The sequence below is a fragment of the Thalassophryne amazonica genome, chromosome 14, assembly GCF_902500255.1.
Source record: "Thalassophryne amazonica chromosome 14, fThaAma1.1, whole genome shotgun sequence".
Lineage (NCBI taxonomy): Eukaryota > Metazoa > Chordata > Actinopteri > Batrachoidiformes > Batrachoididae > Thalassophryne > Thalassophryne amazonica.
Window position 1 is genome coordinate 15,312,143 of NC_047116.1, and position 144,179 is coordinate 15,456,321.

At 42.4% G+C, this 144,179-nt stretch overlaps 4 protein-coding genes across 6 annotated transcripts; 2 read left to right on the forward strand and 2 right to left on the reverse strand.

Moving 5' to 3' along the window:
* Positions 1-1,876: 1,876 nt before the first annotated feature.
* dcbld2 (discoidin, CUB and LCCL domain containing 2) lies at positions 1,877-37,326 on the forward strand. The gene is made up of 15 exons (XM_034186133.1): positions 1,877-1,982; positions 6,701-6,925; positions 14,486-14,623; positions 18,328-18,379; positions 18,460-18,532; positions 25,753-25,886; positions 25,995-26,035; positions 26,283-26,495; positions 29,401-29,525; positions 29,885-30,032; positions 30,185-30,316; positions 31,767-31,860; positions 31,933-31,982; positions 32,076-32,210; positions 34,532-37,326. The coding sequence occupies exons 1-15, from the start codon at positions 1,877-1,879 to the stop codon at positions 34,900-34,902; spliced, it is 2,037 nt and encodes a 678-aa protein (XP_034042024.1). The 3' UTR covers positions 34,903-37,326.
* Positions 37,327-38,746: 1,420 nt separating this feature from the next.
* Positions 38,747-43,225, reverse strand: tmem30c (transmembrane protein 30C). The gene is made up of 7 exons (XM_034186169.1): positions 42,317-43,225; positions 42,053-42,169; positions 41,861-41,968; positions 39,909-39,999; positions 39,687-39,833; positions 39,404-39,616; positions 38,747-38,966 (listed from the first exon to the last, which is right to left on the reverse strand). Exons 1-7 carry the CDS (start codon positions 42,521-42,523, stop codon positions 38,779-38,781), a joined length of 1,071 nt encoding a protein of 356 aa, XP_034042060.1. The 5' UTR covers positions 42,524-43,225; the 3' UTR covers positions 38,747-38,778.
* Positions 43,226-46,109: 2,884 nt separating this feature from the next.
* Positions 46,110-99,438, reverse strand: cmss1 (cms1 ribosomal small subunit homolog). Of its 3 annotated transcripts, none has more exons than XM_034186172.1 (10): positions 99,319-99,438; positions 48,646-48,778; positions 47,563-47,626; positions 47,300-47,432; positions 47,158-47,217; positions 46,957-47,059; positions 46,800-46,860; positions 46,581-46,668; positions 46,417-46,505; positions 46,110-46,263 (listed from the first exon to the last, which is right to left on the reverse strand). In XM_034186172.1, exons 1-10 carry the CDS (start codon positions 99,365-99,367, stop codon positions 46,180-46,182), a joined length of 864 nt encoding a protein of 287 aa, XP_034042063.1. In that variant the 5' UTR covers positions 99,368-99,438; the 3' UTR covers positions 46,110-46,179. The 3 variants fall into 3 exon arrangements, with proteins under 3 accessions (XP_034042063.1, XP_034042062.1, XP_034042061.1); XM_034186171.1 differs by having other exon boundaries at positions 48,643-48,778; XM_034186170.1 differs by having other exon boundaries at positions 47,563-47,622; positions 48,639-48,778.
* LOC117524400 (filamin A-interacting protein 1-like) lies at positions 87,049-94,598 on the forward strand. The gene is given in 4 exon segments (XM_034186168.1): positions 87,049-87,193; positions 91,351-91,988; positions 91,991-93,252; positions 93,307-94,598. Coding segments are annotated over 3 exon segments (2,340 nt in total). The 5' UTR covers positions 87,049-87,193; positions 91,351-91,642; the 3' UTR covers positions 94,039-94,598.
* Positions 99,439-144,179: the final 44,741 nt, after the last annotated feature.

A 144,179-nucleotide genomic window follows, 5' to 3' on the forward strand; every position in this document is an offset into this window, starting at 1 on the left:
TATGAGATGAACTCAAAGATCTAAAACTTTTTCCACATACACAATATCACCATTTCCCTCAAATATTGTTCACAAACCAGTCTAAATCTGTGATAGTGAGCACTTATCCTTTGCTGAGATAATCCATCCCACCTCACAGGTGTGCCATATCAAGATGCTGATTAGACACCATGATTAGTGCACAGGTGTGCCTTAGACTGCCCACAATAAAAGGCCACTCTGAAAGGTGCAGTTTTATCACACAGCACAATGCCACAGATGTTGCAAGATTTGAGGGAGCGTGCAATTGGCATGCTGACAGCAGGAATGTCTACCAGAGCTGTTGCTCGTGTATTGAATGTTCATTTCTCTACCATAAGCCATCTCCAAAGGCGTTTCAGAGAATTTGGCAGTACATCCAACCAGCCTCACAACTGCAGACCACGTGTAACCACAGCAGCCAGGACCTCCACATCCAGCATGTTCACCTCCAAGATCGTCTGAGACCAGCCATTCGGACAGCTGCTGAAACAATCGGTTTGCATAACCAAAGAATTTCTGCACAAACTGTCAGAAACCATCTCAGGGAAGCTCATCTGCATGCTCGTCGTCCTCATCGGGGTCTCGACCTGACTCCAGTTCGTCATCATAACCGACTTGAGTGGGCAAATGCTCACATTCGCTGGAGTTTGGCACGTTGGAGAGGTGTTCTCTTTACGGATGAATCCTGGTTCACACTGTTCAGGGCAGATGGCAGACAGCGTGTGTGGTGTCGTGTGGGTGAGCGGTTTTCTGATGTCAATGTTGTGGATCGAGTGGCCCATGGTGGCGGTGGGGTTATGGTATGGGCAGGCGTCTGTTATGGATGAAGAACACAGGTGCATTTTATTGATGGCATTTTGAATGCACAGAGATACTGTGACGAGATCCTGAGGCCCATTGTTGTGCCATACATCCAAGAACATCACCTCATGTTGCAGCAGGATAATGCACGGCCCCATGTTGCAAGGATCTGTACACAATTCTTGGAAGCTGAAAATGTCCCAGTTCTTGCATGGCTGGCATACTCACCGGACATGTCACCCATTGAGCATGTTTGGGATGCTCTGGACCGGCATATACGACAGCGTGTACCAGTTCTGGCCAATATCCAGCAACTTCGCACAGCCATTGAAGAGGAGTGGACCAACATTCCACAGGCCACAATTGACAACCTGATCAACTCTATGCGAAGGAGATGTGTTGCACTGCATGAGGCAAATGGTGGTCACAGCAGATACTGACTGGTATCCCCCCCAATAAAACAAAACTGCACCTTTCAGAGTGGCCTTTTATTGTGGGCAGTCTAAGGCACACCTGTGCACTAATCATGGTGTCTAATCAGCATCTTGATATGGCACACCTGTGAGGTGGGATGGATTATCTCAGCAAAGGAGAAGTGCTCACTATCACAGATTTAGACTGGTTTGTGAACAATATTTGAGGGAAATGGTGATATTGTGTATGTGAAAAAAGTTTTACATCTTTGAGTTCATCTCATACAAAATGGGAGCAAAACCAAAAGTGTTGCGTTTATATTTTTGTTGAGTGTGTGTATATATATATATATATATATATATATATATATATATATATATATAATGTTTCTCATATTGAAGAAATATTTAATGCCTCACATTTTTCTGTTATTGGCGGAAACAGTCTTCCTAAGTGGGCGGAGCTTGAGTGGAGGAAGTGGATCCACAGATTGGATGCGTGTGTGTGTTTGAGTGTGTGTTCCAGTTAGTGAGAGCGGACAGAAAGTCGACCAACACAACGTGAGGACTAACGGCGGCTGTGTGTGTGTCGCTCCCGGTGCAGCCGGTCCCGTAACGATGCACTCGGACTGCACGCTACTATGGGCAGAGCGCTAATGGTGGGCAGAGGAGCGCCGGGAGCCGCCGGGGTTCTCCTCCTGTCCGCGCTCATCATCCTCACCACGGACGGCGGCCGGGCGCAGAAAGGTTGGTGTCAGTCTACAGCGTCAGGCCACGAAAAACCTTCCTGTTTCTTTTTCTTTTTGTTGATTTATTTATTTTTTTTATGGAGAACGGTGGAGCCGCTGCTTTGTTATTGAGCAACACTTCTGGCTTCCAGCAGCTCCGCCTGCTGCGCTTTTTGGTGGAAAACCAGGCGAACCGGTTCTAAAAAAAACAAAAAACAACCGAGATTGGAGAATTAAAGTGCAGCTGTTTCCTTGGTTTAGCCCGCGACACATTTACAGACGAAAAACACCTTTTGAATGGGCAAATTTTGCAGTGGAGTTTGGTTTAAACTTCTCACTTTTATGGCCTTTAAAGAGTCAGTTTGAAACTTTCTGATCTGTCTTTTACTTTTACACCTCAGTAATCCTAAAATATAATTTTGTCTTCAGGTGGCCACATTCATATAAACCCTAGAGAGTCGTTTTATTTTCCATCGTGTTGACCCAATAACACAAAAATAATAAAAGCGATCATCTTGTGAACATTAAATTTAATTAACTTTGGTGCACCAGATTAATTAAAAAATGTAAGTTTGTTTGCTTGTGTAATAGGCGTTGCTATGGATACGGTACTGTACACAAACTGAACATTACTGTCATTTAAACTACCCAGCTTCACAACTCAAACCCTACTATGTTTTTTTTAGCATTTAATTCATCAGTACAGCTTTGACGCCACAATGTCCAGCTGTATCACTCAGTAATCGCAGCGGTTTCTTATCAGATGCTGTATGAAGTGGCGGAATACGGTATATTCAAGAATTGGACCTTGATCATGTCACAGATCTGTAACTGTACAAGACTTCTGGAAGTGCACACAGTGTTGGTCTGGAAGAAGTGTTTTTATGCATTTTAGAAAAATGGAACCCTGACTCATGCAAGATTTGCATGATTTCTTGACAGTGGAGACATGAGACTTAGGTCATGATTACGAGTTTGTCTGAGGTCACATGTAGTGCTTAATCCTCTGGGGTCCGAGGGCATTTTTTGAATAGTTAACTCACTTGGCATAAATATTTTATTATTGCTGTTAACAGCTCTCCCTGCATCCCACAATCAAGTTTTATGTCTCTTTTTTCAGGACAATCTGTGCTTTCAGAATATATGTTTTTGTTGTGTTTTATAAGTGTAATAAAGGTTTACAATCAAAAATAGGCAAGGAAAAAATAAAGCGAAAATAATTTTCCACACACATTTATTCAAAACACACAGCAAACTATAATAAACAACTGTTTTGACACTTTATGAAGGTAATTTGAGGTCTTGTATGAAAGACTGTACAACAAAAAGGTTCCAACAATAAATACAAATGCACATTTTGAACAATATATACAAAATGGTCTATGCGTTTTGTTGTCCATTGATATGGTAAACAGTGCTTTACACAGAAAAAGCAACAGAGTTATCCAGTAACATTCACATGGAAACTAGAGGAGCAATCCTGATAGTTACACACTCTTTGTTAGAGCATGTGAGATTGTCATCAGAGGCTCGCCGTGTGATCCTGCTTTCACTGATCGCTGTGCGTAATGGCGCAGGGCACAGTGAGTATGTACGAATAGTATGTACTCATTGGAGCTATTCAAACGGGCCAACTAGTCACATATCACTCCTGAAAATGATCTTTGGCTTTTCACGTGAGATAAATCTGCACTACGATTCGATTTTGGAAAACCATGTGACGGTGAACCAATTCTGATTGGACACTCACATTGCGCACGTCATCACACAGCTTCTATAAGGAGTACAAAGATGGCCGATGGCTGGCTCGAAAGTCCGCGGAGTTAACTTTTCAGCAAAAAAACTAAGTTTCTATCTCATATCAATCAAAAGTTATTTATAATTTAGTAAAGTTTGGTCTTAGCCGTCGTATACGACGGCGCCGGCCCCAGAGGGTTAACATACCTTGGACCTGTCTGCCACCTTTCCCTTCATTCATTAATTTATTTTCAACCGCTTATCAGGGTCCAGGTCACAGGGACAGCAAAGCAAGCAGCTCATCCCACACTTCCCTATCCTTGGCCAAATCCTGTAACTCTTCCTGGTAGATTCCAAGGCATTCCCAAGCCAGCTGGGAAATATAATTTCTCCACTGTGTCCTAGGTCTTCCAGGGTGCTTCCTTAACAAACACACACCTGGAAGACCTCCCTAGGGAGACAACCAGAGGGCAACCTCAACCAGGTGCCTGAACCACCTCAACTGGTTCCTTTCAATGCAAAGAAGCAGTGGCTCTATTCTGAGTCCGTCCCGGATAGTCCTCCTGGAGACTTTTTGGGATTGTTGCAGGGAGTAACCTTAGCATCAGGTTATGTATTGTATTGTGGTATTTGTCATATTGTGGAGCCAGTGTATCGTTCCCTGTTTTATATAGTACTATAAGTAAGTCCCTTACTGCTGCTGCTCCCTTGCTTTCAGTTGGGGTCACCACATGATTTGGCACACATTTTACGCCGGATGCCCTTCCTGATGCAACTCCACAGTTACATGGAGTTTGAATGGCATTGAAACCAAGTGCACTCACCACTTGGTCACCACCCCTGCACATATTATATATAGTACTGTAATAGTAATAAAAGGCTGTTTGTAATAGAATTAGGTCTGTAAAATTATAATTTTTCATGTTAATCATAAAAAATAGGTTAATAGTCTATAAAATGTTTAAAAAACAAATGTAAAAGATGTCCATCAAATCTTCTTGTTCTGCACATTATCAGAACGTGGACCAGCTCAGAAGTTGTTGTGCTTCCAAAGCTGCGTATTTCTGGAGTTGGAACGAGGCTTGAAACTGATTTGGCCACAAAGCACGTTCCCCGTTAGGGGTTAGGGTTTAAATTTCTCTGAAATGTACAAGAAGAGCTTGACAAAGATTTGGAACACATTGAAATTAAGATGTGTGCAGAATGTTGTGTGTCTGCTCGCCTTTATAGGTCACTCCTGGAAGCAGAAAGTGCAACTTGTAAGAAGTGCAGAAGAAAGCAGATATAATATATCTAAAAATAAAGCTGCTCTTTGGCTTTTCTCTGTGTGACATCTGTTGATGTTTCACGTAAACATTATACTCCTCAGTTTGTTATTTTGCCCATCTTTAAGCCCATCATGCACCACAGATGATGCACTGTTATGTGTTAGCGGGTGTGCACGCCACTGTCAAAAAGCCTCTGCAGTGCTTAATTACCCATCATGCAGTTCTCTGCAATGACCAGAAGTGATGCAGACATGAAGGACCTGGGTGAGATGAGATCATGTTGCAGCAGTGAGCTCAGAACTTTAGCAATGTGATTAGTGCCATATCGCTCGTATTGCATCATATACTGCGTTGCATGTTGTTATATTGATGTTATTACAAGCAAAGACACACATACAGGGCGCACACGTGCATGCACACATATTTGCACCCGAGCAAAACGGTAGCAGCCAAAAAATAAAAATAAATAAAAATCGGCCGTAATGACGCACTTATCTGCTGCCAAAGTCAGTCTTCCATTAAGGATTTGTAGGCGTTTGTGCTGTTGAAATCCAAATGTGGGAAACCAAAAAAATGCTGCACATCTTTAATGGACCCCACCTTTTTACATGCATGTATGAAGCTGCCCACGACACCACAGAGTGGCTGTAGAAAGGAAAAACTAGGAAATAAGTGTTGAGCTTGAAATGCTATTGCATGTGCACTGCATGCAATTTGTTCCCACAGTTTGGTTTGTATTGATTACATCCTGTATAAAATAAGTAATAATTTTGGTCGCGCATACAGCTCATATGTATCTGTCTGAGCAAAGAAAATCTAATCTTTGGTCAATAAATGTATTTCTGTGTTATTCTGAAATAAGCTTCTGCTTTACGTGAATACGACACTATGGCGTAGTATCATCTTTTAGTATACAGCCAGCTTTAGTTATGCCGAACTCGAAACCCTGCTTTGAAATGTTTTGACACCTTTGAAAGGCCTGTGTTTCCAACATTACACCAGAAAGGCATGAAAAGTGCCGCCATCTGCTGGACAGTTCAGGAATGTACATCCATATCAAATTTTGTATTTGTGTCTGCACGTGTATGAGCACACGTTGCTTGTAGTTACTTGAAGGTCTTGGTGTTAAAAACATTATTCCATGTGGTCCCGTGTGAGTTACTGGAATTGGCACAATGCCAGGAGAAACTGCAAGCTTTCCGAGTCCCGTGTAGTTCTTCACTAACGTTTGTGAGTCAGACAGAAGGAAGCAGCTTTGTTTTTGTCCTGTATTTCTGGATAATGTCGGCTGAGAGGCCGTTACGTAACAGCAGGACGCCAGAAGATACACTTAGTGCCGTGGAGTGTGACTGTTCAGTGTTATCATGGAGCCGCTGCACCACAACAACGCTCCACTTTTACACGCTTTAAAAGTTTGGAGCCAAGTTTTCCATGAGGCCCACATCTGCCTTTGTGAAGCAGCTCTGATAATAGTCGGGCTTTAAAAGTCAGCACGTTAATTATATCATTAAAGCTCAGCAAATTCGAGTTTTGAACGTGGCACAATTCTTTGACAGGTACAATGAAGATCCAGTGCATGTAGCTTATTTGCCTGAAAATATCGTGGGTTTGTTGATGCTGTTGATCCAGGAATGATCACTTTTAATGGATCTGTTAAAAATGGAGTTTATTGTAATTTTATAAAAGTGTACAAAGTAGGGAATGCAAACGGCATGTTTGTCTGGTCCTGCAGGTGATGGCTGTGGCCCCAGCGTACTTGGCCCCAGCAGCGGGACTCTGTCCTCTCTGGGCTACCCGGGGACATACCCAAACGACTCGGTGTGCGAGTGGGAGATCAGTGTGCCTCATGGCAGCAGGATCCACTTTCGCTTTGCTGATCTCGACATAGAAGACAGCAACTGCCAAGTCAACTACCTCCGCCTTTACAACGGCATCGGATCCCAGAGGAGCGAGATCGGTGAGAGAAATGAGCACGCGTTTGGAAACAAAATGGTCTTTTGTTGTAACGCTGACACCCAACATGCTGCAAGTCCCAGTCGATCACGTAGCGAAATTTACATGTCTCAGTATAATATACTTTCCTCAGAGAGTTAATGATGATTCAATGATTGATGCAGGCTGACGCTACGAGTTAACGCATGACTTCACATCCGGACGCAAAGAGCTAATGTATGGCTTCACTTCCTGACGGGACGAGCCAACGTATGGCTTCACTTCCTGACGGGACGAGCTAACGCAGGCTTCCCATCCTGACGCGACGCGCTAATGCAATTTTCTAATTCTGACACGACGAGCTAATGTTGACTTCACATCCTTACGCAAGGGGCTAATGCATGGTTTCACAGGCCGACACAATGAGCTCAAACAGGCTTCACATCCTGACGCGACGAGCTAACGCAGGCTTCACATCCTGACGCAAAGAGTTAACGCAGGCTTCACATCCTGACGCAAAGAGTTAACGCAGGCTTCACATCCTGACGCAAAGAGTTAACGCAGGCTTCACATCCTGACGCAAAGAGTTAACGCAGGCTTCCCATCCTGACGCGACGCGCTAATGCAATTTTCTAATTCTGACACGACGAGCTAATGTTGACTTCACATCCTTACGCAAGGGGCTAATGCATGGTTTCACAGGCCGACACAATGAGCTCAAACAGGCTTCACATCCTGACGCGACGAGCTAACGCAGGCTTCACATCCTGACGCAAAGAGTTAACGCAGGCTTCACATCCTGACGCAAAGAGTTAACGCAGGCTTCACATCCTGACGCAAAGAGTTAACGCAGGCTTCACATCCTGACGCAAAGAGTTAACGCAGGCTTCACATCCTGACGCAAAGAGTTAACGCAGGCTTCACATCCTGACGCAACGAGCTAACGCAGGCTTCACATCCTGACGCAACGAGCTAACGCAGGCTTCACATCCTGACGCAACGAGCTAACGCAGGCTTCACATCCTGACGCAACGAGCTAACTCAGGCTTCACATCCTGACGCAACGAGCTAACTCAGGCTTCACATCCTGATGTAATGCACTAATGCACTTTTTTCATACTGACGCGACGAGCTAACGCAGGCTTCACATCCTGACGCGACGAGCTAACGCAGGCTTCACATCCTGACGCGACGAGCTAACGCAGGCTTCACATCCTGACGCGACGAGCTAACGCAGGCTTCACATCCTGACGCGACGAGCTAACGCAGGCTTCACATCCTGACGCGACGAGCTAACGCAGGCTTCACATCCTGACGCGACGAGCTAACGCAGGCTTCACATCCTGACGCGACGAGCTAACGCAGGCTTCACATCCTGACGCGACGAGCTAACGCAGGCTTCACATCCTGACGCGACGAGCTAACGCAGGCTTCACATCCTGACGCGACGAGCTAACGCAGGCTTCACATCCTGACGCGACGAGCTAACGCAGGCTTCACATCCTGACGCGACGAGCTAACGCAGGCTTCACATCCTGACGCGACGAGCTAACGCAGGCTTCACATCCTGACGCGACGAGCTAACGCAGGCTTCACATCCTGACGCGACGAGCTAACGCAGGCTTCACATCCTGACGCGACGAGCTAACGCAGGCTTCACATCCTGACGCGACGAGCTAACGCAGGCTTCACATCCTGACGCGACGAGCTAACGCAGGCTTCACATCCTGACGCGACGAGCTAACGCAGGCTTCACATCCTGACGCGACGAGCTAACGCAGGCTTCACATCCTCACACGACGAGCTAATGTCGACTTCACATCCTCACGCAAGGGGCTAATGTCGACTTCACATCCTTACGCAAGGGGCTAATGTCGACTTCACATCCTTACGCAAGGGGCTAATGCATGGTTTCACAGGCCGACACAATGAGCTAAAACAGGCTTCACATCCTGACGCGACGAGCTAACGCAGACTTCACATCCTGACGCGACGAGCTAACGCAGGCTTCACATCCTGACGCGACGAGCTAACGCAGGCTTCACATCCTGACGCGACGAGCTAACGCAGGCTTCACATCCTGACGCGACGAGCTAACTCAGGCTTCACATCCTGACTCAATGAGCTAATGTCAGCTTCACATCCTGACCCAAGGAGCTAATGCATTTTTCACATCCTCACACGACGAGCTAATGTCGACTTCACATCCTTACGCAAGGGGCTAATGCATGGTTTCACAGGCCGACACAATGAGCTAAAACAGGCTTCACATCCTGACGCGACGAGCTAACGCAGACTTCACATCCTGACGCGACGAGCTAACGCAGGCTTCACATCCTGACGCGACGAGCTAACGCAGGCTTCACATCCTGACGCGACGAGCTAACGCAGGCTTCACATCCTGACGCGACGAGCTAACGCAGGCTTCACATCCTGACGCGACGAGCTAACGCAGGCTTCACATCCTGACGCGACGAGCTAACGCAGGCTTCACATCCTGACGCGACGAGCTAAGGTAGGCTTCACATCCTGACGCAAAGAGTTAATGTAGGTTTCACATCCTGACGCAACAAGCTAACTCAGGCTTCACATCCTGACTCAATGCACTAATGCACTTTTCTCATCCTGACACAACGAGCTAATGTCAGCTTCACATCCTGACCCAAGGAGCTAATGCATTTTTCACATCCTCACACGACGAGCTAATGTCGACTTCACATCCTTACGCAAGGGGCTAATGCATGGTTTCACAGGCCGACACAATGAGCTAAAACAGGCTTCACATCCTGACGCGCCGAGCTAACGCAGGCTTCACATCCTGACGCGACGAGCTAACGCAGGCTTCACATCCTGACGCGACGAGCTAACGCAGGCTTCACATCCTGACGCGACGAGCTAACGCAGGCTTCACATCCTGACGCGACGAGCTAACGCAGGCTTCACATCCTGACGCGACGAGCTAACGCAGGCTTCACATCCTGACGCGACGAGCTAACGCAGGCTTCACATCCTGACGCGACGAGCTAACGCAGGCTTCACATCCTGACGCGACGAGCTAACGCAGGCTTCACATCCTGACGCGACGAGCTAACGCAGGCTTCACATCCTGACGCGACGAGCTAACGCAGGCTTCACATCCTGACGCGACGAGCTAACGCAGGCTTCACATCCTGACGCGACGAGCTAACTCAGGCTTCACATCCTGACTCAATGCACTAATGCACTTTTCTCATCCTGACACAACGAGCTAATGTCAGCTTCACATCCTGACCCAAGGAGCTAATGCATTTTTCACATCCTCACACGACGAGCTAATGTCGACTTCACATCCTTACGCAAGGGGCTAATGCATGGTTTCACAGGCCGACACAATGAGCTAAAACAGGCTTCACATCCTGACGCGACGAGCTAACGCAGGCTTCACATCCTGACGCGACAAGCTAACGCAGGCTTCACATCCTGACGCGACAAGCTAACGCAGGCTTCACATCCTGACGCGACAAGCTAACGCAGGCTTCACATCCTGACGCGACAAGCTAACGCAGGCTTCACATCCTGACGCGACGAGCTAAGGTAGGCTTCACATCCTGACGCAAAGAGTTAATGCAGGTTTCACATCCTGACGCAACAAGCTAACTCAGGCTTCACATCCTGACTCAAGGAGCTAATGCATTTTTCACATCCTCACACGACGAGCTAATGTCGACTTCACATCCTTACGCAAGGGGCTAATGCATGGTTTCACAGGCCGACACAATGAGCTAAAACAGGCTTCACATCCTGACGCGACGAGCTAACGCAGACTTCACATCCTGACGCGACGAGCTAACGCAGGCTTCACATCCTGACGCGACGAGCTAACGCAGGCTTCACATCCTGACGCGACGAGCTAACGCAGGCTTCACATCCTGACGCGACGAGCTAACGCAGGCTTCACATCCTGACGCGACGAGCTAACGCAGGCTTCACATCCTGACGCGACGAGCTAACGCAGGCTTCACATCCTGACTCAATGCACTAATGCACTTTTCTCATCCTGACACAACGAGCTAATGTCAGCTTCACATCCTGACCCAAGGAGCTAATGCATTTTTCACATCCTCACACGACGAGCTAATGTCGACTTCACATCCTTACGCAAGGGGCTAATGCATGGTTTCACAGGCCGACACAATGAGCTAAAACAGGCTTCACATCCTGACGCGACGAGCTAACGCAGACTTCACATCCTGACGCAACAAGCTAATTCAGGCTTCACATCCTGACTCAATGCACTAATGCACTTTTCTCATCCTGACACAACGAGCTAATGTCAGCTTCACATCCTGACCCAAGGAGCTAATGCATTTTTCACATCCTCACACGACGAGCTAATGTTGACTTCACATCCTTACGCAAGGGGCTAACGCAGGCTTCACATCCTGACGCGACAAGCTAACGCAGGCTTCACATCCTGACGCGACGAGCTAAGGTAGGCTTCACATCCTGACGCAAAGAGTTAATGCAGGTTTCACATCCTGACGCAACAAGCTAACTCAGGCTTCACATCCTGACTCAATGCACTAATGCACTTTTCTCATCCTGACACAACGAGCTAATGTCAGCTTCACATCCTGACCCAAGGAGCTAATGCATTTTTCACATCCTCACACGACGAGCTAATGTCGACTTCACATCCTTACGCAAGGGGCTAATGCATGGTTTCACAGGCCGACACAATGAGCTAAAACAGGCTTCACATCCTGACGCGACGAGCTAACGCAGACTTCACATCCTGACGCGACGAGCTAACGCAGGCTTCACATCCTGACGCGACGAGCTAACGCAGGCTTCACATCCTGACGCGACGAGCTAACGCAGGCTTCACATCCTGACGCGACGAGCTAACGCAGGCTTCACATCCTGACGCGACGAGCTAACGCAGGCTTCACATCCTGACGCGACGAGCTAACGCAGGCTTCACATCCTGACGCGACGAGCTAACGCAGGCTTCACATCCTGACGCGACGAGCTAACGCAGGCTTCACATCCTGACGCGACGAGCTAACGCAGGCTTCACATCCTGACGCGACGAGCTAACGCAGGCTTCACATCCTGACGCGATGAGCTAAGGTAGGCTTCACATCCTGACACAACAAGTTAACTCAGGCTTCACATCCTGACGCGATGCACTAATGCACTTTTCTCATCCTGACTCGACGAGCTAATGTCAGCTTCACATCCTGACCCGGGGAGCTAATGCAGTTTTCACATCCTGACACGACGAGCTAATGTCAACTTAGATCCATATGCAAGGAGCAAATGGACGGTTTCACAGGCAGACACAATGAGCTAACACAGGCCTTCACAGGCTGACGTGGAAAGCTAATGTACGCCTTCACGGGCCAATGTGACAAGCTAACATGGCTTCATAGGCTGATGTGATGAGCTAACATATGTCTTCAAATCTGGTGTGAAGACACGGAATACAAATTGCAGCCTCATAGGTTGAGAGGATTCATGAACATTAGCATTATGTTGCACAGGAGCTAATTATTGCCTCACATGCTGACATGACAAGCTAATGCTAGCGTCATTACCATGATGGGAAGGTGTTTGCAGAGCTGACTTCATACCGTCATACCTACCCTATGTTACATTGTTATCTGATCTCATCGCTGAGAAATCCAAATAAAGTGTGAGGTAATTTTAAATTTAAAATCAGATAATCTGTTAAGATTTGCCTTGCAAATTTACATGGCAGTAATGCATCACATAGTGAAGGAAAATAATAATTTCATGCAGCTTCCTTATAGCTGTTTGCAGCAGGTATGGACTCGTCATGGAAATATGAAGTCACTGTAGATGTGTTTTTCTGAGCAGAAACACTGAAGCATGTTTAGATCGGAAATCTAGAGAATCTTCTTATTTTTGCGTACAATTTGTAGTTCATTGTGAGTTGGTAACCTGTTTCAGCATTATCACCAACAAGTGGACAGGAGGGTGTACTGCTACCTTCTCTTCTGTCTTACTACATATTGAACTAACATTACTGACACCTAGTGGTCATAATTAAAACATAATAATCGTCACATTCCCTTCTTTTCCACCCTGGTATGAAATACGGGGAGATACAGTCATCATCATGTCCATCCGTTTGTCCGTCTGCCAGTCTTGTTGGCAGGATGTCTCAAGAACCAGTTGTCCAGTTTCATTCATATTTAGCACAAGAGTGTACTTGGGTGACCCCCTGACATCAGTCATTTATGGTGACTTTGGGGTCAATTTCAAGGTCACAGCAAGATATTCAAGATACATGCAAGTGTGTACTTGGGTGATCCCTCGACAACAGTCGATTATGTTGACTTTGGGGTCAATTTCAAGGTCACAGCAAGATATTAAAGATACATGCAAGTGTGTACTTGGGTGATCCCTCGACAACAGTCGATTATGATGACTTTGGGGTCCATTTCAAGGTCACAGCAAGATATTCAAGATGCATGCAAATGTGTACTTGGGTGATCCCTCGACAACAGTCGATTACGGATCTATGGGGACAGGGTGGATATCTCATCTCCGGATGACTCTTGTCTTTGTAGTGAAGGGTACAATGCTGGAGAATCGTTTATGCAGTGTTTTCTGTGCAAGCGAGGAAGGAGGTTCTCAAAAAATAAAACTATAGGAGAGGGACTTGGTATCAGCAGATACTCCATATTAAATGACTCACATCCGGATTGTGGGCAAAAAAATGTTGATTGGGACATCCTGACTTAAAACCGAAGTAAAACAGTCACCTTTAATGTCTTCGTAGAGAAAGTCTCGGCAGTCTGTAACCCTGAACATCAGTCGACTTGCCGTGCTTTGAAACCTCATGGGTGATATAGAATGGTACTTTCTCTTCTGGCTGAGTATAAATAGTATACACACATCAACCTGACAACAGCCGGCAGTTACATTATGTAGTTTGGTGTTGTCATGGCAACCGTTGCCATTTTAGCCACCGAAATCCATCACTGAGGAATCTTATTTTGAAACCGTTGCGGTGATTTAAGGTCCTCTTGACAACTTGCGATTTAAATGATTAATTATTGAGCCAAAAGCCAAACAGCCTGCAGACCCACTAATCTTACTTGGTGATAGTGAGCTCTGGTCACGGGTTGAGGAAAGAAGCGTGCATTTGATGACGTGCCCTACATTAACCTGGTTCCAGCCGGTCGTCGGTAACCAGGTTATGTCAGGTCGTATAAACACAGTGATGCAATGATCACATGACAGACTCACGCTGTCTCTGCTCTGTCAGATGTGTACATGGATTCTACCTCCTGCGTCTGTCCCAAGCTCATGAGGTCGCGGGACAGAGGAGTTTATGCTATGAGTGTTGTCATGCACATTTGGCATTACGTGTTTTTTTCCAAACAGATATGAGAAGAAGATAATGTTTGAGGCGTGATGTGTAGCCCAGATAGTTAAAAATAACCCGGCGTCTCTCTCTTGATGATTCACCCGTTGTTTTGTCTGACTATCAGCTCCGGCTTTGGTAACTAACCAGATCCTCCATCATCTTTCCTTTTTTCCTGGGGGTCTGATGCTCCATGCGGTAAAACAGTGAAGTACTGCGGTTTGGACCAGCAGGTTCAACAGCTCATCAACTCTACCAGCAACCAAGTCACTGTCCAGTTCATGAGTGGGACTCACCGCCGTGGACGTGGGTTCTACATGTCCTACTCCACCACAGAGCACACAGGTACCAGACTCACCGTGAAGACAGAACCGTCACTAATATGGAAATTTGGAAATTTAGTTTGGTGTTTTTTGGCCTGAGCTGCTTGATTTGCTGTGCAGAATCTTTGATCAAGACAGAGTCTGAGTGGGATTGTTCACGAGTTTATTGGGCAGTCAATTCGACAAATCATTTCAAAATATTTTTATAAATGTCTAAATGTTTGTCTTTTAAAATAACTAAAAATCTAACGTCGGATTCATGAGGAATGGCTCGGCTTTTTTTGTTGTTTTTACTTATGATAAACCTGTTTAGATTTAAGCATAATATACTGGATTTAAATGTTTTAAAGCGCAAAGTGTATATTTAATAAGCTTACACTCGGTTATTTTGATCCACCAGTAAAATATTTTCAGATGACATCAATTGGGATTTAATTGGTCTAAAATTGTTTTACACATGGCCAATGTGGATTTTTTTTTCTGGACCTAAATACTCTCCAACCTGCCCACTCTTATACATAAGAATGGCTTAGTTTTATAAGTAGGCACTTGAATACAATCATGGGTGCCTCAAATTATGCCAGTTAGTGATTCACAAGCTTTAGAAAAAAAAAATCCTTATTTTTCCAGGCTATTCACCATGTTGAGATCCCATAATCCCTTGCATGCTAGAGAGTTGCTGCAATCTAAACAACATAGAGAATCCGCATGACAACAATTGCAAATGAACATTATACTACCCCAGCGTACATTTTATGCTTTTCATCATCTCATTAAGAGGCTGCATGCATGATACCCTGAAAACTTTCTAAAACAAATATTCCAACTAATCTGTGTCTGGTGCATTTAATCTGCGTGGAATTTAATAAATGCAAACCGAATTTCAGACATCTTTACTCTGAAGCAAACAGGACAAACAGTGTTGTAAAGGACAATAAGCAGGACTTTAAAGAGCAAACTTCACTTTCCCCCCAGAACGACATGAACAGGAAGTGAACGCAACTCACAGCAACTCCCGTTGAAAATAACGGAGAAACAACCTGAGCTTCTCACGTGTTTACATAAAACAAACACGATAACAATGTCTAAAACCCAAGAGAATATTCATGAGAGTTTTCGGCACAATATATAAAGAGTTTTATGTTGTGATGTTAATGCTGTTGTCTGTGTGCAGCAGTTAAAGTGCAGCATGATCGGACCGTCTATAGATGCATTTCTCAATGACATCTCACAGAATGACAGCCTCTCCGAAGTTTTGCGAGATTTTGCGGGATTTGAAACCTCAATAAGTCATGTTTTTATTTACTTATCTTACTAGTTTGGGAGTTCCTGCGACTTATATTCAGAAGCGACATACTTATGCAAAATATTGAATTTTTATCTATGACCACAAGATGGCACTGCCTACATGTGTGAGAAGCTGCTTCGGTATAGCACCAAAGGAAGAAGAAGAAACTGAATGAGGAAAAAACTTCTTTGTCTTATAGAATGACTAAACTTAAGAAATCATGCTCACAAACTGAAAGACCGTGATTTGAAATGAAAGGAGAGAATCTAAATTTTGTTCTACTCGTTACAACACTTGCTTGGACTGTGTGAGACATTAAGAACAGCAATAGTAATTTGTTAAACTAAGGTACAGTAGGTCTGTTACCTTTTAATTTTTTTGTGTTATAAATAAATAAGGCGCTGAGTTTTCAAACGTTTAATTGCATTGCACATTTACTTAAGCTGTTATCATCTGTGCTCACAAGAAGAAATTTACTTAGTTTATGTGCGTCATACAATAACCATTAGCTTGTTAGTTGATCAGTAACACAGTGTTTGAGTTATAAATGAATTTTGCTTCTTGTTCCATGAAGTGGTAGCATTATGTGTTAACAATAAATGCAACTTATAGACCGGTGGAGCTTATTGTCCAGAAAATACGGTCTTCTAAAGATTTCTTGAGTCTTCTATACTATTTACCGAGTTGGTCAACTTCGTCTATGGAAACTTCTGACCCGCTGTGAATAACAAGAAGGGTCAGTCAGAGTGCAGAACCCACAACATTATATGTTTGACACCAAGTCTCATCTTAATCTTCAACCGCTTTTCCAGGTTCGGGTCACGGGGGCAACAGCTCCATCAGGGGACCCCAGACTTCCCTTTCCCCTGCCATATTGACTGCCTCTGATTGGTGGATCCTGAGGCGTTCTCAGGCCAGCGTGGAGATATAATCCCTTCACCTAGTCCTGGGTGTTCCCCAGGGTCTCCTCCCAGATGGACGTGCCTGTAACACCTCCTTAGGGAGGCGCCCAGGAGGCATCCTTGCCAGATGCCCGAACCACCTCAGCTGACTCCTTTCAACGTGAAGGAGAAGCGACTCTACTCCGAGCTCCCCACGGATGACCGAACTTCTCACCCTGTCTCTAAGGGAGACACCAGCCACTATCCTGAGGAAGCCCATTTCGGCTGATTGTACCCATGATCTATCTCTTTCGGTCATGACCCAACACTCATGACCATAGGTGAGAGTAGGAACGAAGATTGACCAGTAGATCCAGAGCTTCGCCTTTTGGGTCAGCTCTCTTTTTGTCACAACAGTACGGTAGAGCAAATGCAATACCGCCCCTGCTGCACCAATTCTCCGGCCAATCTCATGCTCCATTGTCCCCTCACTCATGAACAAGGCCCCAAGGTACTTGAACTCCTTCACTTGGGGTAAGGCCGTATTCCCTACCCAGAGTAGGCAATCCATCGGTTTCCTGCTGAGAACCATGGCCTCAGATTTAGAGGTGCTGATCCTCATCCCAGCCACTTCACACTCGGCTGCGAATCGATCCAGTGAGTGTTGGAGGTCACCGGCCGATGAAGCCAACAGGACCACATCATCTGCAAAAAGCAGTGATGAGACCCTGAGCCCACCAAACGGGAAACCCTCCTCCCCCCGACTACGCCTTGATATCCTGTCCATGAATATCACAAACAGGACACCAAGTCATGCAAATTAATTCTTTGTCATTTAGTGATACTATCATGTGATTTGTATGGTTTTCTTGACATTTGGTCATACTGTCCAAAATTGAAACCTTGACAAATTCACAGCCCTTTGAGTTTGGCTTTTCAATTTAAGTTTGACCTTTGGAGGTTACACAAGGTTTTCACAAATTCCTTGGAATAGTCATTTTAAATACCCTCTGTACATGTAAGCGTTGGGCCCAGATTGTGGCGCCACGCGTACATCAAACTATTAATTGTGTTGCTCCAGTAGAATCAGACATTGGGCCGGTTTAATTCTGCTTGTTTGTCCTGTGCATTTTCTTGTTGTGTAACTTATTGTGCACACGTGCGTAGGAGGGCAGTTTGCACAGTCAACTAAATCACTGCTGTTGCCATGGTGATGTGCGGTGGTCAGAGGAGTTTGTCCGGTTTAGTCAGCGCTGACTTCACCGGTTAAATTTTGCTGCTTGATAATGTGGCGGATGATGTGAAACAATGATGACCGCTGCAGGGTTTAAAAAAAATAAAATTCCTCCTGCCCACGTCATCCTGTGGTGGACATGAGGTGCGTTTCATCAGTAAAGCACGCCATGCACGTCCCCCCTCCAAACACACACACACGCACTCAACTCTGCTGTACTGGGAAGGGCAGTTTCCTATCAAGTAGAATATTAAAACCGTTAATGGTCAGGTGGTGATGAGGTTGAGTCATGGAACCCGTTCTGACACTGTTTACCTTTGCAGATCTAATCACCTGCCTTGACAAAGGAACTGATTTCACCGAGGCGGAGTTGAGGTAAGTGGTGTTTGCTGTGTGAGTTTTGGATGGCGGAGCCGTCGAACTCTTGGTCAGTCATTGTGTGTCTCTGCTCTCAGTAAATATTGTCCGGCGGGCTGCTTGACATCTTCAGAGGAGATTTCTGGAACCATTCCCAACGGCTACAGAGATGTGAGTACTGTGTACGAGAGCTGAAAAACAAACAAACAAATGGTTGAAGTCAGTAACACTGATGATAAAATGTCAGTCAATACTGATGTCAGTCAGTGTATGCTAACCATGAATGCTAAACGTTTTTTATCTCCAGCTGACATCATGATGAAAATAGTTGTGTCACAACCCAAACATCCACAGTTTACATTAGGGATGGGACGACTAGTCGTAATAAGCCTGCTATGACTAGCTAACATCCGACTAGTCAACTATTTTTAAAATGTTTTATTACACATTTAATAGAAAACTCACCTTTGTTCTATGTTGTTGAATCAACGGGCGGCAGTGCTGACGACCCTGTGTGACCTGGGTGAAGCCCGAACACGTCCCCGCCTGTAGTTTCTGAACAAAGCAGGTTGGGGTATCTTATTAAAATCTGTTTTTATGGACTCAGCGTTGGTTTTCTTGATAAGTGGCTTTGATGAGATATCAAAAGTTATTACTGTTATTGAGGTTATTGCCTCGCTAACTGTGGATTGTTAGCGTTATCATGGAATAGAGCTAACAATGGTTTAGCGAGAATGACTGCTAACACAGTAAGGGTGCTAACAAATGAATTAATGTGAAATTTTCACTTGGCAGAAAGACTGGCGCAGAGATGTCTTACATGATCTGTGGGGACAGTTAACTGCACAAGTTGTGTTATTGCAGATATTTGTTAAAAAAAACAAAAAAAAAAACAAGGGGGGGGGGAGTTCAGGAAAAAAGGCACTCACTTCCTGCCAATGTTAGCCTGTTAGCATAATATGATGCTAGCAAGTTCTAAAAGATGACATCATTTTTAGGACACATGAACAATTAATGTCACTGTGAATTGCTGCTACTTTAATGTAGTTCTCCCCTCTCTTAGGTTGTCAGTCAAATTATGAAACTTCAAACTTTTCTGCACAGACTAACGCCGCCATGTCCACATTTCCCATCCTGCATTTGTGGTTTTTCAATTAATTACAATGCAGTTTCTCCCGCCATCCAGCTCCCTCATCAAATGAGGGAGGGAATATTTTATTGATGTTCAATAAATACGTCAATACAATACAGAATGTGACAATAAAATGAAAACTAAAATGTCAAATTTTGCAAAAACTATCTTCCTGCTGCTGCATTCACATGTCGGCAGTAAGTGGCAGACGGGAAGCTGGATGTTCAATTATTTTCAATGAGAATTTGGCAGAAAATATTCTATCATCTCCTGCTGTGGTCACAGCAGCTGCACACCATGACAATGATTGGTGTCAAAAGTTAAAAATTTTCAGCTTAACCTGCTTACTGTAGCAGCAAGGACAAACTGGATATTATCTTTAACGAAGAGGAAAAACAGACAGCAAGAGATGAATTATTAAAGTGCAGGGAGTCACCCGGTTTTAATCAGGTAAACATGAGCAGTTTGTGTGATATTACAAAGAGGAACTAATCTTTAATCTCACAAAAAGTTAACTTTTTTAGATGGTGTCAGAGCCATGCCTTCCTGTTTTAATTGCAAAGATGTTCAAAACACTAAAACTCTGATATATCTTTTAATTGTGCTATGACGGCTGCTGTAATGATCTTTCTGTTGCTGACGTGAATGCAGCATAACACTCTTAGGAAATCACTGGTTTGTTTTAGCACAATTATGCAGCATTTCTAAAAGACTGGCTTTATAGAAATGTTGACTAATGACTGAACCTTGGACTGTGCTACGACTGTAACGCTTAGTTTCATTTTTCAAAACATAAATGACAGAATCCAGCAACTTCAATTATTTTGCCTTTTGCATTAAACTTTTCTGATGAAAGTAAACAATTAGTGGGTCACATGTCTTGCACGTGAAACAGAATATGACAGAAATGTCTATGTAATCTCACACCCGGGCCTCGATCACCACGTACGCTGAGTTTGTGTGTGTGTGTGTGTGTGTGTATGTGTATATATATATATATATATATATATATATATATATATATATATATATATATATATATGTATGTAAAATTCTAATTAAGCAGTTTCTTTTACATTGGTGCAAGTTTCACCTTTTACATTGAGTACTTCAAGAAAACTCATACATCTACATTTCTATCAGTGATTTTTAAAGTTGTTTCAAAGTTTTACTTTTGTCAGTGTACTTTACCATACAAAAAAAAAAATCACATGAACATAAATTCAGATATATTCCACTATATTTAAAAACTATATATTCATATTAAATTTCATTTTTTTAAATATATATTTTTTTAATGGCAAAGTATCCAAAAGATAATTATCATAATTAGTTAGCTGCAGCCTTGTAGTGGACGTATGCGTGCCTATCGTTTGTTTGTGCATTTCTTTTAGTCACGGCATCATCACATTTCCAGGTGAGTCATGTTTGCCGTTTGGACAGACCACCTCACTGTAACCCCACAGGAACCACCAGATCCTCTGCAGTTTGCTCACTCTGGTTTTTGTGGCGTCGCCTCAGAAACGTTATTCATCACATTGTTTACAGAGCTGCAGATTTGGCCTTTTTTCTCGGTCAGCAAAAGTCACAGAGCTCACCAATTTATTTATTTAGTTTGTGTGAGAAAAACATCTGTGTAAGCAAACGTAAACATCTCCGTATGACTTCACATTGCAGGGGATTGTGGGTAGCTGTGCTCAGACTGAGGGATGACGACGTGTGAATGTCTGAATTTGTGGTGTCCAACACCTGACATGTCTACTTTTACCGATTTTAAAAATGTATTCACAGCAACAGTTTGTACAATCTGTGTCAAACAGCGCCCCCTGTAGGTTATCATCTGACAGAAAAGCTGCAGAGTGCATTAATAACATTCTGACAGCCAACCAGAGTGTCGATTATTGGTGTCGAAATGCGACGGCAGCTCTTTTTGTTCCTTACGCTGGTTCTAAAGGTTGATTAATCTCCGTGTTCGCCAGCCCCCGCTCTGTGGTATGCAAGTCCTGGACCAATGACCTCACAGCGCCCCCGCAACGCGTGAGGTCATAGGCAGCGAGTCTCTGGCTGATGACCTCATGCTTACAATGTGAGGGTCTGGAGGTCCAGAGGGGTGCTGCTGACTGACGGGGGGACGGGGAGGAGTGCGTGGGTGGGAGTTACGGAGTGAGGTGCCCCTTAGGAACAAAGGAGGGGCAGGGTCAAAGGGTGAAAGGAGGTGAGATAATAGTTTGGCTAAAATAAAGTCCTGTAATCCAGTCCAGCTACAAGAGGACTGAGTGTGAGTTTTGGTGAGATTGAGGCACAAAGCTAGAGAGCGTGAGTGAGACATTGAGGGAAAACGTTGCATTTTTGTGAATATAATTGGTCACATTTACATTTTTAGGGAGAGGGAGGAAACAGAAAATCTTTTCACATTTCAAAATAAAAGTCTTTAATCGATGTATTGATATGTTGCAGAATCAGTAAGTTGCCGAGTGTTGCACCCGGTCACTAAAACTCGAGGCTGAGTCTCGTCTTGAGTCTCAGATTGAGACCCCGTTACAGTATTAAAATTAACACAGCGATGAGTATCTTCTTTAAAAACAAGAGCAAGCTGAGATTTCTGATGCCCGCCGATGGTTGACGAGGACTTAAAACAGCTATGTGATTCACATTGTGATCCGGACTTTAACTGGATCCGGATCCTACAGCACAATGCAGTGATTGCATACTGATCCAGAATGGTCCAACTGATCAAGATGTTTCAATCTGATATTTAATTCACAAGCTGAAACAATAAAATAAAAGTGTCTCACTGATCTTGGTTTTACATCGTGATGTCGTAACCATGAAGCAGTTTTGACATAATCCTTAAAAGTCTACAAAGTGAAATCCTGATCCAGAGTCCAGATTATCTCCAGAATTTAATGATCTTCCAAGGCCCAACTCCAATCTGTAATAAAATTTGTTAAGTAGTTTTGACGTAATCCTCAAAATATGACAGAGTGAAGTGTACAAATTGAAATCCTGAGGCAGAATCTGGATTCGAATCACCTCCAAAATTCAGTAGAGTCTTCCATGGCCTAATATCTATTTTTGGTGAAAATTTTGTCACAGTCCATGCAGTAGTTTTGACGTAATCCTGCTAACAGTCAGACAAATAAATAAATAAGTGCTGACATTTTTATGACATCCTTGGCAGATGTGAAAAACACGAGTCCTGGTCTCCAACTTCTGAATCCAAATGCAGTCAATCCTCAAGTCTGACTTCAAATATTACTCCTCACTGCTCAAATCCACATCAAGTCATGAGTCCTAATTTTCAGGACTTGAGTTGGACTTTAGTCCGAGCCCTGGACTTGATTACGACACGTCTGCTGCGGTTGCTGTGTGGATCAGATGCAGAGTCTCTGACTCTGGGGTGCATAAAGGATGTGCTCCAGCTCCTAGTCACTGCTGACGTGGTGTAAGTGTTGGGTAAGCTCGCCGAGTCTGGTGACCTGGGTGCTTTCGTGCACGAGGAGACATTTTGGTGACTTTGGAGATGACACTGCAATCCTTTTGGCTATCAGTGGATTCCCTGAGAGAGAAGTCAGAGTGTCTTAATCTGGCCGTAGAATACACGATGACGCAATATGACTGCTCATTATGGCAGCGCACAGACAGGTAGCGTGACCAGGAATCAAACCCGGATCTGCATATTCATAATCCGAGGCAGCTGCTCTGCCCAGCTGGAAACTGGTTAGGGTTTCGGTGCGGGGCATAACTTGCAGTGGACTGGCAACCTGTCCAGTGGGAGTCGAGGACTCTGGTCTGCTTCTCGCTGTAGAACCCAGAGATAAACAGCGACACCAACGGGTTACAAAGTAATTTACTTATCAGACACCCTACAGCTTGCATGCAGCTTTGAAAACCTCAGTCACGCCTTGTGCTGATTCATATATCTCCACTTATCACACGTGTGTGTGTGTGTGTGTTGGTGGGGGGAGTGGGGGGGGCTTGGGGTTCCTGTGTTCTGGCTGGGGTGCGGCGGTTTGGAGCGGCACTGCATGTTTGTTAGCAGTTTGGTTCGGATGTGTGTGTTTTGGGGACGTTTTTAAGAGTCACAGAGGGAAGCGTTGATTGCTTGTGGCAGCGCTGACGTGTGTGTGTGTGCGTGCGTGCGTGTGTCCCAGTCAGGTTTTCCCACAATCTCGTCAGCTGTGAATTCCAGTGTGGGCCTTTTCCAAGAAAAGCAAATCCCACCTCGCTGGAATCGGGTTTTGTCTGTTTCTCGGCTCCATTTGGCCGCGCGGCTCCCGGTGAATCACAGCGGTGCCACTTAGTATTCTCCCCGCAGAGCAGTGACATCATACTGACTCATCCGCCTTTATCTGCCACAGTCTGAAGGTTAAGAACGTTCTGTGATCACTCTGAGCAGACAGCCTGAAATGGCACGTTCTCACAGAAAATCCACACAGACATTTGAAACTTCATTCAGTTTCTGGTTCTTAACTTGGTGTACCGAACAATCCCAACACCAGTGATTCATTTATTTATTAAATACTATTTTTAAAAACTGTCCCTTTCTCCATGTAATGTGGAGTTGTGTCAGGAATGGCATCTGGCGTGAAACTTGTGCCAATTCAACATGCAGATTCACCTCGGATCTGCTGTGGCAGCCGAAGGGACTTTTTTTACTTCTAAAAATTGTCCTAGTATTTGGAAATGAATGGGATCAGTGGAAATGAGTCTGAATCTTCAGATTGCTTCGTAATGAAGGTGTTAATGCATTAATAATTTTTAATCCTTTGCAGTCAGAAGGCTTCAAGCGTAGGACTGGGTTTATGTGTGTGTGTGTGCATGTGTTTCCAGCATATCTCAAACTATGAAAATCTGTTACTTGGCATACACTATATTTTCTTTTGTTGCCTGTGTTTAAGTGAACAGAAATATGTATACTGTCACTGATATTCACCTACACAGTCATGAGGCTTCAGACATATGGAGAACTGGCTGCTGAGCGTTTCTAGGTGATTTTACACTTTTTAGATCTCTCAAAAGACTGTACAAAGGATGGAGAGTGTGTATATGGACACTAGCCATGCAGCCAGGGGGCTTCAAACGTAAAGATGGCAGGGTGCTACAAGTTTCCATCTAATTGTCCACTTTTTTGGTACTTTTGAAAGATATTCCACTTCATGTGTAGAATGTATATGGTGTATGGCCACATAGTCAGGAGGCTTCAAACATTTGAATGGCAAACTGCTAAGTGTTTCTAGCTCATTGCTCACTTTTTAAACTTTCAAGACAGTACACTGCGTATGTGTAGAACGTACATGGAAGCTAGTCTTGCAGTCAGGAGGCTTCAGAGTCTGGCTGGTGGGCTGCTAAGCATTTCTAGGTGATTTTTTTTTTTTTTTACATTCTTTTGAACTGTCAAACTGGATGCACAGAGTGTATGTAGACAGTAGCCACACAGTCAGGAGACTTCAGATGTACAAATAGCAGTCAGGGTTTGTTGATTGTCCACTTTTTTTCGCCAGACTTTACATTGCTTGCTCAGAATGTACATGGATGCTAGCCATGCAGCGAGAAGGCGTCAAACGTACAACTGGTGGGCTGCGTAGGATAATGTATAGACATCACTGGGACTAAATCTGGATGTTCTTAACAGTTCATGTGTGATATACAGTAGTGTTCAGAATAATAGTAGTGCTATGTGACTAAAAAGATTAATCCAGGTTTTGACTATATTTCTTATTGTTACATGGGAAACAAGGTACCAGTAGATTCAGTAGATTCTCACAAATCCAACAAGACCAAGCATTCATCTTGGAACCATCATCTTTGGAACCGAATCTTGGTTCCAAACCAACAAAATTAATGCCTCGCAGATGTGAAGAAATCATGAAAAACTGTGGTTATACAACTAAATAATAGTTTAGTGATTCACAGGATTGCTAAAAAAGCAGTTTGAACATAATAGTTTTGAGTTTGTAGCATCAACAGCAGATGCTACTATTATTGTGAACACCCCCTTTTCTACTTTTTTTTTTTTACTAATAGCCCAATTTCATAGCCTTAAGAGTGTGCATATCCTGAATGCTTGGTCTTGTTGGATTTGTGATAATCTACTGGTACCTTGTTTCCCATGTAACAATAAGAATTATACTCAAAATCTGGATTAATCTTTTTAGTCACATAGCACTACTATTATTCTGAACACTACTGTATGCACAAACATTTGTTGTGTGTGTGTGTTGTAATGGAAATGTTTGCTGCTCTTTTGTTCCTGCAGTCGTCTCCTCTGTGTCTGGCGGCCATTCATGCAGGTGTGGTGTCCAACGCCGAAGGAGGGCAAATCAGTGTGGTCAGCAGCAAAGGTATCCCTCACTATGAGGGCACGCTGGCTAACAACGTCACGTCGACCGCGTAAGAGCCTCATTACGCTGTAACATTTGATAATCGGTCAAATAAATTTGAAATTTCTGAAAGAATTTAGAGTCTGTGTTTATACATGTCACTGCTTTCTGTTGACAGTGGAACTTTATCAAACAGCCTCTTCACCTTCAAGACCAGCGGTGAGTCTTTTTTTTTTTCTTTCTTCTCCAAAACATCATTGAGGGAGTGTTGAACATTTGAAAATGCAAATGTTACTTCTAATTATTGAAAATATCTGCAGCAAAGTTTTGTTTTCTTCACATAAAATCATTTAGACAAACTCAGACGTTGTTTTTAGTTCTACCTAAATGAACCTCTGGACTTAATGTGAAAATGTTCAGAATGCCACGCAGCATGTTAACGATGTCACGGCCTCTGTGGGCGCAGGCTGCTACGGAACTCTGGGATTAGAGTCTGGCGGCGTTGCAGACGCTCAGCTCATGGCTTCGTCTGTGTGGGACTGGAACGTTGTCGGAGAGCGCGGTGTGTGGGGGCCATCAGGGGCCCGTCTGAAAAGGTCGGGGCTGCCGTGGGCACCGTCCCACAGCGACGTGCAGCAATGGCTGCAGGTTGATCTCAAGAGGGAGAAGACAATCACAGGTACACGACTGCACACATACATGCACGCAAGCACAGACATAAAAACCAGTGACCTCCATTTTGCAAAAGGGGGCGTCTACAAAGTCCATTTCTCAAAACAGTCATATTAAGCAAGTTGCCCGTAAGGGCAGGGATACAACTTAAGTTGATTTTTGGCTGTCAGCCCATCTTATTTTCCACAAAAGTTAACTTCTCAAATGAATAAACTTTCATGACCATGGTGCACATTTGAGAAGCTTTTGTCTCCATCTAGCGGGCAATGTGAGCATGTCATGGCTTCTGGTATGTTTCCTACTTGAAACCCAAAATTGAGTAAAAATAATAAAAAAAGGCTTTGACCTCCCAGTGTTCATGTATAAAAATTTTGATTTTGAGAGGTTTACAGTGAGTTTTAAGATACGACAGTAGGGCTGAAACGATTAGTCGAGCAACTCGAATAATTCGATTACAAAAAATGTTTGAGGCAAATTCTGTTCTTTGAAGCTTTGTTTAACATTGTAGTACATATGCTAGGCCTCTGTGTGGTGCTGTAATGTCCCCAGAAAAACAAACAAGAAGACTAGCGCATGCACTTACGCCGTGTAACAGCTAATGAAATTAGCGCAAAAGCTACAGCTTTCCAACGCAACACACAGAATGAAATAAAGCCTTTTAAGAGAAAGCTGGTCCATGCTGATCATCTGAAATAACTCATTGTGCATTTAAAGCAAATCAGTATGTCTGTTTAAAAAAAAAAAACACTTTCGTGCGCTGTGTGAGGGGCTCTCAGCACTCCCCCCACATCTGGAAGAATTCCACTCTTTGTTCCGTGTTTAGCTCAGACTCTCACTGAGTGTTTCACTTTTAAATTTTTGCTTTTTTGGGCAACACACAACACTCAAACACGGTAACTCAAATAAAATAATAATAAAAAAACAAGTGACTGTGAGGCTTGCATGTTCAACTTCCAGGTGAAATGCATTGGCTGAATCGCAGAGAAAGAGGGATTAAAAAAAATAAAAATAAAATAAAATAAAAAATTCACGCAGTGACCCAGTCCACCAACCTTAAAAAAACAAAAACAAAAACAAAAAAAACTTAAAATGGTTAAATTTTACAATTTGGGGAAAACAAAAAACAGAAAGCCACATCCCGTCCCCATTTCAGAAAAATGTCAAGACTCTGGCTGAGCTCCTGACACCGGGAAAGATCTAAAACTTTTAAAGATGTGAAAAAATAAATAATTACCCAGGAAATCAGAAAGGGATACACTAAATATGACAATCTCTGTGATGACACAGCGACGTTGTGCCATTCGTTAGGGAGAGCCCTGGACTGTTGTTGATAAAAACGCAAAAGTACTTTTTATCTGATTATTCGATTAATCGCCAGAATAATTTACAGAGGACACCATTTGCAGGTTTCCTCTGTAAATATTGTTATCTGCTGCACTAGTTGTGGAAAAATTAAGCAGGTTTCCCCTTAAAGCCAGTTAAATCTGATATGTAATCCAGTTTAAAGCCATTTAAAATCAGTACCTGATTTAAAACAAGTCTGAAGCTTCTTAATAGAACTTTCAGCTGGTGTTGAATTATTACTTATAAAACAGTTTTCAATTTACCAACAGTGTAGAGCTGATTTAAAGCCATTAAAAATAAAACATTAAACCAGTTTAAAATACATTTTAAGCAGTTTGAAGAGAGTTCTGTCGAGTGTTGGAACATTTTTAGCAATTTATTTTTAAGTAAAACAGAAAATATGCAAATTGTCACAATTCGGACAAAACCAAATAAATTACAATTCTATGTAACAGTCGAAAAGACTGATTTAAGTAATGAGACTTTACAGCCACCAGCTTTGTCCGTCCTGCTTCTTATCTGCTGTGGAGTTGCGTTAGGAAGGACATCCGGTGTAAAACTTGTGCCAAAATCAACATGCAAATCCACCTTGGATCTGCGGTGGTGATCCCAAAAGAAAACAAGAAGAAGGGACTTACTTACTGTGCTAAAGTTTTCGGCACCCGAACAGTTTTTCATTCAGAACATTTTTATTTAATGTGTGTCAACAGAAAATTAAACCTGGCAAGTCTAAAAAAGTTGCTTTTACAAATTAAATCAAATGTGATTTTATTTCATTCATTCATTCATTTATTTTTTTATTTATTTATTTTTTTACAGCTTTATGAAAGAAACAAAAAAATCATCAGGTTATAAACTGGGGTGCACATAACTGGTGCTCATGCTTCCTGAGCATCTGTTCTTTGCACACCTGGTTATAAACCTAATTTCCAAAATAAATAAATAAAGTCTTTATAGATGTATTGCCTGATACGTGACAAGACAAAGACAGTTATTGATGATTAGTTAATAAGAAAGTGATTAAATACAACCAAATCCTTTTGAATAAATTATAGAAGATTGCTATATAATGTAAATACTGAAATATCAATAAGCTTTTCATTATTAGCAGAAATATTGTTGCTGATACATAATTTTCTATAGAAATTCTTTATAAACCACACAAAGAAAAACCATTAAATAGGAATTAGATCATGATATCAGAATCAGTTTGATTGCCAAGCTGGTTTTCACCTACGCAATTAAGCTAATAACATGCATTTGTTGCAGTAGTTTTGACATTATGTATGTAACTTTACATCTGTAAAGCCACGTTCATATCTTTTCTCTCCATTTCCTTCTCCCTTTCTCTCTCCTTGTTTCTTTTTCTTCTGTTCTTTCTTTCCATCTTCTTTTTTTCTTTGTCCTGTTTTCTTTTTCCTCTTCCCCCTTTCTTGTTTTCTGTTTTTTTTCCTGTTTTTCTTTTTCCTGTTCCTTCTTTCCTGCTTTTTTGTTTTTCTCCTTTCTTTCTTTGTCCCTTTCTTGCTTTTTTTCTCTTGCTTCCTTCCTTCCCTGTCTTGACCATCCAGGCATCATCACCACAGGCTCCACCCTGCGAGAGTACCAGTTCTACGTCTCGGCTTACCGGCTCTTACTCAGTAGCGATGGGCGGGACTGGTCCTCTTACCAGGAAGCAGATTCTGCACAAGATAAAGTGAGACGCGCACACAATCAATACACACTACTGCAAATGAAAAGTGTCGCCGGGATGCACACTGGTCACGTTTCCATAGTAACTGCTATTGATTTGGCAGTGGCAGGAAATGAAAGCAGTCAGTGGCTTAAGTGCTGCGTTAGACAAGTCGGGACACTTGGGTATTAATAATGAATGGATATGGATCAAGCTGCTTGTTACTGGGATGAAACTGTTCGACAAGCTGCTCGTCACCGGATTTCTTACGGTGTTGAGTTCCAAGCTGGAAACTAATCAGCTTAAGTCTGTCAGTCAGTGAAAGAAGAAATGTTCTACTGTGGCAGCTTAGCGAAGATAAAACTGTTCTCATTTCATGGTAGATTTTCCAAGGTAACGCCAACTACCTGCAAGAGGTGCGGAACAACTTCATTCCACCCATCAAGGCTCGCTTTGTGCGGATTAGTCCCACCAGGTGGCACCAGAGGATTGCTCTCAAGTTTGAGTTGCTCGGCTGCCAGATTCATACAGGTGAGGAAAAGTACAGCAAAGTAACAGAGATCCATCAACTCTGGAGGTGTTTTTGAATAAATGTTTGGAATTATTCAAGATTTGGTGTAAATTCTCGATGTTGGTTGTTTTGAAACAAGTTGACTTCCATGTGTCTTATTCATGTTTGACAGTGAGGCCGAGGATGCACGGCCCCCCTCAGCCTCCCCCTCCTCCCATGGTTACGTACCGCCCACCTCAGTCTGGCCGAACCACTCACGCGCCGGACATCAGGAACACCACGATGCCTCCGCACACCAGCAAAGGTGAGACATTCCATCATGAAAGTTTGTGCGTTCTTGCTTGAACCCACAGCCGATTAGACAGATGGATTTTTTTCTTCCTTCTTTAAATAAACATCAAGACGTCCAAACAAGAGGCAAGTTTAAACTTCTGTGTCCAACGCTTCAGACAGATGTGCCATCTGGTCCTATAAGGGCGTGTGATTCAACACCAGTTTATGAGTCGACAGCCGAACCACTAGGGGGCAGTGTCTGCTGTGAGCAACCAAAACCATTCCATGGCCTGTGTTCAGATGTTGCGGTGACAATCAGTGTTCCAAGATGACTTCCTATTAGGGGTGTAACAATGCATCATGAATCGTGATAATCGTATCATGAAGCCTGTATCAAATCGTGGAGCTGGTGTATCATTGTACCCCTACTTCCTATCAATGTCTTCAACCTCTTTTGTGGCCTTATGCTATGGCGCATGTATGCAGAATAGTTGGAAGACTTATGGTTTTGCAGTACTGATATGCGGATTCACAGCTTCCTTGCTTATGAGATCTTTCATGAACACGATCGCCCTAAGATTGCCAAAGGTTAAGGAACTGTTACTGAGGCAAAGTGCAGCTGGCGTTCAATGGCTTTTAGTTCAAGTGCTGCAACTTGGAACGAGGAGAGCAGCAACACATTGCAACTTTTCCAACAATCTTGTGTTACCACAATGCAGTGGAGTGCCACACTGCATTGTGGGTATCAGCAAAACACTGAATATTGGCTTAAAAAAAAAAAAAAAAAAAAAAAGCTTTGCCATGGTCTGCTTCAAAAGGTGGGCAACTTCCAGATGGACTGTGGTACGATTCAGTGGTGGTGAAAATACAAATGGAATTAAACGCGAGTTCTGAATGTTAATGGAGTTTTGTTAAGATGCTATAGATACTGCATGAGTCGCGTGTTCACATAGGATAAAAAAAATTTTAGTGACACAACTTGTTTAAAACACAGCTTCTTTAAAAAATTCTGAAGTTAAAGTGTTCCAGTGAAGCATTTGCAAAAAAGGACTTTCACCTGTTTCTCTTCCACATTAAAAGAAAAACTTGTTGGATCAAAAGCTGTGGCAGCTATGCTCTTGATTCTCAACTTTGCCACTAAACCACAGAACATAAAGGTTTAATCTTAGAAATGTTGCCATGTGAAAGCAAAGTGAACCATGGTAAAGTGCCAGTTTGTGTATGTTGTTCATGAGTGCGTGGCATGGATTTTCCCACTAAAAACTGGTATGACAGAGTTTATCAATTTTGAAGCGGTGTACTGGTTTGGTCAGAAAAAAATCCCATCACCACTTCTGGTGCAGGAGCTACACTTATTCCTGAATTATTGTACTGTAGTTCAAACTTGTATCGATGTTGTGACTACAAAGATTGCTAGGGAAAGGCAAGACATTTCAACTTGCACATGCTAATGCTGAACTGCATTGTTTTGTTTTTCCCAGGTGTGGCACTCGCAGCGGTCCTGGTACCGGTGTTGGTCATGGTTCTGACCGCTCTCATCCTGACTGTGGTTTGTGCTTGGCGCTGGAGGAACCGGTACATTCTGCTCCTGTTATCTTGCATAAATAATAGAACTGTGTTAAGTGAAGTTTGGTGTATTATTGACAGGAAGAAGAGCTCTGATGGCGCGTATGACCTTCCTCACTGGGATCGCACAGGTATGTGTACGCGCTGCAGGAGAAGATTAGTCTGTAGACTTTCAGTGAGTTTACTGCTGCAGCTCTGTGCCTCGTCTTGTGTTTCTACTACAGACTGGTGGAAAAGCATGAAGCAGCTGCTGCCCTCAAAGATGCTCGAGACCGAGGGCTCAGTGCGCTACAGCAGCAGTGAGGTGGGCCGGCTCACGGGGAGGGGTGCTGTACCCACGCTGCACGCTGAATCTGCAGGTAAACCTGGCTGAACACGCTCACTTCATGTGCATAAAAGGTACCCGCAGCTCTGCAAGTGGGCTGTTCTGCTACAGCAAACAGTGGAGGTCTTCTAGATTTCGATCTACGACACATTACCCTCGTGTGGTCTGCAGAACTGCTTCGCCTTACGGTCACATTAGCCGCAAATGACTGCAACAAGTGGTTGGCTTTGTTGCTTCATGGGTGTTCCCGGGGTGTGGAAGCTTCCTGTTCCAGTGAGATCAGATTTTAAGGTTCTGCTACTAGTCTGTAAAATTGTTCATGGACTGGCACCTCCTTGCCTAGTTGACCTAATTAAACCTTACGTACCGGCCCGGGCTTTACGTTCTCAGGGTGCAGGACTACTTTGTGTCCCTAGGGTGAATAAAAAGTCTGCGGGTCACAGAGCTTTCTCTTATTGTGCCCCTGTTCTGTGGAATGATCTCCCCGCATCAATAAAACAATCAGATTCTGTGGAGATTTTCAAGTCCAGACTTAAGATGCACTTATTTTCCCTTTCGTATGGCTAGCATACTGACATAGTATAGTTCTGCACTTTTTACTCTTATTTCATTTTATTAGTAAACGGAGCGTGCCGCGGCCTCAACTTTACCTAAATTCTGGGTCTTTTAGTGAAGCTTAGGGCTACTGGCCGGCGATCACTTTCATATTTCCTGTTTTTCTTGTTGTTTAATGCTGACAAATTATACTGTATTTCTTGTCTTTCTGATGTCCGATTCTGTTTTTTCTCTCTGTTTAAGGTGCAGCTCCATCCAGAGATGGGTGTGGTAATTGTGCTGGAGACCCTCCTGTCCTGTGCACCAACAGCATTTCCTGTATATTCGTTTTGTGAATTGTTTTGTAATTTGTGTCTGTAGCATGGCCCAAGCAGAGGGTCACCCTTTTGAGTCTGGTCTGCTTGAGTTTTCTTCCTTAGAGGGAGTTTTTCCCTTAGCACTGCTGCTCTATGGGTTCGTAAGGTTAGGCCTTACTTGTGTGAAGCGACTTGAGGCAACTCTGTTATGATTTGGCGCTATATAAATGAAAATAAATTGAAATTGAAATTATTTCTTGCTGACTTTTACAAAATATTTGAGAAACATATTAGATTCATACAGAAATACAGCTGTTTCAGAGCATATTTAGCAATCTTGGATTATTTTGTTTGAGCGAACAACCAGTTGACGTCAGGCTGCCTGTTCACTCGGATTGGCAGTTGCTCAGAATTTGCATAAAATAGATTTCTGGTTTGTTATGGCCCTGACTAACTAGCGGCAGAGCAATCGTCTCTGCAGAATGTCTGCTATGATTGAAAATGAATGGCAAGTCATCACTCTAGCTAATGTGACCATAGGGTAAGCTGTACAACATAGCTGGTCTCATGACTGTCTTCTAAAGTTTCCCTTTCACCCTTGCAGATGTCTCCTGCGATCTTTCTCCACCCACTCCACCCTGCCCACACTCTCTTCTTTACCGCTCTACAAACACTCTCCATTACTTTGGACAGTTGACCTCAAGTATTCAATCTCATCTATGTTCACAACAGCTACTCTTGCAACTTCCACCCTTCTTGCTCTTACTGACTTTCATTCCCCTTCTCTCCAGAGCATATATCCACCTCTCCAGTCTCGTCTCAACCGTGATCTCTCACTGTTACAGTGTCATCTGCAAACATCTCCCATGGAGACTCCTGTCCTCTTTCATCCTTTAACAGACCCACCGCTCGTGCAAACTGGAAAGATCAGAAATGATCCAGTAGTGCTAGCCAGCTCTGAGAAAGTGTTTTAACAATCATGTTTGTTTGCTGATTTGCAACTTTCCAGTTTAGTTCAGATTATTGCAAAATGTGTGTGGTTCCGCATTTCCACATCTGATGAATGAGTTATTTATACCAGGCATTGTGATACTGACATGACACATTTGGCTTAAAAAAACAAAACAAAAAAAAAAAACAAACAAAAAAAACTATTTAAAGGCATTCCTCAGTCAGGAAACACTGGCAAATTAGTCAATCACACTGGAAACATGGTCTCACTGTAGAGTTGTTGCAGACTGTGCACGAACTCCAAGATAACAAAACCTGTTGTATCAGATGTCTCAAAACTGGTTCCAAGTTGTCTCCTTTTCAGAGCGCAACTTTATTATTCATGATATTGTAAAACCTTTTGATTAGTTTTTGAGTAGAAAGTGCATGAAAAAACACTACTTAGCTAAAAATTTACAAAAAATACAAAAATAGCTTTGTTCGATTGGGCTTGATGTTCTGGAACAGCTAATCAGAACTGGGACAGTTCATTTTCTCTCTCGCTGTGTTTCAGAATACGCTCAGCCTCTGGTGAGTGGTGTGACGACATTGGGACCACGGTCAACCTTTAAACCGGATGAAGGTTCTGACCCGGGTTACACAGACCCTGACTTGTACGACGCCCCCATCTCACCGGACGTATACCATGCCTATGCAGAGCCGCTGCCGGCGTCGGGATCAGAGTACGCCACGCCCATTGTGGTGGAGATGGGTTGCCAGCCCAGTACAGGGTGTGGTTTCACGACAACCCTACTCACACAGACGGACTCCCAGTCAGGGAGGTCGGCGTATGACACGCCCAAGAATGCCACAGGACAGGTGACGGTCACTGAGGACTCAACCTATCAGGTACCTCAAAGTAAGACTCAGAAGCCACAGAGCTGAGGAGCAGCGAGATGAACGAGGTGTTAAATATCCCAAAAAACCCGATGGGCACAGAGAGATGATGGGAGTAGGCGGAGCCGCTGAGCCTGGGTTGAGCCTTGAACGAACACTACTTTAGCTTTAGTCACACCTGGAGACGTCTGTACGTTTAAAATGTTCCTGCATGACCTCACTGTGCTCGCGCGTTGCCTTTACAGTCCTACCACTGAAACCACACAGATGAATGTGCACGTGTCACGCGTGGCTGTTGGAGACGAATGGATGAAAAGGAGCGCTGACTACTGTTAAAGACTTTGTCCCTGTTCTGTGATTGGTCCTTATTTTATAATTGTGAAAACTGTGATTTGCATTTATTCTGTTACACACCGAACAAAGTTCAGCCTGAATGTACGTGATGTTTATTATTATGTATTCATCAGATTTTAGGGTTGTTACAGAGTTGGTGGCGTCCAAACAGCCGCGGTTAGCGTAGTCTGCCTGGACGACGACATGTGACGTTAAGTAGCCCAGAATCCTGACTCGCGTTCCACGGTACGTTTTTGTCTTATTTTGTTTGAAAGCATGACTTGAAATTGTGTATAGTCTTAGTAATTCATTACTGCAATGCTTTTGATCTTTTCAGATTGACTGGTATTTATTTTCTTTCACATCCTGCTGATAAGAAACTCTTACAAAAATAAATAAAATAGAGCTAGCTTGCCCGAGGAATGCGCCGATCAGACTCAACTGCAGTACTGAAGAAGTAACAACTCAGGGTAAAAAAACAAACGTCTGCGGAAATTAGCATGCTGCTACATCAGATCTCTAAACTACAAGCCAAAATGTTACCATGACAACATTGTTATTCGACCTGTTAAGATTTTACTTCCACAGTGGTTCTCAATCCTGTTTCTCATTCCTGGTTGCACACAATGCAAAGGTGGAAAACTTAATCCAGATCTGTATCTGAATTCTGTTGCTGTGCCAGACAGTGCACAAACCCATTATACATATCCAGAAGTATTACTACAATTTCCATACTTTTAATGCATTTCCAGAGACTGTGTTGCACATTTTAGGGAAATTAAACCATGACCGTTATCCTCATTTTATCCCAAAACCATTTAAGGGAAAGTAGTTTGCAAGATTGCGGCGATGTATTAGATACATAAATTTGGAGCCTTCTCCCAAATCCAGAAACAAACAGCGCCCTTTTGGAACTGGAGTCAGTTTTTGGAGTGCAAAATCTTCGGGGTTTGTCCATCTTCACATACAGTGTGGAACAAATGTTTTCCATCTAATGCTTCCTTAACCATGTTTGATTAGCTAACTGGTGACTGTCTGTACTTGACTAGTTGATCACAACCAGCTGTGGGCAGTGCTGGGACAGATGGGACTTCCAGAGATTAAATTTATCCCATAATCATCAGGTTAGTTATGGAGCCGTGGGATACTGATGAGTTGTCTAAAATTTTTTTCACAAATTGTAGTTAGCGTTAGCATATGTACTCATACTAACGGTGGTTGGTGCTAACGGCATCAATCATTAACCAGTTGCGTTAACCACAGTCAACACGATCACATACGCTAACGTCACTTGTCCAGGATTATAAATGTCAGCGGTTAGTAGATGCGCATAGATCAGTCTTGAATCAATACACTCTGGCTCATACCGATGACGCAACACGAGTTCAGCTTCGGTGCATCCCGACTCCTCGCTACCCTCAAATCAAACGCTGTGGTGCCGCTGTCGTCATGGTTACTGTTACATGTTATGGTTACCATGTGACTGTTGTTTGTATTTTCTTTGTATAATGAGGCGAATTATGAGGTTCAGGCTAGCCAATGGCCAAAATTCTAATTATTTTCTATTTTTAAATTGTGGAAGACCAAATGTCTCGTGTTTCTACAGTGTTAGATCATAAGGGATCAAATTTATGTTAGCTGTAGAAAGCTAGCCGTGTAAACACGAAAATTTGTCTTAAAATAGAGAGAGTGAAAAAAAAAAACTTAAAAGGGTACAGGAAAACAGACAGTTGGATGAGTGATTAGCCAAGATGAATTTTTTTTTTTTTTTTGATTGCGTGAAAAATGGGTGTTTGGTCTGTTTAAGTACTTTTGGGTGAATCGATGTTCCGCTGTACGTATCGTTCAGTACTGTGAGCTGAATTTCTGAGTTGGTTGTCACTTCGATTCACCGCCTGCAGCACGAGTGAGTGCTGACACCTGTGGTTCCGACCCAACCAGATATCTGGTGGCATTAGTGCAGATGGGGTGGGGGAGGGGGGACCCCTCCAACCTATTAAGTTGACCTCCAGCTGGGTGGTTCGGACCACAAATTATACTTTGAATATGCTCACAACTGAAGCTTTGGTGCTTTTGGTCACGTCTGTTTGCTGGATGCGACTCACTGACTACAGAAATAAAGAGTTTCTTTCTTAAAAAGCGTTTTTCTTCTGCCAACATGAAGATTCTGTTGGACTCAAACAGATTCCATTTATCATAAAAGTATACATTCACCTTTTAAAACAAAAAGTTAGTCCTAACTTAGTGCTGAGAATGTCAATAAAACAGTGAGTGAACGAGGTCGCCATCCAGAGACTGTGCATGGAATAGCAACAAAGTACCGCTACCAACATGTGGCATGTGCATTAATTCATAGCTCAGTCATGTTTATTGCAGTACGTGAATTGCACGGACATTCAGCCCTTGTACTTACGATGTGTGGTTTGATTTTCGTCTATGGAAAACTTTTCCACGTACAAAAAATTTAAATTAGCATATTTTACATAATATTTAGTTGCATCTGTCAAAACCAAAAAAAAAAACATACAAGTTGCATCACAGTATATTTATTTTTGAAGCACGGTGCTATCACTTAATGGAACAACAAGAAGCAGCAAAAAACGTATTTAACTGGTGCAATATTTTATTTTTTTTAATAACAAACACCATATTAGCAGTCAGAAACTGACAGGTTGATTAACGTTTGGGCACATATAAATAAACTGCTTCTTTTAGCCACAAATCGCATGATTATAGCTGAGGTAAAAATATGAAAAATAATCCGTAGCTCAGCTGAGTTGCTGAGTCCAAACAAGTTGTTATGCTGAGCAGTACAAATTGTATATTCCCTCTTTTTATTCCAGCGTGTGCTTTTTGTAGAGTGTGAATCACAGACCTCATTCCGTCTACAGGAACAGCTTTTCACGGCATCAATGATGAACACTGAGTTTTTTCATATTTAAGATGCAGGATGCACTTTAATCAGCAGTCTAAAGTTTGTTTTTTTAATATTAAGTGAGGCAAACGTGCACGTTTACATCTGGAGGGATCCTGCACAGATTAAATTAATTTTGTCCCAAATAAAGACTAAACTCCAAATACCTAAAATTAGAGCTCAGGTTGAAAATGTTTAACTTTCCCTTTAACATTATATATATATATATATATATATATATATATATATATATATATATATATATATATATATATATATATATATAAACACACTCAGATGTGACTTTTTTTTTTATTTCACTTATGTGGGAAAGCTCTTACTGAAATTTCATCAGGGTCAAAGGTTAACACATGGATTTCTGTTACCTTTCAGGAAAAACATTCATTTATGTCAAATAGAAACTTGGTGTTTCTGAGGAATTTAAGCTGAAGATTGTTTCTTTGTCTTCAGTGGGTACATTCTGTAACCATGGCAACGAGAGTTCCTGTCCAGCCTACAGAAATATGCATCTTGCAAATAATTTAACTAAACTGAAACTGCATAACAAGCGGATAAAGTGCACAAGACGGAGTATCGTACCATACGGCAGAGGTTCATCAGGGTCACTGCGGTAACTGTCCATGACTTCTACCTCCATGTGCACTAGTTCTGACTCCTCATTCCTTCATGTGCTTCCCATCTTTTCCAAACATCCACCACAGGGCGGTGAGTCCGACGGCTATGACCAGAATCAGGTTCCCGCTTACCAAATAAGCGATTGGCAGAAAATGATTCTGACCTCCGAACCAGGTCAGGGTGGTCAGCACCACGTGCTTTCTGCCTCTGAAGTACTGTACAGGAAAGTCTGGGAAGGCAAAGGTCAAGGTCATGAAAGGCCACCACAAAGTGAAGCTCACAGTATGAAAACAGCCAACAATTGTAATCTGGACACAAGACTATCGCGTAATTCTCCACCGCTGGGAAATATGAACATTACTGATCGTTAATATTAAGTATCTCCTACTTTGGAAGCAAACGCACTATCACCACGCTATCGGGTCTGCTGCCGCGACCCAGAGTGAAAAAGGGAGGAGCGAAAGAACTGTTCATATTAAACAGACAGAGCTGTACGAACAAAACTTGTTCTATAATTAGAAATTTTACTAAAAGTGCTGATGACAAAGACCATTTTAATGTCTAAAAAAGTAATATGCTAAAATTTTAAGATTCACAACCTTGCGAATCTTAAAATTTTAGCATATTACTTTTTTAGCATCCAGGTCCATGCAGTTTGAAGGATACTGTAGGAGATGTTGATGCTGTAGTCTCCTGCAGGCAGACCCTCGGTAAAAGGCTCCTCGAAGGGACGCAGAACCCCGTACAGCTTCTTGAAGTTGGGGAAGGCCGCTTCCCTCATCCACACGATCAGGTCGTCGTTGATGAAGCCGTTGTTGTTCGGGTCCTCTGGTTCAAGGTCGTAGACGGGCTTCTGCCAGTATAGCGGCTGAGCGGTGCCTGCGGAAGTTAACGTTTAAACATCACTCTGAACCACAAACCGAACAATCAGCACCCGCTTCTTCTTTACCTTTAAACACTTCGGGCAGTGTCAAGTTGTCCATCCTTGGGTTGCGGAACTTGACGTTTTTGTCCGTGTACCAGGCAATGCCCCGTCTTAAGAGAGTAACAGTAAATTGAGTACCGTTGTTACGGTTGTAGACCAGAGTGAAGGTGTCTGGGAAAGTTAGAGTGAGCGTCAGAACAAACACGATGGATGCTACGTATGATGTGTGCTGAGTGTCGCATTTACCGTTAAACTTGCTGTTAGCCACTGCACCACAGGGGGCGATGGGGAGTCCATTTTGGTCCTTTGCAAAGGGTTCACAATAATCACTCGGGTTCTGACCGGGAGCAAGAGAGACCAGACATCATTTAACAACGGATACTGTACGTCCAAAGCCAATACTGCAAACACGGAGTGCAACAAGAAAGAGAGAGGCAACTGAACCTTTGATGTAGCAGTTTCTTGGTTCTTGACCCTGATGTACCAAAATTGAGTGAATCATAAAGCAAATGTCAGATTCTGTGGTCCTATTAGATCGTTTGCTGAAAGAGTTCATGTTTGATGGAATGGGTGCACCCTGATTTCAGTTCATTTTTCTAGATGGCTATAAATTAGGCTACTTAAATTTATGGCAATTTTTGTGGTAACTTTTCCATTTTTGGCAACAAACTTCCATGAATACTTATGTAAGGTGGAGACATTTTTATATTGTTGAAACACACAATAAGAGCAAATAAATAGCAACAACACAATAGTTTGTGGTCAGTAAATGCATTTCCTTGTTTGCCATGATCAAAATAAACAATACCTCACTCTGTCAATTTAGTGTGCACTGTGTGCACTCAGTTTGGCACAGCGCACCAACTTATCAAATAGTGTGAACTAATTCTATCCTGTGCATGAACAGTAGTATTTCTAGTTGTTTATTAATTTTTTTCAAAATCACTGTGGAGCTCTGCGTAGATTACATCCATACGATATGGTTTGACAATTCCATTATATGGATTAAAAATAAACTCTCCCATAAAGTCAGTCTGGGACAGATCTGTAAGCATGCAGATTCCATGTGTCAACTTATCTATCATACTGGGTCTCAGGTGGAGGACCATGCAGGTGGATAACTGGTCCATGGACAAGATTTCACAGCTGAGTGTCCCTCACAGTGCAAGTGGTGTGCTTCATCTGAGTCTCCCTAAAGTAAAGTCACCCAAGGATCCTCCAAAGAGTCCTATTACCAAAGACATCCAGTCATCTTCGTCTAAGTTCTATCAGCATCAAAGTTTCATAACCGTACAGTAAGAACCGCAGCATGGACCTTTGACATCAGCATGGCCAAACCCCTCTATCCAGGGACCTCGTGACTTCAGCATTAGGTGACGTTCCATTTGAGTATGACACCTCTGCAAATTCATTTTATTCATGTGTCCACAGCTAAATTTGGAACTAGCTTGTTTCAGATATTCTGCTGACAAACTGGGACAAAATATTTCACTGAGGTAAAGGTTCTGCAAGCAGAAGCTAGACCTGCATATCCACAAAGTATATGGACCACTAGCTCATCTTAATCTTTCTGAAACAAAGAAACAGATGGAAGAGGACCTTTTACAATCCCTCATCCTGAAGCTGAGGTATATTACTGAACAGACTTGAGAAGTATATTGGGATTAGCAGTAATGAAACTGGGAGGTCGAACACATGGAAAGAAAGTCCATGTTCAAGTCCTCTATTGCTAAGGCAGCTGCTTTGAGCTGTGGCCTGAAGGTGGTCTGTGGTTGTGATGTTGGCAACTCAAGAACCCACTGGTGGACTTCAGCGGTAATGGAAGCCATCAGGCTGAAGGAGAAGACCTTTCGTGCTTGGTTGGTACAGAAGTCTTTGGAATTGGTGGACAGGTATCAGCAGGCAAAAACTGGGGCAGTGAAGCTCTGTGAATACATTCAGGATGCACTGTAGACATTCTTGTTCATCCCTGAGATGGTTATTAAAGCATCCATGTACACAACAAGTAATCCCCGGCATTCTGAGCCCTTAGTTTACTTTCTGAACGTCTGTGCCTCCACAGCAGGCAAGCAATTCCCACAATCCCCTGCGCGACCAAAATCCAACATGGCGGATATGCAATTCCCCCTATTCACACGGTAACTTCATCTAGCAAGACTTCACTATGACGTGAAACAGCATTTAGACTGTGAGGCTACCTTGAGGCTCTTCTTCCTGCCGACCAATTGCCCGTCATCTCTGGAGTCCATGTATCTGCGGAGGTTCTGGTGGAAGTTTTGGAGGCCGTAATAGAAAAAGACATTTCCCTGGCACAAATAGCAGGATGCAGTTAGCTGCCAAAGTTAAAACATGTCACTTTACATAAAAACCCCCTTCAAACTGGAGGTTACCTTGAATCCTGTTGGAGTAGAAAAGTTAAATGTGCACGTGCAGGGTTGTGCTGCAGAGCTGATGTCCTTACGCATTTTAAAGCACACGTCACATGTCCCTGCTTCCGTGTAGTCCAACTGGAAATATGAGGGAGAAATCTGGAAGGTGAACTTTGATCGTACCACTCCCTTTGTAATGCACACTGAGCCACTCCAGTTACTGCTCATGAGGAAGTGCAACATATATATAAATATAGTTATTTTAATATTTGTACCCTCACTCACCTTCAATTCTTGGATGCTCTGCACAGTAACAAGCAGCCACGCTCCCAGTAGAAGACACAGCAGACCCATAAAGTAGAAAAAAGGCAGCACCGTGTTCGCTGTTAGCATCGGAGACCAGGCAGGAAGCCTCTGCTGTTTGAAAGCCGAGTTATCGGGTCGCCGAGGCAGCGGCCCCGAGTTGGCCTTCACTTTGTCCATGAGGTGCATTCAGTTGGGGGCAGCTTTTGATCCCAAACTGCAAAGAATCCAACACGCCTCTGTCTCCCGTTCCTCTTCTTGCACACCGCTCCACGTGCAAAGAGATTTACCAAGCAACTCAAGCACCATTTGTCAATGATTAACCATGATTCTTTGCACAACGACCTCTTCCTGTGCCGTTTTTTTTCTCCCACTTTTGCACTTCCTTCTGCAAGTTGCACGTCTCTCTCCAATCACATCAGTGCAGGTTTACCGCAGCGTTAGTATTTTGTGAGTTGATTTTGGCCTCTGTGTTGGTTTAGCGTGCTCTAATCAAAGGATGTTTTGATAAACGGGATTTCCTATTGGCCAAGAAAACTCACGACCTCTTGTTCTCAGTAGGAACTTCGCCCAGAGGCCAGAGTAAACCAACAGAAAGATGCCGGTTTCCATCAGAGTCCGTTTATTCAGTCCATAGGATGTCGTGTTGGACCATCAGGGTGAGAAAACGACATCATGTTTTTGGACATGGCATCTTAAAATTGTAAAGCTCAGCAAAGCAAACAAGACGAGGCCATTTGATGTTAGTCTTTAGCTTCCATAAGGTCAGATGAAATCCTTGAGATTTCATGTCTGGAGTGTTTTGCTTTGGTTGTCTTACAAGCAGGCGTGACAATGCTGTGATCTGCAATGCACAGGCACGCCTGTCTTGTGTAAACTGGCCAGGTGAGCCAATCATTTCCACCACAAAAGCACAAGACAAATAAATCACACACTTTATTAACTATTTATATAATGCTTTCCCAGCGATCAAAGCACCAAACAGAATTATCACCAGTAATATTAAAGAGCTCATTTAAAAACAAAACACCCCCCCCCCCCCATTATACTTGACTCATCCTATTCTTGTAATCCATCTCCACCTAACGAATTCTTACATCCAAACCACGTCAAATAACATCCAGTGTTGTCCAGCGTTCACCCATTTTGCTTATTTTTTTGCAGTTTAACAATCCTTAAATTAAACAGCATAGGCTGTGGTGTGCACACGGATCCTGCATAAATACATTCTTCACTCAGTGTTGCTGTGAGCCAGCAACTGCTCTTCATTTGATGATTTCATCTGTCTAAATTGCATCAAATAAAATCTAGTACAGTAGTGTTCAGAATAATAGTAGTGCTGTGTGACTGAAAAGATTAATCCAGGTTTTGAGTATATTTCTTATTGTTACATGGGAAACAAGGTACCAGTAGATTCAGTAGATTCTCACAAATCCAACAAGACCAAGCATTCATGATATGCACACTCTTAAGGCTATGAAATTGGGCTATTAGTAAAAAAAGTAGAAAAGGGAGTGTTCACAATAATAGTAGCATCTGCTGTTGACGCTACAAACTCAAAACTATTATGTTTAAACTGCTTTTTTAGCAATCCTGTGAATCACTAAACTAGTATTTAGTTGTATAATCAGTTTTTCATGATTTCTTCACATCTGCAAGGCATTAATTTTGTTGGTTTGGAACAAAAATATTGCTTGTTTACTAGTGTGCTTGGAGTCATTGTCTTGTTGAAACACCCATTTCAAGGGCATGACCTCTTCAGCATAAGGCAACATGACCTCGTCAAGTATTCTGACATATCCAAACTGATCCATGATACCTGGTATGCGATATATATGCCCAACACCATAGTAGGAGAAACATGCCCATATCACGATGCTTGCACCACCATGCTTCACTGTCTTCACTGTGAACTGTGGTTTGAATTCAGAGTTTGGGGGTCGTCTCACAAACTGTCTGTGGCCCTTGGACCCAAAAAGAACAATTTTACTCTCATCAGTCCACAAAATATTCCTCCATTTCTCTTTAGGCCAGTTGATGTGTTCTTTGGCAAATTGTAACCTCTTCTGCACGTCTTTTATTTAACAGAGGGACTTTGCGGGGGATTCTTGCAAATAAATTAGCTTCACACAGGCGTCTTCTAACTGTCACAGCACTTACAGGTAACTCCAGACTGTCTTTGATCATCCTGGAGCTGATCAATGGGTGAGCCTTTGCCATTCTGGTTATTCTTCTATCCATTTTGATGGTTGTTTTCCATTTTCTTCCACAGGTCTCTGTTTTTTTTGTCCATTTTAAAGCATTGGAGATCATTGTAGATGAACAGCCTATAATTTTTTGCACCTGTGTATAAGTTTTCCCCTCTCCAATCAACTATTTAATCAAACTACGCTGTTCTTCTGAACAATGTCTTGAATGTCCCATTTTCCTCAGGCTTTCAAAGAGAAAAGCATGTTCAACAGGTGCTGGCTTCATCCTTAAATAGGGGACACCTGATTCACACCTGTTTGTTCCACAAAATTGACGAACTCACTGACTGAATGCCACACTACTATTATTGTGAACACCCCCTTTTCTACTTTTTTTTTTACTAATAGCCCAATTTCATAGCCTTAAGAGTGTGCATATCATGAATGCTTGGTCTTGTTGGATTTGTGAGAATCTACTGGTACCTTGTTTCCCATGTAACAATAAGAAATATACTCAAAACCTGGATTAATCTTTTTAGCCACATAGCACTACTATTATTCTGAACACTACTTTATGTTATCCAGTGCACATTTATTTATCCATCTTGTTTGTTTTGGAATATCTTAAGGAGCGGCACAGGCTGTGGTGTGCAAATGTGCTACACTGAGCTCTTGTCTGTTGTTAAACTCGGCCCCCAGTCAGCTGTGCTACATACAGAAAAGAGCTGTGACTCATGTCTTATTTGTCTTCTTTCATCTTTAAAATGCATTTTTTGATTGGTGCCAGTTATAAACTTCAACTTGTACTCTGGAAAATATGGTATTCTCAGGAAAGAAGGACCGACACCCGACATTTATCCCCAGAGCACATAGAGTATCAAGTGATTGAGAGTGTACGATTCCCCCTGGATGGAAAACCAGCCCATCACAGGCAACATCCCCGGCCAAGGCTGGTACCCATTTACAGTGGGGTGGACAAAGACAATGCAGATGAAGTGCATTGTCCAAGGACACAGCCAAGGTGCCTTAACTGGTCAGATCTGCAATAGTGCTATAGATTGGTAGTCTAATGGCGATGCCTCAGAGCTGCCCCCTGTATTAGAAGCTGTTACAATTAGGCATGCACATAACTGGTGTTCACGGTGTTTTTGTGTGTTGAAAATAAGTGATGCACATCAGAACATGGAGGGAAGCACTTGTCAGGAAGAACGTGATGACATTGTAGAAAAAAAATGCACAAGCACCAGTTATGTGTACACCTGGTTATAATTATCTCTCTTATCTAACAGACTGAGCCCGTTTGCTTTATAGTGTATATTCTATATTTTGTGGATACCACATTGTCTTACTTTTTAAAACTGAAGACATCTCTTGGTGAGTGGCCAAGCACCTTAAAAACAACAGGAAGTCCCGTTCTTGTAAACCTCTAGATATCACACTACAGGACAGTTATGACTGGCCAAAGTCACTTTAGGCTGGATTCAATTAAAGTACATAACACAAATGTAGACTGACACAAATCTTAAATCTGGAAATATAAAAATTATTTTTAAAAACATGTTAAACAGGAGTACACTTACCCAAGCAATTGTACAAAATGTTTTACTTCAGTATGGCTTTAAACAGCAACAACACACAAATGCTTTGAAGGTACAGTTAAAACAGACCAATTTTGACTTTGTCGTCTTTACAAGCAGTCAGGACGCCACTTTCGAGCAGCTTCATCATGTCCACTTTCACCTAAAACACAAACCATCAGTCAAAAATACATGTGAAAACCTCAACTGTCTCCAAACAGTTGGATAATGGAGATGATCTGTGACCATGAAGCCAAGTTTGCTAAATGCATCCTGTGCGCTTCTGTTCCCAAGCCAGCAGAGGGCAGCAACTCACCTCAGGAATGTCCACCATTCTTCTGAGCTTCTGATCCCTCCAGTTCCAGTCCAAAACCAGGTAGCGCAACGCTTGCAAGCTCAACCCCTCTGGGGAAAAATAAATGGATAAATCAAGATTTCATGTGGGTACATTTTGAATTATGATGTCACGTTGATGCACACCTTCCTGGATGAGAGCAGAGATCCGGCCTGGTGTCCCAACTCCAATGTGGGTGACTCCTTTCTGCAACAGCTTCACCTGCTCTGCTACCTGCACACAGAGACGTGGTTGCTGTTTTTGGATGTAAGAAGAGGAGGGGAAAAAAAAAGAGCCCTGCATGAAATCTAACAATATACATGACCAGGGGATTGGGGTGAGGGGGTCAGAAACATCTCTTGAACCTTGATGTGTTTGGCAAACAGCTTCATCACTTTGGCTTCACCCTTAAAGGTCATCAGCTGCCTGGAGAAAAACACGAAAGACACCCACACATGTGAAAACACTTTGAAAACAGATATCTATCTATCTATCTATATAAAACATTAAGATGCCACGTACTTGATGAGTTCAATGCTACGGACAGCAGAGCTACAGACGATGAGCAGAACTATGGAACTCTTTTCTGTGTGCTGCTTCAGAATCTTTGCCCATTTTGGACAAACTATGAACAATGCAGAGGAGAAAAACAAAAGTGAAGACAAACTGAGAACCTGAAGAGGTTTATAATAAAATACACGTAGCAGAGGCCCACTCACTCACTGTGTTTGAGGTACGAGGACAGGCTGTGCGTGAGGTCATTACAGGAAAGAAAGTATGAGTCTGCAACAGAGACTTTAATCAAGAAACGTGTCATCGGGTATTAAACCTACGTCCACCTTCACGGGGCCTCCTCGGGACTCACCCTGCAGTCTGAGCTCTTCTTGCTCAATCACAGAGCGCTTATCCGAGAAATACTGCACAACCAGGTTCTGCAGGTCTGCGGAACTACCCGGTTTGGGCTCAGACGAGGCCAAGATGTCTGTGATTGTCTTCTTCTGAAAAATTAATTATATTACCGTCACACAAATCCCACCGACCACAACGCCGCTGAACTTTCTGATTCTGGACTTCAACTGATGTACCGTTTTAGAACAGTAGGTGTCACTGTAGAACACTCAGACTTACCTTTCTCCTCCTTTTGACTTGTTTTGATTTTTCTGCCTTCTCTGAATTTATGCACTCCCCCTTTAGGCAAAAAAAAAAAAAAAGACATGCAGTGAGCCATCATTATAAATCAATTCAGTCACTTGTACTGTACTGCATGTAAAGCAACATTTCACAATCAGGAAATTAATAACAAAAATCTAAAATGACACTCTTAACAGTAACATTTTAATTTATTTATTGACATCTTCATTTTTTCCTCAAATTGCTGCCCTGTCACTAAAGTCTAATTAAAGGTGGACTAATTAATTTAGGAGAAATTAGTCAGCCGAAGATTGAATTTTTACGGTTACAACCAGAAAACTAAAAAAAGTCCGACCCCTCCCTTCAGACCTCTCTAAAAAGCCACGCCTCCAAAATATGCACGCACCGCCTGACGAATGCTGGAAAATGAGTCCATGAGATGGCGTTGAGGGAGCCAACTACCTCATGTCTCATTCACTGGCCTAATTACTCTACTCAGCTTCACGTGCAGAGAGAACAAGTCGGTTAAAATAAGTGGGCATAGTCGAGTTAGATTTCCACACTGAGCAGGCTTTGTTGTTCCCTCCTTCAGGCTCAAGGACAGAGAGAGAGAACAAGGGAGGTGGTCGAGTGAGGTGTGCAGTGAATGGAGTCAGAGAGAAAGATCATCTCAACACAGAAACATGCTCAATCAGAGCAATTTTTGGAATTGTTTAACAGCGGTCACAATCTAAAGCTCAACATGGCCACGAATCCACACAACCCTGCAGAAAGGATTTGGTATGACTGGAGTTGGAGCAGAAACTTCTTCCTTCTCTCCCTCTCTAGCTTCAGTCATGTGTTGCCTGTGTGTGGTTTACACTCGCCCTCACAGACACGCAAACCCGGACCTGGACACCCAGCCTTGCGGAGGACTGTGGTGGTGTGGACCGAGTGCATAGGCAGAGGCAGACAGGCAGGTCCAGCATTAAAATGACTGAATGAGGTCTGAATGAAATGATGACTGGATCACTGATCTTTAAGCGCACTGTGAGGGCAACTGGATCTTAAAGAGTAAAATAAGATTACAATATCCCTTCTTTCTTTTTCTTCTTGGCCTCGACTGTTTTTACTTCTGTTATTATTTTCTTTCTCTTCTTTGTCGTCGTCTTTATGCTTGTTTTTTTGGGAGGTTGTTTCTTTGATTGGGTCTCCTCTTCCACCTCGGATGCATCTGGGAGGGAGATGGCAAAAAAGAAGAAATTTCCTTATTTCAGTTTTGAACTGTTAAGGCAAATGTGCATTCACGCAGTCTGACAAACAATTAACTGCTGAAAGACAAAGGTTATGACAACAGAATTCATCTCCATGGTTTAGGAAAGGTGTGAGTGAGCAGGTGTACAAAAATAGCAAAAGGCTCAACAAAACAGTCCCCAGACCAAACATACTGAACACTGGTGTTGCTTCCATGTGCGAGTGCAAACCATGTCATTCTGTTGGAATGTGCTTGGACCCCCTGGAAATTATAGAGACTGGCAACACATCCAAGTGCAAACTCAACAACTAAGTGGGTTATCTGCAGCGTCCTTGTGGATGTGCACTTTAAACAGGCTGAGAGATCAGATTCAGCAATGTCCACAACTACAGCTCAAAAGAAATTCAGCAGTCAAGGTGAAAAAGTTATGACCGCTGCTCGGTAATTCAATGGTAACAGAATTACAATGACAGCAAAATCTGGCCTTATTTTAGCTCGCCATTCAAACTTTGCTTTGATTATTCCATTACTGTAGAACTGCTCTAGAATTTTGACCAACTAGATGTTAGGTTTCTATGTGCTTATGGCATTGATTTTCTAAGTGGCTGTATATCACTTACTCACTCATCTTCAACCGCTTATCTGGGATAGGGTCGCGGGGCAACAGTTCCAGTAGGTGACCCCAAACTTCCCTTTCCCAGGCCACATTTACCACCTCTGACTGGGGGATCCTGAGGCGTTCCCAGACTGTATGCAAAATCAAATTATTCTTAATAGATCTGGAAGTCCAATTTTCATATTTTGTCCTTTATTTCTGGTGATATGAGTTGTGAGAATGGAACATCACATGACAAACACAAGTGTGAAGGTTGCCCACATAATTAAATCCAAAACCGATTTAGATTTTATGAGTATAGAAAGTTTAATAAAAATGTGGACATCTGTAAGCTCTGCAGAATTAAGTCCAATGGTACGATGAAACCTACACAGGAAACAAGCAGTCCGTGGATGCTAGTAAAACTTGCACTAGCAAGGACACACAAGACGAGAAGGACATTAAACACATCTTTCAACAACAACAACCCTGCAACACTGAAGGTACTGTATTTTCTTTACTGTAAGTCACATTGGAGTATTTCGTTGTAGCTGTCTAAAAATGAGTGATAAAAATGAAAAAATAGAATAAAATACAAATTACACTGGTATATAATGCACATCTATGTTTGAAATGTGGCGCTACTACTTCATGCAACAAGAAGCAAAATAAATTTACCTGGCATATTATTTAATTAACATGAACACTGCGATAGCAAGGAGAAGCTAACTGCTAATTAATGTTATAGCTATGGTGCAAAACTCGATTAAACATCTTATTCTCTCAACCGAACAATCATATGTGAGGCAAACTTTGTAATTAAACCTTTGAAAATTCTGCTCATTATTTATTTATAGTGCAAACACCGTGCTAGTGAGCAGAAGCAAACAAGCTAATTAACGCTATTGTTACAAGGGCTAAAACAAGTAAACTGCTTCTTGTTGCCACTGAACAGACAATCATAGGTGAGGTAAAAGTGCAAAGTAATTGAATGTTTAAAAACTCTCGTAAAACATTTGTAAACAATAATAGCATTACTTTAACAGCTTAGCCTATGATACTGTTCTTGTCTTACACAATTCAAACTTGACGAGTTCCAAATAGTATAACTGTTATAATCAATCTTTTTATTCCAGAATGTGGTCTTTCAGTTTGAGAGCATGTTTGTTTAAATTCACGCATTCTCTTAGACTCTCTCTCATTCAAATCTTTTTACTTTACAGCAGGTGGCATCCAGCTTAATGGTAACCTTCTGCTATGGGAGAAGCTTGTCACGCATTCAGACATTGCCATCTTGTGGCCATAGATGATAATGCAGTATTTGTTTCATATAGAAGTTGCTTCAGAATATAAGTTACAGGACCTCATAGCCCATTGTATACAATGGATACGTAGTTATGAAATTCTTGTTATATTTCATCCCCCCCCGTCATAAAGTAACCAAAACATTGATATTCCCTAATGTTTTATGAAATATGCATTTGAAGGTAAGCAATGCCACTTGTGGCTTATTCTGATTTATCACAGAAAATGAATGTCAACATTAAACATGGAATTGCCTCATTTTGCACCAAACTGAATCACATTTAATCACTTCACAAATAAAAATGTATCAAGATAGACTGGATTGTTTTATAAGGGAGAGGATGCACACCACTAATGTTCTAAATAAATGCATATGACCCACGTCTGTATAATTGAAATTTTTAACGATATTTCCAAAGCTATTAGACAAAAAAATTGAACAAAATACCTTCATATAGTGATGGAAAAAAAACTACATAAAGTGTCTGTATAACAATTATTGGCAACCTTTGATTAAATTACAGTCATTCATCACCTTCACAACCTGTTATCTTTAAACCAGTCAGGGGGAAAATTATGAGGATATGTGACCCTTTTTGCAAAAAGATCTGAGTTATTAAATATAAATGCATTTGGAACAAGACCCCCAATATATGAAGTTGAAACGCAAAATTTTTCATTTCACTGTGACTAAGATCAAGACCCGACTGTACCAGAGGGCATCCATCCCATGATGTTTCATACCCTGGCTTGTCCCTTTGTCTCCCATTTCAGTCTCCTCTTTCAATCTTCATTATCCCTCCCATTCGCTTTGCTCCTCTACCACTCCTCTGGGGTCCATTAAGGCCAGCAGAACACATTAAAGCAGAGATCAATGATTATATGTCATTCTTCTCGTAGTTCAGCATCCAGTCAATCTTCACTTCATCCATCACTCTCAGACCTTCACCCTCTGTGCTGTTGTTTAGAAATGTCTGGTCTTGATGGCACTGGCTTTGCTGAAAGACCAGCCTCGCTACCGGCAGCCTACGACAACCACTGCCCAAAGGCGTCATCTCTTCTACCTGTACGCATTCATTTTTCCCACTCGCTGGACTTTTGAAAAAGAAAGAGAAGCTGCAAGGGATGACAGAAAAAAGAAAAAATGACTCCTTTGGGAGCACCAGTGGTAGAGGAATTCACAAGCAAAAAAAAAAGAAGCTGTTAAACAACCACTATCGAGCAAACTCGAAGCCTGGAACACTGGTCCATCTGTGCTGCAGCAGGTAGGCTTTATTCTCTGCAGGAGTGAGTTTTTCTTTCTTATCTGTCCTACTCGTGATGATTCAACATGGTTGCAGTTTAAAGACTGCAGCTAACTATAACATTTTTACACCAAGATGTGCTTCATGGTAGACCTGAAAAAAAAAAGTGACTGATTTTCAATCAGATGGCATAATTTCAAAATCTCCAATGTGAGTTGTCAACACAAACTTCTGAATCACCCGATATTGCTGCTCAATACGCTGTGAAATACCTTCAGTGTGATTTCAGTTCTTCATGGAACTTACAGTCCCTCGTACATCACACTATCACCTGATTGGTTACCAATGGTATTAACGCCAGTGGGCATGGCTCATGGTTTCATCCAATTTATCCACTAGTTACATTGCCACATATTAAACAAAACATCAAGAAATAAAGTCAGCCTGGTCACAGGAGGACATGGATCAGATATGTCTGACCAATACACAGATTAATATCAGCATCTGCTTCTGATACCAGTATTTAGAATTGTCACATGAAAGAGTAATGAACTTTTAATTCTTAGGCGCTTCACACTCTGGAATGTGGATAAAATATAAAAGCTTCTCATAAATAAATATAAACAACAAATAAATGGACTTGTAAGCTCAGTTATAAAAACTGCACGAAAATAAAATAATAAAAAAAGGCTTCAGGTGGTTGCTGTACCAGCTTGTTCACGTCAACAGGCATTCAGCTTAACACAAAACTTTCCTAAATTTGGTGGACCTGTGGACGTGCGGCCTTGATACAAAGTTCATTTGGACTTATTCTTAAACATTATGGTGGAATTACAACCAAAGAAAGGGGGGGAAAACTCTTAAAAGTTACCTTGACTTCACCTGTTTTGCTGTGCTCTGTGTGTGTGTGTGTGTCTGAACTGTCTGGCCCTGGCCAAATGCTGACACACAGACAATAGCAATGCATTCCAAAATTACAGCAAAATGTGTCTCCAAGTAAATTTTTTTCTGTTAATTTGGCTTAGCTTGGATGTTTGGTGGGGGGACTCAGATGCTGCACTGTTGTACTAAAAACAACGCTATTTATTCTGGCATCATGACAGCAATGTTCAATCAATCAATCAATCAATTTTTTTATATAGCGCCAAATGACAACAAACAGTTGCCCCAAGGCGCTTTATATTGTAAGGCAAGGCCATACAATAATTATGTAAAACCCCAACGGTCAAAACGACCCCCTGTAAGCAAGCACTTGGCTACAGTGGGAAGGAAAAACTCCCTTTTAACAGGGAAGAAACCTCCAGCAGAACCAGGCTCAGGGAGGGGGCAGTCTTCTGCTGGGACTGGTTGGGGCTGAGGGAGAGAACCAGGAAAAAGACATGCTGTGGAGGGGAGCAGAGATCGATCACTAATGATTAAATGCAGAGTGGTGCATACAGAGCAAAAAGAGAAAGAACAGTGCATCATGGGAACCCCCCAGAAGTCTACGTCTATAGCAGCATAACTAAGGGATGGTTCAGGGTCACCTGATCCAGCCCTAACTATAAGCTTTAGCAAAAAGGAAAGTTTTAAGCCTAATCTTAAAAGTAGAGAGGGTGTCTGTCTCCCTGATCTGAATTGGGAGCTGGTTCCACAGGAGGAGAGCCTGAAAGCTGAAGGCTCTGCCTCCCATTCTACTCTTACAAACCCTAGGAATACAGGTAAGCTTGCAGTCTGAGAGCGAAGTGCCTCTATTGGGGTGATATGGCACTACGAGGTCCCTAAGATAAGATGGGACCTGATTATTCAAAACCTTATAGTAAGAAGAGAATTTTAAATTCTATTCTAGAATTAACAGGAAGCCAATGAAGAGAGGCCAATATGGGTGAGATATGCTCTCTCCTTCTAGTCCCCCGTCAGTACTCTAGCTGCAGCATTTTGAATTAACTGAAGGCTTTTTAGGGAACTTTTAGGACAACCTGATAATAATGAATTCAATAGTCCAGCCTAGAGGAAATAAATGTAGGCATGAATTAGGTTTTTCAGCATCACTCTGAGACAACACCTTTCTGATTTTAGAGATATTGCGTAAATGCAAAAAGCAGTCCTACATATTTGTTTAATATGCGCATTGAATGACATTCCTGATCAAAAATGACTCCAAGATTTCTCACAGTATTACTAGAGGTCAGGTAATGCCATCCAGAGTAAGGATCTGGTTAGACACCATGTTTCTAAGATTTGTGGGCCAAGTACAATAACTCAGTTTTATCTGAGTTTAAAAGCAGGAAATTAGAGGTCATCCATGTCTTTATGTCTGTAAGACAATCCTGCAGTTTAGCTAATTGGGTGTGTCCTCTGGCTTCATGGATAGATAAAGCTGGGTATCATCTGCGTAACAATGAAAATTTAAGCAATACCATCTAATAATACTGCCTAAGGGAAGCATGTATAAAGTGAATAAAATTGGTCCTAGCACAGAACCTTGTGGAACTCCATAATTAACTTTAGTCTGTGAAGAAGATTCCCCATTTACATGAACAAATTGTAATCTATTAGACAATATGATTCAAACCACCGCAGCGCAGTGCCTTTAATACCTATGGCATGCTCTAATCTCTGTAATAAAATTTTATGGTCAACAGTATCAAAAGCAGCACTGAGGTCTAACAGAACAAGCACAGAGATGAGTCCACTGTCCGAGGCCATAAGAAGATCATTTGTAACCTTCACTAATGCTGTTTCTGTACTATGATGAATTCTAAACCTGACTGAAACTCTTCAAATAGACCATTCCTCTGCAGATGATCAGTTAGCTGTTTACAACTACCCTTTCAAGACTTTTTGAGAGAAAAGGAAGGTTGGAGATTGGCCTATAATTAGCTAAGATAGCTGGGTCAAGTGATGGCTTTTTAAGTAATGGTTTAATTACTGCCACCTTAAAAGCCTGTGTACATAGCCAACTAACAAAGATAGATTGATCATATTTAAGATCGAAGCATTAAATAATGGTAGGGCTTCCTTGAGCAGCCTGGTAGGAATGGGGTCTAATAAACATGTTGATGGTTTGGATGAAGTAACTAATGAAAATAACTCAGACAGAACAATCGGAGAGAAGAGTCTAACCAAATACCCGGCATCACTGAAAGCAGCCAAAGATAACGATACGTCTTTGGGATGGTTATGAGTAATTTTTTTCTCTAATAGTTAAAATTTTGTTAGCAAAGAAAGTCATGAAGTCATTACTAGTTAAAGTTAATGGAATACTCAGCTCAATAGAGCTCTGACCCTTTGTCAGCCTGGCTACAGTGCTTATGTAAAGAAACAACATGCAATAAAGGTGGCAGAAAAATGATCAAAGTTATGTCCATATCGTATAATAAGTTATCAGTATTGACGCACACTAAAATTCACAGCACAGTAATATATATTTGGGAGAGGCGAGCACCAGCAGTGAAACACAAATGGTTATTATTTTGTCTAATACAGTACTTTGGGGTGTGAAGTGCAGGAAAGCTGGGGTGGGGGGGAGTGAGGAAATTTGTTTACCCGCTTTGTCTCTGTGCAAGTAATAAGACAAATGGCACATCTGCCAAGGAAACAGCAGATGAAAGCAAACTCCAGCCCAGAGGCTACACATAAAATTTAGAGATTAGTGATCAATTACAGGAGAGGTTCACTGAGGAAAAGGAAATTAGATGGAGTTCTTACTCAACACAAACCTGCACGTACTGCAGCAATCAAAACAGCCTGCAAAGGCAACTCTGTACACGCAATTTTTTATTACGAAATCTATCGTACTTTTCTGTGGTACATTTACCATTGATGGGATATGTATAGAGAAAAATCATGCAAAAAAAAATAAAAAATACTAGGATCCGTTTCAATACCTTTCAGCTGGAAACTGTATGGTTGCAAACAATATATTTTGTTAAAAGCAAATTTTTATGTGCACATTTGTTGTCAGAACCTCCCAGTCATGACTGGCAGAGCTCAGAGTGCATGTGCACCTATTATTTTATTGAAAGTTTGACCTCAGACCTCCTGTGAAGCACTTCACAGCAAACACAAGCAAGGCCAGACATGACACAGCAGCTCTGATTCAGGCGCTACACAGCAGCCGACTTTTATTTTTGCAAATGACACTTTACTTTCAACAACGCAGATATCTGGCGTGAAACAAGAGTTTAATTAACAAAACATCTGCAACACAACAGATGCTGATCAAGGTCAGCAGCTATAGAAGACTCAGATGAGGGAGGCGAAAAAAAAAACAACAGCTGATCAGTCACAGACCAACATCTGTTGAATATTTTTTTTGAATAGAGTATTCTATTGATTATTTTATCGATTAACCAAGTAATCGGATAAAACGTGCTTTTGCATTTTTAAACAACACCATTAGTGTCAGGGCTCTCTCTAAGCAATGGCGTTACAATATCATGCTTTTTTTTTTTTTTTTTATGCGGGTGTTCTCTCTGTTTTCCTGGGTAATTGTTTACTTATCCACGTCGTTACGAGCTTTGGAGTTTTCCCAGACCGTAGGCACACACGTTCGGCAAAATCCTGAGTCAGGCTGCGTGTGAACATGAATGGCAGCCTGCGAAAAACTGTGGATTGCAGCTTTTCCACAAAAGCAGTTTTGATAAATCCACTGTGCACCATGCTGAGGAAAACTCTGATTGAATCCGAATAAAGGCATTTTTTGAATAGTTAAACGTAATTCACTTAAAGTGCATGTCCTTTTGCTTCATCTGCAAGATGGAGAGCAGCCAGTGAACAAAAACACGGCGCTGTGTTTTTTTAAAAATACAGGAATGCACTACTTTGCTTTAAATATGCAATACGTCTATTTCAGTTGAGGCTTTATTTTACTCACTGTGCCGCTTTGGAACGTTGTCGATTATGCTGGTACATTGATAAGCTCCTTAGAATTGATTAGCACCGGTTACGTGCATGCTCCATGCTGCCTTCTAAGTTTTTTGTGGGAGCATTACAGCCACATAATGGCATAGCATATATTATATACTACAGCATTTCCAGTGGTACTGTGTTTACAGAACACTTTGGTGACAGGAATTTAAAAAAGCCTCGAGCCAAAGAATTTGTCTCTAAGATTTTTTGGAATTGATTTATTCGAGTCAAATATCTACAAAATCCACAATCTGGATAAGAGCCGGATCAAGCTTTGTCAGGTGACAGTGAGTGCCAGTCTGCACCTCATTTTCAAATATGAGAGTGATTGGGGATGTTTAAGATATAATGTAAAATAAACAAATGGCGTTTTCAATGTTAAATTTAAATGGCCACAAAATCTGTAATCCGGTGTCGCAGACCGAACGGTCCGCCCCTAAAACTGGTCCGCCCTGCCTCCACTGTGCATGCATCATTTCAGAGCCCAGCAGCTCTGTGTCTCTTCAGTATCGCTTTTGGTGAAGAGACTCAGTATGAGTCTCTTCACCAAAAGCGATCAAATGGATTAATGGGATTATTAACCATCAGATGATGAAGGTAAAACCTTTTAAATCATTCTAAAGTCAGTTTTAAAAGAAACGAGGCCAAACTCTGTGCTTTGAAATGAATGACACATCAGTTAGGAGCTCATGTAGCTGCGGCGCTCTGATCACTTCCTCCGTCTTTTATGATGAAATAACGCTGAATTTATGTGGAAATGATTGCTGTACAAAAGCTTCAGATATCTTTCACTGAGACAGATGATGACTGGAGAGCAGTTTTAATCAGAAATGAGGTGATAATCGGTGACCCGCGGCTAATGAAGCATGCGCAGTGAAGGCAGGGTGGAACGATTTTTAGGGGGGGACCATTTAGTCGTTGACACCGGATCAGATCTGGATCAAGGTTTGTCAGTCAATAAAGGATACCATCCTACATAACTCTCTCAAATGTGAAAGAAATTCAATCTTTTCTTAACAGAGCTGTGAATTTTTGAAAATTCACTACTAATATTTAAGGATAAGGATTTTCCCAATTTTCCAAGCTTTTTCCTGACTTTGACCTTGAAAACTGAATCAATTCTTGCCTATCAGGATATGAATGCTCTGTAAAAATTTCATAATGATTTAAGAAAAACTGTGGGTTCCAGGCTCTTCACAAACAAACAGACAAATGGGTGAAAACATTGCCTCCAACCAACTTCATTGGCGGAGGTAAAAATGACCGTTTTTCCAGCAAATACTTAAGCCTCCCACCTCCACCCATCTCTCTTGAGACAAATGCTGTGTGCTTTATTTGTTTCCATGATTCTGTAATAACACAAACACTTTTGTGAAATCAATTCCACAGGTGTTTTGACAATCAATAGCGCATCTCAAGACAAGTACCAATTTCCTGATCTCTGGACAGAGGGAGTAAGTGGGGGTTTGTGTAGTAGTTATTGGTTGTGGAAGCCGGTACTTTCATCTCTAAACCAAGTACTCTGCAGATGTTATTGTTAAATCAATGAGGATTTAATGCTGCTTATCAAGCAGGCGATAGTGCACTGAATCACTCTAAGAAAAGGATAATACACCGTCTCTTGTTACAAAAAGTTTGCCTCCTTATGGAGGGGAGCAGAACGTTCCAATAATTTGACTTTATAGTCACACGCACCATCTCACAGTGATAAAATATCAAAAATATCCATGTTCCAGGTCAAACCTTTTTCACCTATTATCAAAAAAACAAATAAACAACCAAACAGAATTACAGTATTTTCCGGAGTATAAGTCAGACCATTTTTCTGCATGTGGAACTCACTTTTGCAACAGCTTTCCCATGGAAAATTCATGCAAGTGTCAAGGTACCTTGACACTTGCATGAATTTGATCTGTACACTGGTATGCAATTTGCCATGCCAGAGAGTAAACATGTTGTAAACAGTGTGTGGCTGTGTGCAAGTCTGCAAAGAAAATGTTTAAATGTTCAAAATCTCTGGCACATATTAACTCTAGTGCTGCCAGTCGGAGATATATAGCGGACCGTCATGCATTATGCTCCCTGCTGGTCCCCCGGAGAAGCGTTTACTGGGTACTGGTCTGCTATATTTAGTGTTGAGAGAGTACACCCAGAACTGGCATTATAACCAATGAACGGCAAGGATCAGGTGAAGCCCGGTCCACATATGTATGGCAGACATACTTCCAGATCTAATGCTCGTTTTGCATCAGTTGGACAAGTCTCTCCCCTAATAGAGGGGGGTTGTCTGACCTCACGAGTGAGAACAGAGAAAGTGAAGCGAGTGAATCATGGCGGCGCCAGCAGATGTTGTTGATGAAGACCACATACTTGACAACGTTGAACAGGGGAACAGGGAATTATTCAGGGAAATCTTTATGACAGAGGATTCCAATGGCGATTTCGTGGGTTTCGAGTCAGATGACGATTGAACAATTGCGAACATCGCGCAAACAATTCAGAAACACTTTGTGTCACTGCATCAGCTTTGCACACCACAGTGCAGTTCATCTCAAGGATTATAACGAGCTATTAAATCTATAATAAACACAATTTTATGGATACACATAAGAAGGAATGAAAAGGCTGTTTTACCAAGCCATTAAAAGATAAATATTACAAATAATTACCTTTGAGATGATTCCAAATGCGTTCTCCACGTCATGAAGCACACAAGAACAGCTGTAGAAAATTCCTCGGTGACTCAGAAACGATTAGAGGTGGTTTCATCATCCGCTACGAAATAATTATTTTATATAACGTAGTGGCCAGCGGCACACAGCACAGCATCCAGTGGAACACAGCTGGTCACACTGGCACAACAAATTGCGCGGAAGTGGGGAGTGGGGGGTTAAATGAGTGCAAGTGTCAAGGTGCCTCTACAGTCGTAATTACACTCTCCTGCATCCTGGTCTACTTTTCATCATATCGATCATATCTTTACACAATGTTTCATTTTATATATATATATATATATATATATACACACACACACACACACACAAAATAATAAACAAAATCTCTCTCCACACATTCAGAAAGCTGAGATCGTTCTCAACATTTTGATATGCAACACAAGCATTACAGTAAAATGAAGGCCCTTAAAAAGGGAACTTATGAAGGTATGATAAAATCAAGAAAATCCCCTTAGGCCTGTAAGGGTTAACAACTCAGTTAACAACTCAACAACAAGAACTCCGAAGCACATGTGCACATCACAGAATGCACTGTTACTTAAGGAGTTTGAAATTCCAGTAATAAGCAAGATGAAAAAATAAATATGCATTGGAAAACTTACTGGATGTTTATTTGACACACAAAATAATGGTCACATGGACTCGCAGAAGTGAGTGGATTTCTGCAGGAAGCCCTCAGCTTGAGGCGTGTACCATAAGGACTTTTAAATTCCAAAATAAGTAAGACAGACAAATAAACTTCAGATCGACAAAATACTGGATGCTATTTGACACAGATGGACTGCTGGTCCACAGCATTGGAAATATTACAATAAAAATGTAACTATACTTTTTTGTAACAATGTACAATCATTATTATTTACAATCATGATTATTATTCTTGTACAACCTATGCGTTCTGTCTTCTTTCAGGGGTTTTGGTGAGTTTTGGCAAGCATTCATCTGCAGATATTCAGATTGATATTTTAAATATGTCGGTAGTGTAACACCCTAAGCCTTACACACCTGATAATTTTGGTCACTTTTTTGTCATAACTTGAAAGCATCAAGATAAAATACTGTTATTTACCATAATTCTGGACCTCATTATTGGACATTATTTGAAACATGCTAGCTTCTCATTATTATGAGAATGCTAAAAAATATGAAGGGAAAAATAAAATAAGCTGTTTGTTTTTAAATGACTTTTTTTGTGATTTCTCTGCAGCTCTGCTAATCTTTGAATCCATTCCTCTCTTCACACCCGGTTGTGAACCCCCCAGTGGCAAGTCTCATATGGATGACATTTGTAACACTACTCTCGTCTTTCACTCCATCAATCAACCAGTGCAAAACCCTGGCGTAATACGTGTGGAATCCAACATGTGATATGTGACTGTGGAGAGAGGCTGAACATATTTTGGTGTCAAAAATGCACGTATGTGTACACATGCATCCAGGAACATGGATGCAAACAAAGATTCTGCAAAGCACAGAATTTTACAAGGATTTCTGCCAAATAAGCATAATCATTCGCTTTCGCCGACCCAAACAAAATAACGGCGGTAGATACAGTCGGTCTGTACAAACATGCCACTATTCCTTCAAAGGTATGGGCCCAAACTGATCAAATATGGCACACATGTAGTTCAACACATTCACCACACCAACAGTGCTTCAATTTGAAAATTAATTAGGTTACGGGTCAGTGAGTACAAACTCTTATTTTGGCTCACTGAGACTACATTACTTGAGCTAGCCAAAGAAAATATTGACAGAATGTACAAATGACTCCAAGGCAACAGTTTGGTACCAGGTGACGTTACTACCGAGGTCATCCAGTGGAGAATTATACACAAAGCTGAGAAGGGGAGTTCCCGGTTCATGGCTTTACAGCTACAATCTTAAATAACTCAACAGTGTAGCCAACATTTAATATCACTGAGCAATGAATAATCTGGATTTCTTTACATTTGACTCCATTTGATTTGTATATATATTTTTCTTGTCAGAAGTCCATCAGATGAAGCAACAGCAAAACAGAAACTTCAAGTGTCCTCAGGAGAATGAATTTCTCTTGACAGTCTCTTGGCTATTTCCTGCACTGGAAACAGTATGGGGTTTGTACAGCAAAAATGTAGATGAGAGAATGGATGGGTTACACCAACTCACTTTGTGAAAGCAGTATGTTGAAAATAGGAAATGTTTTCATCTTGTAACTCACCAAAAATTAGAGATCTGTTATCAAGCTTACAAAATCATTAACACTGATGCACCAGATGAATCTACAAATCAAATTCATGTTGCCTATGTAATATCCCATAGACATGTCTGCCACCTACTGGACGGCTAGTGGATGCAGGATGGATAATTCTTATTAATTAAGAACAGAGGTGGTTGACCTGACATGCCATTTGTCACCTGCTGAATACTGGGCAGGGTGTACGCTCATACCCGCCTTCACATAAGTGTCAACAACTTAAACTAGCAGCTGCAGGGAGAAACACGATGCCCACTACTGTTGGCAAATACAGGATGAAATATACAAGAGTATGTGAACGTAAAACTGTATTTGTTTGCTTAAAATACTTTACCTACAAGAACTGTGGACACGTGACAAAGCTACACTGAGATCAAATCACTGGCCTCTCACTTTGATCCACAATCCTCTGGTCTGTAAAATGGCAAACAGACTCTGAACGAGTAAATTCCAAGTCAGCTATGAAGAATCCCTCATGTCCACACTACAGATGGAGTATAGAGGTCATTTGGGAGTGATAAAACAATGGGAATGGAAGCAGCTGACCACCATCCAACGTCAACTACGTCTTCTAAAACGTAGCGTACATTGAGCAATATGTTCAATCTAACCACAATCAATCATAAAATGGAAGCGCAGCATTGCTGGAGACAAAAATAAAGTTAAAGGCTCGTCGCTACCTCTGACTGTCTTGCCGGTTTGCTACTAACCGTGTAATGTCTCTGGAACAACACTCTTACCAACCATGCCTGAAGTACTGTGCTCCTGCCAACACATAAATCACCCATAAAGACTAAATTACAGAGCGCTGCGCAGTGCCAACTTGACCCTGGAAACTGCAGGCCATAGTGGGCTCCGGGGTATAGACCAAGCCAGGCTCCCATGACAAGTGGATAGAAAATGGTTTAGAGCTGTTCCGACTGGAAAAAGAAAGTATAGCCAGACCCACTAAGCATGTTATTAGTCAGTTTGTGAGAAGACGATGAACCACAGCATGGTTTCTTCATGATTACGCAACAGGGGTGACAATGCCACAACACAGGTGATCGTTCATTGGTCCCGACCTGCTACTGTAATCCCATTAGAGGCCACCTGTGTGGGTGCAAACATCTGATTTTGAGGTAGGATATTTACTTTTTTTAAAAGGAAAAAAATATTAAGTGTTAGCGGTTGATTCCAGGGGCAGCTGTTGTCCATTGGAATTGACGGGTCAGGCAGGCGGGATGCGGGACTGGGTGGTGTTGAAATAAATAAACAGAGGCAGCTGGCCACATGTGCAGCAACACAACCTGCCTGCCAGACAATAATCCTCAATGGGTTAAAGCCTGGCAACTGTTAACGAGGTCTGAGCCAAAGTTCAAGTTTAAAAGTACGTTCACATGCTTGGCGTTATGTGGGCATGTACTTGGACAGCCAGTGCATGCACACTAAAATAAATAAAAAATAAATAATAAAATGTGAAGTGATCAGAACTCATCTATGTCAATCATCTGAAGGCCAACGGCAAGGAAACAGAAGCGTGCGTGTCAGCTCGGGTGCTCAAATTAAAAGCAATGTTGACAGATGGGTTTAGAATTAAAACACTAGCTTATGCCCAAGGGAACTGGACCCTGGGCCATCACAGACAAAATGAGCCAAAGACAGCAATCCTTCACAGATCTGTTGCACGTTTTCATCTTGTCCGATTTTATACTAGCCTGAGGCTAAAGCTACTTTCGCTGAGTGAGGGTTCTCCACGGTCCAAATGTCGGCTGTCTCATTTATCCGTTTACGGCTCAAAAACAATAAACATTATCCTTGAAATCACAAGCAGATAATTTTCTCAGCACGTCCAGGAGAGTGAAAATGCATACGATGATGGTATAGCTTGGCTAACAGGCGCTGCACTGAGCGAGTGGAAAAGCGGTGTGTGCTTCCTGAATAAGTCTCGGCAGCTTGAAGTGCACCCAAAGAAAACTCAACAACCCTTTAAAACGCTTCCGTCATCCTTTCCCATCACTGCAAACAAGACTGGCAAAGGAACAGAGAGAGAAAGCTGTGGCGGCTGCATCGGTCTTCCTGACTGATACAGAGGAGGCGGGCAGCAAACATCAGTCTCTCTGTCTCCACACAGAAGCCAAGAGAACGATAGTACATGTAAAAAACATCTATTAAGTAAGCCAGCGCTCCCATATGCAATCAATATTTGAAGGATGTTATTGGTCACAGTCAATCAGCTAAAGGGCTGTCTCGCTTTTTTTTCTTGCAGTGTTTGTCCCTTATTCACCGGTGTTTATCTTGTTTTGAGAGACTCAAGGTCAAGCGCAGGCCTCGATGACAAAACACAGCTGCTGTCCGCCTCCACACACACACACGTGCTTGTGAAGGAAAAGTTTAAAAGAGAAGAATTACACAGTTTGGTAACTGTTCAACTGATGTCTTAAACACAAGGTTTAGGCTTAAAAAAAAAAAAAAAACTTCTCCCAAGTGCAGGAAAATGACAGTTCCAAGTCCTGGGCCCTGGTGCTTCTCATTTCACTGTGTGGTTGTGAGAGTTGGACACTCTTGGGTACAGCTGGAATGACTCTGTGTCAAAGTTACTCTGAGACTCGGATGAGATGAAACACTTGCAATGCGCGGGAACGTCTGGGCATGAGCCAGCAATCAGGTGCCTCAGTGTTGAGGACTCCAGTGGCTGGAGAAGAGCCTGGATGCGGCAAACAGATTATTAAGGAGGTTGGGATGGACCAGTTGCTTCCCTCGTTGCCATCTAGGATCAAAGGCCAGCGGCATGCCAGTGTCATAGTTATCACAGGTGTGACTGTCGGCATGATATGGATTGTGCGAAACAGCTGACACACGGGGCAAGTGCGGTGGTGTTCCCCTATAACTTTTTTTAGTGATGCCAATGGAAAAACATTGCATTGAAAAAACAAAACAAAAACTAATGCCAAGTATCCCTAAATTTGGAGATTAATAATCATTTTGGAGGTGGTCTGTGCAGCCATTCATCAGATCAAAGCTCTACCTGACTTATTTTGTTTCTAACATGGGAGGACAATATAGGACTCTATATATACACGGGACAGACAACCCTCTGTAACCATCACCCATAACTTTACTGAAGAACTGTTCTGAAGCGCAAATGGGACGGCTCAAAATGTTGCCATCTTGGCCAGACTGTGCCCAAATTCCGGCCAACCCATAAATGGGCACAGACATTGGGTGTGAGCACAACAGGCATGACCTGGGTGGGATGACTGAAACCATCTTGCAGCTACCAAGCAAGTGAATCTAAGGCTATCTTTGGCTCCATTGTTTGATTAACGCATATTTTTGTGGACTGGGCAGTGGTTGGGTGCAGGTATTAAAATGTATAACTGACATATTGCCTTAGTAACCACTCCAACATAAGTGGGCCACCCTGACGCTAACAGTAGTAAAATATAAACGGATACTAAAATTTCACTCGACAAAATACCGGCAAACTTAGATTGTCCGCTCATACAATTAGCCACACAGCAAGCTATATGATCTTAGTGGGACCTGGGGTCCAGCACAAACAACTGTCACTCCCCAACACACAGTACTCAACAGGAAACTAGCTATAGGGAATAAAACGGTTTTGCACCAGTCTGCAAACATGTTTATTTCTGCTGAGAAGTTGGGGATTTTAACATGGGGTGTGACTTGCTTTGGAGCCAGCCTCAAGCAGCGAATCAAAGACCTGCGGGGTTTGGCACTTCTGCACTGGCTTTGTTTTTCAGTACTAGAAGTTGGGACTTCACTGCAATAATGGAAATGAAGCATCTTGTCCAAGAACAGACACGTAGCATGAAAATACACAAGCATTACGCCAGCGTTTTCAGATCAAAACTAAATAATTTTGTTCACACATCCGAAAACAATGCCAATACTTCATTTTAGTAAAAATGTGATCTCACAAGAAAGACAGTTATGCAGCCCCTTGCAGAGTATTCTAACTGCTACACATCACTATTCCGGATTTACTGGAATTTTTTACAGAGTTTAGCTCACCATCTCCCAACCCACACTCACAGTCTGTCTAATCGCATTATTTTAGGCGTTGCCTCTTGGCTGGTTTTTCCTTTCATTCCACTGTCGTTACAAATAATAATAATTATTATTACTATTATTAATTTCATCCTTGCTTCAATACAGACTAGGCCAACTACATCCAAATCATCCTATGAGTAAACAGCAGCACAGATAACACATTTGTCAGAGACTGGAGATTTATTTCCTTTGTCATCTCCCATTGTGCTTTGCAATCTCCACTTTCTGCAGTGGAAAAACAGGCCGCCAGCCGAGTGCAGTGAAATGCATTCTAGGACATATTCTCCAGCCTATGAGAGCACACCACAGATACCAAACAGAACAGTGTTTTTTTTGTGTGTGTGTGGTGGAAAAGCAGCAACAGCAAACATATGACATCATCTTTCACGATTATGACCTGACTTGCTCTCGCTTTCTAAATAGTGGATAAAGACATCCTAATTCCACATGGGAGATTTGTTCTTTAACACATTTACACACGTGCACATGTCTCTCACACGTTCTCATATGGTCAGTAATCACTACTCTGCTTTCTGGCACCGTTTTGTCCTTTCATCTGCCAAGCTGACGGTGATTGCTGCAAATGTGCTAAGAGAGAAACTATGAGATGATGTCAGCCCAACACAAAGCAAATATTAAAGGCAGGCGCAGGCCGATCTCTTTTCCAACAATGCTAATATTTACGACGAGAGGCATTCTGAATTTAAATTGTCCCATAAAGTCTGACACCATGTGTGCTGGCCAGCTGCTTATTAAAACTACACAAAAAAAAACAACACTTGTCCTGCACAGGCACTACCTGATTCATTCAACATTGTTTTAAAGTTTACATATTTACAAGACTTATCTGATTAAAAACAATTTTTTCCAGCAAGACAGATAATGTCTACAAAAACCACTTAAAATGCTCACAGAAACCTGTTGCACACATACATGGTGTAATTTTTTGTTTGAGTGAAACCAAAACCCCTCCTCCTCCACCACAATTCCAACTTCTGTTTTGTCACCAATCACCTGTTACGTAAACATAATAATCATTTATTTTGATAAGTTGCAAATGATTAATGCAAGTGTCTAATGTTTGAGTTATTGAAGCTTTTCCCAAATGTGCTGATTTGGCACCATCCCGGTGTTGAGTAAACGAGAGTCTCGGGTCTTGCAAGAAACATTAACTGCTTTACGGCACGACAACAACACCACATACATGTCCCCATGGAGGCACAGGTAAGCTAGTGGCTACAAAAACAAGCCAAAGAAGGCTTTATTTTTTCACAAGTTCATTGTTGTGGCAGAGCAAGCAAAAAAAAAAGAAGAAAAAACACTGTCATAGGAAGACAGAACGAGAAAAAAAGAGCGAGGGTCACACATGGGTCAGCCTCAGTCGAGTTTTCTTGAAACAGCAGAGCTGAAAGATAAAGAAGTGTGAAAAACAGATGTAGACCTGCATTCCTGCTGCTGGGGGAAGCTTTAAGCATTATTATATGGTAAGTGATTTTGCCAACTTCTGATTGGCCCATTCGCCACTTTCTGAGCTGTACCACATGCCGAGTTGACCGCTGGTGGAGCCGAGTAGACCGCGTGTGCGAAATGAGTACGCCTCACGTGCAGCATAGCACTAGCTAATCGAGTGACGTCTTCTATCGATAACGGCCAAACAGATAACACGATACAACGCCTACTTTGGCTGTCAGTTTGTTGACAAGATGGCAGAAGACAGGTTTACATCTGTTAGTGACGCTGACTTAAAACGAATTTTACACGAAAAAGATGTGAAGAACACCCGCACAAATACACACAGGGCAGTGAAATGAAAATTGTGAAATCTGAGGAAAATGCGCAGGGGGTCTGGGGGGTGCAGCCCCCCAGGAGCCGGGGTCTAGGGCCTTGTGGGGCCCCAGAAACCAAATTAAATTTTCATCTACTGATACATTTTCAACATCTCCTGGAAGAACAAATCTCAAAATTAGTGCATATTTAAATGATCCTAGATTCAACCTTTCATTTGAACCATCAATGATCATGCTGAAATAACACAGTATGACGTGGAAGTAGGACCTGGTATGATTTTCCTTTTAATTGTAAACCAAATTATGCATTAACTCAGAACAATTAAACTACATGAAATTCATGAAGGCCGAAAAGACCGTTAAACCATGTCAAAAACCACAGCTAAAGCTTGTAGAATATTTTAAAAATCATGGTAAAATATCAATAACATACCTTATAGTAAAAAAGCCACAACTTCTTGTGTAAATTCCTGTAAATCCACTCAAAGCCACAGTGTCTTTTTTCCCATGAAAAAAGTCTACATTAATAAAAAGTAGTTTACATTGTTGTGTAAATTAATGTAGCCTAAATTCATTCAAAGCCACAATGTCTTTTCTTTTCAATGAAAGAAAGTCTAGATTAATGAAAGAAAAAAAAGGCACATAATATTTTCTGAAATCCTGTTTGAACAGCACAATGTTTATTTTCCAGAGAGAGAAAAAAATTCTTACCAGTTTGCTTTTCCCGTTCATCTTTCAGGTGTGTTCATGAAGCCAGCAACAATTCTACGGATTCTTGTCCTTATCAAACCTTTTCAAACCGTCTTTCTCGCCATCTTCGCTCTGTCTGATGCCGCTCCGTGACACAGACATGCTGCAAAATTCTTCTTTTAAAAACTTGAAAGTTCTAAAAGGTTGCGATGTCCACATGCTACGTTTAGCTTAAGCTTCGCACAGGAACCACACAGTGTCACCGCAGCCACCCACCAGTCCCGCTTTATGACAGTTACGCTTTGAGTAACAGCTACGCTTTGAGTGGCATTTTTCCTCCGCAAATCTGAGGAAAATGATATGTATCTGTAACACACAGATCAGTGTCCGCGGACTTATAAAACTTGCATGATGCTGTAAAAAAAGAGAAAGATTTGTGATAAGCATTTTAAAAACTCAGTAACGATCACAATTAAAGAGTACAACACTAACACCCCCTCCCCCCATGATGAGATCCGCGGAATCCCGTGGATCCGCAGAGTTTTCACAGCCCTGTACACAGTCAGCAGCCAACCTGTTTCGCAAGTACGTCACTGAAAATGGACATGCGCATACTTTGAAACTTATGACAGACGGATGCTTGAAGGAGTACTTGGCCGATTTTACGCGGAAGCTAGACAGGCGAATGGCGAACTTTATAAGAAAACAAGCCTGATGACTCTTCGTCACAGACTTAACAGGGATCTCCAGTCGATCGATGGGATGTCAGTTGGTGCAGCATGACAGTAATAAAGAGTTGAAACTTGAGATTGATTTTTCAGTTTTACTATGTTTGACAAACTCCCAATTTTCTTGTTGTGAACCCATCCTGACCAGGTCCGCATAATCACGGGTACACCTCATCAAAAGTCTATAACTGCACAGAGTTTACTCTGGACTTAAAGCATAACATCTTATTTCCTCAATGTTTGTGCACTGGTGCTCACAGCGCATCCTCGCAGAAAAGGCTGTTGGCTGCAATGAGTTTTTAAATGACAGTTTTGTGACATATGTACCCCAAGCTGTAGGGGGAGCGCTGTAGAGAGGAGTGCTACAAAAAAAAAAAAAAAGACACAAAAAGGAAAAAAATTGACCAAAGTTACTCAGTTCTCCTTTAAAATAGCCAAATTAAAAAAAAAAAAAAAAAAAAACATGTATCCAGCCTGGTGCAAAAAAATAGTTTTGCTCTCTATAGCTAGTTTCCCTCTTCGTGATGACTGCATGGGGATGGGGGGTGGTATATAACATCTCATCTCCAACCACTTTTCCGGGTTCGGGTTGCAAGGGCAACAGCTCCAGCAGGGGACTCCAGACTTCCCTTTCCCGGGCCACATTAACCACCTTTGACTGTGGGATCCTGAGGTGTTCCCAGGCCAGTGTGGAGATATAATCTCTCCACCCAGTCCTGGGTCTTCCTCGGGGTCTCCTCCCAGAAGGACGTGCCTGGAACAACTCCCTAGAGAGGCGCCCAGGAGGCATCCTTACCAGATGCTTGAACCACCTCAGCTGGCTCCTTTCAACGCGAAGAAGCAGTGACTCTACTCCGAGCTCCCCACGGATGACCGAACTTCTCACCCTCTCTCTAACCAGCCTAACACCAGCCACCGTCCTGAGGAAGCCCATTTTGGCCGCTTGTACCAGCGATCTTGTTCTTTTGGTCATGACCCAACACTCATGACCATAGGTGAGAGTAAGAACGAAGACTGACCAGTAGATCAAGAACTTCGCCTTTTGGGTATGTAACAGTTTCAGATATTTAAAGCCACAACATTAAGATTAAATAGGAGTTGAGACTGTTTTACTGACAGGTCCAGTGTGCCAGTTGAGCAGTCCAAAATTTTTAATACTTGCACCCAAGCTACCAGTCACAAAAACCACTGTCTAGTCCCCAAAAATATGCTTTAACAAAACCCTCAAATCAAGGTTAACCTGTTCGCCGTAGCTTGTTCAGTAACTCAAATGGTGGCATACTTGGGCTTCATTCACTCCACTGAAGTCACCCATGCTCTGCCTCTTTACCAATTTATGGGGTAGGCCGGGACTTAGAGTAAGCACTGGCAGTAATAATATATATATATATATATATATATATATATATATATATATATATATATATATATATATATATATATATATATATATATATATATATATACTCAACAAAAATATAAACGCAACACTTTTGGTTTTGCTCCCATTTTGTTTGAGATGAACTCAAAGATCTAAAACTTTTTCCACATACACAATATCACCATTTCCCTCAAATATTGTTCAAAAACCAGTCTAAATCTGTGATAGTGAGCACTTCTCCTTTGCTGAGATAATCCATCCCACCTCACAGGTGTGCCATACCAAGATGCTGATTAGACACTATGATTAGTGCACAGGTGTGCCTTAGACTGCCCACAATAAAAGGCCACTCTGAAATGTGCAGTTTTATCACACAGCACAATGCCACAGATGTCGCAAGATTTGAGGGAGCGTGCAATTGGCATGCTGACAACAGGAATGATAACCAGAGCTGTTGCTCGTGTATTGAATGTTCATGTCTCTACCATAAGCCGTCTCCAAAGGCGTTTCAGAGAATTTGGCAGTACATCCAACCAGCCTCATAACCGCAGACCACATGTAACCACACCAGCCCAGGACCTCCACATCCAGCATATTCACCTCCAAGATCGTCTGAGATCAGCCACTCAGACAGCTGCTGAAACAATCGGTTTGCATAACCAAAGAATTTCTGCACAAACTGTCAGAAACCGTCTCAGGGAAGCTCATCTGCATGCTCGTCGTCCTCATCGGGGTCTCGACCTGACTCCAGTTCGTTGTTGTAACCGACTTGAGTGGGCAAATGCTCACCTTCGTTGGCGTTTGGCACGTTGGAGAGGTGTTCTCTTCAACTCTATGCGAAGGAGATGTGTTGCACTGCATGAGGCAAATGGTGGTCACACCAGATACTGACTGGTATCCCCCCCCCAATAAAACAAAACTGCACCTTTCAGAGTGGCCTTTTATTGTGGGCAGTCTAAGGCACACCTGTGCACTAATCATGGTGTCTAATCAGCATCTTGGTATGGCACACCTGTGAGGTGGGATGGATTATCTCAGCAAAGGAGAAGTGCTCACTATCACAGATTTAGACTGGTTTGTGAACAATATTTGAGGGAAATGGTGATATTGTGTATGTGAAAAAAGTTTTAGATCTTTGAGTTCATCTCATACAAAATGGGAGCAAAACCAAAAGTGTTGCGTTTATATTTTTGTTGAGTGTATATATGGTCTATAGTTCCATACCTGACTGGGAACGACACCTACAATGGATTGGTACACTTTGGGAGTCGTATACGCTCATCTGATTCACCCTAGGAAATCTGGGACGGATAAGCCAAAGGGACTCTATAGGACTAAAATTTGCAACAGTGAGCTTGGCTTCTTCACTTCAACAGTAATCACACATTGAACCCATCCACACTGAAGCTCATAAGTATCATCTTCACATGTCCCGTTTCATTCAGCTGCATTGCTTGGTGAAAGCCCCAAAGACGTCATTCAGGCAGATGCTGGAACAGCTTGGGGTAGTGGCATGCTCTCTCTCCCTCACACTGCTCCACACAAGCTTGAGGAGCAAAAAATGAGGCACAAAGCCTTCATCCACAAGCGTAAGTGCTTTACAATATCATGTACACTCGTGTCGGATCAGACTCTTTTTGTCTGTTCATGGCTGAGCGAGAAAGCAAAGGCTCTGTATTTTTAACTTGACAGTGTATGTAACCTCAAGATTGTACTTAGAACTATTCCACTCAGGCACAGTCCATTACATTCTGGACCCGGTCAGGCCTTGTGGCTAGCATGGCTCCGTTTACCCTTTCTTGTAAATGCATAAACATGCACTCGCATGTAATCATAAGTACAATCTAAATTAGCACCCTTGGTAAACCTCCTGCCTAATTCAACAACACCACATAGTGGAGCTTAGATGAAGCCTTCTTCAAATTAATGGGTTAAGGATCTGAGGTGGGTAGCTGGAGTTCCCTTTTGAATACAGTGCACATTCAGATGTGGCCTAGGAGGACAGCTAGGCCTTACGTGAAGGTGGTCACTGGTTACCCAAGCTATTTCAGGCCTGCAGTAGCACTGTCATGTTGAGGTCTCTGGTTTTCTCGGCTCATGTACCACCAAAGGCCACTCTGTAATCTGTGCTTAGACAAGCCTTGCACTGGGCTTCCAGCCTTGGGAGGAGACTTCTTTTCTACCTCTGAGTGCCAAAGTGCAAAGATTTTAACCGATCCACCACTGGCACATATTCATGTAAAGACCAAAATAGTCAATGGCAGTCGACTGATTAACTTGGCAAGAAATTAAAAACCATAAATATGCACATACAATAGCTCTGTGGTTCACCTTCACTAAATAATGATTAACATGCGAGTACAGAGTAAGATTGTGTTGTGATGTGAACCTTGTGCTGCTCCTACATTCCTGACTGTTACAATGTCCATTTCCATTCCTGACATCTTGAAAACATCACACTGAACTATTCACTGCAACTAACAATTACTAACCTTCAACAGCTCAGGGAATAGCTATTGTGTGACTGACTCAAGGCACCTTGACACTTAAACTTGATCCGCATACTGCCGCGCAATTCGTCGTGCCAATGCGTCCCACACTGACCTGCCTTTGTCCCACTTGATGCCACGTTTTGTTCCGCTTCACACCACACTATATAAAATAATCATTTCATAGCCGAAGACTCATTTGCTCTCAGAACCCGGATGATGAAACCATCTCTCATTGCTCCCAGAATCACAGAGAAATTATCTACAGTTACAGGTTGTCTCGTGCGCATCGTGCAACGGAGAATGCGTTTGGAATCTTGTCTCAAAGGTAATTATTCATAATGCATATATTGTAATGGATTGGTCAACAGTTGCATTTTCAATCCTTCTTATGAGTTAGATCACTATGTAACAAATTTTTATTTTTGTTTTGTTCCTGGGTACACAGTGTGTTTTCCTAACCTGTTATGCCTTAAATAAATAGAAAATAGCTGTTATTCCACAGAAACTTTGCTTCTGTGATCAGGACAATGATATTTTGAAATTTGTCTGTTTTCAAGAATATTCTTGATTCGCCTTCACTACTACTGAGTAGTCTTCTAGAATATTCTTTAACTGCTAGAACTGTCCAGAATTTTCTAGAAGTTTCCAGAATTATCTAGAAATTTCAAGAAACTTTTAGAACTTTCTAGAACGTAAAAAAAATAAAATAAAATCAAAGTTTGTGCTAAATGTAGTCATTTTTCCATAGACTTTAGACATAAGCCGTTGAAATACAACACTTAGAAGCCAGGAACAAAAATTGTGTTACATAGTGTAATGTACCTGTAAAATTATGTTATCTCATCATAATCATTCAAATGCCCTGTGCGCAATGAGACGCATTGACACGCAGTGTATTCACGTAGGTTGAGCAATGTTAATGACTTGTTCATGAAATGAATGCTTGCCAGAAGTTTTGAACACGTTAGAAATTTTCTTTGCGCACTGGTACGCAGCAGTGCACAGTCTATGACGAGTCTATTTATTGGATGCAATCTGGCATGACGGGAGTAAATTCGTGCAAGTATCAAGGTACCTTCGGTTTATCTGTCTTCTTTCAGATGAGTTGCTGGGAGCACGGTGGCACAAGCGGTTGGCGTGCTTGCCTCGCAAACAGAAGTCCCCTGATTCAAAGCTACACTTGCCCCATTCTCCAGACATAACTGGAGTTAATGTCAGGTAGGCCATGTGGTGTAAAACCTGTGCCAAATTAACATACGGATCTATATGGGATCTGCTGTGGCAACCCAGAGCAAAAAACAAAAACAAAAAAATAATAGCAATCAAAAGAATTTATTTCACACGAGTGGCACTGTTGTTGGTGTTCAAAATGCACCATGTTCAGCTAATCCTTTTCCACTAGTACTTATGAGGCTTTGGAAGCATGTTGATAGAAAAGAATACCTCAAGACGAACAACGAACAATCATGGTGCTAATTTGGAACAAGAAAGGCAGCAAAGAAGAGTTGCAGCATGAAGAAAATTCACTTTTCAGTTATGCTGGTGGAATGTAAAGGTGCCTTGATACTTGCACGACTTTGATCCGTGCACTTGCACGCACATCGTCGTGACGAGCTCCACCCGCTGTGTTCTCAGCTGGACGCCGTGCTTTGTTCCACTGGATGCCACGCAATGTGCGCTGGACGCTGCGTATAGGAACTAATTATTTCATAGTGCATTAATAATGTTTTCTCAGAGTTGGAAATTGAAAATGCCTCTAATCGCTTCGAGAGGACCGCTCTAGCAGCAGCTTTTTTTCCCCTCTCTTTCACGCACGTTGAATGAGGTGGAGAAAACATTTGGAACCATCTAAAAAGATAATTGTCATGTTTATATTATAATGACTTGGTCAAACAGTTACATGTTCATTCATTCTTGTGAGCAGCTGTAAAAGTATGTTTATGATAGATTTAACATCTCGTAACTGTTCAGATGAGCTGTGCTGTGATGCGGTGCGCTAACGCAATCGCTAACACTCACATGCACTGTTTTATAATTGTCTACGTAAAGTTCATGTAAATAATGCGTGATGGAGATTTTTAACATTTCAAAATTTTCTTTGCACACTTGCACAAAGCTGCGCACAGTTTACAACGACTTTGAGATGAGTTTACGTGCATCCAAGTGCGCAGATCAAAGTCATGCAAGTGTCAGGGCACCTTAACAGTGCAGGAATACAAATGCAACACAAAAATACTCGACTCTTTTCTACTCTTCTATTTTATTCTTCCTTTTTAGATATTTAGATATACCTTAGTATACTAGCATAGTTCCACCTTAGAATTGGAATATACAGTAGTGTTCAGAATAATAGTAGTGCTACGTGACTAAAAAGATTAATCCAGGTTTTGAGTATATTTCTTATTGTTACATGGGAAACAAGGTACCAGTAGATTCAGTAGATTCTCACAAATCCAACAAGACCAAGCATTCATGATATGCACACTCTTAAGGCTATGAAACTGGGCTATTAGTAAAAAAAAAAAAAAAAAAAAAAAAAGTAGAAAAAGGGGTGTTCATAATAATAGTAGTGTAGCATTCAGTCAGTGAGTTTGTCAATTTTGTGGAACAAACAGGTGTGAATCAGGTGCCCCCTATGTAAGGATGAAGCCAGCACCTGTTGAACATGCTTTTCTCTTTGAAAGCCTGAGGAAAATGGGATGTTCAAGACATTGTTTAGAAGAACAGCGTAGTTTGATTAAAAAGTTGATTGGAGAGGGGAAAACATATACGCAGGTGCAAAAAAATTATAGGCTGTTCATCTACAATGATCTCAAATGCTTTAAAATGGACAAAAAACCAGAGACGTGCGGAAGCAACCATCAAAATGATCAGAAGAATAACTAGAATGGCAAAGGCTCACCCATTGATCAGCTCCAGGATGATCAAAGACAGTCTGGAGTTACCTGTAAGTGCCGTGACAGTTAGAAGACGCCTGGGTGAAGCTAATTTATTTGCAAGAATCCCCTGCAAAGTCCCTCTGTTAAATAAAAGACGTGCAGAAGAGGTTACAATTTGCCAAAGAACACATCAACTGGCCTAAAGAGAAATGGAGGAATATTTTGTGGACTGATGAGAGTAAAATTGTTCTTTTTGAGTCCAAGGGCCGCAGACAGGCTGTGAGATGACCCCCAAACTCTGAATTCAAGCCACAGTTCACAGTGAAGACAGTGAAGCATGGTGGTGCAAGCATCATGATATGGGCATATTTCTCCTACTATGGTGCTGGGCCTATATATCGCATACCAGGTATCATGGATCAGTTTGGATATGTCAAAACACTTGAAGAGGTCATGTTGCCTTATGCTGAAGAGGACATGCCCTTGAAATGGGTGTTTCAACAAGACAATGACCCCAAGCACACTAGTACTGAGCAAAATCTTGCTTCCAAACCAACAAAATTAATGCCTCGCAGATGTGAAGAAATCATGAAAACTGTGGTTATACAACTAAATACTAGTTTAGTGATTCACAGGATTGCTAAAAAAGCAGTTTGAACATAATAGTTTTGAGTTTGTAGCGTCAACAGCAAATGCTACTATTATTGTGAACACCCCCTTTTCTACTTTTTTTTTTTTACTAATAGCCAAATTTCACAGCCTTAAGAGTGTGCATATCATGAATGCTTGGTCTTGTTGGATTTGTGAGAATCTATTGAATCTACTGGTACCTTGTTTCCCATGTAACAATAAGAAATATACTCAAATCCTGGATTAATCTTTTTAGTCACATAGCACTACTATTATTCTGAACACTACTGTAATATATAAGATATACCTTACTGAATTTTCATGTGTAGTATTTCTGAGCAATACTATATTTGTGAGTGTTGCATGTAAAAACCTTTGTTAGAGTGCTTTTACACCTACCTTGCTTGACTTTGGTCAGAATGAAAAATGTCAGGTGTGAAAGCTGCCTTGTACTACGGGACTAATGAGCCAAAATATGGTCTAATCAAAAGAGGTGGTCTCACTCCAGCTCAAAGTGAACCATAGTTCAGGTCATTTGTCGTTCAAAAGCAATTTTTGTATGGTTCGCACTTTTGGACCATTCACAGGAGGTTTGAGCAGGTTATCATCACCCACTTAACAGTAGAAGAATAGAAACTGACAATAATGCAATTAACTGAAAGAGATTTTTGGTGTTTCGTGGTGTTACGTTAAAAACAAGAAGCTCTGGTTCTGATTGTTTCTTAAAATTTTTATTTTTTTGTAAGGTTTAGCTTTAATTCCTCTCTGTAATATTACAAAAATTATTCAGGTTTTCCTAATTAAAACTGCTCATCTTTTCTCCTTGTTAAAGATAAAACATCAATTTTGTTGCTGTGGCAGGTGGTAAAAACAGAAGATTTTTAACTTTGATGATAAGTGCCATTATTTTCTGCTCGAAAAAAATGTACCAAAGCAATAACAGTGTCGTTGTAACTCGGGCTGAAACGATTCATTGAGTAATTTGAATAATTCGATTACAAAGTACATACACCAGGCCTGTATGTGGCGCTGTAACGCTCCCACAAAAAACACAGACGAAGACCATAGTGCTAATCAATGTAGCAGGCGATGCTACAAGTTTGCAAAGCCACACGCTGAGTAAATAAAGCCTTTTAAGAGAATGGGTCCCGCGCGGATTGTCTGAAACGGACTTATAGCGCATTTAAAGTGAAGCAGTGTGTTTGTAGATATTTAAAAAAAAAAACACGTTTTGCTCCACTAGCCGTTCTCCACCGCCGCAGATGAAGCGAAAGGACGCGCACTTTAAATGAGTCATGTTTAATGATTAAAAGAAACCTTTAATTCAGATTTGTTAAGAGTTTTTTTTTTAAATCAACAGGCAGCTTTTGTGGAAACGCTGCACTCCACAGCCGTTTTTCAAAGGCTCTGTTATTCGCCAAGTATCCACAGAAAACAATTTGACTTTGGTTTGAGCTACACTCTGTACAGCATGTATAAATATACACTAAACAGTGAATAAATCACAGTAATGGAAAATGCAAATGAAATATACAATAAGAAGGAAAAAAAGAATGCACTGTCCGCAGAATGAAGATTTCACAGACTGCCTGGGCTTATGGTTTGGCAAAGCTCTACAACTCTTAATATGAAAAAATTAATAACCCGGCAAAACAGAGAGAGGGAACACCCTAAATTTAAAAATCTGCATGATGGCACAGCAACATTGTGCTACTGCATAGGGAGAGCCCTGCCACTACTGATATTGTTTAAAAACACAAAGGTACTTTTTATCCGATTACTCGATTAATCGATAAAATGAATCGATAGAATATTCGATTCCAAAAATATTCGATAGCTGCAGCCCTAGTTGTAACAAAAGGAATTTGACAATTCATTTTTCTCCATTAAAATAGAACAATCTGCCATTTCTGACAGCAAGTCATTGTCAGATGCACGCACGTCTACAAATCAGTCAGTGTCAGATGCGGCAGATTCACCCTACACAGATGATGATGTCAGGATGCAAGTACATGATGAAAAGTACTTTAGTGTGAATGCAACATTGCAACGTGATACCAATCTAACTGAACCATACATACACAAACATGATCCTTGGTTTGGACCTTGTTCTGGACTCTCAGGTGTAAAAATTCCATTAGCATGAACAGAATGCCTGGATACTTAAACAGCACATTCAAAAGTCACATCCAATCTGGAGTTTGGCAAGACTGCATGATGCCATCCACAAAAAAAGTGGTGTGATGGTGTAAAAAAACAGAGTAAGCACAAACTTTCCTCCACCGGAGCCCTCAATCTGATGCTGACAGCACAAGCGGACAGGCTAGTTCTTAAAACACATTTGTAGTCCCAAATGTGCTTTAGTTTCTTAGCACTTGACACAAACTGAAGGTTTGAGAAGAATTTGTACTTGCCTTTATCAATGGGATAAACAACACAATGTACAATGGCGCAATACCTGACCCTCTCATCTTCCCCCTCTTAGGTTTTGCTCTGCAGAAGCCCAATGAACTGAAAGAATTCCCCCTCCTACTCTGAATCCTCTTTAGCCATCTCTCATTCTCCCTTCCAGTTGCTACAAAGTAGAAGATCTGAGCCACTCATCCCAGCCCCGCTCACTCACTTTTTCATTTCCATGAGAAGAGAGAAAAAAAAAAAATTCCAAGACATGCCATGTGCAAAGCAGATGACCCTTTAGAGCTGCAATCCCAGACAGTAAATTCCAGTCGTGGCATAGCTATACTCTGTGCCACACGATGATCCCAACTGCGTGTCAAAGAATGGTTACATCTGCACATTACAATGCAGTAATCTGGCTGATCCAACCTCAGATATGAGCACATGCTCAAAGCCTGTAGTGTGTGCGTGTGTGTGTCCCTATGGCCTGTCACTGTGATGACAGCAGCAGCATTAACCGCACACACACATGGCCACCACACACACAGCCTCCTCTGTCCGCTTCAGTTTATATGCACTTCAAACCATTTTTGAACTCTCTCACGACATACCTTCAATACAGAAAACATTTTGTATGCTTTGCTCAAAGGAAAAGGAGAAAGTAAACTTGGCTGTGCCATTACGGAAACCGACAGCTGTTCTGTCCATCCCACACACTCAAACACATCCGCCATCTGCCTGCTCAGCCAATAAAGTGTCAGGAGGAGATGTGCATAAATTACAATAGTAGTCTGGCAAGGCGTCACTTTACAGCCGAACTGCTGCTCCATTTTCAAGCTGTTGAGGCCATTTATTAGACATCCTGACCTGGTGAGATCACTTAAATCAATTCCATCAAACCTGTGAATAATAAAAGGAGGAGAAAACTAAATGCCAAACGGACAGAGCCAGCCATTTTCCCTTTTTTTTAAAAAAAAAAAAAACATCTTTAGGACACCTTTTCCGATTCCATACATCAGTGCTTACTCCCACTGGAGGATTTGTCACCGGCAGCAGCTCAAGAACACTTGAATTAAACCTCTCAATGAAAATAAGAGCTGCAGCAGCAGACTTCTCCTCTCACATAAGGGGCTTATTACACATCAGTTATGTTTGAGGGTTTTCCTGGAAATGCCTTTGAGGGATGTGATCATGCTTGTAACTGAGGATAAGCAGTGCTATACCAGCCCCTCCTCTGAGGGAAACAGGACCTTGTGAACTCTGGTTTGGGAGTTGGTCTGCGGATATGAATTAAAAGGATTGAAAGCTGCTATTTCGTGTCCAGCAAGAAGACAAAGGGCATGTCTAAAGCTGTGTTCTCATATGAGCGCTGGACAATGTCCGGTGTTTTCCTTTGCTTTTACACGTGCAGCAAAACAGCAGATTGTCCGTAGCAGACGCACACTCACTGGGAAAAAAAAAGTCCATTTGGTTTTGGCGATGAGTGGCAGGGTGCAATCAGAAAATTATCCAAAGAATTTAATTTACTCATTCTCCCTCTTTCCCCCTTGGGTGTGTGTATGTTCCAAGCGCTCATTAAATCATATCATTAAAAAAAATACAACTTTTAATATAGCATCTACCTATTATTGCCTTACCCCAATTTTAGGTGATAATTAACAGAAACAAACAAGCAAACAAAAATACAGTAACAATTAGAGTGACAGTAGCAGTGACTAAACCATCCACAACTGCAGCGACAGCCTAAAGGTCACTGAAAACCTTTGGACATAGAGATTAAACCTGCTACTGTATTAACAAATCATGAAAACTGAAATGAACTTGACTGCACAGCAATGCAAAAACAGCAGAAACTACCAGCAGACGCTGATATAAGAAGCTTCTAAATGGCTATAATAAAAGTTTGGAGCATTTTAGTGTTGCCAAAGGTTCTGCAACCAGATATTAGTGAAGGCTGCTAGTAATTATGTATTCGGGGTACATTTTGTGTTTGTATCATTTCACTCACAGGGGCAGGGGTGGTGGTCAAGTGGTTAGTGCACTTGGTTTCAGTGTGGAAGGTTCCCGGTTCAAACCCCATCCCCTGCCACATTTCGACATGTAATGTGGAGTTGCGTCACAAAGGGCATCCGGCATAAAACTTGTGCCAATTCAACATGCAGATACACCTTGGGTTTGCTGTGGCGACCCCAAGTGCAAACAAGAGAGCAGCCGAAGGGACATACTTTTGTCATTTCACCCACATGAAAGACATGTTTTTATTTCTCTCCTTTTATTCTGCACTCTTGGATATTTTATTAAATGTGATGATTATACAAATATCAGAGTATCAGACGTACAATAAGTAAGTAAGTAATATGTTTCTTTTAATGACAGCAGTCAATATAACAACTAAGCAATTATTTGAACTGCTATATACAAAATGAAATTAACTTCATCTTAATGTAATTGTAGGGGAAACTGGCAAATTATACTGTATTTCTTGTCTTTCTGATGCCTGATTCTGTTTTTTCTCTCTGTTTAAGGTGCAGCTCCATCCAGAGATGGGTGTGGTATCTGTGCTGGAGACCCTCCTGTCCTGTGCACCAACAGCATTTCCTGTATATTCATTTTGTGAACTGTTCTGCAATTTATGTCTGTAGTATCGGCCGGCCGATATTATCGGCCGATATATAAGCCCTTTTCAAAGTACTCACTATCGGCTGAAATTTTGCCGATAGAACGCCGATAATTTCTCATAAACAGAACAGTTACTGAAATAATGTTTGGCCTCAAAAAATCCATATCGGTCGGGCTCTAGTCTGTAGCATGGCCCAAGCAGAGGGTCACCCCTTTGAGTCTGGTCTGCTTGAGGTTTCTTCCTCAGAGGGAGTTTTTCCCCTTAGCACTGCTGCTCTGGGAATAAGTAAGGTTAGACCTTACTTGTGTGAAGTGCCTTGAGGCAACTCTGTTGTGATTTGGCGCTATATAAATGAAAAATGAAACACTGTCAGCCACTAATTTTGACCAGGACTGTAACCATGAAATTTTCTCATCTCCAGCCAAGTACCGAGGCCAGCAGCTACTAAGCCATTCTGTCAGTATTTCTGATAATACGTGGCATGAAAGAGTTTCTGCTGTCTTGCACAAACAGTATTCTTTTCCTTTTACATACAGTCAGGTCAGTCAAGTACAGCCAAAGGTTTTGTAAATTGCTTCTGTACTCCACCACAATGGAACTGAAATAAAACATTGCAGTATAAAATTCCAGCTTAAATTAAAGGGGTTTAACAAAAATATCACATCAACTACACTGGAATTACAGCCACTTGTATAATACATAGTCCTTTTTGAGAGCCTGTAAGTAATTACACAAACTAAATAAGAATTTTTGTTAATACAAATAAGCACAATTTTTGTTACACTTCAGGGGATGGATACATGAACATTTACAAGTCAAAGAATATGTTGTGAGACTTTAATGTTATATATCAATAAGAAATATCATGAATCTGTCTTTAACAAGCAGTTCTTATAAACAGAAGACAACAAGTGAAGGAAGCCACCCATGGTAATCCCAAGGGAGTTAAAGTAGACCTGCATTGAAATAAATGCAGTCAGATCTTTGGACCAAAAAATGACGTATTTACACACAAGATCCTTCTGAATGTAGTAAAGTAAATCTGCAAGCCCAGATCTGTCATTCAACGGAGAAATCTTCATTTGAAAATGACAAATTTACAGCTAACATTTAGCCCTCCGCAAATTGGACGCTGCCGAGACGTCAGGGACAAGACCCTCTCCCAGCATGCATTGAGCGCACCAACTGTAATTTGTGGATTTACATCAGTTTGCATCTGCACCTTTTTCTTGTCTTTATACGGAAGGATCTACTTTTTAAACTTCATATTGTCTTGCGGTACGCTTGGTGAGTACACATTTCTTTTATTTGTGCTTGAACATTATTTTTGTGGACTTTTTCATACGCCCGTTTGAGTGGTGTTGCAATGAAAATCTACTGTCTTTCACCTCCAGTGTACCGTCGCAGGCTACGGAGACGAGACCCGCAAAGAATTCAAGACATTAAAAATATATAAACCTCTCTCAGCGGCCATGGAGCTCTGCGGCTCTGATTACCGAGACGTGCGGCGCTGCGGATTCTGCAGCAAGAAGTCTGTCCTTGCGAGCAACAGGTGTCACCGCGCGCAGTCTCTGGACTTGTGCCAAGTTGGCTGCAACTCCATTCAGTAGACAGAGAGGTGGTGCTGGCTGCACAGCAGACACAGGGGTGTGAGTGCCGTGGCGGAATTTAACAAGCGCATGCACTCGGTAAGCGTATCAGGGGCAGTGAGAGCGAGGCGTCGGAGAATAATGTCGCCCGCTGTCGATGCCGCCGCTGATCTGATCCCCGGATCTGAACAAGCAGAGCTGTATCTCACATTCATTGCAGCTTACTTTTGGATGTTGAAACCAGGATGTGTATAACAGCAACATTACTAAGAGATAAAATCAATTTCAATGCGGGATCGGACTGAAGGCGGGAACGCGTCGTCTTGTCACTGACGTCATGGAAATGATTCGGATGTACAAACTGTTTTCACAGAGGGCTAAATGTTAGCTGCAAATTTGTCATTTTTAAATGAATATTTCTCCGCTGAATTACAAATTTGGGCTTACAGATTTACTTAACTGCATTCACAAGGGTCTTATAAATACATATCAGCTATTTCTTTTCTGAAATCTGTGTTGGGAAAGTGTAGTGACACGGACCCACAACAGGGGGTGCAAATGAACGGTCAATAGATGAGCCAAAATATAACAATTTAATGTTGTGAATGTGCACAACGAACATACAGACAATCTCAGAATATCATAACAGTCAATACACAAAGGTGACGTGTGGGCAGGCTCAAGGATAGAAGACGTCTGTCCTGAGGAGAGCCGGAACCACACGATTTCCGCCGCCCCAGAACCTGGTGAATACTGGAGCCGCCAAGTCCCGAATTCCCAGGTGATCACCGTCCCCGACTGTCGGATCTGGTACTGCTGGCGAAGAACAAAGACAGTCAAGTGTGGGTGTGTGTACACCCAGTAACAACAACGGTGGGAATGCCACCTCCACCTCTCACTCAATAACTTGCAGAGTACTGAAGATTCCTCAGGGAAAAGAGTGCCTTCTAGCGCTCCCTCAGCTTCCACTGACAGCGGTACCGGTACTCCTGCAAACACTCACAATATACAAACAATATTGCAAAACGGCTGAGGATATTACCTCCAATGAAGTATGATATCTCGGCAACGAGGTGGAGATGACGTCTGGTCTTTATGGAGTGAGATGATGTTGAGTAGATGGGTGACAGCTGTCAAGAGGTAATGAGCGACAGCTGTCACCCCCGGCTGTGTCCATGGCGGCAGCACCCTCTCGTGCCTGAAGCCCGCACTTCAGGCAGGGCGCCCACTGGTGGTGGGCCAGCAGTACCTCCTCTTCAGCAGTACCTCTGGCGGCCCACACACAACAATCTGACCACATTTATTTCAATGCAGGTCTCCTTTAATGGCTTTTGTGGCTATGACTGTAGAAAGCACATAGTGCAGCTTTAGTGTGCTGCATCACTATTTATAAGTTGTGTTTTTTGTTTTATTTTACTCTGTACAAACATGAACTAGGGGGCACAATTCATGTCAGTTCACCCAATACGAAATGTCATACACAGGCCTATACGTCTTTTCTCCTGTGGCACTTGCAGTAATACAACCTTGCCGCTTCTTTTTCCATTATGTTTTCGACCACTCCGGTCATGACAGCAGTGAAATCTAAAGTATTATCAGTCATCCCTCTCTGCTCCACCAACTACATGGATTTATACTGTAGAAAAACACTGGCAATGTTAAGAAATATATATAAAAGTATAAACTTGAACTGAAAAAAAAAAAAAAACCTGAAAAAAAAAAAGGGAGAAGGCATTTAAGTATCAATCAATCAATCAACCTTTTTTTATATAGCGCCAAATCACAACAAACAGTTGCCCCAAGGCGCTTTATATTGTAAGGCAAGGCCACACAATAATTATGAAAAACCCCAACGGTCAAAACGACCCCCTGTGAGCAAGCACCTGGCTACAGTGGGAAGGAAAAACTCCCTTTTAACAGGAAGAAACCTCCAGCAGAACCAGGCTCAGGGAGGGGCAGTCTTCTGCTGAGACTGGCTGGGGCCGAGGGAAAGAACCAGGAAAAAGACATGCTGTGGAAGGGGGCAGAGATCGATCACTAATGATTAAATGCGGAGTGATGCATACAGAGCAAAAAGAGAAAGAAACAGTGCATCATGGGAACCCCCCCACAGTCTACGTCTAAAGCAGCATAACCAAGGGATAGTCCAGGGTCACCTGATCCAGCCCTAACTATAAGCCTTAGCGAAAAGGAAAGTTTTAAGCCTAATCTTAAAAGTAGAGAGGGTATCTGTCTCCCTGATCTGAATTGGGAGCTGGTTCCACAGGAGAGGAGCCTGAAAGCTGAAGGCTCTGCCTCCCATTCTACTCTTACAAACCCTATGAACTACAAGTAAGCCTGCAGTCTGAGAGCGAAGCGCTCTAATGGGGTAATATGGTACTACGAGGTCCCTAAGATAAGATGGGACCTGATTATTCAAAACCTTATAAGTAAGAAGAAGAATTTTAAATTCTATTCTAGAATTAACAGGAAGCCATGAAGAGAGGCCAACACGGGTGAGATATGCTCTCTCCTGCTAGTCCCCGTCAGTACTCTAGCTGCAGCATTTTGAATCAACTGAGGCTTTTTAGGGAACTTTTAGGACAACCTGATAATAATGAATTACAATAGTCCAGCCTAGAGGAAATAAATGCATGAATTAGTTTTTCAGCATCACTCTGAGACAAGACCTTGCTGATTTTAGAGATATTGCGTAAATGCAAAAAGGCAGTCCTACATATTTGTTTAATATGCGCTTTGAATGACATATCCTGATCAAAAATGACTCCAAGATTTCTCACAGTATTACTAGAGGTCAGGGAAATGCCATCCAGAGTAAAGATCTGGTTAGAGACCATGCTTCTAAGATTTGTGGGGCCAAGTACAATAACTTCAGTTTTATCTGAGTTTAAAAGCAGGAAATTAGAGGTCATCCATGTCTTTATGTCTGTAAGACAATCCTGCAGTTAGCTAATTGGTGTGTGTCCTCTGGTTTCATGGATAGATAAAGCTGGGTATCATCTGCGTAACAATGAAAATTTAAGCAATACCGTCTAATAATACTGCCTAAGGGAAGCATGTATAAAGTGAATAAAATTGGTCCTAGCACAGAACCTTGTGGAACTCCATAATTAACTTTAGTCCGTGAAGAAGATTCCCCATTTACATGAACAAACTGTAATCTATTAGACAAATATGATTCAAACCACCGCAGCGCAGTGCCCTTAATACCTATGACATGCTCTAATCTCTGTAATAGAATTTTATGGTCAACAGTATCAAAAGCAGCACTGAGGTCCAACAGAACAAGCACAGAGATAAGTCCACTGTCCGAAGCCATAAGATCATTTGTAACCTTCACTAATGCTGTTTCTGTACTATGATGAATTCTAAAACCTGACTGAACCTCTTCAAATAGACCATTCCTCTGCAGGTGATCAGTTAGCTGTTTTACAACTACCCTCTCAAGTATGAAAGACAAAGCGGTGAAGTGAGGAACCTGCAATAATGGGGAGCCAGACATATGGATGTAATTGAGGATAGATGAGTTGACGTCATCTCACAGTTACCTTATCAGGCCTCATGCAAAACGGCTCCAAACCACAAAACATGCATCTGCAGAAACATCAACGTCAGTAGCACATACACAACCTTCTACATCATACAAAGGCATTTTTCTGCAAGAACTCATTTCTTGGGATCTTTTAATTAGGCCTTGTACTTATGTGGAATGGTTAGCATGTTTGCTAAGGCTAATCCTTTAAACTGAGAACATTATTGTTTCTCGTTTGATTTTGCAAGTGAACGTTTAGTGCCCCCCCACTTTTTAAACACACATTCTGTCCTTCCCATTAGCCTCTTTGGCATGGCTACACAATGACCTCATCTGGAACAAGCTGAACTCCAGTAAAACACACACACACACACACACACACACAGCAGCAGAGCTTGTACAGTCCCATATAAGGACTTGCCGATGATGTAATGGGCGCCACTGGCTGCCAGTGGGACTCTGTGCAGAGCACTTCTCATAATGTTTGGTTTTCCTGATGGAATGTCCACATCACTGGGATCGCCGAGAAAGGGAGAGGTGAAAGAGCAGAGACGATTTATTCTCTGAGGACTTTAACGGCAGAAGCCAAAAGTACAGCACAGGTAGGAGCCATCGAAAAACTTGGGAACAATGCAAAGATATGGCATGTCACTTCAAATGTTCTCTGCAAGTACAAAATTAGCTGCTGTCGACAAACCGTCTGCCGGACAATTCTGCAGGCATTTCATTGCACACTTATAGTAACTTCAAACTATCAAAGAAAATGAATTTTTTTTAGAAAAGCTCTATCACTAAAACTTGCACATCTGGCTTTGGTGTGCATTTTAGTTCTAATATCTTGTTACAGATTCCTGCTGCTGTCCGCTCTATTAAACGTGAGACCAAACAGTGTGACAGGATGAGATTTTAAACTTCATGCTAACTTGATTTGCATTACATCTAATAATACACCTATGAACTTAAAACCTAAAATCCCTCATGATGTAAAAACAGTCACTCTGCAAAACCATTTGAACTTAAAAATGCATAAAACAATATGAAGTCTTGTGTAATTAACATTAGCTTCCCTAGCAATATGCATTATTTCGTTATTACCCTTTTCTAAGAAGAGTCACGCTCCAGGGCATCTTAGAAAGTGTGAGGACTTATGTCTAGAACATTTCTGATCAGCACACAAATTAACGACTCAAACATACAATACAATATTATAAGTGAGTTTAATGATTTTAACAATACAAGTAGTTGAGCTGCAAAGAATTAATGATATTAAATTAATTGCCTGGAATTTTCATAATCAATTAATCCTATTGAGTAATTTTTTTTTTAAATAAAGTCCAAATTCTCTGATTTCAGCTTCATAAAAGTGTAAATTTTCTGGTTTCATTAATAATTTCTGTACTTCACTGACAGCAAACTGAATATCTTTGAGTTGTGGATAAAACAAACATTTAAGGACCTCATCCAATGCCATTTTTAAACCATTTTCTGACATTTTATGAACCAAACAGCTGATCGGTTAGTCAAGAAAATAGTCAACACTTTGATCGATTGTGAAAATAATCATTAGCTGCAGCCCAAATAAGTAGCACTGAAAGTGACACTACTTCAGATGCAAATTAAACAGCAAATGTTAGTTTTAATGCTCTGGTGGGACATCATCATCAATCATACCATAGGACAAGAAAAACGTATTTTGACATATTGCTCTGGGCATGTGGAGAAACTGACAGCACTCTCTGAATGTATCGATTGACTATGTAATTAATTCATAGAGCATGAGGGAATTCCTGCCCTGATATGAGGCAGTGTTTGAGGCGCACAGAAGGAGGGGGACTGGGTGTAGTGTTGAGGGTACACAAGGGTAGAGTAACTTCTTAATTAACAAATACTCCCTGCCAAGGGACCATCTGCTGTGCTAGTCAAAACATCTGAAAGAAAATGTGCTGCTGAGGCAAAAAGTGCAGAACCAGACAGAATTACATGTATACAGGTAAATGACACACACGCACATATACATACATACATACATATATATATATGCACAATAGAGAAAGGAAATGTAGTCCTATATCTTGTAAAATTCAAAACAGAGTAAATTATGTTTCTGGTTAGGGATGGGCATTATAGAAAAGGAAAAAAAAAATCTTAAGGCAATCTATTTTTTTCATATCAGTTGATATATATATATATATATCACAATATAATCAAATCACAATTTCTGTAAAGGTTCCTTTGAGACATGAAGATATAAGGCTAACTTGGTATTTTTTGTCAGAAGTCAAACATGACAAATGCACCGTAGAGCAACAACTGTATAAGCATAAACGGAGCTCTTAATTCAAAAGCTTCCAGTGTTATAGGAGAACATAAAATGGGCATTTGGTCAAGTGCAGCCGATCTGCTCTGTGTAAGCCTGATCCCATCAGATCTCAGAAGCTAAGCAGTGCAGGACCTGGTTAGTACTTGGATGGGAGACCTCTTCGGAACACCAGCGGTGTGTGTGTTTCTCCAGGTAAAACTGGAGTTGCGTCAGGAAGGGCATCTGGTGTAAATCTTGTGCCAAATATCAATGCGGATCTGGCTCTATCCACTGTGGCAACCCAGAAAAATGCAGGAGCAGCCGAATGGACAACAACAACATTATTTGGTCAACTCCAAATAAATTAAAATTAATAGTAGTCTAAATTCTGTTCAACTGCAACCTTTCAAGTTTTACAGCAAAACACACTGAATTTGTTCATCAACATCAAGTAAATGAGTAAACAAAATTTAAAAAGTCTAAATTCAGAACACTCAGGTTCAGGTTTTATAAAAGAACACTAAATTTGCACCCCCCCCACCCCCGGACAAGCTCGAGCATTTTGCCTTTTTCATATACCCATGGAAACAATTTCCTGCAACTTCAGCTTACAGCTTATTTAAAATTACAAACTAAGCCCTTGTCCACACGGAAACAGATACAATCATTTTATTTGTCATTTTAAAGTGTTGCATATATATATATATATATATATATATATATATATATATATATATATATATATATATATATATATATATATAAGGGGTGTCGTGAAAAAAAAAAAATTGATTCACGTCCAAATCGCAATTCTAATTTATTATGATTCTGAATCGATCCAAAATGTCCAAGAATCGATTTTTAAAAAGCATTTTTTAAAACATGTTCTTGCTTACTCACTGCGTGTACTGTGTGCCAGGCAACGGCTTCCGTACTACGGGGGGGGGATGGTTGGTCTGGCGTGCTTCAAACACTCGTGAGCTGCAGAGTTCAGTGGCTGTAGCTTAGCATGGCGGACGAAAAGCTAATTCAGCCAGCACCGTCTTTGCTGAAGGCAAATGTTTGGGCGCATTTTGGATTTTATTATTTGCTGCATAAGAAGGAGCTTGACATGACTTATGCAGTGTGCAAAATTTGCAAAATGAAAGTCAAGTACTTCGGAAACACTTCAAATCCACAAGCCCAAATGCTACGCCATCACCCGGAGCTAAAAGAGGGGAGCAGCGGTCTCTGCCGACTACTGACCAGCGCTTCGCGAAACTGCCAGCCAACTCCGAAAGAGCAAAGCAGATAAGTAAATTTACATGTAGAATCACTTGATTAACCTTGTAAAGCTGCATTTTCTTAAACATAAACATTTTTTAAGTTCTCAGAGCTCTTTGAATTAAAAAAAAAAAAAAAATCAATTCTGAATCGAATCGTCACCCCAAGAATTGAAATCAAATTGAATCATGAGTTGTTGTACGATTAACATCCCTGATATATATATATATATGCCAGCCCTGTATGTGGCACTGTAACACTCCTGCAAAAAAACAAAAACCAGAGAAGACGACATGGCGCGTGCGCATGACTGGTGTAAGGAGTTAATCAATGTAGCAGTAGAAGCTACTCTGCAAAGTAGCACTCTGAGTAAAATAAAGCCCTTTAAGAGAACAAGGGTCCACACTAATCATCTGGAATCCACTTATTGCATATTTAAAGCGAAGCAGTGTGTTCGTGCGTTGTTAAAACCACATGGCAAAGGAAAAGGATGCCCACTTTAAGTGAATCAAGTCTAACTATTCAAAAACACGCATTTATTTGGATTCGATCACAGTTTTTGTCAACAGGGTGAACAGCGGATTTATCAATGCTGCTTTTGCGGAAAAGCTGCACTCCACAGCCCAGTTTTTCCACAGGCTGTGTTCAAGTGCACACGCAGCTGACTGGGGATTTTGCAAACCGCAGGCACTTTTAAAAATGCCGCTTTTTGCTAACCGTGGCAGCACGGTGGATTAGTGGTTAGCACTGTTGCATCACAGCAAGAAGGTCATGGGATCGATTTCCACCTGTGGCCTTTCTGTGTGCAGTTTGCATGTTCTCCCTGTGTTTGCATGGGTTTCCTCCCACATTTAAAGACATGCATGTTGGGTGAATTGAAAACTTTATAATTACCCAGGTCTCCCTTCCTAAAGAGATCTCGATCTCAATGGAACTTACCTGGTTAAATAAAATTACACAACTTGGAAAGCTCAGAAAATCATAATGACGCAATAAATAAATAAATTACCCGGGAAAACAGAGAAGGAATATGAGCAGAATTAGTTCTATCAACATTCTATCAACAATGTCTTTTGTTTATGTCAAGGAAAAGTTATTTCGCAATAATTATCGCCCAGCCCTAGTTTGAATGGTGAAAATGTTATTATGAACTATACAACAAAATCAGGCATCCATTTCATTTGTTTCTCTCTGCAGACTTCAGCTCCTGATTGCAGACAAGAGAATACCAAAAGAGGAGAAGAATGAAAGGTGACGATCAGCTTTAAAAAGAGAGGAGCTGGCCAAGCTGCAGACTGTTGCATGACTGGTTGTGAAGGAGCAGCAAACCGGTGGAGGAACAGAGTCAATGTGTCCAAGAGCTGACTACCATAACTGACCACATAAAACCAAGAGCACAGAGTTTTTAAGTTCAGGGGAAATGAGGTGAAGATTGAATTCCTGCATCCAGTGGTCCAACTTTCCATCTTTCACCAAGCTCCCAAAGACCATGACTGCAAAAATAGCTGATGAGGACACTCAGAATCAGCAGCTCCGGCAACAGATTGTGGTCCTTGGCCACAAGATCAACCAGTTGGCAAGTACGAGAGCTGTCCTGAGCAAGGCAGGAGAGGAAATCTGGGAGATGAAGGGCAGGCTGAGGTCTACACAGGACAGAGGAGATAGAGGGAAAGGGACACCAAGTGCACACACAGAGGTGGACGTATTGAGAAGAAGTGCGATGGAGATGGAAGGGAAGGATGAGGAGTTGATAAAAATGGCAGATCAGTGCAGGGACCTGGACCGCAGATTAGCAGAGGAAAGAAACCAGTGCCGCAGCCTAAAGATTGAGCTGGACAGATAAACAGTAGAATTAATGAACTGGACAGAATAGAGGAAGCTTTAGGCAAGAGCAAACAGGACTGTGGGGCACTGAAGGCTAGCTTGGAGCAAGAGAAAGATTTTAGCATGATGTTGTCTAATGAGCTTGAGACTCTGAAGGTGAGGGTGAGAGAGCTAGAGACCGCTGAAAGCCAAATGGACAACAGTGAGTCTGTGATTAGACACGACCTGGCAAAGCTCCGGACACTGACCGTAGCTTTAGTGGAGGACAAAAAGGCCATTGCCGAGAGGCTCCGACAAGCTGAGGAAAAACTCAGCAACGCGGAAGAGAAGAGAAATGAACAAAGTAGCTCAGCAGCCACGAGAGAAAAACTAAGAGATGAGAAGCAGCAGACTTTAAGGTCTAAGGTAGATTTAGAGGAAAGGATTAAGGATATAGTGAAGGAAAAGAACGACCTCCAAGGAAGACTGAAAACAGAAGAGGAGAAAAACATACATCTACAGAATAAAATAATAATAATGAAGAAGAGGTTACAGGTCCTGGAACAGAGGAGGGAAAAAGAGGAGAAAAGGGAAAATGATAAACACATCCATAGCTCTGTTCCAAACAACACAAACCACTACTGTCAAACAGAGAACAACAAAGTCAAAGAACTGAGCCAGGAAGTAGACAGGCTGCACAGAAGACTCCAGGACAAAGAAGCATTGGAGAGAGAACTTTTGAAAGTAGATGAGAACTTTGAGTCTCTGGAAAGGAGGTTTCAGGATGAACAGAAGAGGACCTGGGCTTTAACAGAAGAGCTTGAGGTCGCAAAGAAGGAAATTTCCAGGTATCATCAGGTGGAGAAGCAGGAAGTCAACCAGGAGCACCTTCTTCTTTGCCGTCTCCAGCGAGAGCAAGTTAAATCCAGACTGTTGGGAAAGGAAGTCGAGACCCTCAAGAAGAAAGTTCAGAATCTGACGGGGACAGAGGAGTCGATCTGCAGGGTTCAGATGGCTCACTCCACACTACAGAAGAATCTGTCCCAGCAGGAAATCAGGAACAGAGAGCTTGCTAATGAAATTGAGGAGTTGACTACTGAGCTGGATCGGCACAGAAAAATTAACAGTCTGGGAACGTCAGTGAATGGAGGACTCTTTTCAAACCCTAAGACCACAAGAGAGGTCCAAACTGATCCAGTGAACAGCTCCCCTCCTGAGTACAGCAACCAAGTGCCTATCGTGGAAAACAAAGATGATGGACCAAATCTCAACAGAAAGAGCTCAACTCCAGTCAACAGCCTAAATAGTGCAAATAATAACTTAAGTCAATACAGAGGCCAGTCAGTCAATGAAACGGACACACATCAAACGGTTAACAGAGAGGTGATGATGTTGACACATACACCAGGACAGCCACTGCACATCAAAGTGATGCCGCACCACATACTCAACACAGCCACTCTAGAGATCAGCAGTCCCACTGCAGACACGGCCACATCCTACACCAGCACAGCCGTCATCCCGACGAGCGGAGCTGCAACTAAACAAAGAATTACCATAATCCAGAACGCCGCCCTATCTGCACTCGAGACAAAGAGCATCAGTTCCAGCCCGAACCGTGCCACCTCGCCTGTCACTCGGCTGTTTAGCCCCACTACAACAGGCTCTGCAACACCTGACCACAACTCCCCCATCCAAATCGTAACAGTCAGGACCTGCTCTCCAGAGCCAACGGAGGTTTTAAATCAGGCCATCTACTGCAAGACACCGGAAAGGCAAAACGCATGGCAGCATCAGGAGACCAACAGCACCAACACAAACTCCAGGTTCATCACCACAGAGGACAATAAGATCCACATTCACCTGGGGAGCTCCTATGTCCAGTCTATAAATGGCACAATGCACGGCGTCCCACAGCCTGTTGGGCCGTGCTATGTACGTCAAGAACAAAAAACTCAAGTAGTCGCCAATGGCTGCCACATCAAAGGTGTTGGTAAAATCACCAGTAGCATCACTATAACCCCTGCTAACTCTCCAGGTCCACATCCTTCAAATATTACAGTAAGCGGCCTTTGTGATTAGGTGATCAATAATGTCAAACTTGTTGCCAATCCGACCTATTTTTTTTTATTCTAAATAGAATTCCACTGTGAACTCTCAGTTTGCAGCACTTAGGTAAAGATATTACCAACTGGTATTTTGTAGTATTTGTCCTGCAACAGCCTTTGTACAGTCATTATTTTCAACTGCATGACATGTATCAAATATCTGTATGTGAGATATGTCAACACAAAAGTGATATTTGCTCCAGATTTTTTCTGCCCTTTATTCAGATTTATTTTCTTTATTTAAAAAATGCTGCGTTTTCTTTTGTTCATCTCAAACACTGAGCTGTTTTGGCTGAAGAATGTGGTAACAGCCAGCCAGTTTAAATGTAAAACAGCCGTGGGACCAGCGAAAAGAATCATTAAAGTGATAGCATCTTTGAATATGGAACAGTCTGCAGAATTGAAACGTGTCTGTAAAAAAGTTTTCACCTTCACATTTTGATTTGTAAGGTCCATAATATTTAAACTTTGATAATGTGTGTGTTATTTTAGATGTCTATTGTAGCAATGAACGCTGAACACAAACGATAATAACTAGTAGTGCAGCCACTTTAATAAGAGGTTAATTACATTCAAAAAGGTGAATGGTGTGGGAATCGTAGCCCTTTTTTGTGGACTCCCACTTTGAAGATGACAGGTAAATTTACAACTGGCTAACTGCACTGATTCACTGTGTAAATGTCAAGATGCATGGCAATTATTTCATGCAAAATTATTTTTTTCTTATTCATTACGATTTGGGCAGTCTTTTGCAATTTGTTCATGCTTGTATTGCAATGACAATGAAAATCTGGTTAATTGTGCAACATTATCTCTATCCTGCAACTAGTTGCATGAAAGTTTCACCATGTGAAGCCAGCCTAAAGATGAGAATCTGACCTGTGTGAAGAGTGTCCTCAAAACCTTGAGAAACAAAGCTCATTTTCCCATCAAAAACACCACATCACAATTCAAAGTGGACAACACGAACTGTGTTGTCCTCTTTGTGTATATCTTGCACTTCTCACCCAGAAATATACAAATAATAAATCTAAATCAATAAATATATTTTCCTTCTGTTAGTGACTTTTCATTTAGTGAAAGAACTTCTCGGGCAGCATGGTGGCTTAGTGATGAGCACTGCTGCCTCACAGCAAGCAGATCATGGGATGGATTCCCACCTGTGGCCTTTCTGTGTGGAGTCTACATGTTCTCCCCGTGTTTGCGTGGGACACGCAGGTTATGTGGATTGGAAAACTTTAAATTGTTCTTAGGCATGAATGTGTTTAGTTTGTCTACATGTGGCCCTGCGACAGACTGGCGTCCTGTCCAGGGTGTACCCCGCCTCATGCCCTATGACTGCTGGGATAGGCTCCAGCCCTCTCATGACCCTTAATTGGAGTAAGTGGTTGAAGATGAGTGAGTGAATGAAAGAACGTCTCTTGAATGACCTTTTCTGAATTGTTTTAAACAGGTTTACATATGGGGCACCACAGTATATGGCCACCAAATTCAGCGGTTTGGTGACAAATATTAACATAACTGACCCATGTTTTGACAAGCAAATTTTTCTTGTGTGCATGTGTAACACTCTATTCATGCTTTTTGTTTAAATAATAATTTCATATTTTAACGTAAGATGACTTCTGGGAAATCTGCATCTGCAGGGTTCTCCCCAGACAATGGAACAACGGCACCGCGCCGTCATACTGCCATCTAGCGCCGCTATAGTGTAGTGTCATCTCGTGATGTTTTAGCAGTAGTTTTGGTGGGAATCTAACCCAAATCTAATCTAATCTAATCTAACCCGCTCTTGCGGGAAATTTCACATAAACAACTTCAGCTCTTTATTTTATCCGGTTTATATCCAGATGACAAAAACCATGAAAAAAAACAAGCCTTACACAAAGCCAGATCTCTGCATTCTTTGTTTTCGTCTTGGCGGGTACTGCAGCCCGTGCGGGGTGAAGCGATCGCCTGGCTGTCTGGGGAGGAGGCACACCGGCACCAAGCGTACGGAGGCAGGTGCACAGCCGACTCGATCAACGCTGTCTGCTGCGGGATCGATCCGATCACAGGCTAAGAATGATGCTGCCACTTCTGTGACAGTGAACATGGAGGCTTTTATAAAGAAAACAGCAGAACGGAATTCAAAAATATTCAGGTACCGCGACACACTGAGATTTTGGTGCTTGACAGCGGCATGCATTATTTCCATTTTTCTATGTTTTAAAGGACATGTTGCACTGAAATCATAATATTTCCAAGTGTTTCCAACAGCGCTTCATAGAGGAAAACGTCTCAGCCCGCACTTGAATAAAATGCTGCTAACCTTAAAAACGGAACCACAGATTACTTACAGAGTTTACATAAGTGTGATATTGTGTTATGATGACTCGTTTCTAAGGGATAACTGTTAACTTTGATGCGGTCACGGTAAAAAGAGCAGCCACTTTCCACTGTGCAAAAACGTAGTGCGCGTGCACATTGCACGAGTGCGGTGCATGCTGCTCTGTTACAGAACAGTCTCATGTCAAGACAGTCTCTCAAAGTAAAATAAAAATAAACCCTACCAGCTCCACTGACAAGAAGAAAAATAAAACCTGAACAGTCATCCACTTGTGATTTCCAAAGTCCGCTCCACCAAAGGAGTTCCCACGCACGGATCACGCACGATCGCCAGCTTTTGTTGCGGAGCTCCTCACAAAGTTCTCTCACGGTTAGATAGAAAGTCCATTATCTCCTGAAAATAACGTGATGCCTCATATTCACGCCGATGTGAGGGTGCTGCCATGCATGGTACTCACTCCACACCAGCAGCAATTAGGGAATTAAGGACCTTGCCCATGGGCCCTTAGTGATTTTCTGGTCAGGCTGGGATTTGAACCGAGGTTCCTCTAGTTTCAAGCCCAATGCTTAACCACTAGACTAGACCAACACCTCCCCCAAAGACAATCACCTCCCCATGTGTGAGGGAACTGCCACCCAACTAATTAAGCGACTAAGTACATAAAGCAACCTGTGATCTGCAGCATGCCTGGTTTGATACCCAAAACAAGGATGCCTGTAGTACCATTTCTCTGCATTGTACTATCAATTAAAGGCAAAATACCCAGTAAAAAGAAAGTGCAATGGGAAGCATGTGTCAGTGGAGCAGGTAATTACTGTTTATGAAATAATTCATTAAGTACAACATTAGTACCAACACTTATCATACCAGTCCCCGCAGAAGACTGCCCCTCCCTGAGCCTGGTTCTGCTGGAGGTTTCTTCCTGTTAAAAGGGAGTTTTCCTTCCCACTGTCACCAAGTGCTTACTCATAGGGGGTCGTTTTGACCGTTGGGGTTTTTCTGTAATTATTGTATGGCTTTTGCCTTACAATATAAAGCGCCTTGGGGCGACTGTTTGTTGTGATTTGGTGCTATATAAATAAAATTGATTTGATTTAATATCTGATGTCACAAATAAAAAAGCAAGGTGATCCACTACTGTAAAAAGTTACCCAGCGGCAAAGAAAACAGTAGATACACAGCTTCACTGACTAATTCAATTACTCCATCTACAGTGAAGTAATGTCAGAAAAATTGATTTAATCGTCTTTGCTCTCTATTAATAACTGAGGTGCACAACTGCCATAATACTCATATTTCATAAAATTTTCATTTGAGACAACACTGATAACAGCGCAGCACTTTGAAACCTACAAATTATAAGAAAATCACTTTCTATTTTTTAAAACAATTATTCAATCATCTACTGCTTGCCATTTACTAGTTCAGGTTTTGCTTTTTAAAATGAGGTCTAGAATTTGATGAACAGTTTCTTTAACAAAATAAAATAATAATGTAAATAAATGAGATTTTTTTTAAACACAATGCAGTTGTGATAAATACTATACTTTCATCATTATTAATTAGGTAAATAATTATTTGCAAGGCACACAGTTAAATACAAAATCATATGTTCTTAGCTCAGGATGGATTTGTCTGCATGTCTGACAAGTGTGTTTTGTCACTGCTGAATCCTGGACCTACAAGGACTCCCAATCCCAAAGGATACAACCAGGAATGTTCTGATGCAAAGTGATTGGAACTGGGGCCAATCAATGCATTGTTTATTTGTTTTTTTATTGTTGTTGTTTTTAATTGAATCTTTAGGTTTGTCCTGAACAATCACTCAACAATGACCATTTAAATTAAATGTACTTTTCCTTGCCAAGTGCCAAAACACTGACTACAGGTGTCAAAAATGTGCACAAATCTATTATATCATCTTCCAGACAATTTACCAATGAACAATATGCATGCTGACCACATCGACTGTGCAGAGAACATGTATTAGAGAAAGCAGATAATCAAGTTAATTTTAAACTTGGAATACCAAAAAAGAAAGTGTTATTGTCAAGTACACAAAAGCAGAGGATGTTTAAAAAACAATCAACAAATATGAATAAAGGACCAGATGCAATTTGCAAAACAAAAAAAGAGAAAACTGACCATTTCAACGATACTATCTGCTGAATGGATAATGACTTGTTTATTTCAGATTTTTGCTTTCAGGCTTTTTTTTTTCTGGCAAACCTTTTTTTATGTCAGACCACTGCAACATCACCAAAATGGGATCATTTTCCCACGACAACGAATATTTAAACAAATATCCGTAAAAAAGGCTCATTGTTTTTCCTGATGCATTACCTGCATTTCTGATGTAGGGAATAAAATCAATTATAATTTAAAATGAATAAACTTGACCCTATTTCTGCATGGCAAGCAGCAGGTTAAAGCACATCACTGCCCCCTATTGGTGGACATAGTGAAACGAATGCTTAAAAGAAGTTTTTAACAAATCTCCCCCCAAGTCAATTACAAAATCTCACAAATACGAGTCCCTGAAGGCACAGGCAGTATTTTAATAATATAATGTGATCCTGTATATATGAACTAAATAAATTTCTGCAGTCATTTTCCTGTTGCAGAAACATTTGTGCAACAGGAAAATTACGCAAATGTCCCACCAGCACAACAAAACACGTGCTTGGACAAGTCACACTAACGTTACACCAAGTTACACACACCCCCAGTCTGACGGGTTAAGGCACTTAAAAAAAAGTTAATTTGACCTTAACACAACCATTATCGTCATTCGGGAGTTATAAGCTAACAGTGGCTCAGAGCTAAACAGAGTAGCACGCTGTCCGAAAGCGACAAGCTAATGGGAAGCGTAAAAAAAGAAAACACGAAAGAGAGAAAAAATAATTCCATTGTGAAGCCAAATACCTGAAATACTGTCATGTATCCACCACTCGTCATCCAAGTCATCACCCATTTCACTTAACTATCGGCTAATGTAGTAGCCTGAACGTGGAGCGCAGGGGTGCGTTCAAAAGCAGCACGTTCACAACATGTTTGGCAACAAGTGAAAGGGGGTATGTTCACAAGCAACATGTTCATAACGTGTTTCTCAATAAGTAAAATGTATGACTGGGGATCATCGGCGTATAATAAAAAATAAAGTAAGCCTGATAAAATTCTAAAAGCGTATGCGTGCAAGCATTATGTGCATTTTAGGAAGTACCGCCAACGATGTGGCCGTACTGCCGCAGTATGCAGCTAAACGCAGCATTGTTGAAGATGATGAAATGTTATTGCATCTCTTATGTGTCATTCCATACAAGTCAAACTACAGATAGAGAAAGACAGGCAGGAAACATCATAAAGGAGGTGTACAAGAGTGAAAAGAGGACACGAAAGAACGCATATATATATATATATATATATATATATATATATATATATATATAGTATATATATAATTTTTATTTATTTCTGTTTGTATTTTCATTATTATTATTATTATTATTATTATATTATTATTATTTTATTGCATTTTCCACATGTATTTTAATTTATTTAAAATGTTTATTTTATTTTTTTTATTTATTGCATTTTGCATTTTACATATCATCCAGTTTTTTTTTTCTGATTTGGGGTTGTAAAATATGGAGATGGGTTCTGTAAGGCTAAATTTGCCAAAGGTCAATCAATGGGGTCAAGGTCATGTCTGCTTGTTCACCATGAAATTGCCATTAAAAATTAATTTTGCCAAAGCTTAAGGAATTTAATTTTCAAAACTTGATTTGGATGAAATGTGGCACAAACCTTATGTGGATTCCGGAAATGCCCTGGCAAGGTCAGCCAGTGGTCAATCATTTAGGTGAAGGTCAAGGTTATTGGGGTCAAATGTCAGATTGCTACAGCCCTTACTGTGTTCATGCCAATGGGAACTATTCCTGTGTATGGATAATTTAGTTTGCAGGCTTCAAACCTGTGAAAGCTGGGTTTCAAACAAGACTGCTGGCCCTGCAAATAGTGTTCATATGTATGCACACAACGTTGCATCTCTACGCCTACACACATGCACATTACATCTCACTGTAAGACCTTTTTTGGAAACAAAAGAGCAACAAAAGAAAATGTCTTTCAACGCTGTGCTATCCAGAAAAGTCACTTTTGTTCTCTTGGACATTTAATTTGATTCCTAATAAAAGAGCTTTTTAAGTTGTATTTATAGGCCATAAACCACAAATTTTAACCTTTACACAAATGACATTTGCAATTATAAGATAATCTTAAAGTATTCATCACAAGGTGATGTTTCTATAGAGGCAGAGTGTTGTTCTATATAGCGTACATTACAGAACACTCACACAGGCCGTGTTTGATGCTCCCTGTCATTACGGCCGCGCTGGACGCAGAGCAGAAAGGGAAGTGAAAACAAAGGAGGATGCTGCCATGATTGGAACAGTGCCCTCTTTTCTGCAGCTGGAGCTGAGAGGAGGGAAGGAGGGACCAGTCGTCCAGGAGTAATTGCATGCTTTTTTGTGTTTCTCTCTGAATAACATGTTTTGTCGCTGGTTGGAGCAATGAGACTTTTGATTAAAGCATCGCCACAAAAAAAAACAAAAAAAAACACACACACACAAAGAAACAAAGAAAAAAACAAAATGACTCCTGAGGAAAGTGTGTAATGTGGTCAAAATGGTTGTGTCGAGTAAACTAACAAAAAGTAGGAGGGAAACATAGCAGAGCAGATAACTGTAAGAATCGTTCAAATCCGGTTACAAGCACCAAAATTTGACTGTGTATACATTTTGGTACATATTGTAGAAAAATAACTTTAGCCATTTGAATTTTCAATAGGGGGGCAAGTAGGGGTCAATTGAAGAATTGCACAGGGTCAAATTAAAAAAAAAATGTTCCAATCATATTGAAAGTGATACCATTTTATGTATCTGATGACGACGATTCCAAAAAAAGTATAGTTTGGACTATCTATAACTGAATGTTCTGGAGTTATGGGGTAAAAGCAGCAAGAATGGTGACAAAGGTCAGTTTCAGTTTGTACAGGGGTCAAAAGTTAAAGTTGCTCCAGTTTTGGTAAAATGTGATGCCAATTATTGGTTGAACGAATAGGATTAACAAATGGAATAGTTCTGACTGTGTTGAATGTTTGGTCTCCAAAGTAAATGTCAAACAATGTCGATGTCCATTGGATTCTACAACCCCTGGCAATAATTATGGAATCACCGGCCTCGGAGGATGTTCATTCAGTTGTTTAATTTTGTAGAAAAAAAGCAGATCACAGACATGACACAAAACTAAAGTCATTTCAAATGGCAACTTTCTGGCTTTAAGAAACACTATAAGAAATCAGGAAAAAAATTGTGGCAGTCAATAATGGTAACTTTTTTAGACCAAGCCGAGGGAAAAAAATATGGACTCACTCAATTCTGAGGAATAAATTATGGAATCACCCTGTAAATTTTCATCCCCAAAACTAACACCTGCATCAAATCAGATCTGCTCATTAGTCTACATCTAAAAAGGAGTGATCACACCTTGGAGAGCTGTTGCACCAAGTGGACTGACATGAATCATGGCTCCAACACGAGAGATGTCAATTGAAACAAAGGAGAGGATTATCAAACTCTTAAAAGAGGGTAAATCATCACGCAATGTTGCAAAAGATGTTGGTTGTTCACAGTCAGCTGTGTCTAAACTCTGGACCAAATACAAACAACATGGGAAGGTTGTTAAAGGCAAACATACTGGTAGACCAAGGAAGACATCAAAGCGTCAAGACAGAAAACTTAAAGCAATATGTCTCAAAAATCGAAAATGCACAACAAAACAAATGAGGAACGAATGGGAGGAAACTGGAGTCACGTCTGTGACCGAACTGTAAGAAACCACCTAAGGAAATGGGATTTACATACAGAAAAGCTAAATGAAAGCCATCATTAACACCTAAACAGAAAAAAAACAAGGTTACAATGGGCTAAGAAAAAGCAATCGTGGACTGTGGATGACTGGATGAAGTCATATTCAGTGATGAATCTCGAATCTGCATAGGCAAGGTGATGATGCTGGAACTTTTGTTTGGTGCCGTTCCAATGAGATTTATAAAGAGGACTGCCTGAAGAGAACATGTAATTTCCACAGTCATTGATGATATGGGGCTGCATGTCAGGTAAAGGTACTGGGGAGATGGCTGTCATTACATCATCAATAAATGCACAAGTTTGCGTTGATATTTTGGACACTTTTCTTATCCCATCAATTGAAAGGATGTTTGGGGATGATGAAATCATTTTTCAAGATGATAATGCATCTTGCATAGAGCAAAACTGTGAAAACATTCCTTGCAAAAGGACACATAGGGTCAATGTCATGGCCTGCAAATAGTCCGGATCTTAATCCAATTGAAAATCTTTGGTGGAAGTTGAAGAAAATGGTCCATGACATGGCTCCAACCTGCAAAGCTGATCTGGCAACAGCAATCAGAGAAAGTTGGAGCAGATTGATGAAGAGTACTGTTTGTCACTCATTAAGTCCATGCCTCAGAGACTGCAAGCTGTTATAAAAGCCAGAGGTGGTGCAACAAAATACTAGTGATGTGTTGGAGCTTTCTTTTGTTTTTCATGATTCCATAATTTTTTCCTCAGAATTGAGTGATTCCATATTTTTTTCCCTCTGCTTGGTCTAAAAAGTAACCGTCACTGACTGCCACAATTTTTTTTTCCTGATTTCTTATAGTGTTTCTTAAAGCCAGAAAGTTGCCATTTGAAATGACTTTAGTTTTGTGTCATGTCTGTGATCTGCTTTTTTTCTAGAAAATTAAACAACTGAATGAACATCCTCCGAGGCCGGTGATTCCATAATTTTTGCCAGGGGTTGTATGACATGTGACATATGTTACCCCATAACATGATAACTAAGCATGACACATGGTGCAAACTATTCCTTTTTAAAATCCTACTAACTCAACCAATAATTTGCATCATGTTTTACCATAATTGGAGCAACTTTAACTTTTGCCCCCTGTACAAACTGAAAGTGACCTTTGTTGCCATGCTTGCTGTTTTTACCCCATAACTCCAGAACATTCAGTCACAGATAGTCCAAACTATACCTTTTTGGAATCTTTGTGATCAGACACATAATGTGGTATAGCTGGAACATTTTTTGACCCCTATGCAGTTCTTCAATTGACCCCTACTTGACCCCCTATTGAAAATTCAAATGGCTAACGTGATTTTTCAAAAATATGTACCAAAAGGTATACACAGTCAAACATTGGTGCTTGTAACTAGATTTGAAGGATTCCTCTGCAAATATTCTGTTATCTGCTGCACTAACAGGTCAGGAAGGAGAACGGCAATTTTAATTATTGGCACAATTGGAGGACAACAGAATGTGGGATTAAAAATATGATAAAAGAACGGCATACCTTGCAGGAAACAATCCACCCATCCATCCACCCCAGGATCGATGCAGTGAACACTGGTTTCAGGTCAGCCAGAATTCAGACAATAGACTCTAAATGGCAGCTTTGTATGTAATTATGCTTCTGTTCCAGAAAACACAGGCCAAATCCCTGTTTGTTCTCTCTCTTCATCATTTGGCCCCAGTGTCAAAAGGAAGGTGAAAATAACAGAGCAGGTACTTCAGTGGGATAAGCAGTAGGTTTACCAATAGGTAGACCCGAGTTTGAGTTCTGGTCACATGAGCTGTCAATTTTCAATTTCAATTTATTTTCATTTATATAGCGCCAAATCACAACAGAATTGCCTCAAGGCGCTTCACACAAGTAAGGTCTAACCTTACCAACCCCCAGAGTAACAGTGGTAAGGAAAAACTCCCTCTGAGGAAGAAACCTCAAGCAGACCAGACTCAGAGGGGTGACTCTCTGCTTGGGCCATGCTACAGACATAAATTACAGAACAATTCACAGAACAATTGACAAAAATGAATATACAGGAAATGCTGTTGGTGCACAGGACAGGAGCGTCACCAGCACAAATAATGTCTCACTATATCCACCTTAGCGTGGTACCGGTCTTTCCTGGAGAAGTAGCCTGACTGGTGTTCCATCAGCTCACGCTACGGAATCCAGAGACAAGTACCAACACTGACAGATCTCAAGGCCTACAGGGCTTACATTTTCTTCATCAGGAATAACATTCAAAACACAAGTATAATCTCTGCACACCATCATCAGCAACCAGAGGAGCCTCTTCAGCCACAGAATGCTCCTTCTCAAGTGCAGGATCAACAGACTGAAAAACTCTATGTCCCTCAGGCCATCAGACTGTATAACTCCTCACTCAGTGGGAGGAGGAGTAACAGGAAGACAGAGGACGGGAAGGAGAGGAATAGTAGTAGCCAGTAAAAGAGTATGGATCAATATCTCTGGTATTTATATTCTGTATTAATATTTATATTTGCAAACTGTTTTTCTTTTTTACTTTCACTTTTGATACTCTGTGTGTTTCTTACCCTGTGTGCTGCTATACAATGCTTCTGTAACCTCAATTTCTCTGAGGGAGTCTTCCCAACAGATCAGTAAAGTTCAATCTAATCTAATCTAATCTAATCTAATCTAATCTAATCTAATCATTTTCTCTGCACTTCAGTAGAATTTTTACAGGTTCTTTTTCTGTCAGGCACCTAGTGTGTCATTTTTAGTTTCCAACCAATGCTTTAGTCATATTCACTGCCAGTGCCCAAATGACAAAAATACTCACTGTGTGCTCATTGGCGTCATGCTGGTTTTGAAATGAAATGTGGTCAAGTACATTGCTACGGTGAGTCAACAGAACAACACCAAAAACCTGGTTTAAAGCAACGTTTTTCTAATATTTACTAGAATTGTCCAGGTTTAATGACCGTGAATTCACAGATGATGCTGTGATCTTTAGTTCAGAAGCTGAGTGAGGAATCAGAACATCTTGGTCCAGGATCAAGAATAAGAGCCAGGCTTTCAGTGATTTGTTTGCCTCAGTGTATCTGAAAACAGCAAAAGGGTCTCAGCAGTGACATTCATGTCTATAGGTCCTTGGCCTCTATAAGATGAGGAGACACCTGGGAAGAGTGTATGGTGTCATGAGGTTGCTACACAGAGGAGCAGGAGAATGAAGGTTCATGTCTTTGGTGCTTCCTGCCTTACTGTATGGGTGTGACCTAAGAGGACAACTCGATGTCTTTTGGAACAAGGTCTCTTGGGAGGATCCTTGGATACCACTGGAATGACTTTGTGTCAAATGAGCAGTTACTTAGGAACACTCAAATGATGAGTACCACTTGTATTGTGAGGGAATGTCACCTACAACGTTTTGGGCATGAGGACTTCAGCGGCTGGAGAAGGCCAAGGGGACACCCATGCTTCTCCTGGATGCAGCAGACAGATGGATTCATTCAAGAGGTGAGGATGGGCTGGTTGTCTGCCATGGTGGTTGCCATTAAGGACCAGGATGTGGCAGAGCTCAGCACTAGCACATGCTCCTTGGCACAATGTTTACATACACCTTACATATGCAGGTTGGCTTGGGTACACTTGTGCATCAAACAATAATGAAAACAAAAATTTGAAATAAAGTAAAAACCAGTGGACATATATAAAACTTTGATATCTATACTTTCTATTCTAGTTTTCATCCTACCTGAATTTGTTGGTGGGGATCAACACGTTGACACTTGACAAGTCTGTCTGCTCATGATGGGTTATGGAGTAGATCAGGTGGACATACCTGTACGAGGAGGTGTTGCATAAATGAGGATCTCAACTGCCTCACCTCAGGGAGCTTTGGTGGCTGTGCATTCTTTGATGCTTTGTGCACAGATCCATTTTCTCACCAGAAACTATGGGTAGATGATACCCTAGCTCTATGATATGATACATATCACTATACAAATATCACAAATTGATTCCTGTCACAATGAATTTTACATCCTTGTTCACCTTAATTAGGCATAAATTAAGTAAGTGCTGAATGTTTATCATTAAAGAAACAGTTTACTCTTAAGTATTAATTGTAATCCTTGATATTTTGCGTTTCCTATTTCCATATTTTATAAATCATTTATACGTTTTCAATATTTCATCGAATTTTCAGTGGAGTAGTTAATGTTTAATGGTATGGTGATACTCAGATAACAAAACAATACAATTTGATACAGCCACAATGATACCATTATCACAATATGCAATGTATCTTTCCACCCAGACCAGAAATCATTTCACTTGATTCTGGCATTTACTAACAATGCACCAGCTTCCAGCACACCCAAAGGTGTGACCTTAAAGGTAATGACATATGACAATTTGATTGTTTGAATCAACAACACCTAAAACACATCCATGATTAATTAAAAGTTCAATATCTGTCCGCAGACCTTTGAGTTATGTTGTCAAACACCAGACAATTGAAGCAAAAATTTATCGCCTTGGCTGAGTTAATAATCCTAATCATTTCTGAAGACATCTACAGATAACATGCGCTTATTTTATATATGTACTTACTGTCTATGGAGGCCAAAGGATTTTTCAGGCTATCTGTGGAAACAAAAAGTCAAGACATTGATTGTTTGTCAAATAACAGGCTTTTTTTTAATATGAAGCTTCAGACATGGTGCCAACCAGGGTGTTCTGATTGGATAGTGTAAAGTGTGGCTTTCTGAGCTCTGCTTTTAACCACATGTCAGGGTAGGGGGCTGTGTGTCTAAAGAATGCATCTGTTCAAACATAAACACAGAGTCAGTTAAAACAAACTATCATGCCTGGACCTGATCCAGGCTTTGATCCCTTTTTTGCCCCTTTCTTTGCCGCATCTTCTGTTCCCGCTTTGATTTATTAGTTGTTTATTTTCATCATGTGTTTATTCTATGTTCCATTTTGCTCCACACCCCTGCACCTCCCATCATGTCTTCGTCCCTCACCCATATTTGATTGTGTTCACTGAAGCTGCCTCATTTCTTTCACTCACACTCTTGGCACCCACTCACATGTCTTTGTCTATTACATCACTCTACTTTGTGCACTCCCCTACTCATAATCTTGCCCGTGTATAATCTTTGTTCACTCACCACGCCCCCTTCTAGGTCTTTCCCCACATGCGCCTCGTTAACACCACGTGTTCCTCATCTCACATCTTGATTAGTCCACCTGTATTTAAACCTCACAGTCCTTCACTTCACTGCCAGATTGTTGTCTCCGTACACTTTCCAGCACCTCCTGCCGTCCTGAGTTTTGCCACGCCGTGTTCCGATTACTGCTCTGTTCTCCTCGACTATGCCTCTTGCCTCTCCCCGGATGTCCGTGCTTGCTTGTGCCACAGAACCCTGCCTGTTCATGACTGTGTCTCAGCCTGACCCTGCTTGTACCTCTGCCTTGCTGACTGATTACATGTGTACCGTACTTGAGCCTGGAATAAAGACCATGATTTCCTCCACACCTAAGCCTAGTCTGGGGGTCTGTGCTGCGGATCCAGCCACTCCTGGTGCCGGGTTGCCGCCCGTCCCGACACAAACATATTGTTAAAACAAAGTCCCACTGAAGACTGAATGATTGTCCTCCTATCTCCAAGAATGACAGAGCTGTGATGATCAAACAGTCCCTTTCATCTAAGAGAATGTCTTTTCATTGTGGCATGGATCAGGGGTCACTTGGAAGTTTTGAAACAATGTCCCACTGTGACACTGTCCATTTAAGACAGTGTTTTTCCTTGCATTGTGATTGATCAGAGTTTTGCAGTGTCAATCAGAGATCATTTGTGTGATAAGGCAGGGGAAGGCTGAAGGAATGTCTCTTATCAGATGCCTTTCACACTGAGCATGTCTTAACATTTAGTTCACAGAAAGGTTACAGGCAGATAAATAGAGCATTTTAACATAGTTAAAAACAGAACATTTACTTAATAGAAAAGCAATATTTATCATTTCAGTTTCCACGTCTTTTCCAGATCATAACTGGCACTGGAGTATAGAACTGCACCACAGTATAAGTCCACCTGTTTTTCTGTATGTGGAGCTCACTTTTAGAACAAGGTGTTTCAGAGGAGGTATGTTTAACAACAGAGAAGAACTCAGTTTGGCGCATTTGCACACCACAGTCTGTGCTGTTACTTGACATAAGGACTGCTAAATTTCAAAAATAAACAAGATGAACAAATAAAAATATGATAGACAACATATTGGATGCTATTTTGGATGCTGTTTTTTTTTTTAATGAAATTTTTTTTCTCAGATAATAATAATAATCATATTCTGAAATTTATGCCTGAAGTAAAAGCAAAACTTTGTTGAGTATGACAGAAAACCAGAGAAAACCAAAAAAGGTTTGACAAGTTCAAAAGAAAAAATTGCAGAAAGCTGTAAGAATGCTGAAAGAGTAAAAGCAGAAGATGAGTCTTGTTGTAATTAACGGCGGGCAGCTGTCTCTTGGGGCGTCCGTGATTGCACACTGTGGAGTTTGGATGTTTGTGTGTTTATTGTGTTGTAAGCAGCTGTTCTTTCACTTGCTCAGCTGCAAGCTCATAAGAAACCGTGTTATTTTTGGATGCCATCTCGTTTCTTTCTTCCTTTTTTTTTTTGCTGAAGACAGAAGAGTAGAATTGTGTGGATATGGACACAGACTAATTATAGCTTTGGAAAAGATAATTACTGCACAGCCACATCTGTTTTGTACCTATTGTCGTGCTGTGGCTCTCTGCTGCGATAAAAGTCCACCCAGTCTTCATTACCTATAAGCTCAACTCAGTGCCTCTTATTATGTTCTTCTCTTTCAGATCTCATGATGCTCTTTAAAGAGTCTTTCCAAAGCAGAACTTTAAAGTCACAGTGAAATTAAATATCAAGCTCTTGTGTCCTATCAGCTGCCAGTGAGAAGAGACAAGTTATATGCTGGTGAGCGAGAGATGAGAATGGAAGCTGAGGGGAGAGAAAGAGAAGAATGATAAGAGATGGACACAGATGAAGAGAAGAATTATCTATATGTACAGAACATAACAGTATGTACATCCCCACATTAGAAAAAGATGGGCCGTATGGGGAGGTGATGGTCTAGCGGTTGAGCGGTGGGCTTGAGATAAGAGGATCCTTTGTTCAAACCCTGTCAGGCAGGAAAAATCACTAAGGCCCCTTGGCCAAGGTCCTTCATCCCCCAAGTTGCTCCCGGTGTGTAGTGAGTACCTTGCATGACAGGGCCCTAATGTCAGTGTGACTGTGAGGTATCATTGTAAAGCACATTGAGCTCCTGATTCAAATAGAAAAGCACGATATAAATGCAGTCCGTTTACTTATTTGATGCACGAAAAATGCACATATAAAACGAATCAGTGATTTTTTTCATTTATTTTATTGCAGACTTCAATCCGTGATATTTCATGTTTTGACTTTGCTCAATACTTCGCTGATGCACCTTTGGCAGCAATTACAACCTCAAGTCTTTTTGAATATGATGCCACAAGCTTGGTGCACCTATCTTTGTCCATTCCTATTTGCAGCACCTCTCAAGCTCCATCAGGTTGGATGGGGAGCGTCGGTGCACAGACATTTTCAGATTTCTCCAGAGATGTTCCATCGAATTCTGGTCTGGGCTCTTGCTGGGCCACTTAAGAACATTCACAAAGTTGTCCTGAAGCCACTCCTTTGATGTCTTGGCTGTGTGCATTAGGGTCATTGTCCTGCTGAAGATGAACTGTTGCCCCAGTCTGAGGTCAAGAGCGCTCTGGAGCAGGTTTTCATCCAGGATGTCTCTGTACATTGCTGCACTCATCTTTCCCTCAATCCTGACTAGTCTCCCAGTTCCTGCTGCTGAAAAACATCCCCACGGCATGATGCTGCCACCACCACGCTTCACTGTAAGGATGGTGCCTGGTTTCCTCCAAACATGACTCCTGGCATTCACACCAGAGTTCAATTTTTGTCTAATCAGACCAGAGAATTTTGTTTCTCATGATCTGAGAGTCCATCAGGTGCCTTTTGGCAAACTCCAGGTGGGCTGCCATGTGCCTTTTTCTAAGAAGTGGCTTCTGTCTGGCCACTTTACCATACAGGCCTGATTGGTGGATGGCTGCAGAGATGGTTGGCCTTCTGGAAGGTTCTCCTCTCTCCACAGAGGAATGCTGGAGCTCTGACAGAGTGATCATCGGGTTCTTGTTCACCTCCCTGACTAAGGCCCTTCCCTCCTGATTGCTCAGTTTTGATGGGCAGCCAGCTCTAGGAAGAGTCCTGGTGAATCCAGACGTCTTCTATTTATGGACGATGGAGCTCACTGTGGTGATTGGGACCTTCAAACCAGCAGAAATGTTTCTGTACCCTTCCCCAGATTTGTGTCTTAAGACAATCCTGCCTCAGAGGTCTACAGACAATTCCTTTGACTTCATGCTTGGTTTATGCTCTGACATACACTGTCAACTGTGGGACCTTATATGTAGACAGATGTGTGTCTTTCCAAATCATGTCCAATCAACTGAACTGACCCCAGGTGGACTCCAATTAAGCTGCAGAAACATCTCAAGGATGATCAGTGGAAACAGGATGCACCTGAGCTCAATTTTGAGTGTCATGGTAAAGGCTGTGAATACTTATGTACGTGTGATTTCTTAGTTTTTTTTATTTTTACTAAATTTGCAAAATAAATAAATAAAAATTTTCCCCCGTTGTCATTATGGGGTATTGTGTGTAGAATTTTGAGGGAAAAAAATTAATTTCATCCATTTTGGAATAAGGCTGTAACATAACAAAATTTGGAAAAAGTGAAGCGCCGTGAATACTTTCTGGATGCGCCGTACTTTAATTTCTGGCTTCAAACACCAAAAGGACTAGTATGACCCTTTAACCGTAAATTTTAATTAGGAGACATATGATCCAAACAATCCAAGGAGATTATTTACGCAAGCACAGCCATACTCAACAATCTAATGAGGGTGTTAAAAAAAAAACCAAGATGATGACTCATATGAATATAAAATGAAATGTCTTGTTGGTGTGCCGTGGAGAGAACAGGGAGGTCAGAGTAGCCAGCAGCCTGACACAAAGTATGCTGCCAAGTGCATCTAAACATGAAGCAACCTTGAGCTTCTGAAAACTTTGCCAACTATAGTTGTCGCTTTAAAACAGTTTTCCTGAGCATCTGGCAGATACTGACGTGCATGGAGATGAAAAACAGTGGATGTTAATTTGTTACATTTCTTTAGATACCATTTTGATCATGTCATGGTCACATTTTGGCTCAAATCCTGTTATACTGTTTTGGTTGGATATTTTTACTCATTCTGAAATATTTATAGTATTTCCCCCCTGGGTCACTCAGGAATTTTCACATGGTATTCATGATTCTTGCTTTTATTGAGATGTACTTAAAAATTAGCATGATTGGAGACCCCAGAGCAGAGAACAACACAGAAGGATATAAGAAACTGTCTTTATTTTTGGATGGTCAGTAGGCAGAGGTCATAAACACTGAAAAGGCAGTCCATGAGACAACAGTATCTATGAGGGGCAAACTCTCTGCATTTTCCTTAAATATTCAGCAATATTTGCATACATGTATGGGGCCTACATTTTTATACCAGGATTTTTACCAGTCCATCCATCTGTGAGCTTCAAGGAGTCAAGTATATCAATTCCGTTGTCCACAAGCAAGTCCTCATAATCTTGTCCAATTAGTTTCACCTCTTCTTCAGCTGTTAAAATACAGGGCAAATTTACAATTACCGCACTGTATACTAATGCATCATGTTAATCTTTGTGTTTCTCATGAACTCATCGTTGACAAAAAAGTTTAAATTCATTGACTTTCCACATTTTAAAGTCATCTAAACTGCGCTATTGCTAATGCACATATTGTCTTCCGCCGTCTTCACCATGTTTACACAGTTACGCATGGTAGCCAACACGTTATCTGATCCCATAATGCATAGCACAGAATGAGATGCTAAAGTCACTCATTAAAACACCACATAAGAAAGAAAGTGTATGAAAGCAAAAACAAAATAAACAAGCAAAAAACAACAACAAAAAAAAAACAGCAACAAAGAAAAAAACACATTATGATGGCTAAAAAGAACAATTAAAACAACATTTAAGAAACTAATTTTGTATCAAAGATGGTGAAAAGGAACAACTACTTTTGAAACAAAGAAAAAACACAAAAGATGGATAAAAGGAAGAATTACAAACATGAGAAACAAAAAGATTATAAATGATGCATAAAAAGGAATAATTTAAAATTAGAAACAAACAATCAGAAAATATGGTGAACAGGAATGCTGACAGGAACCCTGACAATAATTAAAACATATGGATAAAAAGGAACAACTGAAAGAATATAAGAAACAAAAAACGGGCACTTCCATAAAAGGTGATAAAGCAACACATACTGTAATGTCCTTTAATACCCTTTTTTAATGGCCATTTAGAAGTTACAGCAGTTTTCCCTCTGAAGCAGATGATGCTTTTATGATGCTTTACAGTGAAGCCTCACATTCACGCACACTCTAATATCAAGGTGGTGGTGCAATGTAGGATGTTCAACTATGCACATGGAGCAACTTGGGGATTAAGGACCTTGCCCAAGGGCCCTTAGTGATTTTCCAGTCTGACAGGGATTTGAACCAAGGATCTGATACACACCGCTTTAACCGTTAGACCACCACCTCTGAAATATGACACATAGAGTAAACCGTCTAAAATATGCTGGTGCATTATGCATCAATTAATCAATATAATTTTGCAGAGCTAGAAGGAAGCATCTTTAAATTACTTATTTTATATAACCAATCATCTCTGAGCACCATATGGGAAAGAAGGTGAAGTGAGAGAGACATGTGGTCACATGTAGAAGCTAAATGTCTCTGCAGTCACAGTGAAAGACTTTGTGTGTCAGGGGTTAGAGGACATCAGGTCCTACTTACTGTCAGCCTCAGCAAATGTCTGACCACATGCTTCAGCCTGCACCTGATGGCGGATTTAAGGCCACACGCTGCAGCGCGGTGCAGGAGCAGATCTGACAGCGTAGAGGTTGTCAGATCGGATCCTGGAATTATGTGGTGGCGTGCCAAAATGCCTCATGGTGAGTGCTTCTGTACACAAAGTTCTATTCTGTTTCAAAGATCAGCATGACTGATGACATGCTGTTGCACCGCTCTAATTCCAATGGCTGTCTCAGATTGTAAGTACTCAAGTCTGAAACTGACCCACCTGTCAAGATGCTGTAACTTTTACAAGCCCTGTCAGTGTAGGCGAACGTAACTCTTACAGGGCTATTAAGCTATGCAGTGCTGTGGCTGTTGGGTTACTTGCACCAAAAAAAAGGTGCTACAAAAGCGCATGTAATACAAAGAGTTACAGAGGAGTTTAAAAAAATGTTAAAGCTGTCATGCTGTGGCTCTCTGCTGCGATAAAAGTCCACCCAGTCTTCATTACCTATAAGCTCAACTCAGTGCCTCTTATTATGTTAAAGTTTTTAAAATGTATTTTTCGATTTAAATTCTGTGACCTACTGACTTAAACATATCAGTTCCATAAAGTGATGTTATGATAAGCAAACAAACAAACAAACCAAAAGGAACATTAGTGCCATCACTGGTATGAGGAACCTAACTATCTAGTCGATGCCCGCTCTATTCGGTATCGCAGTATTTTTTGATTTAAAATGAAATCAGCTTCATTTGTGCAGCTCAAAATCTCAAAATGTCTCAGGAGGCTTGTCACTGTCTGCTCCCTGTCCTGGTATTCAACACAGAATGAGGAGATTCTCATGTACAGGTACTGGTGCTACATATTTACAAGTCCACCACATGGAGGAACAGCCACAGATCCTGAACAGCAACCACACACTGGTTTTCTGTCAGCTGCACGCCGCTAATGTGAAAGCAGCACAGTGGTTAAATAATCACAATCTGATCAAAGCCTTTGGAATTATGGAGAATGGTGAAGCAACAGACTTCCACAACCTTATCTAAACCACTGACTTTATATTTACTGGACAAGCCCTCAGTGCTGTGCATTTTTTGCTATAAAGTTGGACATTTTAACATTGGTTTCTACGAGAACAGACTCCCTTTTGAAGCCAGCCACAAACGGCTCTTCCAAGTTGGCTTCTTTTCCAGCACCTTAGGTGGTTCAAAACTGACATGAATTCATCCCTCTAAATTCTAAAATTGATTTGCAATTATTTCAAGAGGAGAGGAATCAGTGAAAGTTTAAGAAATCAGCATTCTCATGGACAAACAGACGGTACACTGTTCAGACTCGGCAGCGTGGGTCGATGACATTCAAGGCTTTTTCTAATTAAAGCGCTACGTGACAGGGACGATTTGCTGTTGGCTGCAGAAGTGACGGTGTTAAAAAGCTCATAGTCTTCAACTGTCATCTTAACAACACATACAGGCAGGGACACAGAGACAAAAACAAGGTGAGAGGGGATTTCTGGGTAATGCGCCTGTCAAATAGGACCTTGTCATGTGTGCAATGTTACGTGACCCAGCAGAGGCGGGCTAGGGCAGGCGGAAAATATAAACACGTGTAGTGATGACTCAAAGAGATTAGGCATCTGGTGTCAACAATTTACAAGCAGCACTTTTCGGAATCAAACTGCAGAAATAATTTATACGAGTAATTATTTCATTAATCCGCCCACAACTTCAATGGGTCACACTGTTTGAACCGACTTCTTTAGTAATGACATTTGCAGTTCCTGCCTGAGCAATAAGAAGTTGACACATACAAATGATGATTGCAACACTATACCTCGAACCTATGGCCGCTCCACTTCCAAGCCTCCCACACAGTAATAAGCAAAGAACAACTTCATATCCCTCATTAATAACTGCAATTTCTGGTGAAAAGTATCAAATACCACTTTGTGAGTAAACATATTGTATTATTGAGGCTTCATTCACCCACTTGAAAGACTAAATCATAAATGTGCACATATATTACTGTAGACACAAACACCTAGTCGACATGAGACGTATGAAATCAATGGTTTCAAATCAATGGTTCGTGGTCTTGCGATTTGCCAGTTTGTTCCCCAATCAGATGGCTGAAATCTCTGTGAAGACAGTGGATAAATTGTCTGTCACCCCATTACCGTGGCCTTAAACAAAGTATTTAATTATCAACACAGTTTGTGAGTGGCCAACAGGTTCGAGTCCTCCTGCTCAAAGTGGAACTGCCCACCTAAAGTCAACCTTATAAGAAACTTAGATTTAGATTAGATAGAATTTTATTCATCCCTTGGGAAGACTCCCCCAGGGAAACTAAGGTTCCAGCAGCACTGGATAGAAGCACACAGAGTACAAACAATTTGCAAAATGTAAATATAAATATAAATACCAGAAATACTGGTTGCTACTGGCTACTGCTGTTGCTCTCCTTCCCATCCTCTGTCTTCCTGTTACTCCTCCTCCCCCTAAGTGAGGAGTTCTACAGTCTGATGGCCTGAGGGACAAAGGAGTTTTTCAGTCTGTTAATCCTGCACTTGGGAAAGAGCAGTCTGTGGCTGAAGAGGCTCCTCTGGTTGCTGACGATGGTGTGCAGAGGGTGACTGGCATCGCCCATAATGTTCAGCAGTTTGTCCAGTGTTCTCTTCTCTGCCACTTGAGGACAGGACTCAGATTTCTCAATCTCCTATTACAAAACATCAATGAAGCATCACCTATAAGTATACAATACATACTGTGGGAATTGGGGATGCTGTGGGTGCTCTAGCACCCTCTGCTGGAAAAGGAGATGTCACAGCACCCCCTGCCAGATGACAAAATATAATAAAACAAATTAATCAACATATTAAAACAATTAAAATTGTTTCCTTGTTGTTATTTACATTAAAAAATTAATGTTTGATGAAGTTTTTGAAATTTTGAATAAGTATTCTTTAACAGTATATCCTTTGACGGAATCTGACTTTTTCTAGCATGTATTGATTTGTTGATGCTGATAATACGTGTGCACATCCACGATGTCTGTGCCCTGTCCCAGAGTAGGGGTATTAAATAATATGTATTAAAATCTGTGGTGTTTAAATATTGTGTGTAGCTTTTTTGGATATGTTCTTGTCATCTTAGATGGCCCATCCCCACTACAGCACCTCTAACCCAACTCTAATGACTTTGGATCTCCATAAATGCATTGTAATTTTCACAAAGTGCACTATGATTTTTGGTGCAAAAATCAGCAGTCAAGACAAGACCAATGGCGGACACAGACGTTGTGCAGAAGGCACCCATTTTTTGAGGCGATTGGAATCGAGAGATCATACAGATTCCCACACAAAGAACCAAAAACATTACAGCAATTCTCCGAGCAAACCAGAAACTCTTCCTCGAGGATCTTGGATGAAATTGCGCACTTGAAATGTTGTGATATTTTGAAATGGGAAGCCACTGGATGCTTTTCTAAGGGAATGAGTGTATATCAGACTCAGAACTCCTTCTGAACCTCATGTTGGACGTGACTACCAGTTTCAACATCATAGTCCACCTTTAAAACAAGATTATGCTGCACCTTTTTACTTTTCAATGAAATGTTTTGCCCTATTTCTACGTAGACAGTTATTAAGCTAGCTAACTACAAAGAATGTCAACACATTGACTGGAAACTAAAGGTTTAGCTTGCTAGCAAGTTTGTTTTGCCAAATAATAGGTAGGTAGGTAGGTAGCTAGCTAGCTATAACTGCATTTGTTTAAACTACATCTTGAGGTGATATGGTCACATACGTTCGCTATGTGCCATCACGGGACCTGAAGTCCTCAAATACTGGCCTCCCGGTGGTTCCTAAATCCAGAACAGACAATAAAATTGATGGCGCATGAGGGCCCCCAGTCTGTGGGTCCAGAGGAGATTAGGATTTCTACATCCATCTATTCTTAAAACACATCTCTCCTATCTTATCTTTTCCACATATTTTTTTCCTTGAGTTTTATCTCTTATTTATTTCTGGTTATGATTTATTGCATTTTATTTGATGTTTATATATATATATGGTATATCATTTTATATATGGTACCATTGTTCTTTGTGTTTTATCATATCCACCTCTGTGATTGTTGTTTATCCTGTGAAGCAGTTTGTCGTTTTTGTTATATTAGTGAAAGCAAAACCATCTTAACATGTATATCTATCTTTCTTTCTTCAATGTGTTGACACACCAATTGTGCAGGTTGAAACATTCAACACACAAAATAGACGATTTCACGGCTTTATAATGCATTGCACATGTAGTGTGGTTCTAGTCCCAGCATGCATTCACTTAGCTGTGAACAGATGCGTGAAACATTGGTCAGATAAAGCTTTCAGAAGCATCACGGGCACTGGGAGGTTTTTTTGCTGTGTGCAGCAGTCAGTGTGGAAAAGACAAGTTAAATGGAGTTAAGTATAATGGTGTGTAATATATAAATATAATAGTGTATAAGTATGTTTAATGCCCATATAATGACATATTAGGCACACCCTTTGAGCGTTATTGTAAAATATAAATTAAGATTGACACATGGGGCCCGAGACAGTTCATATGTGATGAAACAGTTTTCTGTATAATTTGTATAATTATATAAGTATAATTTGCAAGTTGGACTTAATTAAATTCATAAAGCACATTGACATCCAAGATCGTTAGTGATTTATTTTAGTTTTTACATTTTTCTCTCTCTCCGAGGCACTGACAACATAAATAATCGATCCTGGCTCTGCCTGCCAGGGCGCCGGACTGACCTCAGAATGCCACACTTGTTGCACCACTGACTGGAGGTCCCGCCCTGCAGCCTACCGGTGCTGGGCATGGATGCCTATGTATTAGAGACCCAGGATGGACTCCACTGTATTTTCAATTAAGGATTCTGTTTTGCTGCTCTTCTGTTTCTTCTGTTTGTAAATAAACTCTTGTACAATCTGTAAAAACCTTGTAACTGTTAGAATGGCCCAAGCACTGGGTCACCCCTTCGGCTCTGGTCTGCTTGAGGTTTCTTCCTCATTATCACCAGAATTTGCTCAGGAGGGTTGGTAAGGTTAGACCTTACTCAAGTGACGCACCTTGAGGCAGCTTTGTTGTGATTTGGTGCTACTTTGGTGCTATTTTGTCACGTACAGGTCTTTTGACACAGAAATTTTATGTTAAAACAATGTTAATGTAAAGTTCAGTTAACACCTGTGCTGCTGAGACTGGAACGACAGTACACACAATGCATGCCAAGACAACCCTGAAAGACTGAATTGAGTGTTTTGCATCATAATCCAAAAAACTCCACCACTCCTAGTGTTATTTAGTCGGACTTTCCCAATATGCAGATACTGTTGTGGAGACGTCGGACAGAGTCCTTGATCACCAGATGAAAGTCTAAGCATTTTAGCTGTGTTCAATGGTTCAAAAATATCTCAATACCCCATCACACATAGCCAGAATCATGCAGAATGGTGTCAGAATGGCGAATCAGCGCACATCCAAAAAGTGTCAGGTTTCAGTTCCAAAACGTTCTGACAGCCATCTGCGAGAGTCCACACAGTTGGTCAAAATCGGAAGGCGGCCCCAAGTGTGATGCCCATTTTCAAAACCCTCCGGGCGCCGTCGACACCAGCCAACTGACGGCAGCCCCTGTGCAGTCTGAGGACGATCTGACCGCAATTTACATATTCCGATGGTGGCAAAGCAGGATCCAAAACGATTTGAGTGCATACGAGGGAATCTCGAGATGGATCTTGCGCAGCAAAGCCTGCCAGTATGACCTACCACGTATAATAATGTTCACCCCCCCCACGGAGCACAAAGGAACTGTTGAAATATATGTGGCACACTTCATGTTCAGTGAATGTGAACAGAGGCTATCAAACCGAAAGCACCGTGCGCTACTGTGCACACACCACCGCAAATCTTAACAGGCTGTTATATCCATAATAGACCTTACTGTACAGATATTTGTCCATTCCTTCCCATGGGCGACATAAATAATGTAAACTGTTGTCCCCATGATATCTGTATATAACACGGGCAGCTGCGCCTCTCCATGGTGCACAGTAATGCGTCATTGCACGTGTCAGGCTTGGAGCTGAATGGCTCTCATGCTGTAATAAATGATTACCTTCTGACTCTGTAGGAGATATGACATGGAACTGTTGTGCCAGGCCATGACAGCATTGATAAACATGAATCTCACATCCAACAACGGCCCAGGAGTGTTTCACAGCACGGACGTGGACGTGGAGCCGAGACCGAAGCCTGTGGTTAAAATCCTCTCACCCGGCTGCCGCGTGCTGGAATGAACCACGCAAAAATACATCCCATGTGATAATCCAACTATCACGGTGCCTACAGTTGTGTTGTGGTCCTGAAATGAGCAAAAAAGAAAAAAGAAATTAAATTTCACTGGAAAGGCTGCGTCTGATGCATGGTGGGACTGCTTGGCCCACTGCCAGCAAACTTTCAGCAAAGCTGTCCAGTGGCACGCACGCGCTTAGTGGCTCATGCAGCGTTATGCACACACACACACACACACACACACACACACACACACACACACACACACACACACACACACACACACACACACACACACACACACACACACACACACACACACACACACACACACACACACACACACACACGGGTGAGTGATAATTGCAGACTGGAGACCCCTAATGCTAGACTGCGGTAAACCAGAAAATACAACATTGCAGTAATCCAATCTAGAAGAGATAAACGCATGGATCAGGGTCTCATCATCAACCATAGACAGGATGGGAATCTTCCCTATATTTCGCAGGTGGAAGAAAGCAGCCCTCGTAATATTTATAATATGGAGGTCAAAGGACAATGTAGGATCAAAAATTACCCCAAGGCTCCTCACGTTGTCAGTGTGATGTATGACACACGAGCCTAGGCTGAGCGTTAACTAGTCAAATTGATACCAATGTCTCACTGGACCAAGAACCATCACTTCAGTCTTATCAGAATTTAAAAGTAGGAAGTTTCGAGACATCCAACTTCTCACTGCTGCAAGGCAATCTTCTAAGGATTTTATGTGAACGAGATTACCAGCAGGTATTGGCATGTATAAATGAGTATCATCAGCATAGCAATGGAAGGTAATTCAAAATGCTGTAATATGTGCCAAAGGGGTGCTATATAAAGGGAGAAAAGCAGGGGGCCTAAGATGGACCCCTGTGGACCCCAAATTTCATGTCACTAAGGTTAGAGGTAGTGTTACTGTACAAAACACAGTGAGAACAACTGGTCAAGTATGACGTCAGCCATGCAAGGGCACTCCCAGTAATCCCAAAATGATTTTCCAGCCTATCAAGTAGAATATGATGATCCACGGTATCAAATGCAGCACTGAGATCTAACAGCACCAAAACCGTAGTGGTGTCCAAATCCATTGTAAGCAGAAGATCATTCACCACTTTAGTGAGAGCCGTCTCTGTGGAATGATACTTTCTAAAAGCAGACTGCAGTGGCTCAAAGAGATTATTCTCAGTATGATAGTCCACAAGCTGCCGTGATACCACTTTTTCCAGAATTTTAGAGCAAAATGAGAGATTTCATATCGGCCGATAGTTTTTCAATACTCTAGGGTCAAGATTAGGTTTCTTAAGTAATGGTTTAATCACTGCAGATTTGAAACATTTAGGAACAGATCCAGAAGTTAAAGAAAGATTAATCATTTCCAGCACAGTTGGCCCAAGAATGGGCCACAGGTCCTTTTATTGGTATAGGATCAAATAAGGAGGTTGTGCTTTTTGTTGACGTTATGAGTTTCGTCAGCATGCTGAGTGAGATACTATCAAATTCTGTAAACCTAGGTAATACCTCAGTAATGGCGCCCGCATCAATAGCAGGGTGTAGTGGCTGGGTGAAGGCATGCTGGGATATGTTTAACCTGATGTCTTCTATTTTCTTCTCAAAGTAATCCAGGAAATTTTGTGCTGTAAAAGGAGATCGAACTACAGGTGGTTGTCCATGAATAAGCATTGCCACCAAGAACTTTGAGTTATGCTTGTTTTTGTTGATCAAATCAGAGTAATAGGTCCGCTTTGTAGCCAGTAATGCATGCTTATAGTCTAAGACAGCATCACGCCACACAAGGTGGAATACTAATTTTAAACAACGCCATTTCTGTTCTAGCCCTCTTGCCTTATGCTTGAGGTCACGCAGGTAATCACTGAACCAAGGTGACTGTGTTTTGGGGAAGCACAGTTTTAACACAGGTGGCGCAATCATGTCGAGTGTAGTTTTGAGCAATGAGTTTAAACTATCCACAAGACTGTCTACTGATTGGGTATTTGCCAAATGTGAAGCGAAGACATCAGGCAGTTTAGCTTCGAGTTCAGTCTTCGTTGAGGAGTTGATGAATCGCCGTAATGATATATAAGGCTGTTGTTCCACTAAACACAGCAGAGAAACTGTAAACTTAATAAGTGAGTGATCAGACACCACTGATGTAAGAGGCATGATGTCAATATTCGTGACAGCAATACCATGTGCGAGAACCAGATCCAGCGTATTTCAACTAATATACACTCAACAAAAATATAAACGCAACACTTTTGGTTTTGCTCCCATTTTGTATGAGATGAACTCAAAGATCTAAAACTTTTTCCACATACACAATATCACCATTTCCCTCAAATATTGTTCACAAACCAGTCTAAATCTGTGATAGTGAGCACTTCTCCTTTGCTGAGATAATCCATCCCACCTCACAGGTGTGCCATATCAAGATGCTGATTAGACACCATGATTAGTGCACAGGTGTGCCTTAGACTGCCCACAATAAAAGGCCACTCTGAAAGGTGCAGTTTTATCACACAGCACAATGCCTCAGATGTCGCAAGATTTGAGGGAGCGTGCAATTGGCATGCTGACAGCAGGAATGTCAACCAGAGCTGTTGCTCGTGTATTGAATGTTCATTTCTCTACCATAAGCCGTCTCCAAAGGCATTTCAGAGAATTTGGCAGTACATCCAACCAGCCTCACAACCGCAGACCACGTGTAACCACACCAGCCCAGGACCTCCACATCCAGCATGTTCACCTCCAAGATCGTCTGAGACCAGCCACTCAGACAGCTGCTGAAACAATCGGTTTGCAAAACCAAAGAATGTCTGCACAAACTGTCAGAAACCATCTCAGGGAAGCTCATCTGCATGCTCGTTGTCCTCGTAGGGGTCTCGACCTGACTCCAGTTCGTCGTCGTAACCGACTTGAGTGGGCAAATGCTCACATTCGCTGGTGTTTGGCATGTTGGAGAGGTGTTCTCTTCACGAATGAATCCCGGTTCACACTGTTCAGGGCAGATGGCAGACAGTGTGTGTGGCGTCGTGTGGGTGAGCAGTTTTCTGATGTCATTGTTGTGGATCGAGTGGCCCATGGTGGCGGTGGGGTTATGGTATGGGCAGGCATCTGTTATGGACGAAGAACACAGGTGTATTTTATTGATGGCATTTTGAATGCACAGAGATACCGTGACGAGATCCTGAGGCCCATTGTTGTGCCATACATCCAAGAACATCACCTCATGTTGCAGCAGGATAATGCATGGCCCCATGTTGCAAGGATCTGTACACAATTCTTGGAAGCTGAAAATGTCCCAGTTCTTGCATGGCCGGCATACTCACCGGACATGTTACCCATTGAGCATGTTTGGGATGCTCTGGACCGGCGTATATGACAGCGTGTACCAGTTCCTGCCAATATCCAGCAACTTCGCACAGCCATTGAAGAGGAGTGGACCAACATTCCACAGGCCACAATTGACAACCTGATCAACTCTATGCGAAGGAGATGTGTTGCACTGCATGAGGCAAATGGTGGTCACACCAGATACTGACTGGTATCCCCCCCATAAAACAAAACTGCACCTTTCAGAGTGGCCTTTATTGTGGACAGTCTAAGGCACACCTGTGCACTAATCATGGTGTCTAATCAGCATCTTGATATGGCACACCTGTGAGGTGGGATGGATTATCTCAGCAAAGGAGAAGTGCTCACTATCACAGATTTAGACTGGTTTGTGAACAATATTTGAGGGAAATGGTGATATTGTGTATGTGGAAAAAGTTTTAGATCTTTGAGTTCATCTCACACAAAATGGGACCAAAACCAAAAGTGTTGCATTTATATTTTTGTTGAGTGTATGTCGAGTCCCGAATGCATTGCCAAAATCCTAATGCATCCACAATTTCCATAAATGATTTGCAGAGGGGATCAGAAGGCTTATTTATATAAACGTTAAAGTCACCAATGATCAGAATGTTATCTGCACTAGTTGACAAGTTACAGATGAACGCACCAAATTCATCTAAGAATTCAGAATATGGGCCAGGAGGCTTATATACAGTGACAAAGTAATATGGCTGATTTTTATTCTTCTGACCTTGGCAATGCGTAATATCCTGAGCAGAGCGAAGAATCAGATGCTCAAACAAGTTATATTTGTGATCCCCAACAGCTTATAAGCTAAACCTAGATTTATAAATAAGAGGAACACCCCCGCCTTGCTTCGCATCACGAGGGATGTGACTAAATGTATATGCTGGTGGGCAGGCCTCATTTAAGGGGAGGACAGCTGTAGGTTTAAGCCAGGTTTCACATAACCCAATCATATCTAACTGATGATCAATAATTAGATCATTAATCAACAATTATTTTGAGGACAGTGATCTTATGTTAATGAGACCCAGACTAAGGACCTCAGTGGGGTTGACATTTGAACTGTTTGGACTTAGGGGTGGTTCCAGAGTAGCATATATAAGATGCCTAGAAGTAGGTTTAGGTTTGAAACATTCTACACGTGTTGTAGGTAGCAGACAGGAAATCTTTGATATTGCTGGAACAGCCAACAGGCCATCCTCACTTTTAAACATCATCCAGTGTAGTAATGGGTATTAAGTTTGCAAAGCATATCCCTCTATGATTTTTATGGACACGTCTATAGAAGCAGGCCACAGTCTGAACTTGTTGATTTCCCTCCCTGGCGGATAAACTGCACTATCACCATAGTGGATGTTTTGCACTAATTTCCCCACTAAGATAATGGAATCCACACCCACATCTGTCATAAGCCTTGCAGGGTCTCTAATCACCTGCTCCGTGGCCTGCTGTAAATTCCTAATGCTACCCTCCCTGTAGAGCTCTATCTATGTTTGCAGAGAAGATGGCGGCGCCTTCCGCAGTAGGGTGGAGGCCGTCCGGCATCAGCAAGCCACAGCGGCCCCAGAACGAAGGCCAGTTATCAATAAAGCTAAAGCCTTGCTGTCTACAAAATTGCGGCAGCCACCTATTTAATGATGTCAGCCTGCTAAACACCTCATCAGTACCCCGGGAGGGGAGGGGACCAGAGACTATTAATCGATGCCGACACATCTTTCTGGCAAGGTCACAAGTCCTCTCTATGTCCATTTTTGTGACCTCCGAGTGCTTCATCCTGACATCATTGGTGCAAATTAAGTGCTTTACTTAAATTTCCACCCTTAATTCCAAATTTGAGTCATGGCTTAAAAAAAGAAAAAGCACATATTTTTCACACAACATATGTTTTTGCACACAACACTAAAATATATAAGGTGTGTTTATCTAAATGCAATTAACTAGTCTATGCAAAAAGAGTATAGGTATACTTATCCTTCTAAACATCTATTAAATGTTACCAGTAATACGCTACGTAATCATCTTCTGGGATTTGCACATCATCATAACATGCTTGTTGTTAGCACATCGTCTTTGGTAAAAATGACACCACAATATCTGCTTATCCATCATTAAAATGTGTAATGTGACTGTTCTGAGAAGGTGTTAAAAACAGGAATTCAGTTACCCATATGGCTAACAGTGTCTGTCCATGCTAGTTAGTTAGCTAACAAGCTGCAACCACACTGCTGTTGTTAGCTTAAACGTTTTAAGGCTGGCACAGTTCAAAGAACTAGTGAACAAAGTTATCCTCACGTGTATGTTTTAAAACCACAATTTAACGAGTTTGAAGACAGCATAAAGAAAACGTCAAATTTTATACAGCCCTCAAAATGTTATTTCACACTTAGCATGAACCCGCTGAGGTTGCAAATGATACCATTCCAATCGCAGCCAATACACATGATGAGCAACAAATCAAATATCAAGTACATAACCTCCTTTGCAAACTCATCATCGCCATTTTGTCAGTAATTATCAAGAGCAACAGGAACTCAAGGTGAATATTACTGACTTCTGTACAACATGAAACAACCAGCTGGCTAATATCTGTCTCTGTTTTACAGTTAATCCACTACAGAGATTTGACATTTACACAAATGTCGCTCACTCAGTTGTTACAGACGTTTCTGTTGTGTGTTATTAAGCTGCTCCCACTCTAATTACAGTGGGATAGATGGGACAAGCTTAACAGAGTATACACAAAAGCTTTAACATAATTTATTATTTTTAATTCTTAGCATAATTCTCATTTTTGGACCCACAAACCAGAGGTTGCAGGTCTTTCCTGCAATTATTATTACACAGTGTATAATCAGAGGTGCTCAGACTGACGCATGAAGTCAAGAAATTCACCAAGACCCAGGCCTGCACAAACACTCGGAACTCATTTGTATAAGACGGTGCTCCAGATTTACAAGCCGCTGTAGTCAACAGACCCATCGATCTCTTAAAAAGATGTTTCTGTCTATACAGTAATCTGAAGTATCTGCAAATCTACAAACGTGTAATTCACGATGCACTTTATGCAAATATAAGCAGTCACTCGCGAATGCATGAACTGGGAGAGCTGGCGATCGAAGTCACATTGCACAAGACGATGAGAGGAGAAGAAGGAATGAGGAGAATGTGAGAAGCGAGGAAGAGACAGGAACGAGAGTGAGTTTGACTCGAAGCAAAGCAGCAAGAGGGTAAGTCAGGATGTCCCAGAGGTCATGAATAAAAGACGACAAGAATAATTTGGACGTTCTTCAACCCAGTACAGAATGTCACAGTGCGGATATCAAAGAGATTAGTGACAGTGAAACATTTCTCTTCCTTTTGCCCTGTTTTTCTTCTCTCTTGTTCTCAGCACACATTTATACGTACAGTCAGGTTCCGTAAACATTTGGACAGTACCACAATTATGGTAATTTTGCTTCTGTACACCATCACTGCGGAGTTGAAATTAAATAATCAAAATGTGCTCGTTATGAAGCAATTTCAGCTTTAATCAAGATATTTAGGAAAACAGAATTTTTTTTATACACAATCCCTCAGTTTTCAGAGCCCATAAGTAATCGGACAGTGTAAATATAAATATATTTGTATAATAATAATATTATTGAACATTTTGTATACATATATTTACTTGTTAATCCAAATCATAACTTTTACATCCAGTTTTCTGGTAATGCTTTCCAATAATTAACACAATAATAACCATTAAATAACAGTGAATTAAGACTTCACCGTGTTTAAAAATAATTTACTAAGGCTGTTTATGTTAAGTTAACATGTGTACATTATTTAATCATGCACAAAGATACTGAAGCACCAGTAATAAATGAGTTCTAAATAGTTAATTAATTCACTTAATTCAAGGTTCATACTAATTGCATTACTGACCACAAATATCATTAACAAAGGATTATTAAACACATTTATTATTAGTTAACTGTTAGTTAATGATTATTACTGCATTAACCAGTGCCATTTAATGTGCCTACTTTTGTTTGGGATGGATACATGAACATTTCCATGCCACTGAACTTGTCTTGGACTTGATTTCAATAAAATGCAAACACTATAGTAATATATGGTAACTTAGAAACCGTTCCAACGGCTGTTCTTTGCCCGGTTGGGTCGGATGCACCTTAGATTGCCAGCTGTCTGATTCTGGCTATGCTCCCTGTCTAGCTTTGTCATGCTGGTATTCACTGGGGCGACTCTGGTGTGTGTCTGGCATCTCTGGGTGTGCATCTATGGCATGTCTGCCAGGTTTTGGCGGCATCTCTGCACATCTCCCATGAGCTGAAGAATCATCAGATTAATTAAAGACTGTATGCAAGGACAGACAGGTAGCTTAAGCATGGCGGTGATCAAACCCAGGTCTGTGTATTCATCGCCACTTGATTTACACTCCTATCTTCACCTATGGTCATGAGCTTTCGTGATGACTGAAAGAACAGGGGCATGGATACAAGCGGTGGTATTGAGATTCCTAAATTGGGTGTCTGGGCTTACACTCCAGAATAGGGACTTGGAATAGAGGAGGCAATTCAGGTGGGTTGGGGAATCTGGTGATGATGCCAGCTGGCTGAAAGAGAGGTCTTCCAAGCATGTCCATCTGGGGGGAGGCACTGGGAAAGATACAGGACATGCTGGAGGGATTATATTTCCCAACTGGCTTAGGAACACCTCAGGATCCCCAGGAAGAGTTAGAGGACTTGGCCGAGGATAGGGAAGAGTGGGACGAGCTGTTTGGTCTGCTGTCACTGCACTGCGACTCAGACCCAGATAAAGCGCAGAAAATTAATTAATGATTTTTTTTTAAATTTAATGATACATCATTAGTAGCAGAAAACATCTGCCATTTTGGAGGGTTTTTTCTTTTGGTCTTGCCCTTCTTCTTTTTTTTTTTTTTTTGCTTTTTTATTTGCACATCAAAGGTAACCAAAATGTAATCAATTTATTCCCATTATATAACTTTTAAATTTTTACACTTACAAAATGATAGCATTTGTTGTTTTTAAGTTACCCTGTCAAAAATCTGCAGGGTATATATATATACACACACACACAGTGAGCGGAACATTCTTCATCATCTCCTAACTCAGTCTTCCAATTCTCACATCAGCTGACTTCACAATTGTTTTATATATATATATATATATATATATATATATATATATATAGTTGGAAACAGGTAATTTCTACCTGCCTGGCGTTTCCGCCTGACGCATCTCCACCAGTGCCGGTGGGGTAACTGCAGGGTCATCAGCCGGGAGCCACCCTTCATTGATGTTTCGCTCCATTAATCCCAGAACATCTCACGGTGGTGGAGCAACGGCAGGGACGTCTCCCTGCTGCCCCCTGCAGCCACCCCTAGAACTCCTCTTTCCCCACGACCTATCCTTCCTACACAACCACAGCCAGAAGCTGGCTCTTTCCGCCTCCTCTGCCAGCTCCCTACATGCCCTCTTCAGCCTTATTCCAGACACTCCAATCTTCCTAAGGAGGCGCTGAATGGATGTTCCGATGAACCCCCTACAGCCAACCTCCACGGGATAGATAACTGCGGACCATCCCGCTTCCCGACACTCCGCTACCAAGTTGGTGTATTTATCTCTCTTCCTTTCACAGGCAGCCTCCATTCCTCCCTCCCAAGGGACCGTTAGCTCCACCAAAATCACAGACTTATCAGCGGACCACAGCACAACATCTGGCCTCAAAGAGGTGGTAACAATCTCTGGGGGGAACTTGAGCTGCCTATCGAGATCCACCCTCAAGTTCCAGCTACATCCAGGTGTTAGCAGTGACCTTGTCCTCTGAGCAACAGGTTGGACTCCAGCCCCTTGTCTAACAAAGTTGATAAAAGTCCAAGACTTAGGAGGAAGCTCTTTAATTACCTCCGTTCTCTGCACTTCAAGGACTTCTGCCAGCTTCCGCAGAACCAGATCGTGCCGCCACCTATACCTACCCTGCGCCAGAGCTGTCTTGCAACTAGACAGGATATGTTGGAGGCTTGGGTTTGGGACATTACAGAGCTGACAGCTTTCCTCCAAGCCATACCACAGACTCACATTGCTTGGGCTGGGGAGGGTATCATACGTGGCCCGAATGAGGAAGCTAAGCCTTGCTTGGGGCATCTTACACACATCGGACCACTTGATGGTCCTACTGACAACTCCTTCCCACATTGTCCATTGCCCTTGCCGCGACTGGCTGAGGGCCTTGATCTTATATTTCTCCTCCTCAATCACCAACCCTTTCTTCTCCTTTCTTGTAGCCTTGGACCAAAACTTGGGGGCTATTCCCCACCCCAAGCCTGCTCTCCCTGACTGTATCCTACCCACCACCTCTTATGCTCAAGCCTGCTGATGGCCTGGTTAACAGCCTCCTCAGCCTTCCACTTGCGTCCTGTTCGCACTGGCACCTTGCTGTTTTTTACGAGTGGATCGGTTGACTCTCTCAACTCCAGAACAAGCCTGGCCTTCTCTTGCCTGTAGCCTAGATTAATAGACTTCAGTGGCAACTGCAACACGGTCTTCCCAAACAGGGCAACATCGGAGAGGCTTTGAGGTAGCCCAAGCCACTTGCGTATAAAGCTATTGGCTTTTGCATCCATCTTCATTACTACGGATGAAGTGATCTCGCACAGCTTCATTGGCCACATCAACTGCTGGAAGAGGGTGAACTGATAACACCAGACTTTCAGCTTCCCTGGGAGGTGGCACTTATCAATCCTCTCCAGCCCATCCGTAAGCTGCTGCAAAACGACGGCAGGCATGTGAGTGTCAGACAACTCCGGCGTATACAGCCTTCCCAGACTGTGGACTGGTTGGTCAACCAACAATGGGATCTTTCCTCCATCCACTGTAAAGGAGATACGGTCGTTCCTAACTCCCTTCCGGATCGACAAACTGCGGGACTTCGCTGGCTTGATCCTCATTCTCGCCCATCTGAGGAGTTCTTCAAACCTCCTTAAAAACCTAACAGTACATGACGCTGTTTGCAGTAGGCTAGTTACATCATCCATGTAACTTCGCAGAGCTGGTAGCCATTGTCCTGACCCCGTTTTAACCCTCGCCCCATCTGCCTACTGCCAATCAGAATCACCTCAAAAGCTGCCGTGAAAATGATGGGGGAAATTGAGCATCCCATTGCGATGCCCTTCTCAAGCTGTTGCCAATTGGTGGTAATACCCTGTGTGGCATAACAAACTTGCAAAGAGTTAAAGTTGTTGGGGAAAGTGTAGTGACACGGACCCACAACAGGGGGCGCAAATGAACGGTCAATAGATGAGCCAAAAGGTAACAATTTAATGTTGTGAATGTGCACAACGACTATACAGACAATCTCAGAATATGATAGCAGTCAATACACAAAGGTGACGTGTGGGCAGGCTCGAGGATAGAAGATGTCTGTCCTGAGAAGAGCCGGAACCACACGATTTCCGCCGCCACCGAACCTGGTGAATACTGGAGCCGCCAAGTCCCGAATTCCCAGGTGATCACCGTCCCCGACTGTCGGATCTGGTACTGCTGGTGAGGAGCACAAACAGTGAGATGTGGGTGTGTGCACACCCAGTAACAAAAACAGTCAGAAGGTGGAAAGTCACCTCCACCTCTAATCACACACACGTGCAGCTCCTGTCAACCACTTATCTGGTTGGGGTGTGAAGCGAAGCCGTCGCTGATCACACCAAACGCCAATCCCACAGATAAGGAAACACTTACAGGAAAATGGCTGCAAAGAAGTTCAGACTGTTAGTCAGTGTTTTCAGTTTATCAGAGAATTACCTTCACAGGTAGATGATATCTCAGCAATGAGGCGGAGATGACGTCCGGGTTTTATGGAGTAGTATGATGAAGTGTAGATGGGTGACAGCTGTCATGAGATAATGAGTGACAGCTGTCACCCCTGGCTGTGTCCGTGGCGGCAGCGCCCTCTCGTGCCTGAAGCCTGCACTTCAGGCAGGGTGCCCTCTGGTGGTGGGCCAGCAGTACCTCCTCTTCTGGCGGCCCACACAACAAAAGTAATTGGATACCAGCTTCGAATAAAGATGGAATATGAAAAAATTCCAAGGCAAAAGCAATGAGCTGATGAGGGACCGAACCATAGGCATTTTCCAGATCCAGCCAGACAACGTGCAGATCGCGCTTCTCCCGCTTGGCTGACTGAATCTGGTTCCAAATCATAGCTGAATGCTCCACACAACCTGGAAAACCAGGAATGCCTGCCTTTTGACAACTGGTGTCAATGTAGTTATTTTCTAGGAGATAACTGGTCACTCTCTTTGCGACCACTGAAAAGAAAATCTTCCCTTCCACATTCAATAGGGCAATTCCTCTAAACTGACTGATGATACGAGAGTCCTGTTCTTTTGGGATAAAAATAGTTATTGCCCTAGCCCACTCAGTTGGAATAACTTTGGTCTTCCAGGTGACTCTCATCAACCTCCAAAGAAACTTCAGCACCGTCGGGCAGCTTTTATACACCCTATAGGGCACGCCATTCAGGCCTGGGGCTGACGCAGATCTCGCCTTGTCCACCACCTGCCTGATCTCGACCCATCTTGGTGGTGTTATATCGAACTCAACTTCGGGCTCAGCAGGACGGGGCACATATCCTGGTGACCCTAGCGGAATGTTCCTCACAGAATCGCTCAACTGACTTTTCAAGTGCTCCTCAAGCCTCTAGTCTTCCATTCTTTTTCTCTTCGAGGAGGCTCCTGGCAAACTTAAAAGGATCCCGGAAGAACCTTGCCCTCTCACTCTCCTTCCTTCTTCTCCGCTTTCGAATCCGCTCCGCTCTCCGCAAGGTTATAAGCCTCTTTCGAATTTGGACCCACAGTACTTTAAGTCCCTCTTTCTCATTTTCTCCAGCTTTCCTCCAAGCCTTCCTAAGGGACCTCCTCTCCTTCACTAGATTGAATATTTCCTTCTCTCTTCTCCCTGGCCGTGTTCTTCCTCCCCACTTTTTCCCCAAACCTTGCCCTACCCTCTTCATATATGATGTTACCAAAGAGGTTCAGCTTGGTGGACACATTGCCTCGCACTGACTTCAGGCTGACATACAGATCATGATTGAACCCTCTCCATGCCTCTTTGTCATTGGCTCTAGGCCACTTCACTTTGGGCTGTTGAATGGGGTTCTCCCTCCTTATTCATGTTGGGGTTTCGCTGCGGGGGATATCCTCATACTGCTCATTATGGGGAATAGGCTCCGGATATAACTGGTGCTCCTGCTGCTGGGAAAGGTACTCTTCTCCCCTCTGGCCATCTGCAACATCGGAAACAGCAACACTGTGGTGCTCAACCAGGCTCTGTCTCCTGCTTGTCTGATCTGCCAGGGCAGTGCAAGATTGCATCTGGCTTACTCCGCCACACTTCATCTTCCCCTGATGGATGCGCAGGCCCCTATAAGTTGTCACCTTGGCCCACCCGCAGCTACACTTCCTCAGGGTCCTTTGCTCGTTAGTAATTATCATTCCAGTTCGTACCATGTTGTCCGTCCAGTTTGGTCCATCTTCCATATATATATATATATATATATATATGATTTTGGAGGTGAACCGTGATGACATTCTGCCCACAGACACACAGGACAGTTTTCAGTGGCCTTATCCCCACACTGAAGGCAGGAAGTGAGCTGTTTATTGCTTTACACTTCATTGTTCAATAATGCCGTGTGAGGAACCGCGGGAAGAAGGAGGAAATACAGAAGCAATTCATTTTATGATCTTGGTGGAGATAGTGACTGTGAGGAGCCATGTTGTGGTTTCTTAAAAATGATTCTTCTTCAGACGCATATTTGTCTTGTCGCTGTTCTCAGCAGGTCCTGGCAGCTTATTACCATTTTGCAGTCAGCTCTTGAACAGCTGTTTCCATTGATAACAAATTGATTTATTTGTCTGTAATTGCAGGAAGATGACTGAACACAAACATCCAGGCGTACTGTACGCTGTGCTGATTCACACACTTATCTCATCTCCACTTCTAGAAGGGCCCCAGAACGTTATCGGAAAGCCTGCGTTCGAATGTGGAGTGTCTCCCAGAGTATTTTTTTCTTTGCACATCGACTAAAAGCTTAATCTCAGGAAGTGTTGCACAAGCTGTTGCTGCTGGGAAGAGAATTTTACACGCATCTACACAATAATGTCATTATTCTGCTGATCTGCTGTTGGCGGTGATAAGAACAGCAAACGCACACTGCCAGCAGAATCTAAGCGGTGCTACATCTACATCGCATACGCAAAATACTTGAAATATCAGCTACGTGACTCCGTCACGTTGCTTTGTCTGATGTGAATTTGTGGTATTGACCTCCTGACACATCCTCAGATGTTCACCTCAGTAGATGCATTGACTCATAAAGATGAACAACTAAAGTAGAGATGAATTAACAGCTGCAGAAAGACACTCAAAGAAGCACAAAGATTAAAAATGCCATCTTAAAACTTAATATGATAGAATTTCACCCCTATTTGTTTGATTATATTGGTTCACAGAACACACCAATGTTTTATTTATTTATTTATTTATTGGGGGGGGGGGGGTCAATAGGGCTGCTTGATTATGATAAAAATCACAACCATGATTATTTTGGGCAAAATTGAAAATAAATGGTTGATTTTCAACAGGGGCAGATCCAAGATTTTGTAAAAGGGGGGAACTCGTTTGTGAACAAGTCAGGTGTGACTGAGAATTTTAAATTTTTTGGTGCCATTACCCACATTTTGGTGCAAATTCCACTATGAAATACACCACAGAGAAAAGATACTTTATAACCTGTTTTTCATTCATTTGAACTTGTACTATGACATTATGATGACAAGTAACAGAAAGTATTTGAATTTGTCTGTGTCTAAAAAAAGGGAACACCTTTGCGACACCTTGCTGCATCATGGTCTGGTACAAGTGTATCCAGCTGAGTGATTTGTTGCTGAATAGAGGGTTCAGAAACAGCATTCGATGGAGATTTTTTTCTTTTTTGTAGTCCATGAAAAGGAGGGGCGGGGACACCTTCTGATCCGCCCCTGTTAAAACTTAAAAAAGCAAAAGAAAGAAATAAAAAAAAAAACTTTGCATGTTAAAATGAGATTTTCTTTCAATATAACTTCAATTTTAATATTGTAAAAAAGTATAATTCTCAGACAATCCACAAATGGGTAAGAGGTTGAATGTGGGTTTCGGCGCGGAGAGATAAGAAAAAACAACCTAAAAACTATGAAACCAGTTGTCATAAAACTTTGTTGTGAAGTGGAACATTAGCCAGTAAACAAACCATTAAATTCAGAAGCTGCTGCCTATAAAAGGTCCACATCCCTTTATTGCTAAACCAATGCCAAGATGCATATAAATGACAAATGCAAAATAACGGAGGTAAAAATTGGTTCACTTTTGGTCATGAAGCTCTGTGTCATTAAACCAAGTGATTGTATTTTGCTTTCCTGCTTCATTTGCTAGAAGGGTCACCTCTTGCTCCTTCACAAGTGCAGGGCCAACAGACAGAAAAATGCCTTTGTCCCTCAGGCCATCAGACTGTACAAGTCCTCACTCAGGGGGAGGAGGAGTAACAGGAAGACAGAGGATGGGAAAGAGAGGACCAGTAGTAGCCAGTAAACCAATATTGATCAGTATGCCTGGTATTTATTCTTATTTGAAAACTGGTTTTCTTTTTAGTTTCACTTTTGATACTCTGTATGCTTCTTACCCTGTGTGCTGCTATACAATGCTGCTGGAACCTCAGTTTCCCTGAAGGAGTCTTCCCAAGGGATCAATAAAGTTCTATCTAATCTAATCTAATCTGGTTAGTATCACTTTTAGGGTGTGGCCGTCTGAAGTACTCATTTTTCTGTGTCCCTCAATGGTAACCATACTCTGACGTCTCAGCAAATGACCCCGTATTAGTTTAACCTTTGCAAAAATATCATTTATAGGAAACAAATGGAAACAATTCTTTGGTTATGGATCAGAATGAAGTCATACAATAAACCCACTTTAGGACATTTTAAAGGGGAAATAATTCTGTTGTCTTTTCAATCTTACTTTAAGAGCGTGTTGCTGGTGCAAATCTGGAATCAATTTTTTTCCATTAAAACTACATATTTTGAAAGTATTTTCTCTTCCCAGAGAACACAGAGTCTTGATGCACAATCCGAGACACCAGACGCCTGCAAACTGCACTTAATCTTGTCAGATGAGCTTCTTGGCATGAAGGATGTGTCGTCGGGACACGCTGAGATGTTGGCAGCCGCGATGGAGAAAATGATTTTAGGGAACAGAGTTGGCGGTTTGTTTTCCTTCAGATGCAGAATTACAGCTTGTTCACAGTGTCACCAGTAGATGGTGCCCAGATCCTCTCGGTCGTGCTGAAGTGGGAGCCCTGCAGAGTGCGGGCACTTGTGCACCTGCTTGTGCGTGTGCATGATTGTGATTAATTTCAGAGATAATTCAAAGAGTGCATTTTGTTCTGAGGGTGTATTAACATGGGCATTATAATGTGATTTTTTTTTTTCCCAACGCCTGCTTGGAGTTTATTTTTTAACTTTTGGAGGTCAGAGGATGAGGTCATGGACGAGGTTTGGCCTCAGTCTCTGGGTTTTTGGGGGCTGAGCTCGGGGTCGGTTCAGCACAGTGGGACTGTCCTTCACTGTTCAGGCATGTCTGTTTTCTCGTTGCCTTACATGTGATCCTCCTCTGTCACGCTTGGCCCCACTCTGTCCTCTCGCCTCTCACCATCCCTCTTTAGTTTGCCTTTCAGCCCTCTGTGCCCCGCCTCATTCCCCATATGCCCCGAGCCTTTAAGCCTGGCCCCCAGCTCAGCAGCCAATCACTTATTCATCAACTACATGAATTAACAATCATTTATTTTACATTCAACCTCCAACATGACCCGCTTCTGATCTTACAGACTGCAGCAAAATATCACAGCCACATTCACACCAAATGTCTTTGAAATATCTCCACATCTTTCTGTTATATCCTACTGACAAACAAACAAACAAACATGGCAGAGCTAATAAAATCGAGCTACGCATGCAGGGGTAAAGAATCTGGAAGGGAAAGAGCGACTCTTCCGATGTGATTAGGAGATTTTGCGCATAAAGTGCATATTTATCAGCCACCCTGTAACAAGTTTAATGTCTTAATACACAGAGAATTTTCTGTGCAGCAAGCTGAGACATAAATGTCATAAAGCCGCACCGGACCAGCTGTTAAAGCTTTCGGTGGGTTTCCATTTGGATCGTCCACATGCAAACTCACATCTGCACCGCACTTTACAGCAGCACTGTCATGTTTGTGCAAAAACAGCTCTAAAAAATACACAAGTATTTCCGTTTTGGAGCGCCTGAAGGGTGGCGTCCTGTCCAGGCTGTACCCCGCCTCACGCCCTATGACTGCTGGGATACACTTCAGTCCCCCATGACCCTTAATTGGAGTAAGCGGTTGAAGATGAGTGAGTGAGCTCCTGAAGGGACTAAATCATAATAACACAAAAGTCTTCCAAGCCTGAGCATTCATCTATATTATAATAGCCAAGTGGCCTCTGTGTGCTTACATGTGTGTATGGCTTTGATCATGGAGAAACTGGGGAGAGCTGACATTTGCCGTTTGGTATGCTTATGTATTTTGAGTCAAGGATAAATGCTGCGAAAACAGAAAGTTGATAGGACAAATATTTTTGGAGAAATTAGCGATAATAGCTATAGTAAACAATGGACATTGTGCTGCAATGCACGGTGGGAGTTTGGGGTTTTGAGGTTTTAAAAGTTATTGGGGTTCATGTTAGTTTAACGGTGTTGCTAGTGATATTGATTTATTCTGTTTTTTTGTAGTTCAATTGGTTTAGACAGTTTAATTAAGTGTCATGTTACCGTTACCATGAGTGAGAAGTGTAGTGCGTTTGATTCTTCCACCACCATCTCTGTTTGTGGGTGTGTAAAAATGAAAGCACCTGCTTGCAGCAAAATGCAGAAAAGACAAAATGTTGTCTGCATGCGTGTATGTAACTTTGATCATGGACAAACTGGGGAGGGCTGACATTTGCCCTTTGGTATGCTTATGTATTTTGGGTCAAAGATGAACCCAGCCAAAACAGAACATTGATAAGTCTAACATTTTTGGAGAAACTATGGATATTAGCTAACAACACTGAACAATGGACATTGCTAATTACATTCTGGACTCACACGTCAGTCCAGCAGGTGGTGATAAATCATCTTTTCATTAAAAACGTGAATGCATGTGTGCGTGATTTTATTTAGTAAGTTCAATGTAAGTACATAATGTTTCAATTTCTTTTCATTTATATAGCGCTAAATCACAACAAAGTTGCCTCAGGGCGCTTCACACAAGTAAGGTCTAACCTTACCAACCCCCAGAGCAACAGTGGTAAGGAAAAACTCCCTCTGTGGATGAAACCTCAAGCAGACCAGACTCAAAGGTGACCCTCTGCTTGGGCCATGCTACAGACACAAATTACAAAACAATTCACAAAACGAACATACAGGAAATGTTGCCAGTACACAGGACGGTTTCCGGAACAGATACCACACCCATCTCTGGATGGAGCTGCACCTTAACCCTCTGGGTGTTGTGTGGGCCGCTGAAGAGGAGGTACTGCTGGCCCACCACCACCAGATGGCGCCCTGCTTGAAGTGCGGGCTTCAAGCACGAGAGGGTGCCGGAGCCACTGGGAGTGACAGCTGTCACTCATCCTCAGCACCAGCTGTCACTCATTCATCTCATCACCATAAAGGCCAGACTGCAACTCCACCTCCTCGCCGAGAAATCAGCTACCATTCAGGTAATATTCTCTGCTGTACTTAACACTGACTAATAGTCTGAACTTCTTTGCAGCCGTTTTCCTGTGGGTGTTGCCTTATCTGTGGGATTGGCGTTTGGTGTGATCAGCGACGGCTTTGCTTCACACCCCAACCAGATAAGTGGTTAGACAGGAGCTGCACGAGTGTGTGATTGGAGGTGGAGGTTTTCCCTCCTAACTGTAAACAGACTGTGGGATTACTGAGTGTGCGAACTCACACTCATCATGACTGTCTCTGTTCTCTGCCAGCAGTACCGGGTCTGACTGCTGAAGACAGCGGCCACCTGGGGCGCAGGGCTTGGCGGCTCCGGTGTTCTTCAGCTCCGTTGGTGGTGGAAGCTGTGTGGGATCCGGCTCTTCTCTCACCAGGCGTCTTCTATCGTCGAGCCTGCCCACACGTCACTATGTGTATAATTGACAGTCCACCATATTGTTATTGTCTGTACGTCGTTGTGCGATTCACAACATTAAATTGTTACTTTTGGCTTATCCATTGTCCGTTCATTAACGCCCCCTGTTGTGGGTCCGTGTCACGACACTTTCACAACAGGATTTCTCGGCCAGCGTCATGGATCCCGAGGGGTGTCAACCATCGCTTGAACAGCCAATGGAAGAGTGAGGTGCACAGGCGCCAGCAGGAGGCGTGTTGGGTGAGCTGCAGCACATCTTAACTGCCTTTACCGCTCGGTTGGACTTAGTTACCGAGCAGAGCATTGTTCTCAATCGTAGGATGGAGGCTCTCACCGCCCAGGTGGAAGCGCATGCTCAGGGCGCTGCTGCAGCACCTCCTCCTGCTGACCGTGTGCCAGAGACAGACATTCCGCTGGTCGTTCAACGAACCCCCCCACCTTCCCCTGAAGCATACATAAGCCCTCCGGAGCCGTACGGAGGCTGTGTGGAGACGTGCGCGGACTTCTTGATGCAGTGCTCGCTCGTCTTTTCACAGCGTCCCGTCATGTACGCGTCAGACGCTAGCCGGGTGGCTTACGTTATAAATTTGCTTCGAGGAGAGGCACGCGCCTGGGCTACGGCGCTCTGGGAGCAGAATTCACGGCTCCTAACGGTTTACACTGAGTTTGTGAGGGAGTTCCGACAGGTGTTTGACCACCCTCATAGAGGCGAGACCGCTTCAAGCATGCTGCTGTCAATACGGCAGGGGCGTCAGAGCGCAGCGAAGTATGCAATCATCTTCCGCATCGCGGCAGCGCGAGCCGGCTGGAATGCTGTTGCGCTCCGCGCCGCCTTTGTAAACAGACTGTCTCTGGTCCTTAAGGAGCACCTGGTGACGAAGGACGAGCCGCGGGATTTAGATGGGCTTATCGACCTGGTTATACGGTTAGACAACCGATTAACAGAACACCGACGGGAGCGAGACGAAGGGCGTGGTCAGGCACAAGCCGTCCCTCTTCCTCCCGGGTCTGAAAGGGAGCCGACTTCCCCACGCTCCACTGCCAGGGCTCTTCACATGACAACAGCTCCCCCTGCTGACGTTGCTATGGAAACGAGCAGGGCCAAAAAGCGATCAGATCAGAGACAAAGGAGGCTGATCCGTGGAGAGTGTTTTCTCTGCAGCTCAACCGAGCACACACAGGGAGAACGCCCCAAACGCTCAAAACAGCAGCACCCGTCCTTAGAGACTGGGCTAAGGGTGGGTCACAACACCCATGCGGGGAAACCCCAAAGATCTGCACGAATCCCAGTCACGATCCTGAGCGGGGATCTAACCCTTCACGCCCCAGCACTGGTGGACACGGGTTCGGAGGGGAATCTGCTGGATAGCAGATGGGCAAAGGAGGTTGGGCTCCCTCTAGTGGCCTTACCATCACCATTGTCGGTGTGGGCACTAGATGGCACCCTTCTTCCACTAATCACACACCAGACACATCCAGTGACATTGGTGGTGTCTGGGAATCACAGGGAGGAGATTGTGTTTTATGTAACACCTTCTACCTCTCGAGTGATTTTGGGTTTTCCATGGGTGTTGAAACACAATCCCCGGATTGATTGGCCGTCTGGGGTTGTGGTTCAGTGGAGCGAAACCTGCCACCGGGAGTGTTTAGGATCCTCGGTTCCACCCGGTGTGACAGCTAAGGAGGAGGTTTTAGTCCCCCCCAATCTGGCGGCGGTGCCAGCCGAGTACCATGACCTTGCTGACGTCTTCAGCAAGGATCTGGCACTCATGCTGCCCCCACACCGTCCGTACGATTGTGCCATTGATTTGATACCGGGCGCTGAGTACCCGTCCAGCAGGCTGTACAACCTCTTACGTCCGGAACACGAATCAATGGAGACCTACATCCGGGACTCGTTAGCTGCCGGGTTGATCCGGAACTCCACCTCCCCGATGGGTGCTGGTTTCTTTTTTGTGGGCAAGAAGGACGGCGGACTCCGTCCATGCATTGATTACAGAGGGCTGAACGAGATCACGGTTCACAACCGATACCCGTTACCCCTGTTGGATTCAGTGTTCACGCCCCTGCATGGAGCCCAAATATTCACGAAATTGGATCTTAGGAATGCTTATCACCTGGTTCGGATCCGGGAGGGAGACGAGTGGAAGATGGCATTTAACACCCCGTTAGGTCACTTTGAGTACCTGGTCATGCCGTTCAGCCTCACCAATGCACCCGCGACGTTCCAAGCGTTGGTTAATGACGTCTTGCGGGACTTCCTGCATCGGTTTGTCTTCGTATATCTAGACGATATACTCATCTTTTCTCCGGATCCTGAGACCCATGTCAAGCATGTACGTCAGGTCCTACAGCGGTTGTTGGAGAACCGGCTGGTTGTGAAGGGCGAGAAGTGCAAGTTCCACCGCACTTCTTTGTCCTTCCTGGGGTTCATAATCTCCTCCAACTCCGTCGCCCCTGATCCGGCCAAGGTTGCGGCGGTGAGAGATTGGCCCCAACCAACAAACCGTAGGAAACTACAACAGTTCCTCGGTTTTGCAAATTTCTACCGCAGGTTCATCAAGGGCTACAGTCAGGTAGTTAGCCCCCTGACAGCCCTGACCTCCACAAAAGTCCCCTTCACCTGGTCGGATCGGTGCGAAGCCGCGTTTAGGGAGTTGAAACGCCGGTTCTCGACTGCACCAGTTCTGGTGCAGCCTGATCCTAATCGCCAGTTCGTAGTTGAAGTGGATGCCTCTGACTCAGGGATAGGAGCCGTGCTATCCCAGAGCGGGGAGTCCGACAAGGTTCTCCATCCATGTGCCTACTTTTCCCGCAGGTTGACCCCGGCTGAAAGGAACTATGACGCCGGGAACTTCTTGCAGTGAAGGAGGCTCTTGAGGAGTGGAGACATCTGTTGGAGGGAGCATCGGTACCATTTACGGTTTTCACGGACCATCGGAACCTGGAGTACATTCGGACCGCCAGGCGTCTGAACCCCAGGCAAGCCCGCTGGTCGCTGTTCTTTGGGCGTTTTGACTTCCGGATCACCTACCGCCCCGGGACAAAAAAACCAACGATCTGACGCCCTGTCCCGGGTGCATGAAGAGGAGGTCAAGACCGAGCTGTCATCCCCGAGTCCACTGTCGTGGCCACCCTTACCTGGGACGTGGAGAAGACCGTCCGGGAGGCCCTGACACGAAGCCCGGACCCGGGGACAGGTCCGAAGAACAAATTGTATGTCCCACCAGAGGCCAGGGCTGCGGTCCTTGACTTCTGTCATGGTTCCAAGCTCTCCTGTCATCCAGGGGTGCGAAGGACCGTGGCAGTGGTCCGGCAGCGCTTCTGGTGGGCGTCTATGGAAGCCGACGTCCGGGAGTATGTCCAGGCCTGCACCACCTGTGCCAGGGGCAAAGCCGACCACCACAAGGCCCAAGGCCTCCTCCAGCCTCTGCCCGTGCCTCATCGCCCCTGGTCTCACATCGGTCTGGACTTTGTCACGGGCCTCCCGCCGTCCCAGGGCATGACTACCATCCTCACGATAGTGGACCGGTTCTCCAAGGTGGCCCACTTCGTGGCCCTCCCGAAGCTCCCAACGGCCCAGGAGACTGCAGACCTCCTGGTCCACCATGTCGTGCGTCTGCATGGGATTCCATCGGACATTGTCTCGGATCGTGGTCCTCAGTTCTCCTCCCAGCAGGGAACTGGGGGCCACCGTCAGTCTCTCGTCTGGGTACCACCCCCAGACGAACGGGCAGGCAGAGCGGACGAACCAGGAACTGGAGCAGGCCCTCCGCTGCGTGACCTCCACGCACCCGACGGCCTGGAGTAACCATTTGGCCTGGATCGAGTACGCTCATAATAGCCAAGTTTCATCTGCCACCGGCCTCTCCCCGTTTGAGGTGTGTTTGGGGTACCAGCCCCCATTGTTTCCGCTAGTGGAGGGAGAGGTCGGGGTGCCCTCGGTCCAGGCCCATCTGAGGAAGTGCCGTCGGGTGTGGCGTAGCGCCCGCTCTGCCCTGCTCAGAGCCCGGACGAGGGCTAAGGCCCATGCAGACCGCCGGCATTCCCTGGCCCCTGCATACCAGCCCGGGCAGGTGGTCTGGTTATCCACAAAGGACATACCTCTACAAATGGAATCCCAGAAGCTTAAGGACAGATTTATAGGACCCTTCACCATCGTGAAGGTCCTCAGTCCAGCCGCGGATACATCCAGTATTCCACGTCTCCAGACTCAAACCCTGCCACACCTCTCCCCTCTGTGCCCCTGGACCGGTGCCGCCGCCTGCCCGGATCATCGACGGGGAGCTGGCTTGGACTGCGCGCCGACTCCTGGATGTTCGTCGAAAGGGCCGGGGGTTCCAGTATTTGGTGGACTGGGAAGGATATGGACCCGAAGAACGCTCCTGGGTGAAGAGGAGCTTCATCCTGGACCCGGCCCTCCTGGCCGATTTCTACGCCCGGCACCCGGACAAGCCTGGTCGTGCGCCAGGAGGCGCCCGTTGAGGGGGGGGTCCTGTTGTGTGGGCCGCTGAAGAGGAGGTACTGCTGGCCCACCATCACCAGATGGCGCCCTGCTTGGAGTGCGGGCTTCAAGCACGAGAGGGTGCCAGAGCCACTGGGAGTGACAGCTGTCACTCATCCTCAGCACCAGCTGTCACTCATTCATCTCATCACCATCACCATAAAGGCCAGACTGCAACTCCACCTCCTCGCCGAGAAATCAGCTACCATTCAGGTAAGCTTCTCTGCTGTACTTAACACTGACTAATAGTCTGAACTTCTTTGCAGCCGTTTTCCTGTGGGTGTTGCCTTATCTGTGGGATTGGCGTTTGGTGTGATCAGCGACGGCTTTGCTTCACACCCCAACCAGATAAGTGGTTAGACAGGAGCTGCACGAGTGTGTGATTGGAGGTGGAGGTTTTCCCTCCTAACTGTATACAGACAGTGGGATTACTGAGTGTGCGAACTCACACTCATCAGGACTGTCTCTGTTCTCTGCCAGCAGTACCGGGTCTGACTGCTGAAGACAGCGGCCACCTGGGGCGCAGGGCTTGGCGGCTCTGGTGTTCTTCAGCTCCGTTGGTGGTGGAAGCTGTGTGGGATCCGGCTCTTCTCTTGCCAGGCGTCTTCTATCGTCGAGCCTGCCCACACGTCACTTTGTGTATAACTGACAGTCCATCATATTGTTATTGTCTGTACGTCATTGTGCGATTCACAACATTAAATTGTTACTTTTGGCTTATCCATTGTCCGTTCATTAACGCCCCCTGTTGTGGGTCCGTGTCACGACACTTTCACAACACTGGGGTCCGAGGGCATTTTTTTGGACAGTTCACTCGCCTGGCATAAATGTTTTATTATTGCTGTTAACAGTTCTCCCTGCATCCCACAATCAATTTTTATGTCTCATTTTCTTCAGGACAACCTGTGCTTTGAGAATATATATGTTTTTGTTGTGTTTTATAAGTGTAATAAAGGTTTAAAATCAAAAATAGGCAAGGAAAAAATAAAGCGAAAAATAATTTTCCACACACATTTATTCAAAACACACAGCAAACTATAATAAACAACTGTTTTGACACTTTCTAAAGGTAATTTGAGGTCTTGTGTGAAAGTCTGTACAACAAAAAGGTTCAAACAATAAACACAAATGCACATTTTGAACAATATATACAAAATGGTCTGTGCGTTTTGTTGTCCATTGATATGGTAAACAGTGCTTTACACAGAGAAAGCCACAGAGTTATCCAGTAACATTCACATGCAAACTAGTGGAGCAATCCTGATAGTTACACACTCTTTGTTTGAGCACGTGAGATTGTCATCAGAGGCTCTCCGTGTGCTCCTGGTTTCACTGATCGCTGTGCGTATTGGCGCAGGGCACACTGAGTATGTACTAATAGTAT

Bases quoted from the DNA above. Each gene is read 5' to 3' on its own strand.
- dcbld2 (XM_034186133.1), top strand. From the start codon at position 1,877: ATGGGCAGAGCGCTAATGGTGGGCAGAGGAGCGCCGGGAGCCGCCGGG. The intron at 18,380-18,459 runs GTAAGTGGTGTT...CTCTGCTCTCAG, and splicing joins TTCACCGAGGCGGAGTTGAG to TAAATATTGTCCGGCGGGCT. The intron at 32,211-34,531 runs GTAAACCTGGCT...GCTGTGTTTCAG, and splicing joins GCTGCACGCTGAATCTGCAG to AATACGCTCAGCCTCTGGTG.
- tmem30c (XM_034186169.1), bottom strand. From the start codon at position 42,523: ATGCACCTCATGGACAAAGTGAAGGCCAACTCGGGGCCGCTGCCTCGG. The intron at 39,834-39,908 runs GTAAATGCGACA...TAACTTTCCCAG, and splicing joins GGCTAACAGCAAGTTTAACG to ACACCTTCACTCTGGTCTAC. The intron at 38,967-39,403 runs GTATCCTTCAAA...TTGCCTTCCCAG, and splicing joins CAGCATCAACATCTCCTACA to ACTTTCCTGTACAGTACTTC.
- cmss1 (XM_034186171.1), bottom strand. From the start codon at position 99,367: ATGGGTGATGACTTGGATGACGAGTGGTGGATACATGACAGTATTTCA. The intron at 48,779-99,318 runs GTATTTGGCTTC...TCTCCCTCCCAG, and splicing joins GATACATGACAGTATTTCAG to ATGCATCCGAGGTGGAAGAG. The intron at 46,264-46,416 runs GTGAGTTGCTGC...TTTGTGTTTTAG, and splicing joins GAATGGTGGACATTCCTGAG to GTGAAAGTGGACATGATGAA.